This window comes from Euprymna scolopes, chromosome 1, assembly GCF_053919585.1.
Source record: "Euprymna scolopes isolate OS-2025 chromosome 1, ASM5391958v1, whole genome shotgun sequence".
NCBI lineage: Eukaryota > Metazoa > Mollusca > Cephalopoda > Sepiida > Sepiolidae > Euprymna > Euprymna scolopes.
This window is the reverse complement of record NC_136482.1, coordinates 55,257,063-55,401,241: the sequence shown is the minus strand read 5'-3', so window position 1 is coordinate 55,401,241 and position 144,179 is coordinate 55,257,063. Positions and strand designations below refer to the sequence as shown.

Sequence of the window (144,179 nt, the reverse complement as noted above, 5' to 3'; positions counted from 1 at the left end):
TTTTTAAAAAATATTTAAATATTAATATTCAATAATATAAATAGTGATTAACATTGGATACAAATTCATGTATCTTTTAAATAAAACCAAAATCATTTTACATATATGGAAATAGAACAATAAAAGTACGACTGAATAACACTTAGTGTCTTCTGAATAAGACTTAGTGTTATTCAGTCGTACTTTGATAGTTCTATTATATATATATATTATAATAATTTTGGTTTTATTTAAAAGATAAATGAATTTGTATCTAATATTAATCTCTATTTATATGAATGGATATACATATATTATGATCTTATAAGCATAGTTATGAAATCAGGCATGCAGTTTTACGTTTTGGCTTTTCTTCTTATCAATGTATACAGTATTTCAAATTATTCTTTTGCATTATTTATTTAAATTACAATAAAACGTTTTGATCGACAGATACAGATGATAAATGAAAAATATTTTCTCCTATATTAATTAAGGTTGTGTAAAAAATATTCCACGTTTCGACGTTTTGATGCATAGATTTTATTCTACATCTTATCTTTATAAAGATTTGGCCCGACAACCATAACTTTTAAACGGTTTGGTGAAATTTGCTACGTTAAAAATGTCAGAGGCCCATGCTACTTTACGAAATGGAGAACATTGAGCAAATAGTGACTAATAGATTCCTAATGTCATGAATGAAAATCGAAATTGCAACATTGAGATCTTGAGTCGAAAATTGTATAGACTGATCTACTTGGAAGTTATGAGTAATATATTGTGTCAACAGAATACTTATAGATATAGCAGGACTTATAGGATTTATGATTCACGTCACGTTCTAAAACATGAGTTCAAAGATAAGTTTTAATAAAATATAAATAAATGAATGTGTAGACATTATCAATACCATTTGATTACAAGAAGCGAGAATAATAGAATACATGAAGCAACAAATATATATATATTATTCCTTAATTGGAATATGGCGCAGTTGATAGAGACGTTAAATCTCTACAGTTCCAGATGAACATTGTCTGAAGATAGCGGTTTCAATCCCACCCAAAGCGTGCCAGAGGTTAATTGGCCAAAATGTGGTGAGACGAAACGACTACGGATGGCAGTGATGGCTGAGAATGCAGTTAGGAGATTCGAAGTTCCTATCCGTCGCGGTTACCACCTGACAAAGGCCAGAGGAATAGTTGGCCGAAACGTTGTGAATAAACAAAACCAATAAAAGATCAAAAACAACAACTAATAAAGATGAGAATAATAGTCCGAAATAAAAATAAATTAATATGAAGCAACAACATTCGAAATTATTTTCATAGCATCAAGCAATGTATTTTGCTACATATTGTATGTAGTTCAATTATATAATCCTCAAAGAAAACAACATAAGGCGCATATAAGCGATAATTTTATAAATTTTTCTGGAGTTCACAACCTTGTCCAAGTTGTTGAGCTACTATTAGCTTCACTTCTAGGACACATTCTCTGAAATTCTAAACAATGTCGACGTTGCTTTTCTCTGATGTTTCCCTGGCTAGACTAGACGTACATCAATTTCAATGTGATTCTCGAAGCTTTATGAATAAATACAAGTCTAATTGCCAGGTAGGAAAATTAAAGATCTGTCGAATACGTAATGTGTGGATCTTGATCATGAAAGCTAACATTATACGAGCGGAATAAGTGAAGGCATTGTTGTAGTGAATTTATCGCCCACGAGTTGCATGGGCGATTTCAGGGCATATTATCCCAAAGGAAAATAAGCGAATGATCCGGGATCCTTTTAAGTAGTATTCAAAGTGAGAAATTTGTAACGCACCTCGTACACGCACGCACACACACGCACACACATATAGCCTAAAGAAGTTTCGGATATTTTATAGAAGAAGAAATAAAATACAAATAAAAAATGCTGTTTAAATTCCTAAGAATACCAAGTCAAACATATCGCAAACTTAACATTTGCGCAAACCGATGTACTGCTATGATAATTCACAACTACACAAGGTAATTCAATCATATCACAGTGAAACTTCCCAAGAAAGTTAATCTTAATTGCAAAGTAGATTTCTAAATACATACAATTTCCACAATAACAAAATGTAGACATAATCCATTTATTATTTCACTTACACACACATATATATATATATATATATATATATATATATATATATATATATATATATATATTTATATATATATATATATATATACTAGCAGTTCAGCCTATCTTTGCTCGGGCCCTATGTACTTTCATATATATATATATATATATATATATATATATATATATATATATATATATATATATGCGCAAGTGTTAAGTTTGCGATATGTTTGACTTGGTATTCTTAGGAATTTAAAGTGCATTTTTTATTTGTATTTTATTTTTTCTTCTATAAAATATCCGAAGCTTCTTTAGGCTGTATGTGTGTGTGCGTGCATGTCTGAATGCCATTTATGTAAAATTTCAAATGTTTTCTCTCAAAATTTGCTGAATAGTTTGTTAGATACCGCAAAGATAGTATCTTTTCAACTTTAACCCCCTGGCAGCCGAATTTTCGGCCAGAAAACGATTAAAAAGCTTATCGTATGTCTGAATACACTTTATGTAAAATTTTAAATGTGTAGACCAAAAATTGGCTGAGTAATTTGGTAGAGATCGCAGAGGTTACATTTTTTAAAACTTTGATCCCAATTTTGACCCCTTAACATTTATTGTTTTGGGCTCAAACAAAATTAAAAGTTTGATCCCCGTCCAAGTAACTTACATTTAAAATTTCAAATGTTTAGACGCAATATTAGTGGATGAATTTGGTAGAGTTTTCAAAAGTTAAATCGTTGAACTTATATATATATATGTATCTTTGTCTCTCAGTCTGTCTTTCTCTATATATACTTATTTCTTTCTCTCTCTCTCTCTCTCTCTCTCTCTCTCTCTCTCTATATATATATATATATATATATATATATATATATATATATATACACACACACACAAATTAAATTGTCTGCAGTGTACAAACTCGAGATTTAGCATAAGGAGTATTGAGATTTGGGAAAATGCTTGTATCGGTTTTCGGCGAAAATTTGGCTGTGAAGGGGTCATAGTCCAACGATTTGACCTTTGAAATCTTCACCAATCTCATCCGCCAATTTTGGCTCTAAACACAAGAAAATTTAGATGTAGGTTCAAACTTTTGATGGATCAAACTTTAATTTTATTTAAGCCAAAAACAATAAGTATTAACGGATCAAAATTGGGGTGGAAGTTAAAAGGTTTTGACCGCTGCCAATTTTTAGTTTAAACATTTGAAATTTTGCAAAGCTTTTTCATCGTTTTTTGACCGAAAATTTGGCTGCCAAAAGGGCCATGATTAAAAAGATTTGACTTTTGCGATCTATAGAAAACTATTCAGCCAATTTCGGGTCTAATTATTTGCAATTTTACATAAAGTGTATTCGGCTGAAAGCTTTTGAATCAGTATTTGGGAGAAGATTTGGTTACCAAGAAGTCAAAGTTGGAAGAGTTGATATTTGCAGACTTTACTTTACTCCTCCACCAATTTCAGGTTTAAACACTTGAAATTTCACATGTAGATTACCTAGACATGAGTCAAACGTTTTAATAATTATATATATATATATATATATATATATATATATATATATATATATATATATATATATATACTTATGAACAGTACATAGGACCCGAGCAAAGCCGGACTGAACTGCTATTATAAATATATATATATATATATATATATATATATATATATATATATATATACTTGAGCATTGAGCACTATAAAAGTGGTGGTGGATGTCTATTTAAATAGACATTCCGGCGAGTTATTTACGGGCGTCGATTCCATGGTCGAGTGGGAGAACTGCCGACTGTCAACACGACGGTTCTAGGTGCAATCCTTGGCTTAGGAGAGACGCTAGTCTAGCGGCACTGATGAGTTGTGATACAACGAAACAGGACTGTATGTCGATGCCTACAAATGTATATATATATATATATATATATATATATATATATATATATATATATATATATATATATAATGGGTTCGGCATGAATAACGCCCTTTTAGTGAAACAACATTATATCTTTTTTAAAGTATTTTTTATTTTATTTGCTACTAACGGGGGTATCCGGCGTTACACAGGTGTGGTGAGGTATGCGGGGGGGGTAAATCAAAACAAAAAGGGGAAATAAAGAACGTAAAACTTTTAAACCTTTTTTGTTAATCGGAAAAACAAAAAAAAAACACAGCGAACGTGATGCAAAATACAGAATAAACGAACGAAAAAATAATGGCATAAATAACCCTGTTTAAATGTTAAAACTTCCTTTAAAAATCGGAAAACAAAAAAAAAAAAAAGAAAAAAACAGCAACGTGGTGGAAAAAATAGAAAAAGAACGAACGAAAAAATGCAAAAATAACCTTGTTTCAATATCAAGGCATTAAAAAACGGAAAAACTAGATCCGATATCTCGGCTCGAACGTGCAATATTAAAATAACGACGTTGCCACTATAACGACTGGTCTATGATGGCGTAAGCGAAGTTGGGTCGTCTTTTTTATATTTAAACTAATTCGTTTTTTTTGCGCATGCTTGTTTGGCTAATTTGTCATGAAGGAACGATATTTTTGCTACCCCTACCTTTAGTAAAGTTCCCTGTTTAGGGGTGAAGGAATTAATGTTTTTAGCCAATTTTTCGACGAAGGCTTCCAAATGCATAGGTAGCTTTAGCAATCCTGTGAAAATTTCATCATGAAGGGATCCATTATGATTAACTTTGCTGCCCAAGTAGGGAAACGACTTAACATAGTTTATACCAAGACCATCCATATTCAGTTTACGGTGGGGAAATATATACTCAGAGGGATTTTAACTTACGCCTCTAACTTGCTGTGGGATAGGGAAAGGCTGATGTACTACCTAAGTCTTATTTTCTGCTTATTGTCAGTCCAAAGGCCGAACATGCAGCTAAAAAGCGATCGAGAAGAGCCTGCGCTTACTCGAAAGATGTTGCCACTAGAGTAGCATCGTCGGCAAAAGGCAAATTGCGAATAACTTTGGTTCGGTTTGGGCTTTGAACAATCCACTAGATGACCGGAATTAAAACTTTACACCAGTGTCAATTTCACTAAATGCATGTTTCATCAAAAGTGAGAAGAAAAGCTCAAAGAGAACTGGTGCCATTACACACGCCTGTTTAGTCCCAGTTGTAACACTAAAGACTTCGGACATCACACTATCAGAGACAACATTAGCCTTCATCCCCTCATGAAAAGAAATAATCCCGTTTAGCATGCTCTCGGCGTTACCAAGCTTTCTCAAGATCTGCCAAAGAGCGCCACGATTCACAGTACCAAAGGCTTTCGTCAGGTTTACAAACACCATATACAATTCTTGATATCTCCCCCGGACCTTTTCTGCCACCTTACGGAGTAAAAATATCACGCCAATCGCGCCGACACCTGACCGAAAACCGCACTGGAACTCAGGATACACCCCATCGACGAGATGCTTCTTGCAATCGAAAGCAAAGATATCCCACGATGATTTCACAAACATTATGACTCCCTTATTCTTGCAGAGATGTAGGCGTCTTTGTAGTCCTGTTGAACCTGAATTGCCTTCTATATCTTCACACAAAGAGCTGGAAGTTTTTTCACCAAAGTGGTTCAACCATATTTATACACCTCCGGAAGAATTAGGTCACTCAGTGATGGTGATTTATCAGCTGCGATTTTCTTGATGGATACCCATACTTCCTCATAAGTAGGTGCAAATAACAATTCCGGTATTTTTGCTTTATGTGGGATGGAGGATATGACATCATTGCCAATGACAGAAAACGTGTTTAAGACATTTTCAAAATGCTCCTTCCAGCGGCTGAGAATATCTGTTTTGTCAGTGTGATGCATTTCTCCATTAGCAGTGGGACGCATAACTCTTCTGAGGTTCAAATACTGCATTCAAGCCATAGTAAAAAGCCTTTTTGGCTGTCGGCGGCTTCTTAAAGCTCAAGAGCTTTAGTGTACAACCAGTGTTCGTTCATGGCTCTGAGGACTCGTTGAACCTCACGTTTACACATTTTATAAGCTGTGTGCTTTGTTGTCGAGTTTTTTCGTCTATCCAAGTTTGTGTGTAGAGTGCATTTGGTTGATAAGAGTTTTTATTTCAGTATTGCCCTCGTAAAACCAGTCCTGATGCTTTCTTCGTGGCATCCCGAAGACTTCCACTGCTGCAGAGTGGGTTATATCTCGCAATGCCTTCCAAGAAGTCTCAATATCATCGGTGACGTAAACAGATTCAAGGTCCTCATCAACTTTACTGGCTAGCTCAGTTTTCTTTTCAGTGGACTTACGAGGAATCACATTGATGCATTTTAGAACCGTCGATCTTGTAACTCTGCAACTTTGCACACGTAATGAAAGCTTACTTCTAAAGAAGGTATGGCCTGAAAGATAGCAAGAAATGTGAAAGGGACATGTGATATTGAAATCCTTAATGTCCTTCCGCTTGGTTATGAAAAATCGATAAGCTTCCAGTCCTTTAAACGGGGATGCGTCTATGTGGTCTTGCGATGGTTAGATTGTTGGAACAGGGTATTTGTAATGCAGAGGTTAAATTCTCTACAAATTGTAAGAAGTTCTAAACCATTTTTATTCATCTTGCTTACATTATGCACACAAAGAACCCATGTCCAAGAGAGATTATCGCCAAAACACGAGTATTGAAGTCACCAGCAAGAATGAGCTTATCATGATGGCGACCTTATGTGATAACATCACGAAAAAAATACACAGACGTCGTCCTTCCCTTGATCTGAAATATTCAGTATTGAGGCATGACAGCTAACGAATGCCACATCAGTGTTGCTCTCTATTTCTAGGGAAGGCATCGTAACACGGTCGGACACACACTTAGGGAAATACGATAATGGATTTGCGAGAATAGACTTGATGACAAAACCAACGCAAGATGTACGCGGTTCATTTTCACCCTTTTCCGATCAAAAGAAGTCGTACGCGCCTTTTTTTCTCGAAGCTGAGAATTACCGCCCAAGCGAGTTTCAGATAGAATGTCAATGTCAATGACGTATTTCTACAACTTAAGCGAAACAAAAGCTGTTTTACGTTCCAGTGCAGAAACATTGTATTGGAGGATTACAGTACTCTAAATTGAGATTCCTTTTAAGATTGTGTCGTGTGTTCCATTATTTTTACTGCGTAGCTGGATAATCAGACAGCTGCATTGAGTTGCCAAGTTTTGTAGTGGGCAAGCAATTTTGAAGGGTTCTTTTTTCGCCCCTTATCCGGCATGGGGAAAGTAGTAATGTAAATAGGGCTGCTTTGTAACTGATAAAGAACACGGACAGCACAATTGCTTACAAGTTTGTGTTTGAAGGGCTATCACCAGTCGTCTATGTACAGAGATTTGTCTAAGGACTTCCAGTAATACCCTTTAGTTGTTTTCGTAGCGTTCACTCCATCGCCAGTGGACTTCTCGCATGAAAAGTGTAAGGTTATTCATAAAGAAACTATTATAAGTGTCCAGAAACCCACATCAACGATTTGATTAGGGTGGTGAATGCTTGTGTAGGACGATCCACACTTTTTTGGAACAATTGATTAACACATTTGGTGCAATTAATTGCCACAGAACGGGCGCATACACATATATATATTTATTTATATGTATACATAATTTATATATATATATATATATATATATATATATATATATATATACACACACACACGGATTTAGTTAGCTGTTGACCCCGAAAAAAAAGAGTTAATTCGCCCTTTGGATCGTCTAGTTTTTAATCCTCCAGGGAGACTAGCAACCCTACTCACCAAGCAAGTCTGGTGGGGGAACCAGTTTGGTCGCCGGTGACCAGACCATGAGGCAGGTAGTACTGGGTTACAGCAGCATATGATATGACCTGATTATCTATATACATAAAGTAGTAGCGTTCGTGTGTGTGTGTCTGTGTGTACAACTCCCAAATGACCAAAGAAATATAAAGGCCAAATGTGTGTAACCTCTCCTGGTCAAGAAATATTAATACCCTATGTTAGGATACTTCTGTCAAAGGAGATATTATATTGTATACGGACTTTCAATATATAGCATTCTTCAAACTACATTTACATTATTGAGTTACGGTCATTAACATATCACATTAAATTAAATCTATTTAAATAATTACCTCGGTGATATTACTTATTCGACATAATAGCTTTGTTTCAACTGTACTAATTAAAAAAAAAATTAATGATTTAGTTTATTTAAATTTCAAGTTATATTTGCTTTAAATGATTTTATCTGAAATCTGAAACCGTTTTATTTTCAAACCAAAAGCAGAAAACCAAAAGTAGAAATAACTGTGATAGTTTCATTGAAACAGAACACGTTATTAAATATATGTTTCAATCTCGAAATATTATTCTAAGCTGAATTATTATTTTTATTTTTGATTCGGAGAAAGAAAAATAATTAAAACTAATGTCCTCATTTACTTGCATTCTCACGAGGGCAGAGTTATTCAGAGACACATGTGAACAAAATCCATCATCCTCTGCTCTTTTTGTTTATAAAATTTAATCGGTGTTTCCCAGGATTTATAATAATTATACCAACTCCTAAAAAACTTGAAAATTACAACCTTTAATGGTTTTCGATGGTGCTGAATTGTTTTATTTTAATCGCTGCCGACGTAATCTCTTGACAAGTGTTGGACGAAAGATACCTCGAGGTCCTTTTTTTTATTTTAGTCGAATAGTCTTTTGACTATTTTTCGTGTCTATTTTTCCCCGCATTTTTTTCAGCCTGAAAATTCTAATAATGACTCCACTTATCCTTTTTAAAATTTTAATTTTAATTTTAATATATATATATATATATATATATATATATATATATATATATATGTTTGATAAGAAAGTTGTGGTTTTTAACTTTTAAATTCAGATAAGCATATCTTGGCTCAAACAAAAATTTATTGATCGGAATAAGCACGATCAGAATCAACACATTTTTGCCAATGTAAAAAAAAAAAAAATGTTTTCCAGTTAAGTAAAAATCTGCGTTCTGGTTGCGATGGAGTCGCTGAAGGCGTTTATTATATCGCTTATGTTTTAGGGGCATTTTTTACGCAGAAATAGTCGAGATACTGTAAAAAGTGGTAGTCAGTAGGTTAGTAGGTTAGATAGTATGGAGAATAACGCAGAGTTTCCTAGCCTAATTCGTTAAACTTCTGCATTGTTGTGGACGAAAATTCGACCTTTTCTATTGATTAATGCTGGGTGTTGTTGCCGAGATTTCTCATGAATTTCATCAATTTATTGAAAGTACTTCTCCGCAGTAATGGTTTTCCTGCCTTAAAAAAACTGTAATAAACGTGATCGATCAAAGACCACCAAACAGATAGCATGACCTTCTTTTGGTGCAACTCTGGCTTGGAGAAGTGTCGTTGAGCTTCCTCGACATCAAATCGCTGAAATGAGCGTCGCTGGTCGTCGTAAAAAAAACAAAACAAAAAAAAAAACAACAACTTTTCATCGCAATTCACAATACGGTCGAGAAAATGTTCGTTCTTGTTGCGTAAAACGGCGTTTCATTTGGTTGTCGTTCATTTCGTGAGACACCCATTTATCAAGTTTTTTTTGTCGTTTTAATCCTTCTCAAATAGTTGGAAATAGTCATATCTGTTACGTCGAATTCAGAAGCAAATCCTCGAAGAGTTGTGTGTGGGATTAGTTTCAACTAAATTTCTTAATTTATCGTTATAAACATCCGACGCTCATCATCTTCAATTCCCTTGTCGCCGCCACGACGTTTCTAAAAACATTATTGTGCTGTGCGTTCAGTATGGTTCCTTCGCTTAACACTTCATTGATATCGGGAGCTGTCTCATCAGTTTTTCGGCCTAGCTTGAATTGATATAGAAAAAATTTGCGAATTTGCTTTTATTCCATGTTACATTCAACGTTCTGAAAAGAAACAATTGTTTTAAAACGATTTTAGTTCAAACGATAAATAGAGCAAAAACGCTTATCTGATGATATATAAAGTAAATATAATATAACGAAAGCATAATTGAAAATGCATCATTTGAAATCCAAATTAAACATTTCTCAAGAACTTTCATAGAAACCTAATACACACACACACACACACACACACACACACACACACACACACACACAGACACACACACACACATATATATATATATATATATATATATATATATATATATATATATATATGTATACTAGCTGGACGCCCGGCGTTGCCCGGTCATACAATATGCTTAAAAATGATATTTTCATTTATTGCACGGTGGCCTGATACGAAACACAAGATAAAATAAATAAATAAAATAATAATAATGTCGTTCATCAAATTCCATCCGTGCATCTTACAATATTACGTCAACTGATATTTTGGCTGGACGATAAATGCCCTTGAAAAGTCACTTCTGATAAATGTTTAGTTTTAAAATATGCAAACAAAGAAATGATTTGCGGCGATTTTTAATAGTACTCTTCTTTTATCGTAAACGGAACTTATTAGAACAAAAAAATTAAAGTAAAATGGTGATGAACACCCAGGTTTGAACAGAGAATCATTCGATTTGTAGCCGAATGCTCTACGATTAATCTATATCTCTAGATGATGATAAATCTGTTTTGTTTTTAAGATCAAATGATTTGCTGAGATTTTATTATTTCTCTTGGTCGGTATGACGTAAAATATTCCCTGCAAAACATGTTCTCTTTTCTATAAGAGATAAAGACTATTTTTAAGATCTGATTTTTTCGATTTTCGAACATGATTTTTTGAGATTTTATTAATTTCCTTGATCGGTGTATCATAAAATATACCCTGTAAAATTTCTTCTTTTTTATCTATGAGAAAGAATGAATATTTTTAAGATCGGATTTTTTCGATTTTCGATACTTATCGGAAGAATTACTGTACACAACATACCTAAGAACACTGCCTGACATATATATTACGTTTGTGTGAAATTTGCAAAATACAGGGTCAACAAGCCGCCTACAAAAAAATTCCAGATTTTTTTCGTATAAGCACTTTTACTGATAATGCACACATGAAATTTTAGTCCCCTTTCGAAGTTATCTCCTCTGGCTCTACTGCACTTGTTATATCATTCCAGCAAAAATCGGAAGGCCATATGGAAGTTTAATTTAGTGAGCGTGTCAATAATCCTCGTCACAGCTTCTTTCATCTCCTCAATTGCCTTATAACGGAAGCATCTAAGGTTTTTATTGAGCTTAGATAATACCAAAATATCATAGGGAGCAGGATCTGGATTATAGAGAGGATGAGGAACTGTCTTCATGTCCATATTGGTGAAATAGTATGTGGACTTAGGAATCTTGCTCAAAAGATTATAGCAATAACATACTGAATTTTCTAGCATCTACGATAATTTTTAATACCTGTACAAATATTCTCGATGGTTATTGAAAGCATCTTATATATATATATATATATATATATATATATATATATATATATATATATATATATATACATATATATATATATATATATATATATATATATATATATATATATATATATATATATATATAAGTTGAACGTCTGTGTGTGCATGTGTGTGTCTTGTTACGAATATGCTCCTATATCGTTGACTATTTTAAAAAACTGATTACATATAATGATAGAAGATGTATCGAGATACAGGAATGGGTACTGACAGAACGGTGGTCCATTAAAATTGTGGGGTCTGCGTTCACGCCTGGTCCACAAAGTATGGAAATAAAACATTTAAAAATAAAAAAAACGTTTACAACAGTGTTTGATATAGATGTACATAATATTACTTTGATAAGTATATTTTAACTTAAGTAGGGATGGTATAATAAAAATGTGGGTTCTGCGTTCCCGCCTGGCCTCCATAGAATGGAAATAGGCACAACTTTAATAAAGACTTTTCATATCTATCTGCGTAAGTATACTTTGATAATTATGTTTCAGTTTGAAGAAATATGGTATAATAAAATTATGGGCGGTTCGTTCGCGCCTGACCTCCATAGAATGGAAATATGTCACAAAGTTTAAGAGGGTGTTTTAATATAGATCCACAGAATATTGTGATAAGTGTTTCAGTGTGAAAAGGTATGGTATAATAAATTATGGGGTTTATCTATTTTATTTTTACTTTTATCATATTCTGATTTAGTTTTGATACCCCCAAATTCGGAGCTATCTCTTTACAACCCTTCCTTTTCATAACCTATCATACTTTCATAAATTAGAGTCCCTTTTCTGTAGGCTGTTTTTGAACCCAGTCAACGACGGGTACTTTTGCTAGTATATATATATATATATATATATATATATATATATATATATATATATATATATATATATACTAGCAGGACCCGTTAATCGGCGTTTCTCGGTGGAAGCCCCCCCCTCGCAAAAAAGTAAACTTTTGTAAGATTGTTGTTGTTGGTGATCATTGCCGAACAATTGCAGACACTGCCGGTCGTTGCTGAAATAATCTGGCGATTATAGATAGTTTGAGGCGAAAACGTGCAGGTGCTCTTTGAATTAAAAAAAGGTCATTTAGGGAAGGCATAAATCAGTCCGAATTAATAACATAAAAAAAATGGTCCATTAGAATAATAATGGAAAGTAAAAACAGAAGTTTTAGAGATTAGTGATTCTTAGTGTATATGGACGGTTTAGAGTGATCGAAATAAGTGGCAGCAACCATAGCTGATTCCGTCTGTTGTTCTTTTTAACTCTTCCACCAATCTTATAAAAGTAAATTTCATTTTTATGCCGTCTTTTTTTAACATGTAAAACAAAACAATTACGACTTTTTTCACTTCGCTTCTTTGAGTATTATCCTGTTAAAACAACGTTTGGAATAAAAATCCCCATGTTAAGAACGACTTTTGGAATAGACCCCCCCCCCCACTAAAAAAGCGCGTTCGAAATAGACACCCCAAATATTCCCATGTAAAAACGACTTTAGTAGTAGACAACTTCCTTTTTATTGGGGCGGGGGTGTGGAAAAATAATTCCTCCAAATATAACCATAATAATCGTTGTCAGCATACCCACGCGCAAATGCTAAAAAAATGTGGGGTGGCAGTGTCGGTAGGACAGAAGTAGAATTGGTTATAGCACATGCGTAAAAACCTGGCAGTCACTGAATTACAGTGCATTGTACAGGTCTTTATATCTATATAAGTACTTGTCTCTGCAAAATTAGAATACAATTTTCTTAATAAGCATAGTCGAAAACTTATAAAAGAAGTCATTCTAAATAAAATTGTGGAGATGAACCTAATTTACAAATTTATCCCCAAAAAACTTAACGTATTTGCAATCTTGAGAATCAGTCTTGAAAAGAAATTTAATTAAAATATTCCGCCGAATTAAATTCCTTATATAATGTAATTTACGTTAAAACTGTAGCGTAAGTAATCGGTGTAGAAATTAGTAATTGTGCCTAAAACCAGAGGCTAACTTGCAAACATGCGTGACGATCTGTCAATTGGAGTATGGAAGTAAAAAATTGAAAATATCTAAACATGTAATTTTGCAGAATTTGACCCAGATTCTCGGGATATCCCGCCAATCATGGATCGAGCACGACCGGCAATCATCAAATTAAGTCGAGCTCACTACTAAACACAGAGTAAATTCAAAACGAATAAACAAACCAGAAATATAGAAATACGCCGAATAAAAATAACAGAAACCTACTGTATAGTGGCGGAATATTAATGTTTTGTTTAATTTTTTTCAATAAATTTTCTTTTGCAAATCATTTATCAACAATATTTTTCAAGAAAAAACGAATGTTTTATTCTTAACAGTAAATCTTTAGATTTTAAGTACAGTTTTTATTTTTTCATGATTATTTTCATTATTTCATTTTGCTCAGCAGCAGTGACGTAGTATCAGTTTTTGCTTCCTGGGCAGTCATAAAATTTGGACCCCCTTTGCTGGCATATAATTACCTGGTTGCATATAATTACGTTTTCCCCCACCCTCTCCCTGGCATATGATTATCTATTTGCACCTCCCCCCGTTGGCATATGATTACCTGTTTTTAAAAACTTCAAAATTCCCCCCCAAAAAACAAAATATTTATTTTTATTGAACTAATGTTTACACAATTCCCTTCAGCAATCTGAATTGTTTACACGATTCCCTTTTTTAAATTTTAATTTAATTTAACAATTTCTTTTCAATAATTTGAAAAATAATAAGTATGTAAAAATTAATCTGAAGGGAATTATGTAAACGTTAATATAAAACAAATAAAACTAAATATTTTTCAAAACAAAAGCGTATAGTTCAAATTATGAAAAACGTATAATTCAAATTAGGAAACAATGTTTAAATTAATTGGTTCTACAAACAAATATAATACTAAAGTTAAATGAGAACATTTGGATACCCGAAAATGAAATAAATTGATAAAATCATTTTTATTTACTTTTTGTTGCTGTTAAAGTCCAAATTTTCGCCAAATAACATGGCTGTATCAAATAGAGCATAGTACGATGTAGTTTTCTTTTCTTTTTCTTCATAATGTTATTATTAAGAGGTGGAGCCTCTAGAAGAGAAAAAAGTCTTTTATCGGCGCTTTTAAAAATCCTTGTGTGTAATCGCTCGATCTAAGCGCAAAATTTAAGAAAGAGGAATTTACATTTTAGAAAACATTTTTTTTATAAATTTAAATGAGAATATTTTAAATTTTAATGTATAAATTTTAATGAGAACATTTGAAAACATGAAAACGTTAATAACTGATAAAATCATTTTTATTTACTTTTTTATGGTTGTTATTTCCGAATTTTCAAAAAAAATGTCTGTATCAAAAAGAGAATAGTTAGATGTAGTTTTTTTTCTTTTTCGTCATAATGTTATAAAGAGGTTGAGAAAAAACGTCTTGTATCCATGCTTTTTTGAAATCCGTGTGCGTAATTGCTCGGTTTATGCGCGAAATTTAAGAAATTTGTTGTTAATAATTTAGTTTTTGTGAGATAATTATCGCAAGGCATCAAGTTGGTTGAAAATTTACAAATAAACTTTTCGCGCTTTTTTTTCGGTAAAGTTATCAATAACTCTATCAAAATTTACTCTATCGACAAGTTCCCTCTCTATGGAGAGGATTACCAAGTCTGTAAGTCGTGTCTTGCTCATTTTTAATCGAAGGTAGTTTTTTATGGGCTTTAGTTTCGAGAAGGAGCGCTCACAGCTGGCAACGGTAATAGCTCGGGTAAGGAAAATGCGCAGCAAGATCACAATATTAAGGATGAAACCTCCAAGGTGGTATCTGTATAAAGTTCAAAAGTTCAAGAGGTCCATTGATTTTGTCTTACCCTTAAGCTTTCACAAAATACTGTAGTCTCTTTCTTTTCGGCAAAGAATTTATCTTCTTCTATATCTTGGTCAACTACACCAAGCTAGCAATCATAATTATCATCAAGCAGATTTGACGGTGTAAGAAAAGCGTATTTACTTGCAAGATTATGAACTTGTTGAAATCTGCAAGATATTTCTTCAGTACACCTGTCTATAAAAGAAAGCATTTCCATCTCAACTCAGTATCAAACCCCAGTGCTGCATCAGTCAATCATTCACCACCAATTCGTTTCTTTTTGCGGGTACGATGCTTCATGCTTATCCCCATTTCAGAGCTGCTGTTTGACTCGTCTATTGCAGTGTCCACCATCTTTTCTCTATTCTGAAGAAGGCAATCTCTCAACGCTGTCAGCCTGGCAGAACTTTGTGATAGATCCTGCCTCTTTTCTTGGAGATACTCCTGGGCATCATTAATTTCTGGGAGAATAGTTTTCCAAAGACTTAGAAATAAAAGAAATGTAAACGACAATACCGAGTTGAGAATTAAAGGTTCATCTGATCTTGTGGTTGCATTGTCTCCTTCTTCTGTGAGCTGTTCCAGGGCAATGACGACTTCCAATAATATTTTTACCACAACATTTACAGGATCTGCTCGACTCATCCCTCTACTTTCCACAGTCCGCTTGATACTTTAACCGGCCAACTGGATCAAGATGTCCCAGCGATGTATAGATGCAGAAAAAACGAGAATAACCAATTCAGTATGCCAAAAAATTTATTTTTGCACACCCGGTCGGTGGCCTGCCATAATACAGCATTGTCAAATGCCTGGCCAATACAGTCAATAATCTGAATACCATCGTTCTCCAGTTCTCTGAAAATCAGTCCTCCGCGCTTTTATCTTTTGTCTCAAAGAAACGGAGAAACAACTCCTCCATTTTCGCCAATTTGGTCCTTGTGAGATACATCAGGAGTACTATAAAAAATTATGCAAAAATATTTGCTTTCCTTGATCTAATCTATGATTTTCTTTCTTAGCTGCTTTGCTAAAATGCTCACAAATTTATTTTGAATTTCTGGTGACAGATAAGAAGTAGCGATTTTCTTTCTCATGTTAACTTTCACTAAATGTTCACGGAGCATAGGGTCATACTACTTGGCCAATGAATTTACCAATTCTAACAAATTCCATTTGTTTTCTTGATCTCTTTCATCATTTTCGATGTCTTCCCAGTGGCCCCGTAGTGCCAGATTCTGCTTAGCGAGAAACCTGATGATGTCCAGTAATCTAGCTAGAATTTCCCGTCACTTCTTAGTTTTTCTTCTCAATAAAGTGTTGCTCTACTCTGTCGACTCCATTTCCTTCAGCAAGTCGAATCTCTAGATTCTGCCAGTTGAGAAACGTTTGAGTATGAAATGTGCTAGCTTCATATTCATACACTTTTGGGTTTAATTTCCACCAATTCGTAAAATCCATATCAACAGAAAAACTCAACAGTCCAGTTGAAAACAGACTTTCGTTTCGGCCATTTCGGCCATAGAAGTCTTTTCCATGAAGTTCAACAGCGTGCCTTTATTGTTTTTTGCTTTTTACGGAATTCCGCACCACTCGCCTTCATTCTCTTCATTACGGTACCTTTGAAAATTTACGAAAATATTTTGAAAAAATAAAAAATCCTATTTAAAAAAATAGCACGTCATTTCACTGCATAAGTACCTTCTTGTGTTGTTCCGTACTACTACCACAAAAAGGTGTGCTATACCCCCCCCCATAAAATCATTTTTCTGACATACCTAACCCTAATATATATATATATATATATATATATATATATATATATAGCGAGAGAGAGAGAGAGAGAGAGAGACCGTCACTACTCCTCCCCTAAAACAAGAAACTTACGGAGAAAGAGTCTTTAATTTTATTTTCTATTTTTAATGTTATATATGTTTTTGGTCACTTTTCCATTCTGTTGAGTATTTTATTTTGTATTTTTGAGTGGTTCAGTTTTCAAACATATGCGCGAAACCAAATCTGAAAATGAAGCTCCTCACTCCTACCTAACGGAGAGGAAGAGGGGGATATTTTTTGCCTTTCTGAATTCTTACGACTCTTAAAAAGTTAATATTTAAGGTTAAATAAAAAGCGTTTAAAGCTACTTTAAAACACCAATAAATGATCCAGCTAGAATGAAAACTAACTTTTATAGCCAATGGGAACAATTATTTGTTGTATATTTGATATTTTTACCACCTTTTCTAATCTTTCTTTATTGTAAAGCAAACCTCCAAAATAATTTAAATAAAAATTAAATACTTTTCAAAGTATTTCCTTATTTAAGAAAATGTTATAGAAAAATACAAGGAATGGGCAATCTTGACTAAAGTCGTACGCAAGAATGCGGTCGCGAACGGATGTAAAATATGGAACGAAACGCAAATTTAGTGAAACAAAATTAGTGAGTCGATTGTTCAGTGTACACTCTAGCAAGAAAAGTTACATACAAAAATCGACTGCGGATAACAAAACCTAATAATAAGCGTGTTTTAATTTTTAAATACTTGTTTTTAACTCGGTATGAACATGTTAATGATGAAATGAATTAACGAAGAAATGTTTTTGTTTCAACTAGACTGTAGTTTCACATCATATTTTAATAAACACAATATACCGCATTTTTAATTTTATGGTCTTTTCTCCATAATTACCAAAAGAAAACAATGAAATGAAATAACTAAAAAGTAATGTAATATTCCAGAATATCAGACAAATCAATTTTAATGTCTTTTTTTTTAGTTAAAAATAAAACTAGTGTAAGAAAATATAAATAAATCAATTAAATAACACAAAAAACTTATATAGTTAGGTAAAAAAGTAACTTAGCTTGCATTGGTAAAATTTGTTTTTGTTTTTTCTAGCTTCAGCCATTTTGGGGAAAAACGACAAAAATGTTTTAGTTTTTTTTTTCATTTCATTGCTTTTTTTGTTTTTATGCAGAGAAAAGACGATGAAATTCAATTTTTTCGGTCTCTTTTGTTTACTGAAATGTTATGTGGAACTTAAAGTCTAGTTGAAACAAAAAACTATCTTTGTTAATTGATTTCGTTATCAACAGATTCATAACAAGTACAGAGTAGTTAAAAATTAAGACACGCTTATTATTAGTTGTTGTTATCAGCTGTCGGGTTGTTGCTTGGTTTTTCTTGCTTGACTGTACTCACTAATTTCGTTTCGCTAAAATTTGCGTTCGTACCATTCTTTGAATGCCGGAAGATTTTTTCACGTAAGATTCATCGTCTATTTTTGCGAAGGCGAAAAATTGGTATTTGTTGAATAAATATCGATTGAAAATACATTTTATGACCGTTCCTGAAAGAGATATTGTTTTAAAAAGAGACTTAATATATTAATATTATTTTTTTACTTATTTACTGTTGTTTAAAACATGTTTTAAACTGTTTGATTTCTGCCTAGCTGGATAGTTTTTTTTAGTGTAAACACACTAAAAAAAAAAAACTATCCAGCTAGGCAGAAATCAAACAGTTTAAAACATCAGTTTGAAGAGACGCCTTTCTAATTTTGATCGGGGCTTCTCGAGTCATGATGGATGTTCAAAAGTAAGGGTTGGCTATAGAGTGTTATTTGGACTTTTACAAACATTGTAAAGAATATATTTTATTATTTTTCAATAATATATTTTATTATCAATGTTTTAATTTTTTTGTGTGTTTGTTTCACAATCCAAAGAGTTACGAAAAAGTGCAAAAAACAACAAACAATAAATAAATGTTACCAAAGGTAAGATAAGTTGCTCTTCTACATAGCTGGATAAGTTTTTAGTACTGTTGCTTAATGTAAAATGTTTATTCAGCTGGAAAAACGCGTAGTCTCAAGCGGTAAAAGAAAAAAAAAAACAATAGCCGCGTAAAAAATACATGTTTTGTTGTTCTCGTGTACCGCTCGGTACTAGGTGTTTATCGAACCGAATAAACATTTGACATTAAGTACAAATACTATAACTTATCCAGCTAGGTAGGAGAGTAACTCGTGTTGCCCTTGCTAATATTTATTTGTTATATATTTGTTGTTTGAAACTTTTTCGAATCTGTGCTGCTTTTAAAGCAAAAATGTGTAGAATAAAACATATTTATCGAGACTTCCAAGATGTGATCCCTCATGTTGGATATTTTCCTGTGTTCTCACGTAGCACTCGACACTACTTATTTTTAACGCTTCAATATTAATTGGACGTAAAATGATTTTTGATTGTAGCATTTTAGAACACTAATAAAAAAATATTTTTTTCATGAAAATAAATTCTGTAAATTTTTTTAGGGGGAGGGGGCTAAGTGATTACGCATTCTTTTACAACCTTTCTAGTCAGACTTAGGGTTAGTGAACATTCTACGAAGTAGTCTGGAAATGATAATTATTCATCATTTTAGGTTAAATTAATGTACGAAAGTTTAAATTTTAAAATAATTGTTTGCGTTATTTTCCGGCAACATTTTCAATTATCAATAGGCAATCGCATAAAACAAAAAGGAAAGTCGAATAAAACAAAAAGAAAATGTTATTTTTAGCTAAAGGTGTTAGTCTAAAATTCTCACAATATTAGTAAAATATATTTCTATTATAATTACCTGTATCTTGTGTTTTGTTTCGTTATTTTTTGCATTAAAACAAATCAATATCCTACATATCTATGACATTGTCAGTTGTAATAGCCGGGCAAATATTGATGATTAGGGTAAACACATGAACATTGTTTGGTAGAGAGAACGTATAGAATAGTAAAGAATGCATTCACATCCGTTCTTAAGTTAAGAATTGTTTTCTATACAGTAACTTTGTTATTATCATGTCTAAAATGGAGATGGTACTTTGTTAACTATACTGTTCATATACCGTTTTATTTAGCATAACAATTGTTAGTTATTTTCGATTGTTTATGAAATATTCAAATAGCATTTTGACAACTAGTGCTAAATGTAACTCGGCATTGTTTTAAAAGAGAAACGCATCTTTAGTTGTTTCATATTTTTCAATCAATTAAAAGGAAAACATCCGAGAAAAATACTTAGACCACCCCATCTATTTAATATATGCCCCTCCCATACACACACTAAGTGCATTCTTTTTTCGTTTGCGAAAATATATGCAGACATGAAAAGATTTAAGAATAATTCGAAAGAAAGGGAGAAACAAATCCCAAATTAAATATTTAGAAATTTAAAAAGAATCGGAATCGGAACCGAAAATCGTATCGGATCGGGAATTTAAAACACAATCGGTAATTGAATCGGAATAAAATACGTAATCGTCCCATCACTATTATATGCACATATATAAATATATATATAAAGATATATATATATAGATGCTTTGTTAACTCTTATTTCTTTTTTCTATTTTTACCCTCAAAATGCCGTCCCTGACATGTGCCGCTCGTAAAATAGGGACACGTCTTTCCGATTCTGATCTCTCCAAAAGTTCCGATTTTTTTCCAACTTTTCGGTATAAAATTAAAAATTTTTTGTTAGCGTTTATTTATTTCTATTTTTTTATCCTCACAAAATGCCGCTTTCTGGTATGTGCAGCTCGTAAAATAGATACAAATTTTTCCGATTCCAATATCTCAAAATGTTCCGATGTTTTATAAAATTTTCGGTATAAAATTTTATATATTTTGTTAGCTTTTATTTATTTTGAGAGGGTAAAATAGAAAATAGAAAATATTTCTCAAAATGCCGCCTGCTGACATGGTCCGCTCGTAAAATAGGGACACACTCTTCTGATTCCGATGCCTCCAAAAGTTCCGATTTTTAAACCTGTTCGGTTAAAAAATTCAGATTTTTTGTTAGCTTTCATTTATTTTTCTATTTTCTATTTTTATCCTGTCAAAATGCCGCCTCTTGGCACGTGCCACCAGGGTCGGACCGCCCCAGTCCCTCTTGATACGCCATTGCTCAGCAGGAGTCTTTTTGCTGTTTAAGAAAAGCTAAAAAAAGTGTTCACGAAAATTGTAAATTGTTACATGAGCGAGCGAGAGAGAGAGAAAGAGAGAGAGAGAGGGAGAGAGAGAAGAGAGAGAGAAAGAAGAAAGAGAGAGAGAGAGAGAGAGAGAGAGAGAGAGAGAGAGAGAGAGTAGGTTGGGAAGAATATATACAGCGAGAGAATCCAGTAGATTCCGCTGGTTTAAATAAAGTATATACAAATGCATTACTTTAAAAACGTAAGTATGTTTGTAAAAAATTACTGAAATATTGTACAAATGACGCGATCGAGCAATTTACTCATCGGGCAAAAGTAGGTATCATTGCGACGCTATGTTTTAATGGTACATTAGCGTTCGTTTAGCATGCTAATAATGTTATTCCAGAATACTGGAATAGTCAGAGATCATCTAATCAGAAGGAATTATTCTGGGAGACTTTATTATTTTTGTAACGGAAAAGGAAAAGGTTATGTCATGTCGATGAGTTTATAATCCAGTTACGCAGGATGGAACTCAATATATGTCCCAAGTGCAGAATACCTTCCGGTGATAACTGAGAGCGGTAGGTAGACCATGTATTCGATAGGGAAAAACAGGCACTACTTCCTCCAAAAGTGATTGCGATTTTGATGATGTTGCTTCTAGGATGTAATGTACAATTTTATTATAACGACTAAATGTGTCTACAATGTTTTAAACTTACAGAAGATAGTGGGTAATACTTTAGACATATTACATTTGTATGTGGCATTTGTTGTTGGAGACCTCCGGTACTTTGGTTCAGGGGGGAATTTCTGCAATCAGAATATTATATATATATATATATATATATATATATATATATATATATATATAGTCCTAGAAGTTTCTTTAAAACATTTAAAACTAAAAAAAATGTTCTTTGTTGAAATATATTTTGTAAGTAAGTTTATTTATTTCCTGCATTGGTGAATCGTTTTACTTACTAACAATAGTACTACAGTTTTTAAGGGATTATTATGAAACACTGTTTCGGAGATTTAAAACCAATCCTTAGCAGTGTTGATCAAACACCACATCCATTAAAACACACGAACTAATATATTTTGGATACTGGATCTAGTTCTCATCTCTTATGATTAATTAGGATAATCAATTCATGTAATTTAAAAAAGGATTTCTTACCTTTATCATCTATCCATGTCTACAAAAATTAATGTGCTGTTATTTAAAAACTACTTTTTATATAGTGTTTGATTGAATTTACTTATCACCCCTTTCTTTGTTATTAGTATTATTTTTATATATTCACATCCTAATTTAATGGTATTATCTCTATTATTATTAGTTATTAAAATATATGAGAAAAAATATGCATAAATATATATTGTATATATGCATATATGTGAACGTAGTATAATACATACAATCTGACTTATGAATAAAATAACAAGAACACGCTATGTGATATATCTATATATATACGTGATGTTGTCAATCTAATCAAAAACCTTGATTCCAGTAAAGCAACTGGCCCTGACGGTATTCCAATTATAGTACTCAAAAAATTTCAACCAGAACTAGCGTCCATATTTACTAAACTGTTTAAACGTTGTCTTAATATTAATTGCTTCCCATCACCCCGAAAATCTCATCAGTATGCCCTGTATTTAAGAATTCAGGTGATCGCTCATCTCCCACCCAGTACAGACCAACAAGTCTCCTGTGCGTCATGATTAAGTTGATGTAATCTGTGTTAAATGGAGAAGTAATCAACCATCCCAACAAAAATAATCTTCTTAGTAACACACAATATGGTTTCCGTTCTGCTTGATCTACAGCAGTTGTTGTTACAGTTATATCTAATAGGATTAGCGAATCTCTGGACGAAGGCTACCCTTCTTGGGCAATTGTTCTTGACATATCAAAGGCCTTTGATAGAGTATGGCATAAAGGTTTACTTCAGAAGACCTCCAGTTACGGTATAGCTGGAAATGTCTTCTCAATTATTAAATCATTTCTCTCTAATAGGTGCATAAGAGTAGTGGTTGATGGGCAGAAATCAGAAGCTCACATGATTAATGCTGGAGTCTTTCAGGAGTCCATCCTCGGCCCAACTCTACATTAATGATCTTCCAAATCACATTCTTACATCATTCGTAGACATTTATGCTGATGACACTACTATGTATGGTAGCACATCTAAGACCGTAAACGACCAAGTTCTCTCTGATTCTCTCTCCTCTGATCTTGAGCAAGTGGTACAATGGGGAAAGAGGTGGCTTGTTACTTTTAATACATCTAAAACCAAGCTTTTGTTTTTACATCATCAACGCTCTGATCCCCATCTAGTATCAACTGAAATTAAGGGCTCTTGTCTTGGGGAGGCCTCATATTTTGACAAGCTTCTGTGCTACACCTGATCTTAAATGGAACCCATGCATTAAATCTGTTATCAAGGTCGCTGGAAAAATGATGCGATCCTTCTATCGATCCAGTAGATATCTCACTGCTGATGCAATTCTCTATCTATATAAGAGCCAGGTACGCCCAAGGATGGAGGACTGTTGCCACGTATGGGCAGGAGCTGCTAGAAAGGACTTGTCCTGCGTTGATACAGTTCAAAATAGACTGCGTAGCATCGTAGAGGATGCCCTTTCTCTTCCTTGCAACCTCTTTTTCACAGAAGAGATGCTGTGTTTGTCTTTGCTTTATCGTTATTTTCATGACAAGTACTCGACTGAGCTCCAATCTATGGTCTCCTCTCGCCAAACTTTCACAAGAATCACCCGTATAGCAGAAAACACTATCAATAATTTCCCTCACTCATTATCTGTGCCTAAACCTAAACGTAGATTCTATGAACAAAGCTTCTTTCTTTCTTTTTTATTACATTTTCTCCTCCAACCAAGGCACATTGCCACTTTGTTGTAGGGGGCTACTATCAGAGACATAGGCATCAGGGGTACTGTGTAGGGAGTTGGGCAGCAAGTTGTCGGTTCACGTTACACTTGAACTTCTGCATGTCAGTACAGTTGGGGAAGCAGAGACACGGAAGAGAATTCCAAAGTCTAGCTGTTCTGGGGAAGAAACTACTGGAATAGAAGGCTCTCTTACATTTAGGGATCTCTACTGTGTAGGAGTGGAATTTAGTTGCTTGTCAGGTTTGTCGGAGGTATTTACGTCGAGGGGGCACAAGTACTTGGAGTTCGTCAGAGCATTCACTGTTAAAGTAGTTGTAGAACAGGCAGAGGGATGTAATGTTTCGTCGATGTGACAGAGGCTGAATCTTAGATGACAGTTCAGGGACTATCAGATTGGCGACTCTCTTTTGAACCTTATCTAGGAGCGAGAGACTAGTGGAAGATGCACCAGCCCAAATATGACAATAATACTCCATACATGGGCGAATGGTGGCCTTATAGAGGCATAGGATACTTATAGAGGCATAGTATCTTTCTAGCACGGTAGAGAGAACCCACCTTCTTCGCAGCGGTCCTGGTGATACTCTCAATTTAATTGTTCCAACTCATGTTTCCTGTGAGCGTTAGGCCGAGGAGTTTAAAAGATGTACTTTCAGATAAAGAGTCACTGGCCATTGCTATTGGTGGCAGAGAAGGTTTCGTGTAATTATTGAAGGAAACTAGTTTAGTCTTGGCAGCATTGAATGTGACCATCCATTTATGTCCCCATTCCACTACAGATCGGAGGTCATCCTCTAGTATTTCTTCCATTTCTTTAGATACGGGTTCATTTGTTTTCCTATTGTGTCTGTTATAGAGCGTGGTGTCGTCAGCATATATACCCATCTCAGAGGTAATTTTTTCAGGGAGGTCATTTATGAATATTAGGAATAACAGTTCCAAGGATATACCCCTGAGGCACTCCCGCATTTATATCATATTGTTTAGATGTACGACCGTCGAGGACAACCTGGATTTTCCTCTTATTTAAGAAGGGTTTAATTATGTTATGCATTCTTCCAGTGATACCATATTATCTGATTTTCCTGAGAAGACCTTCATGCCATACCCTGTCAAAAGCCTTAGATATATCCAGAGCTACCGCTCTACCCTCCCCCGCTTTGTCCAGTGACTGGTATATATGTTCTGAGATTACAGTTAGGATGTCTGCTGTGGAACGGGCTTGCATAAATCCATATTGTTTGTCAGTCAAAAGTTTAGCACCTGTAAGGTGATGGACTAGAGCTTGATTATTATGGTTTCAAATATTTTGGCGAAAAGTGGGAGGAGGCTAATTTCTTAGAAGTGCACCCTATGGGATTGTCTTCCGTTTTCCTTCTTTCCAGCTGACTACAATATGGTTGTCTTCAAGTCTAACGTAAACAAGTTTTAGCCGTTCCATGTAAGTTCATAAATTTATTCAATTTCCATTACTAACGGTTACTATATTGCCCGATTGTCTGCTGTACACACTTGAACCCTTATCCTCGAGTGGCCTCCTGGCCTTGATAAGTGGTGATGCCTATGTAAAAAAAGGCGAGCATATAAATATTTCTATCCATATTATCCGACTCTTACTGAAAACCGAAAAAATACTTCACATTTGAAAATAGTTAAAAAAAAAAAAAAATTAGATTCGTCAATCGCTGGAATAAAACACACGGAATAGACGAATCTTCATTTCCATTTTATATTCATATATATATATATATATATATATATATATATATATATACGCACACACACACGTATATATATAAACCTTACTTATATATATATATATATATATATATTGTTTATATGTATATCTTTCTTACGTATATATATATATATATATATATATATATATATATATATATATATATAAGAAAACTATACATAAGCAACATTCATAAATATAACCACAGTTTTATATATAAGCATAGTTATACATATATATACACAGAGACAGAGAGAGAGACAGAGAGAGAGAGAGAGAGACAGAGAGAGAAAGAGGAAAATAAAATGAGTAACTGAGAAATTCTGTAGCATTGAAATAGTTCTGTTTAATTCAAAAATAAGTTTTCCTATATTTAATACTAACAAGGTCACCTAGCGTTGCGAAAAAGAGAAGTTGATTTTGAACTTACCTGTTTTTCTTAGGATAGAGTTATTTTCGATGTCTATGTTTCATTTGTCATCTGGGAAAAAGAATATTTACCTACCCTATGTCGGGTATTACGCAACATATTGTAATTGTACATTCCCTTCGACGAGAAATTTACAGCACGTATATGGAAAAAAATCCTTACCTAAGGCGGATAATGTATAACATATACTTAAAATAATTTACATAATTTTCTGTTTTATTAACTTTTCTGTATGTCACAAGTAAGAGTTTGTTTGTTTCTAAATCATAGTGCTATAGCGAAGAAGCACCTTATTTGTTATAGAATTGTCATACCATTCGAATATATTACATGATTTACAGTTTTGATAACTTATGTACGTCACATGTAAGATTTCCTTTTTTTCATATGAGTACTATTCTGTACAAGTACCTTATTTCCTAAGTTTTAAGTAACTTTCTGTTGTGCTTAATTTTTTGTGCGTCCAGAGTAAGAATTTGTTTTTATTTAAGTGCTATAATGAAGAGGCACCTTATTTCTCATTTAAAAGTCATACTACTCGAATATGTAACGTGATTTTCGATTTTTCTAACTTTTATGCACGTCACATGTAGGATTTTCATATGAGTACTATACTGCACAAGTACCTTCTTTCTTGTGTAGGATAGTGTATAAGTAGTTTATTATTTCTAATATAAAGATAAAACTACTCGATAATTTGACATAATTTTCTGTTATGCTAACTTTTTCGGATGTCACAGGTAAGAGTTTATACATTATTCCTTAATTGGAATTCATTTTTGAGATGAGCATTTATAAATATTAATTTATTTTTATTTTTATTTCGGACTATTATTATCATCTTTATTAGTTGTTCTTTTCATCTTCATTGGTTGTTGTTTTTCACGAAGTTTTGGCCAACTATTCCTCTGGCCTTCATCAGGTGGTAACCGCGACGGATAGGAACTTCGAATTTCCTAACTGCATTCTCAGCAATCACCGCCATCCGTAGTTGTTGTCGTCTCACCACGTTTTGGCCAAGTAAACATCTGACACGCTTTGGGTAGGATTGAAACTGCTATCTTCAGACAATGACCATCTGGAACCGTAGAGATTTAACGTCTCTATCGACTGCGCCACGGTCCCCGATCAGGTAAGAGTTTGTTTTTACATCAGAGTGCTATATTAAAGAAACACCTTATTTTTTATATAACTGTCATACTACCCGAATATATATCATGGTTTTCGGGTTTAATTACGTCTATGTACGTCACAGGTAAGATTTCCTTTGTTTTTATAGGGGTAATATACTGTACAAGTACCTTGTTTCTTGGGTAGGATACTTCACAAGTACATTATTTCTTGTGTAGTATAGTGTACAAGTTTCTTTTTTCTAAATTTATAAATGAAAGAACTTGATACTTTTACGAAATTTCTTGTGCTAAATTTTCTGTACGTCAGGGATAATTTATTTATTTTTTAATTTGGGTGCTATACTGAGGAAACATAATATTTCTCATGCAAGTCATACTACCCGAATATTTAACGTGATTTTCGGTTTTAATAACTTTTATGTATATCACAGATGAGATTTTCTTTGTTTTTTCATATGAGTACTATCCTGCACAAGTACCTTATTTCTTGGTTAGGATACTGTGCATGTACCTTATATCCAATATAAAGATGAAACTACTCGATGATTTTACATAAGTTTTTCACATAAGTACTATATTCTACAAGTATCTTATCACTTTGGTAGAATTTCTTGTATTACATTAAAAAGTAAGTGACCATTGTATGAGTTTTGGAATATGACACCTAAGCAAATATACAAACATATAATTCATAATGATCGGTTAATTAGTTTAGGAGTAAATCTAATACATACAAACATATAAACATATACACTTAATTAAAATTCATAACGATGGGTTAATTAGTTTAGGAGTGAATCCAATACATGCAAATATATAAACATATACACATAATTAAAATCCATAATGATCGGTTAATTAGTTTAGGAGTGAATCAATTACAAACTGTTATTACTTGATCTATGTACGTGGTTTTTGGAATGTAACAAATAAGCCGATATATAATATAGCATATATATTTGGAATATGACATTTTCGTTACGTACATCAAAATTATTCTTCTGTATTTTTTCAATATAAGTGTTTTGTAAAACGTGTTACATAACATTTAAAAGTCAAGAATATCGGAATGTAAAAACAAAAATGAAGGAAGTGGTGGAGCTAGAAACCGCAAAACTGGTGTTAGGAGTCGATGACGCTATGCAAAGGAACAACGACTTTAAAATATTTTTGAAACCCTTTAGCAAATACCTCTAACAAAATTCTGAACCAAAAATGCAATCTTTTGAGCTACTGCACGCCATCCAGCGACCATCCGTCTGGAAAGAAATACAATTTGAAAATCGGAGACAGATATACACACACAGACAGACATGGTGAGATTTATCAAGTAGATTTCACTGAATACTAATAAATGTGGTTACCATTTGATGATTGTTCTTTCGAAAGTTTTTCTTACCTCGCTTCAAACTTGTTCAATAACGGGGAATAATTCTCTTCTTCAGTAACTCCTACGAATGTGGCATGCAAAAAAAATATTTACTTAACCGAAACAAAGTATGTTTAATGTATGACAATGAGAATTCACATAAAAGACACTAATTTGAATGAATAAAATGGTTGTTGAAGTAAAGAATTACTTGTGTGCATTCGATTACGTAGATCTCATTAGAAAACCCTGATGTACAAGTGTTTATTGTTTTCAGCGTTTTAATCGCATCAAACCTGAGAAATTGTGGTTAGCAGCTTTAACAAACATTGGCGCGTAGGTGATTGATTGAGCATAAAATAGCAGAACATCAGCTACAATCTTGTAGTCGTCGATAACTTAGCCCCTCAGCCAGTTGGTAAGTAAATTTATTTGATATCTTTTATCCCAGAAAGATATTGAAAATACTGAACAAATGAATTTATTATTTTTCAAGTTTCGCAATCTCATTTATGTATTGCGAACCTAACTAAAAAGCTTAAAAGAATTTTCAAGATAATCAATCATAAAAGATCAGTAATATATGTTTGAATATTTCTTTGTATTTCTCTATTCCTTTAATTTTAGGAAATTTATTATTAATCAAACAATTTTAAACGATCAATTAATCTGGTATAACATAACATATGTAACAATTTTTAACGGATTAATGTATTAAACAAGTGATTTCAACTGAAATCTACCATTTTAAATTTTCTACCCCAGATTACGTGCATTTATTTATACAAATAATATTTAAAAAGGTGGAAAAATTAATGGCCTTCAACCTTTTTATCCACATATTCTAAACACTAAATCAAAACTTATTGCTGCTTATTTTTTATATAGCATTCACATAGTCCATTATCCACACTTATCGTACATATACTACACATGTAAACTAAATGCCATGTCTGGTTTAGTAGAATAAGACTGGGTTTGTGTTAAAAAATTCTGAAGAAACTATTATTTTGGTTATCCGTTTACTATAAATATTGATTAGTATGAATAAATACTTGCGGTCTTGTTAATATGAATGTTAATATAATTCGTTTCAGCTATCTTGTGAGGTAAATAGTGTAATAATTGTGGAAAATTATTTTTAACATAAAACCAATGTAGCAAATAGAATTGTAATAATATTCACATGTGACAAAATTATTTTCATCTTCAGATCAACTCTGAATCTGTTTCTGCTTTGTTTGTTACTTTTTTTTATTAATATTTGTTGATTGATTGATCAAAAAATTATTTGATAACCTTTTATAGCAGAACGTCATAACAGCCAGGTACTTCCTTTAAGATTTGCAACATCTATTCTGCATTCTAATACGCCTATAAATTCGATGCGTGCAGTTACTTGATGTTTACTAAGTATTGATCGATGCAATGTGTTTTTTTTTAATTTTAAAATTCATTTTTCTAGAATTATTCACAAAACTCTTGCATATATTTGAAGAAACAAAACAATCAAAATAATTCACAATACAGAAAAATATAAAAAGACATTATATAAATTAAGACATCAGGTTTACTCTGTTAAACTTTATTTGTTTAACATAATAAACTTGTCATGTAAAGACTATAAAAATTGTATTTTGGATTAGATCTCTGGGCACTAGTATTAATATAAAAGCGGAAATTCGGTTCTTTTAGTAAAAAATACAAAAAGTCCTCCTGAACATGGTGTAATTTATTTGAAAATTATCATGTTTTTTCGGTTATATATAGACACGTAATATCAATTAAATTCGGGTGGATTTTAGCGTGGCCTTCGTTATAAAGATGGCCGGCCAGCTGAAAAAATGACGTCATCGCCGATTTTAGTAGACTCTTTTGGTTTATACAGTAAACAGTGAAATACATTATCAGCTGACTTATTGGCTATTTACAAAATCTAATTGAACAGTTACACAAGTTTTACTTTATTGAAGTTTCTCACAAAACTCCACATAAGAATATAAACGCCGGTAGTAGATTTGTCGAGCCTTAAGAGGATATGTCAAAGATTGAGTTAGAATAATGAGTTAGAAATATTCCCGAAAAAATAGGTGTGACCATGCTTGAAATATGGAACAGAATCAATGAAATCAATAGATATATGTTTCCTTGTTAAAAACACTAATCGGTAAATAGTAAACTATACATATATAAGTGTTCAAGTTAAATCGCAGGTTGAAAAAATATTGAGCGTTTTGGAGCTCTTTTGAACTTCCTATCGAGCTTTTCTTTGTTAAACAGATGTTAAAAATTTGGCACAAACACTTCAAATTAAATAAATCTATTATTGTCGTTTAAACAGAACAATTTGCACTATTCAGAAACTTGGTCGATATTTCCCACCATCTACACATAATACTTTTTATTTATTTATCTCGCAAGTTTCTGTCTCAAAGGTTTCAGTTATATGAAGGTCTAGGCTATTTGCTAAGAAATCTAGATTCGTGACGACAATTCCAAGTTCTCACAATAGATTTGTTTTCTAAATTTAAATAGAATAAACAGAAGTATATTTCACTGTTTATTCATGATATTGATATTTCATAAATAAATGTGTACATGCAGAACTAAAAATAAAGCGAATTTGCAAAGTTAAATTCTCAGTTTATTTATTTTTGTTTAACGGTCATATAATAAGCTATTTATATTGAAACAACAATAACTTGCAAGACGCAACATCAAAGCCCATCAGTTATATCTATTTCACATAAACTCATCAATGTCAAACCTCTGACAACCGAGCAGCCATCATTCATGATTACAAGAGTTGAAAATGGGATTACGCAACATTTCATATGCTAGAGAGCTACGTTAAGATATTATGCAATCACATAATAAGGGCTGAACGTAACGATCATGATAGATTTATTTTCAATTTACATTATTCATATAGAGTTCTTTTTGTTAGAAAATGTGATCATCATCCTCTGGACCAATGGTCTTAATTCGGGTCCCCTTGTTCATAGGACAGTTGTTTCCCAGTTTCATGTTTCAACGAGATTGTGAGGAAGTTGCATAATTCTAGCTTGAAAACTATCTCTCATATAAGGAGATAAATATAAACCTAAATCGTCCTTCCAACATAGAATTCACTTTATTTACTTTCTTGTTTAAAATTTACTTATCAGAAGAGTGCAGTGTATCGTTTTGCTATAGTTTTGTCCATGATTTTATAACTCGGAGCCACCTGCGTATCAAAACGAAGTTTGAAATTAATAAAAAACTGGAATATATTGTGGAAGTGTTCTGATATATTTAAATCTAATAATTTCAAAAGTTGTGTGATGTCGTAAGTGTTATTTTGGGGAAAAATTACATTTAATCAAATATAATCGGTAAAACACCAGTAAAATAATATCGTTTGCGAATATAACTAGGACTTGTACTTATTCATTGTATGAAAAAGACACGCTAAAAGCCAGTGTTAAGTTTGCATGTTCTCATTTGACGTTAAATTTGAAAATCAGATTTTCTTTGATTAGTGACATTGTTGCGTTTCTCTTTAAAACCAACCTAGTCTGGTACAAATGTATTCAATACGTTACAATGTTTAATCATCGGAATAGCTGGCGAAAACCAACGTCTATCATCCTAACATATTGACCAGTAATTGTTTTTCAAACAAATCGTGTACAAAAAACTAATTTAGCTAAAACTTGTCAGCAAAATATAATCAGGAATTCAATGATGAATTTCTGCTTCTGACGTACGCCTATGACATGGTTGCTTTCTCATATCGCCAATATCTAGAACAGAGATATTATACTTTCAGATTATGAATGAATAAGTTTAGTGATTATAACAATGCAATTTGTAAGCTAAGCGACTATAAGTCCCAGCGATATTTCCATATTTTTGGTTCACTTCTCGTTGAGATCAATACGATGTTATCATTCTCGATCTTTGCATTAATGCTGTTTATTTTCAGAATATCTGGATAATTTTCATCTCGAACTCGTGTCTTGAATACTTTCGTTTATCAACGTCTCCTGCACCTATTGTTTTTGTTAGTAAATTTATTTAATTCATATGTATGAAGTGGCGTGTATTTCCTTTGTTTCCGTACATCTGTAACGTGCATCTTATTACTGATATACGTTGATTTATTACTATGGCAAACAGAAGTGGTGATAAGGATCCGACAGGAAAAATTCAACTTTTTTACAGATTCATACTAGAGATTGTCCTCTAGCTTATATTTACAGTCTCCGTCTTTCCATTGCTATCTCTATATAGTTGACAGTGTTGTCTGTCATAAACATATTTAAACATTTATTTTACATAGGCATCACCACTTATCAAGGCCACGAGGCAACTGAAGATAAGGGTTAAAGAGTGTACAGTAGAAACTGGCCAATATATAATCAGTAGTAATGGAAATTCGGTAAATTTGTTAACTGATATGGAACGGCTCTTAAAAAAACTTGTTTACGTTAGACGTGAAGTCAACCATATCGTACTCAGCTGAAAAGCAGAAAAACTGAAGACAATTCCATAGGCGTGCAGTTCTAAGAAATAAGCTTTTTATCATGGAATCTACGTTTAGGTTTAGGCACAGACAAAGAGTGGGGGAAATTAGTGATAGTGTTTTCTGCTAGACGGGTGTTTCTTGTGAAAGTTTGGCGAGGGGAGACCATAGATTGGAGCTCAACCGAGCACTTGCTACGAAAATAACGATAAAGCAAAGACAAACTCGCAACATCTCTTCTGTGAGAAAGAGGTTGAAGGGAAAAGAAAAGGACATCCCCTACGAGGCTACGAAGTCTATTTTGAACTCTTTCAAAGACGGATAAGTCCTTTCTAGCACCTCCTGCCCAAATGTGGCAACAGTATTCCATCCTTGGACGTACTTGGCTCTTATATAGATAGAGAATTGCATCAACATTAAGATATCTACTGGCTCGATAGAAGGATCCCATCATTTTTACAGCGGCGTTGGCAACGGATTTAATGTATGTGTTCCATTTAAGGTCAGGAGTAAAGGTCAAGCCCAGAAGGTCAAAACATGAGGCCTCCCCCAGAAAAGAGCCATTCATTTCACTGATACCAGATGGGGATCAGAGCGTTGATGATGTAATGATAAAAGCTTGCTCTTAGATGCATTAAAAGTAACAAGCTACCTGTTTTCACATTGTACTACTTGCTAAAGATCAGAGGAGAGAGAATCAGAGAGAACTTGGTCATTTACAGCCTTAGATGTGCTACCATACATAGTAGTGTCATCAGCATAAATGTCTACGAATGATGTAAGAATGTGATTTCGAAGATCATTAATGTAGATCAGGAAGAGAGTTGGGCCCTGATGGAACCCTGAGGGACTCCAGCATTAATACTGTGAGCTTCTGATTTCTGCCCATCAACCACTACTCTTATGAACCTATTAGAGAGAAATGATTTCATAATTGAGAAGACATTTCCAGCTATACCGTAGCTGGAGATCTTGTGAAGTAAACCTTTATGCCATACTCTATCAAAGGCCTTTAATATGTCAAGAGCAATTGCCCTGGAAATGGTAGCTTCCGCCGAGAGATTCGCTAATCATATGAGATATAACTGTAATCACATGTGCTGTAGATCTAGCAGAACGGAAACCGTATTGCGTGTCACTAAGAAGGTTATTTTTGCTGAGATGTTTGATTACTTCTCTATTTAACACAGATTCCAGCAACTTACTCATGACGCACAGGAGACTTATTGTCTGTACTGAGAGGGAGATGAGCGATCACCTGAATTCTTAGATACAGGGCATACTGATGAGATTTCCAGGGGTGATGAGGAGCAATTCTCCTTAAGACAATGTTTAAGCAGTTTTGTAAGGGTGGGCGCTAGTTCTGGTTGAAGTCTTTCGAGTACTATAATTGGAATACCGTCAGCGCCGTATGCTTTACTGGAATCAAGGTTTAAATTAGCTTTACAAATCATGTACAGATATTTGTATATCACTTAGCGTGTTTTCTGATACAGGAGGAAATATTGGGGGTTGGCGGCCTTGGTCGCAAAGGCTAGAGTTAGCTGCTTAGTTATTGGCAAAGAGTTTTGCTTTGTCTGATACTGACCCCAGATCCATTGATGATAGTTGGGATAGAGCACAGGATTCTGTTTGCTATCATCCAAAACTGGTTGGAAGCAAGCCACTGCTCAGCTACTTTGGACTTGACGGACAGCACATACAACTCTCTTGCGTTTTTTATTACTTTTTTGCAGTGATTGCTGGCAGTCCTTAAAGCGACTTTAGTCTGAGTGCATCTCTTACGTTGGCTGCATTCTGGAGAGAACCACGGCTGACTTAGGTTTTTGCTGGAATTTTTTTGAAGGTATGAAACGGTTTATACCTACAATTAACCATTCCGTCAGGTCTGCTACTATAGACGACACATCCTTTTTAAACATGAAACGCAGAGGTAGATGATAGAAATGTATAGAAGCTATCCCAGTCAGCCATAGAGTATCGATATACTGTACGATGGAGAGGTACATCTCAGGACTTACTACATTTCATTTTTATCTTAACTGATACAACAGAGTGGTCGGAAGATCTAAGTGGGGACAGAAAGAAAGCTGAACACAGTCCGGGGCAAGTTGTGAGAAAAAGTTCCAGCAGACTTGCATACTCGCCGTCAGTATCGGGCACACGTGTGGGTGGGTGAACAATCTGATTGAGGTCATAAGCAATGGAGAAATCATGACAGAACCTCCCCTCATACTCGGTCTTCTTTGAGTGAGTTAACCATTCCACATTGTGAACATTAAATCTCCACAGACATGAATATTAGCTGAAGGATAAGCAGATAGGACGTGGTCAATTTTCTCAGATATGCTTTTAAAGATAGTAACTCCGCTGTTGTGTGGGCGATAAAGAACAAATATAAATGCTATATTTTGAGCAAGTGCAATCCGGAAGCACATATAGGGTAAGTTAGGATCTTCTTTGGAGGTGTCCCTACTAAATGGAAAGCCATATTTTATATAGGCACATATTCCGTGGTGGTCATATTTGGAAGTTTTAATTATCATATTTGCAGGAATATATCATGTGCTTTTTTAGTTGCTCGACGCTATAGTTATGCTCTTTTATTTGGTATTTACTTCCATTTGTATCTCTTAGTTGATACATAGTATAACATTTCTTTATTTCGTACTCTTGCATAATTTGACCCGAATTCTCGTGAATTCCCTTCAAGCATGGAGCGGTCGAGACCGGCAATTATCTGTGTAAGCTGAGTACCGTAACAGACGCAGACTAATGAAAAGAAAAACAAAAAAAAATAAAAACGGGGAAAAATACAAATGCAAATAATCAAAAATAGCAAAAAAAACTACCTTGAAAAAGGAAAATATATCTATTTATTTTATTTTAGTATTTAATTTTTGTTTTTTGCAAAATATTTACCAACAGAAAATTTGTTTTTTTTTTTCTTGAAGAAAATATATTTTTTAACCGTATAATTGTTAGGTGTAAGTACAAGTTTTTTTTGTTTACTTTTTTGTAATAATAATTTGTTCTTGTTTTTTATATATTTTAAGACTTTTTGTTCAATCAAGTTTTTTTTGGGGGGGGATTAATTTTTTTTTCTTTTCAAGAAATGTGAGATTTTTTTTCGGTTGTTAATTGCCGGCGGAAGAACTTACTTCAGCTGAGAATATGTCATTAGGATTCTATTACTTCGGTCAACTGGAGGAGTGTGGTATAGGAAATATTTTAAAGGGTTGCCATTTCGAACGCCCATAAATAAATGATTTTTACTATTGTTGGAATCTCCAACTTAGATCGCGCGCGCAAAAAAAACGATCCTGTGCGAAAGGATATCCATTGTCTGCAATGTCCATTTGGACATCTCTAGGAGAAACCATCGTTTATACACGATCTTTTTTAAGCAAACATTTGTGTTTACAATTGTTGCACATCATTTTTTGAGACAGCAATTACTTCACCTGACAATATGAGATTGTATGCATCGGTGTTTTCATTTCTTTTTCTAACATGCGTAGATTTATTTCTTTGCCTGTCATTTTTCTGTTTAGCGAGTTTGAAAATATATTTGTCAGTTTTTGGGAGGGTTTACTCGCTCGCTTTCGTCCAATTCGAATGTCGTCTGCTTCCATTTAGATAGCGACTTTTCATTGGCTAATCAAACTCCTAGAAATTGAATTACAAAAAAAAATAATAACAATAAATAGCTCATCAGAAAATTAAAAAAAAACTTAATATCCCCTTAAAAATGACTAAAAACATAAAAAAATTAAATAAATAAAATAAAAAGTCGAGTTAGCGTTTCAACATTTGAACAACGCTCGGCTGGCACCAATGATTGCCGGTCTCGTCCGATCCATGTTTGACGGGAATTCACGAGAATTTGGGTCAAATTATGCAAGAGTACACTTTATTTTGTCGATTATTACAGTTATAGTCAACCGATCGCAGTGAACATTTTTTTAGTTTCTATGGTAGGCAAATTCTTGGTCTGTTGTTACTCAGCAATTTTCATTATGTTTTCAGATCGTAATCGATTAAGACGCCTGAATAGACTATAGTCAATCTTAAAATTCCATTTGATTTCCTTATGTAGATTATTATGGGGAACTTTCTCTTTTGACATCGTTTATTTCCATCTGCAAAACAACAATTGGAATTACACTTAAATGCATCAACTTTACAATAACCCGTTAGTACAGAATAGTTGATAAAGTTTCCTACTAACGGCAGAATGCGTTTCTAAATAATAAAATTATTATTTCAGTACGGTCCGTAAATTTTGTAAGTACTGCGTGTTTTTATAAAACCAAAAACATGCGACGTCTTCCACTGTTTTGTTTTTACTACACGAAAACAGACTTGATAACATTTAAGATTTTATAAACAAAAATAATACGAATTCGTTTAAGTACTTTTAACAAATATTTTGTTTGCTTTAGAAAACCAAAGTGTAACTCGAGGAAGACCCCCAAGGAGTGTTCAACGAAAGCTCAGCAGCTTGGCCTTGATCGTCTATACGGTGACAGGGTTTGATGCACGATTCTAGTTATTACTTTTTCACAAGTAGTCCGACACGTATAAAGAAAAGGAAAGCAACTCAAAGTCTTCAGGGCAAATAGCTGTAGCGCGCACCTCATGCTGTTTGTCTTTTAAATCCCCGGGATACACCCTAGTCCTGACGTATAGTGCGGCAGATTGCTGAAACAATCTTTCACTTGGTGATACAAGCACCAAAATTGGCACACAGTTGCTTCAGAACTCCCTTTTTCAGAAAATCGCGTAAGCCAACTTCAAAAACCAAATTGCCGCCATTTTTCAAGATGGCCACCATTCGTAACAGTACGAAACAGTATTTGCACTAAATATTGTCAATAATGATTAATAATAATTGAAGGTAGCTTGACCTTTATCGATGTGATTTCTGACAAGCTCTGCAGCACTAAAATGTACAAAGATTTTTGTGTCTAATGTGAGGAAATCTTTTTACTCTTCCTGAAAAGGATAGCCTAGATCCTTCATTGAACTAAAATTTTTCTTGGCCTTGTTAGTGAAGGACTGCTGAGACTGGCTAGTTTACCCATGATGTCTGATATCCTTATTCCCAAATTTGGCTTGGGAAGCCAATTCATATTAGTGAAACAGTTCGCTAACCTCTGGTCCAGACACCATCCATCGACTCAGTGCAGATTGAACCTCACTAATGCAATGGCACTACCATCATCACGTTTAGCCACTGCATTAGCTTGTTCATGGGATTGGTCAATGGTTATACTAGAAAACTCCATGTCTCTGGGGTGGATGGAGAGTCATCGAGCATAGTTGACATTGTTGTTGGCAAAGAAGAAGGAGATCAGAGCACAGAGTACTTGACAGAAAAAGCTGAAGTTAGCCTTTCTGAAAGAACTAATTAACGAGAACACAAATAACTCTATTGACAAAACAAGTTCCCAGAACTGAAACTGAAGGCTCCCTTTCCTCCGTGTCATACACCAGCCGTCAGAATTCAGAACTCTGTTCTTTCTGCAGAGTGGTAGTCATATGCTTCGTTTTGGAGCATATAGAGACAGGATGCAGTGACCTTGTGAATATGGCGTGTTTTTTGTGAAACTGGATGCTGATGGAAACGAATCTGCAGTTCAGGAGGAAGTCACTCCAGCCTTTACGAGAGCACCTGTCTATCCGCTATTCTGGAGCAAGATCCCAAATGATCTGAATGCAGTCATCTCTATGTGGAGGCCATCAAACATTACCACAAACCTGTCCTTGCCATACCGGCCAAACCAGTGCCACTGTCTTGTTTAGAACGTGGATTTGCTGATCTGCAGTTATCACAGGAAACTGTTATAGATTGAGGTAAGAAATAGCATCCTTGACTTTGTCCATACAATGTCTTACCGTAGCAACAGAATGAGCCTCATCACAGGAAACAGTAAAGTAATGTTAGCTTAAAACTCAAGACTTCGCTTTTTCTCTGTTAATCTCATCACCTACTTCCTGTGTAAGACTGACTTTCTGCAGCCATTCATATTCATCTTTTAGGGGAGACTTCGCAAACATGTATATGTCACATTGCTCTTGGGAAGAGATGGATTCTTTCTGACAAAGAAAGCAGGGTAAACGTTTGTGTAGGAGTAAGGGAGGTCAGAGACTTTGTTCAAATTTTTGCTTTTGATAGAAACTGGTTCTTGGAGTTCTCCTTGATCGGCTGGTGCTGTATGCTGAAATATTGAGATTCTGGTACCATATAATGACAATGTTGCAGTGATAGATGATGGATTGTGATCTATATTGTCCATCGCACTCGTAAAGAGGAGACCTTTCCTCAACTTGAGGGAACAAACCATGCCTTCCTTAACATATTTACTTACAACTGCATTTCCCAGCTGGGCTGCTATGTCAAGCATGCGATCATATGGAATATTAAGACCATGACCATGCAGCATTTTCACGAGATGTCTTTTTCTGGTCTTAGCATGAACAGGCATCCCAATATAGACTGTAAGTGGAGGCTCTCTATCTCTTGAATGCCTTTGTGTGGTAGCACCTTCTTTGTACTTAGCAAAGCAGTTGTATTGAAGGAGTTGAGCCATTACCAGGTCAGTTGTAGTTGCTCCAAACCTGAGCTGTGACTTGATATCCTTCCCATGCTCAATCATACATATGAATTGAAGCAAAGCTGAGGACAAGGAATCGTACACTGAATTCTCATACAGAGCCTTCAAACTTACACTTGTGTTTCACCCTGTGCCAATGTCTTCGTCAAATGCTAGGAGTACATCCCGACCTTTCTTATAGGTTACAAGTCCATGTACCTCTGGTAGCAGCCTTTCTTTCAGCCTGGTCGAGTTCACATGAAGTATATCTGGCCCAAGCTGTTCATCTCGCCTACTTGTATATACTAACCAGTCCGAATATACCTGGCTCATATGTGTTGTATCTTTTCTCAATGACGTAGGTCAGGAGTTCCGAGAATATCAAAGGAATAAAATCCTTTTCTTATGATGACGAGTGGTTCTTTCTTCTTTTGGGCAATGTCGTTCGCTCTCTGTCATACAGGCCAGTTAAGCAAGAGCAATGGTTTTTCAGTTCTAGGGCCACTACGTCTCCACCACTCAACAGAGCCAGTTGTCTACCATCATTGAGGTTACGGGCACATTCGTTGAATCTCTCATTCAGTTGCATGGTCATGGCTTGCGCAGCTCTGATGTTGGTTCCTTTTTTCACAAAGGAAACAGTGTTCAATCTCCATACTAGTTCTTAGCATTTTTGTGCGAGTTTAATCAGGACTTTTCTGAATTTCAGCTGTTCTTTTAGTTGCACGTTTAAGCTTCTTGTTGTTAAACATTAGACGACATGTTTGATGGTACTTTGCGCTGCTTCGTCTCAATGTGTCCTCAATGCCATCTCCGCCGAGATGGGTCTACTTTTATTGGTAACAGGTTGATTGTTTAAAATTGTGATATGTTTGTAGCTAGCATGGAATAGCCGTCAGAACTACACTCATATTGAGTAGGAGGAAATATCAACTCCTCCTTCGTGTCTGTCTGACAGAGGAAACAGTTCACCCAATCAGTTTTCGCATCGCTACTCAATGGGTTGTCCGCAAACATTTTGCGTATATTGCTGAAGGCCGACGGGCTATTCTTTTACCGCTTTACTGTACAAAACATCAAAGCACATTGAATTAGGCCCAGGCTGCTGTTGCGCTACACCTAGTCCGATCGTTCATCCCATGCGATCTGTACACCTTCCAGGTAACGAAAGCCCGTTACCCTTAGCTCACCTCTCTCGCGCTGACACACCCGGTCAATTCAGGTGTGTATTTCTAACAACTATACTACAACTAACTACAATTCAAGTTGAGAAACATAAGGGGCCAATTAGATAGCATTTCGGATACTTATAGATACTACTGTCTAAAGTTAGTTTGCCACCACAACAGTTAGTAACTATAACCACAGTTAGTACACTACAAGCCGATGCTGAACCCCATCCTGAGTTTCACAGCAGTTATGTCACTAGTGTGCCCTGGTTGTGCTTTGGCATCACTCTTAAGGCATCACAAGCCAAAAGCTTTAATATTAAGCTACATTAGTGTAACAAAAAAATCACCACAGACTCGGCACAAAGCATAGAAAGAGGCAACGTTACAGTTGAAAACATCACCACATACAGTAATCTATCAGCCGTCATTTGGAAAATGGTGGCCATATTGAAAATTTCAAGGCATAATTGGCTTAATTACATGAGAATACATTCATTTCATTTTTGCACCATAAAGAAATTGTGTTAATCGGAGTTCCTCTTCAAGACTTGAAATTTGTCTGCTTCTGCAGCCATCTTGAAAACTGGCAGCCATCTTGAATTTTCTGATGGCTAACGTTCTTTTCTTAAAATGTATGTCCTGAAAGTCATTCGTGCCAATTTCAGTGCTTGTATCGCTAAGTGAAAGATTCTTATGGAATATTCAGATAACCTGCCCCAGTAGTAGGTGCCCCTCTGATCGATTTCTCCTGAAAGAAAATAACTCAAGTTAACCTGATAGCTAAGTTATAAATCTCATAGACAATAAATAAAACAACCCAATCGTCTGTTTCTTGTTTTTAATAAAATTATATTATCAAATAAAACTTCTAAACTACAATGTTCTGTATTATACAGTGGAATTAAATTCCGAATACATTTGTTCAACAACACAATTATTTACAGTTGAATGTAACAGTTTTAAAATAAGAAAAATCTATCTGCGACGAACGATTTTGTTGTTTTTCTCTTTCTTTTAATAGTGGTGGTCAGTGAGAGTGTGGTAATAAAACTGAAATGTACGCATAGATTTATGAAATATAATAATTTGTAAACATAATACGCGCATAGTTCAATGGAATATAATAATTTCGAAACAAGAGGAAATGTACGCATAGCTTTATGAAATATAATTATTTGTAAACGAAGGTAAACTGTACGCATAGTTTTATCAACTATAATAATTTGTAAAAGAGATTGAAATGTACACATATCTTTGTGAACTATAATAATTTATAAACATTGTTAAATATAATAATTTGTAAACATCGTGAAATATAATAATGTTAACAAAAACAAAATGCACGCATATTTTTGTGAAATATAATAATTTTTAAATAAGACTAAAATTCACTCATAGTTGTGTGAAATTTTATATTTAAAAAAAATTAAAATGTATGCATAATTTTTTAAAATCTAAAACTTGGTAGCAAGGCCAAAATATAAGCATAGTTTTGTGAAATATAAACAAGACCAAAATATATTAATAGTTTTGGAAATCACGCTTTAGTGAGTGATGTACGTTGTTAGCGTAAGATAGATTTATATAAAGTGCTTCGATATTTTTCTTATGTAAACTGTAAATGTAGCTGAAAATTGAGATTGGTTTATATGTAGTCATTATTATTTTTATTGGTAGCATTACAAATAAGACTTGCGTGTGCGGATCACGCAATTTATATTTGCAAACATTGCATTATTTTCCTTAATAATAACGCTTACTTTTTTTCTAACAGGTCCTTTATAATTGGATCCAATGGCGCACATGCATACGAGCGTCACTTTTATTTTAAGTGAGTTGACTTTAATTTCATTCAAAACAGATTATTTTAAAACGATAAACCACAGCTAAACACTAAAAGAAGAACGAAAGTAGTGTATATTTAAATGTAGCATAAATACGAAGGTCCTTTCAAAAGTAATGCCTTGTATTTTTTATTCAACCTGAATGGAACAGAGGAGATTGAAAATTGTTATGATGCAATGATGAACTGAACATTTCATTTCTCTGTTGCAGATATTGACGTTGCCAGACTCTAAGAAAGCACCCCTGTAATGGGTGTTTGTAAGAACCAGAGATTCATCATTGAATTTTCGGCAAAAATGCATTGAGAATGGTCGTGACTATGTAGAAAAATGTTTAGCAGCACCAAATGTCGCTCTTTTTGTAAATTTTAAACTTTTTGAATCAAAATTTTTAATCCACTCTTTTATTTTTGAACAACTATTGTATAACAAAACGTACATGAATTCCTGGTAAAAGCGCACTGAAAATAGTGATAACTATATGGAAAAATTAATTTTCGAGTACAAACGTTTTAATGGTACAACTCCCGTGTTCATACCTCTGTAACTGGTTAGATTAAAAAGTAGAGACTTTACTTGTGAAACTTACTTTGCAGCTTTAAATGTAATTATTTTTCTGATTTTCTATTTAAAAAATACCTGTTTACTTAAGTGTATTGAATGTCTGCTAACGTAACATAGATAACTTGACAAATTGACAATTCATTGCGATCCTCTAAATTTCAACAATTATAGAGTATATCTGTTTGTATATCTTACTAGTTTGTAGCACGAATAATTTCTTAGAGCAGAATACAGGCTTTGGCAAGATGCACGCAACATTTACTCATTTAAAATTAAGCAAAACTTGATGACATATCCCCAAGAAATCAATAATACAAAACATGTCTTATTAGATAAAAGATAGAAATTATTGTATTGTTTCTATTATTTGATATGAATATTATAAAGTATTTCACAAGAAATGTATACGAAAAAATTGAAAATAAATTTGTGTTACTTTTTAACATTACATTATGTAAAATTTCATGAATGGCTTAATATCTTTAAAAACCGCCTTCTAATTCTTATATAAAATTTCCCTGGTGTATTTCAGTGCTTGTAATCACCTGTTCAGCTGCAGGATTACTTAAAGGTAAGTTAATAAAATAAAACACCTTTGTTATATGCTTTTAATTATCAAAACAAATTTGATTTTAGTACAGTAGACTCTAGCATTTTTTGTACGTCCAAGTCATACCTTAAGTTTAATATTATTAAACAACAAGTCATAATGGTTTTTACATCTACAAATGATGTAATCTTCTCGACGTTAAACTTGTTAATTTTAGAAGTATATTCTCTGTATGTCTTATTGTGTTTATGACTTCACAAGAGCCACGGTTTAACTATGCAACGCAGTGACAGATGACGGTCACATCTTTATTTATTTAAATTCATGGACTATTTTACATCTGTAACCTTAATGTCATTATTGATTTAGGATTACTGTCGTGGTGTATTCTGAAATTGTTTATATCAGGTTCAACTCCAACAGGATATAGCTTTGGCAATTTAATCATTAACAAAATTGAGTAAAGTATGAACCTACAAGTCACCAAGTAAAATATCAAAATTTATTCACTTGGATGTATACGGTTACATTAGTTTTTATGCCCCGATATTTAAAAACGCAGCAAGGATTGATGTGATTTAAACAGACATACAAAACAAACACAAGAACAATTATAGGCTATCATTGTTATCTGCAGGTAAGATGTTTGATTCTCATTAAATAATACTTGTAGAGATCAATAGTAATTTAAGAAAATTAAAATTAATTACTACAACATTTGGTTGATTCCGAATTTCGATATTAACATGCTTGAGGTTTTTTCATGTTCTTTTATTATAATTAATGTCTGCTCTCTGATGAGCAGTTTACCATTTGTTGATACTTGTCTCAGTAGCAGTGGATAAAACATCCGTACGGTAACGAGACAACCTTTTATTATATCTCACTATTCTGACATGCTAATGTGTATAACAAAAGTACCCGAATTGGTTAATCAACGTACGGAGTAAAAATCAACTTAGACAGAGTGTTATAGCAGTATAAAGATTTGTAAAATTATTACTTGAAATAGTTCACTCTATCTAAATGTATATAAAGTTGAACCAATGTTGTTTTGGTCAACGGTCATCAATCTCGCCAGATCCAAAATAGGAATCCAAAATATTCTACTTTGCACTTATTATTCATATTTTAAATGCAGTTTGTGAATGAAACAGTTTTTTATGATCACTCAGGAAACATAAAATATAATGCATTCTTTGGCTTTTTGGACTAGGACCAACGTGTATTATCTGTTCTTATTAAATCCTTCCATATTGAGTCAATTTAAATTTTAATCCTAATCCAGAGAACACCTTTTGGGGATCTAATTTTTATCAGATTATATCTAACGATATTTTATCTAAATTAAGTGAGAAGGCAAGTAAAATAGGGACATAAAATTTGAAGTATATGATATACAGATTTTTAATAAAACTCGTTTGAGCTTCTCTAATATTTCTTTTATGTAAAACATATAAAATCTATTATCCCTAAACTAAACTTTGAATTTCTCAAATTCCCTGTTTCATTAGTCATGGTGACGTTTAATTACACTAGTGCACATATGGTATTTGGTTTAAGATCATAATAAATACTCATCTCTGACATAATTTACATGGTGAAAAGTTAGCAGTTATTCTTCAATAAATTATAACGAAATGAAATTTTGTTGTGATAATTTTAATTTTTATATTTCAATGTGCACATATTCTCAATCGTAATATTTTAATGTACACATTTAAAAATAATTTTATTTTTTTTCAGACCTCCGCAAGGGCGGCTTTGGCAGTTCTCACTGGCATCACAACCCTTTATTCCATACACACTTTAACAAATTGGCGAATGGGTTTCGTAGCCAAGACTATAATCTTGGTAAAATGGAAAATTCTCTCGGTGGTTACAAAATGTATGCTTCTTATTATCCAACCGATGTATCGATGTGGCAGCTTTATCAAAGGTTTTACTACCCATCATTTCATTATGGAACAGGAGATGATAGACAGCGCTATCGATTAAGACCACTAATGAAAAGCATGCCACAACAAGTGGGACCGAACTTTGGGGCAAACTACAATAATTACAATTCTTACAAAATCAGTCCGGGTTCCTTAAGAGCAAAATACCCAGCAGGTTACAATCAACCTTATTACTTAGGTTCAATGTCAGAAAGAACACAACATCCAATGGAATTGAACTTTAAAGGAAACTTCATCCCTTCTACAATGAATCAGATTTCTACAAGAGGATATTTCCCGGGAGCTTACAATCGAGATGGCATTTATAATCAACGTAACCATATACAATTAATGTCACAAAGAACAGAACCTCCAATAATATGGAACTTCGCAGGAAACTACATTAATTCTATTTCTTCTACAATGAGTCAAGTCACTCCAAGAGAAAACTATCACCGTAATGCATTAGGTCCAATGCCGGGGAGTGAACGACGACCAGTGGGATGGAATTTTGGCGGAAACTATAATAACCCCATACTTTTCACAATGAGTAAGATTTCTCCAAGATCAAACTATCCGACAGTACCAGGGAGCAGACAACGTCCGGTAGGATGGATTTTCAGAGGAATCGTTTTAAACCCTATTTATTCATTAACGCGACCGGATTATTCGGAAGATAGATCAGCAGATGACAATAGAGGAGGAAAACCCTTCGATACAATTTCACGGTTTCCCCCACATCCAGTTGGATGGCCTTTTGGCGGAATTTACAAAAGTTACGGCGAACATATTTTCCATTTCCCTGTACGATATTATGGACACAATTTAGGAAGCTCGTTAGTTTTAGCATATGGATTTCTGTATCCGAAAAGTCCAGCTGTAAATTATATTAATCATAATTTTCATTATAGTATTGGTCTAGATTGTTCTGTAATTCCCTGTCCCATTCAATCCCATGGTGTCAGCTCTCCATTAATTAAAAGTGGACATGGTTTTGGCTTTCATGATGGTCAATCAGTCAGCCCTGTTTCTCATACAAATACTCCTCTAACTACTTATGGTGGTTTAGGTTATAGAAGTCGACAGGAAAATTCTGGCACACACCACCTTGATCCTGGTTCTCCAGGTATTCATTCATATGCTCTCATTCAGCCAATAATATTATATTTAGGAAACCTCAATAATGGAAATAACGAAAATTTTCCAGTTTCAACATCATTAAATCACAACATTCAGAATATGCCAAATGCTAGAGACGCTGGGGAAAGTAATCTGAAAGGCGGACTGGATTTTAGTGGACATAGAAATTACCCAACTGGAGATTCTTTTAACATAATTATTGGTGAAATACATCCCACTATAGGTTCTAATATGTTAAGTCCTAGTTACAGAACAATACATCCCGTCAGCCAATCTGTAAACCACGGATCATATGTAACCCCAGATTCTTTTGCTTATCAACGATTGGCCACAAGAGGTAGAGTTGATGGATATGAACGTTTTAATCCAACTAATTATCCAACCGGACCTTTTGACCAGCATATCAAATCTCCAGATTCCTATACACGGTTACACTTTGGTGGTATTATTGAGAAATATAGTATCCAATTACCTCTGAGTGTCATCTACATTTATCCCAAACCTGAATTATACAAAGCGCGGGGATATGATTTCTTATAAATTTCTACAAAGTGTATAAACAGGTGAGCGGCAATACGTATTTAAAGTAAAATTATTTCTTTCTTGTGCATATACATTTTTAAAATAAATATGAAGGTTAGTTCTAATTCCGCAATTTTTTTCTCAAAACAAGTTTAATAAAATTCGAACGAATAAGGCATGCCTACGTTTAATACGATATTTAAAACAATTATTATAAGATTCAGTAACGTAACATTTAAATTGTTTTGACGATTTTGATCATAATATCTAATGGATATCAGTATTGTATATTCATAATATATTGCATTTCCAAATATACCTTAAAGAGAAAATATAATATACTTTGCTTTTAAGATTGTATAAATATCATATTAAGTATTATAAAAATAACGTTGAAAATATATGGTATTTATAGTTATATTTATAAACATTTGAATAAATGTATAATATTTGTACATAAGAAAATGGAAAAAGTTAAAAGTAAATACTGAGCACTTCTATGATGATTTAGTATAATTTGGCTCGCATTTTAATCACTTATAAAATGTATTAATTTAAATCATTTCAATATGCTTTAACTCTTTTTAATAAAGCTGTTTAGTGTATATGTTGAAAACGGCGTCTCACAGTCACATGTTGTTATTAAAATGTGACATTTTATTGTTATTTCATATATTTAAATTATACTTGCAACAATAAATACTCACTTATCTGACAGTGAACTTGCAAACTCAATAATAATATGTTTCATATTCCAGTAGAAAAAAAAGCGTAATGGTGTCAATTGATAATGGCGTCAAATCGTAATCTATTCCATTTTCTCTCTACAGTGTGGAACGATAAAATTGTCACCGAAAAGAAAACAACACTACAGTTTTATTTTTTAACCTTTATTGAAAAGATAAATTCAGTTAACTTGATAATGTAGCAGAGATGACATCTATTCAATGTAGCCGCCTTCAGCCACAGTCGCCGCCTCGATGCAGGTCGGGAACTGGGAGCATGCCTTTTCCACAAGCGCTGGCTAGAGTTTGGCGAATAATCGGCGGGTGGCGGCGATCAGGCTAGCTTTGGTGTTGTGGGAAGTCATGTTGCTGATGTTCTCGAGGTATTACCAGCGGCTTCAGGTTGGGAGAGGAGAGGGCAGCGAAACAAAGTCGTAACACATATACAGGTCTCTTTGAACTTGCGGGTCGGCGCCGAGTCTTGCTGCCACACCCAGGGTCTGCCAGTAGCTACCTGATTACACCAGGGGCCCACCATCCTCTTCAGCACATCAAGGTACACATTGGCTAGTACTTTCAAGTTGACTTCGAATATGTGAGCTAGCATTATGTGACCTTCACTTGAAACCACACCAAAGACCATAACCGTGGCCGGAAACTTCATGGGACTGTGCTCCCAAACCTTGAACTTAGATTGCGTCACTTTCAGACATGATAGAACGCTATTAACGCTCTTAGGATTTGTACACAACTGGCAAACTAGAAGATGGTCTGCAAAAAAATATAAAAAAAACCGTTTTCATGAAGCAGAAGTGGAATCATGTTTTTCTAGGGCGACAATTTTATCGTTTCACTCTGCATTTAGTCTATTTGTCTCTTTCATTCTGTCCTCTTTTTCCTTTTTTCCTTAGTGCATACAGAAGATAATTGTGCGTCAATATAAGCGAGAAAGAGAGAGAGAGAGATAAAAGGAAAGAAAAGAGATAGTGAAAGAGAATTGTATCTATAGATATATTTATAATTATTTTTATACATCAATTTTATATTTATTATTAAAACTTTTCGTTTTTTTTTCAGATCATGGAAAATCTAAAACAACTTCGATTTTTTTTATTTCATGTTACAAAAACATCAGAAATAAATACTTTAACCCAATGTCTTGACTAAATTTCTTGATAAATATTTTGTCCTATAAATTTTACATTCAAACTATCGTGAAAATTAATCACAGTCACTATTTGTGCATGTTATTTTTATTATAGATTTGTCAAGCATAACGAATCAGAAACGTGTAAATTAATAATGAATGAAAACCATGAGTTGTCTAGTGAGGCAAGGCCACTTATTAAAAGCCTAATATCACGTACTACTTGGGTGTGTAACATTATAGCTATGTGCATGCAAAACAACCTATATCATGCTGCATATATATTTATCTACATTATAGAAGTTTAAGAGCAAACACAAAAATAGACAATAAGTTTCAGAAAGTTTTAGAGGAAAACAGGTATAATTTGGATTATTCGGTATCTTGGGTGTTATTCTAAAAATATTTCGATTAATGTACCTTTCAACGTTCATCAGACAGACGCGTGTTGTCGAACTTGAGAATTTTGATGCTGAGGTTGGTGATCCGTACGAAATTTCGAACGTAATATTTTATTAATTATACAGGAGTGTCTTGGTCTCGGTCCGTACGCCATGATGGGCTTAAGTAATTCATAATTGTATTTGCACTGAGGAATAAACCTTCAACTTCTTCAAGAAGTTTGAAGTAATTATTACAAAGCCCTTATATACCTTGCAATACGGATAGAAGTGGTAAGTGATAATTAGTTAAGTTATGATAATAACATGCAAAATGAAAACAGTACTTCGATTAATCCAAATAATACAGAGATTCAGGAGATCACCGAATGTCGTAAGTTGTAATATACAAAGAGAGAATGGATTTTAAGGTTAAACTCCCGTGATGAAAGAAAAAAAAACGCAATTATTTCCGTTTAGTGTAGGATTGTTATATAAATATAAAAAGCCCGCAAGAAAATAAAAAAAATAATCATTGTAATGAAATCTTTCAAGTTCAACTGCTTTAAAAAATGAGTAATAAAAAGTACTACTCTATAAATCATAATGGAAATTTAAATATACCTTTTTGAATGCGTTTTGCTAGTATTTGCTCCAAAATATGCTTATATATTTTATACGGTTGGTCATTTAGCCGGAACAGTGAGTATTCGACGACAAGCACACACATTGAAAGTGTTTTTATATTGAGCATGGAAATACAAGTTTGCAACACGAGAATTCGTGGCAGATTCATCTTCATCAAACCGTTGAGTCCATGGCTGCGCTTTTCCAGTTGTTATTTAAACATTACGCCATTAACATTGATTATAATTGCTATACAAATCAAAATATATGTGTAATCAACTTTTTACCAGTCAAATTAATGATTATGTAATTTCGGTCATCCTGGGAAATGTCGGAAATTCAACTGCTGGTGAAACCACCAGAGGAACAGAAAAGTAGAAAATTAATATTTACATTTCAGGTGTGCATTAATCACATTACATTCTATCAAATTTATTTATCTTATTATTTGGAACTTGCTAACACAGACACCATTATTATATTTAATTTACGACAATATGAACAAAAATCCATTTATTATTTTGAAACTTAAAACAACATATTGTCGCGTTTTATTATACATGGCTCTTGGCAAGAATAGTAAAAAAACAAACAAAAATAAACGAAAAAAAATAACTGAAATGACGTAATAAGTTTCTAATGTGAACAGATGTAGTATATCGTTATAAACTAAATTAAATCAAATCTACAGAATAAATGCTGTGTGGGTTTACATGCATTGTCTTACCTCTACAAAATTAAACAATGAAAACAAATACGTCGTTTTATTTGCGCGTGTCCAACAAATACAATGTTTTCCATCTAATAAATATATATTTATAATCAAACGTTCAATTCGGTATCATTCTATTAAGTAATAATACTGTTTAAAGGCAGAAGGCTAAGTTATATACATGTATTAAGAAAGTGTGAAATCCACATTATATAAACTTACAAATGTCAATTGTGTTTCCTGTTTAAAAAGTTAACATCGAGAATTATGAGTAGAAATATAAATACATGATGATATTTCTGGAACTGTGATGTTGTGATGATTCTCATTTTTCGTATTTTAAGAAGATAATTTCTAGATTACAAGATTGTACGTCATATTACTTTTTATGCCTATTTCTGAAGAGCGTACATACTCGGACAATTTTTATTGAGTGTGAACTCACTACATACCCATCTTTAAAGCACTAATATACGTTTCTTTTTCGTCCACAACGAATACTGATATTAGTTAATATGTCGGATAGAAAGGCGTTTAAAATAAGGATGCACAAGTCTACCCATATACCCCGAGGTTAGCGCCCCATAAAATGAATCCTAGATATAGAGCATGTTCTCCTTCTTTATAAAATGTAAAAACTTATTTTAAAAATAAATTAAAATGTCTGCATCTCTAAGAGGATTTACGTAGAACAAATCACAAAAAGCAATGAACGCGAAGTTTTGTAGTTTTCCAAAATATCATTTATTCTAATTCTTAGAATTAAACTAGACGCCAAATGGTGACCAAATACAACGCTTGATTTTTAGGAAACACAGTTTAATTGACGTTTTTACAATATTCCGTAAATAGTATTATATATATATATATATATATATATATATATATATATATATATATATATATATATATATGTATATATATATATATATATACTTCTGTAATCTTTTTGTATTGTTATTCTTAATAAAAACGTTTTTTATTTATTCAAACAAGAAAATATAACATTGTTATATACGAGTCGTGCAATTGCATTCATCTGCAAAAGATTTAGCATATCTGCATATTCTTTTAAATAATAATTTTAATCAATTCGCTATTAGTTTTTGCGGTTTTCTTATAAAATTATCATCTTGAGTTAACTATTACGTGTAATTCTATTCATGCAGATATTCTACATGATTTATACTTGCGTAATACTTGCGTAAAAATGTAATGGCAAACACCAACCTTGTTCTATATATATTTATGTATGCGTATATATATACTTGTTTAAAAAATTTTGCCTAAGAAACTCCTGTGTCAGTTTTTGGTCTACAGACATGAAACTTAATATACAGGGTATTCGAACCCATGCGAAATTTTATATTTGCGTTTAAGTCGGGAGAAATCGGTGCAAAGTGTGAAAATAAAAAATATGAAATTTTTCAGGTGAAGATCGAAGGACGGCATTACAAGTATGCATGCGTAATGTAATAGCTATTTGTTCATGTTTTAATTTATTGCCTAGCAAAAGCTCAGACTATAAACATCAAAGGAAAAAATAAATCGTAAACTAAACGTTGCGATTCTTGGTGGTAGCGCACGAGTCAATTTTTAAAAACACTTTTTACTATATATTGGGTCCAATATAATATAATAATAAATATGAAATATGTATTAATCAAAATATCATATTTGAGCCTATTTTACGATTGGGCACTGGCAACGCCGGATAACCTGCTAGTATATATATATATATATATATATATATATATATATTTATATAAAATGGGTTAATAAATTCCAACGAAAGAAAGATGTATATTTAAATAAGGGAGTAGTCACCAACAATGTGTATTTTTTAACATTATTTTATTATTCCGTGTCTGGGTTTTTCATTGAGAATTATGTTTGGATCATTGTAATAATGTTTTTAAGTCATTGAAATCGTTTATGCGCGTTTCAGACGGTCTGTGATGCGTCCTGGTCAGAAATTATTTTCAAATAATAAATATATATACATATATATATATACATACATATATATATATATATATATATATATATATATATATATATATATATATATATATATATAAACCAGTACGGTTAACCAATAACCAGTCCTTATCTCAAAAATTCAGAAACGTCACATCCATACATATTAGTATAAAGTTTTTATCGTCACTTTCTTTCTTTATTGATTTCTATATAAGCACCAAATCAATTTGTTGAGCTTTGTGTTATACCGAAAGGTTTCCTCTTAAAGAATTGATCTCATTCTCTTCCTTTTACTTCCCTATATATATATATATATATATATATATATATATATATATATATATATAATATATATATATGTATATATATATATGTATATATATATATATATATTTGTCCGAAATATTAGCATGTCTAGTATTGCAACCATGCAAATTTGTTTATATTAATAAAAATATATCTCGCTCCCCTTTTTATTAATACCTTTGTTAAATTCATTAGTTATTTAACTTGAATACCTTTATCCTGGTGTCATAGGAGAACATATTCTCCATTATGATTGGATTAAAAGATATATAAATATTTCTTATAATATATAAATATGTTTATTGATATATTAATTAAAGCATAAAAACGTTTCTAGCATGTCGTTATTCATAAAAAATCAATAATAATCGGCGTCTATAAATATAAAAAGACGTAGAACGCCTTTTTGTTCTTTTTTTGAGTCTCTAGAAGGTTCCAGGAAGTTCCTTTTAAAACTCATATAAAAGAAACGCTATTGGTGGGTAAAGTCAGTTCGTGACATATTTTGGGATGCAAAACAGAGGCAACCAACGTCCGAATTCCGGCTTTTTCATAAGGCCGTAAAAACAAAAACCTCACTGAAGAAAACTGGCTGTCTGGATTCTGGTAAAGTTTTTATTTATTCTTTGAGTTTGTTGACCGAAGCACATATACATATAAAGCAAACCATTTCAAAACACAATACATTAAGAATTACGATCTTTATGATCTAAGAGAGACAATTTATTTGCGAGTTGTCGCCCTTCAAATATGGTAATCTTTTCTTTTGTTTTTCTTGTTAATTTATTTTTTAATAAATTTCTTTTTCGTTAAATCTTTTTCTTTTGTTTTAATTTATTACATGTGGGTGCTGATAAATCCCTCGACCATACGAGCTATGATCGGCACACATATGTAATAAATGGGGGCTCGTAAAAACAAACAAAAAAATCCATTTAGTCAACAATCTTCAAATAAATATATATAAAAAAGGAAAATTTATACCAAACTAATAATAAAAAGATTCGTTCTTTCTTTCTTTACTGAGATAATGACATAATATTTATTATTAGCTGTGCGCTATTAAAAAAAATTATATATATATATACATTGGTCTAACGATAGTTCAAAAAATAAATAGATAAAACAAAATATATGCATATATATATAATATATATATTCAAAATATATACATATATATATATAAATTTATAAAAAAAAAAAATAATAATAATAAAAAATTGATTTGCTTACGTAATTTCAGATAAATAACAAAGTAAATAACATTTGAAAATATTTCAAATATAAAAATAAAACAATCTGGCCACAAAGACGCTCGCCTTCATAAAAAAATTAAAATGTCTACTGAATGACATTGTACTATTTTATAAACAAATGCAAGGGAGATAACTATATTATCAAAATAAAAAAAATAAATAAAAATTTTTCACCGTGTCAAACAAATGCACAAAAAAAATTTTTTTTAATTAAAAATAAAATTAATAAACAATATAACATATAGATATATGTTAAATTTATATCGAAGTGATTACGTAATTTAAAAAATAAATAAAATAAAAATAAAAAAATTAAATAAAATAAAAACAGACAAAAATACTATCGGAAACTCAGACGCTTTCAAATTTTTTTTCCAACATAATCTAACGGAAATAACTACATTATTCAAAATAGTTGTTAATATAAGGAAACAGCGTTCCATATTCGGTTAAAAAAATTAATTAAATATAAAATATTAAATTATAACATAAAATGCCTTTCTCGGTAGAAAAAATTTTAGGTTCCAAAACAATAAAAGAAGCCTTCTTTAAGTTAAAAAATCCGAACTATTAGATATCGCTGATTATTTCGAATTGGATATAAATCCGAATATGAATAAAGCTGAAATGGAAAATATAATCGAGGCAAAACTCATAGAAATACATTTGTTAGACCCTCATAGTTAAAAAATACAGGACAGTACTCTACGGTTACAATTAGAAGTTAAAAAATTAGAAATAGAAAGTAATGAAAGAATGGAATTGCAAAGAATAGAATAAGAAAAAATTAAGCTGGAATTGCAATCCAGAAACATAAATTCCTCACCAATAAATTCATCCTTCGACGTAGGACGATATATAAAACTCGTACCACATTTTAATGAAGCAAGAGTAGAGAAATATTTCCCTCATTTTGAAAAAATAGCAACAACGTTAGGATGGCCGTATGAAAATTGGCCAGCACTTTTACAATCAGGACTAAGGGGACGAGCTGCCGATATATATTCTGCATTTGACAACGAGGATTCCTAAGATTATGAAACTATTAAAACTGTCATACTAAATGCGTACGAATTGATTCCGGAAGAGTAAAAAATTTGAAAATCAAACTTTCGTTGAATTCGCCAGACAAAAAACGGACTTATTACATCGATGGCTTAGAGCAAAACAGGTAAATGGCGACTTTGAGAAATTAACACAACTAATATTATTAGAGGAATTTAGCTGATGTGTCGACAAAGACACACAATTGTACCTAGACGAAAAAGATATTACAAACATAAATGACGCTGCGATACTCGCAGATACTCATAAGGTAACTTTACGAAAACGTTACGAAAAAGCAAACCTGTCCCATAAGCATTTAGATGGTTACTCTTATAATAAATCCTCATTAAGGTCTCAAACTCATAATTTTTCTCGCAAAAATAACATTCATAACAGACAAAACCCTTTCCCAACTGATTCTATAGTTAAATGTACTTACTGTGGTAGACGCAATCACCTGATATCTGAATGCAGAAACAGAAAAAGAGATAACGAGTCCAATATAAACTACAAACCCCACGCATTCGCAAACACAAGAAAAATCAATTCTTTTCCTCACTTATCTCTCCAGAGTTCAAATGAATTTAAAAATAATACAAATTCGATCGTGCAAACTTATAAACCATTCTTATCCGATAGCTGCGTTTCCACAGGTGACAATAAAAACACTACTCCTATACAAATCCTAAGAGACACAGGGGCGTCCCAAACACTTTTACAAAAAGACATTTTACATCTATCCAATTCTACCTTCACGGGAGAATACGTCCTATTACAAGGTATCGACTTAAATTCTACAAAAATACCTCTACATAAAATATATTTACAATCTAGCTACATAAACGGTTTTGTTGTAGTTGGGGTTCTTCCCACCATACCAGTAAGAGGTGTCTCCTTAATCTTAGGGAATGATCTAGCAAACGGTAAAGTTATAACAAATCCGATTATTACAGATAATATAGATTTAACAGACACAAATGAAGAAAATAAACAACTGCTAGAAAACCACAACACTTCCTTACAAGACACTTTATTAAAATTAAACGAAACATTTATAGCGCACGACCTAGAAAATTTAAATAATAAAAATAAACATTTAGATATTAGCACTGTACGTAATGGAAACACCACAGGAGAAATACAAAATAATCTTATAAAAGAACAATTAGCGCAAGAAAACTTACAAAATTCTCAGGCTAGAATGAAAACTAGATACGATAAAAACAGTAAACACCGTAATTTCCAAATAGGAGATAAAGTACTAGTATTCTTACCAATTCCATCTAATTGTTTACAGGCAAAATATTTTGGACTATATGTCATAAAAGAAAAAATGAATGATATAAATTACATTATACACACCCCAGATAGGAGAAAGAAAAATAGGTTATGCCACATCAACATGCTAAAACCTTACATAAGTAGAAATGCTACAGCAACAACACGGCCAGTTTTTACTTTGAAAACTATTTCAGATATTAACACAAGCAAAACACCTTCGGACACTGAAAAAACTTTTCTTAAAGAAAAAGAAATAGGTCATTTGAAATCCTACACAATCTAAACAACAAACTTATACATTTATCTTATGAAAACAGAAAAGATGTATGTGCTTTGGTCAATAGATTCAAAGATCTTTTTCCAGATGTTCCTAGGAAAACTACATCATCAATACATAATGTCGTCGTGGGCAATGCAAAGCCCATAAAACAACATTTCTACCGACTAAATCCCATCAAGCTCCAAAGTCTGAGAAAAGAAATTAAATATATGCTGGAAAACGACATTATAGAACCAAGCAACAGTGAGTGGAGTTCACCATGCATCCTCGTGCCTAAACCCGATGGAAGTTACTGATTTGTTACAGACTTTCGTAAAGTCAATGAAATCAGCAGGACTGATGCTTATCCAATTCCTAGAATTGCTGATTGTATAGATTCAATTGGAAAATCAAAATATGTCAGCAAGTTTGACTTGATGAAAGGTTATTGGCAAGTACCTTTAACCAATGAAGCCAAACATGTTTCCGCATTCGTCACACCAGATGGTTTGTACCAATACAAGGTTATGCCGTTCGGAATGAAAAATGCACCAGCAACTTTTCAAAGAATGATGCATTCCATATTACAGGATCTTGCCGGATGTGAGGTTTATATCGACGATGTGATCGTTCAAAACAATACATGGGAGGAACATTTAAAAATTTTAACCCATTTTTTCAGAAAATTACAAACTAACAACCTGTGTATTAATCTCAACAAAACTGATTTCTGCCAGGCAAAAGTCGAATACTTGAGGCATATTGTGGGTCAGGGACAAGTGAAACCCATCTCAGCAAAAGTGGACGCTATTAAAAAATGCCCTGCCCCAACCAATAAAAAAACAACTTATGAGATTTCTAGGTATGGCAGGATTTTATAGGAGATTCTGCAAAAACTTTTCCACAATAGCAAGTCCACTCACCAATCTTTTAAAAAAGGCTACAAAATATAATTGGACTGATTCCTGCCATAATGCTTTCAATAAGATAAAATCAACTCTTATTGAAAGTCCAGCCTTATCAACACCGGATTTCACCAAACAATTTAAATTACAGGTTGATGCCAGTGATGTGGGTATGGGTGGAATTCTCACTCAAGAAGATGAGCATGGCTTTGAAAAAGCTATTGGTTATTTTTCAAAAAAATTCAATGTCTACCAAAAAAATTATTCCACCATTGAAAAAGAGTGCTTGGCCTTACTATCAGCTATACAGCATTTTGACTTTTACATTAATGTGACTGTGCAGCCTATTTTAGTTCGCACTGATCACAACCCACTGGCTTTCCTAAACAAAATGATTAATAAGAACCAAAGACTAACGAGATGGACTCTTCTTTTACAAGAGTACAATATTATAATCGAACATATAAAAGGTAGCGACAACATTATCGCCGATGCTCTATCTAGAGCATAACCTTATTTCTTTTCACACAAAAAACCATTAAAAAATAAAATAAATTCACACACTCAAGTATTACATATCTAACACAAAATTTATACAAATTAACAAACTGTACAAATACATATTCATATATTGTAATACTATTATCCATATTTCTCACTTACAAAAAGAAGAAGAACAAACATTGACTAAAAACGTTCAGTACCTTGCATATTTATTGATATTGACATTTTCTTTGTTTGCTTTCACATTCATTTTTCCAGGTACAGACCATAGCCAGCCTTGTGAAATTAAAAGTTTTGATATCTAGATATCAAAACTTTTACATTGAAGGGGGGAGTGTCATAGGAGAACATATTCTCTCCTATGATTGGATTAAGAGATATATAAATATTTCTTATAATATATAAATATGTTTATTGATATATTAATTAAAGCATAAAAACGTTTCTAGAATGTCGTTATTCATAAAAAATCAATAATAATCGGCGTCTATAAATATAAAAAGACGTAGAACGCCTTTTTGTTCTTTTTTTGAGTCTCTAGAAGGTTCCAGGAAGTTCCTTTTAAAACTCATATAAAAGAAACGCTATTGGTGGGTAAAGTCAGTTCGTGACATATTTTGGGATGCAAAACAGAGGCAACCAACGTCCGAATTCCGGCTTCCTCATAAGGCCGTAAAAACAAAAACCTCACTGAAGAAAACTGGCTGTCTGGATTCTGGTAAAGTTTTTATTTATTCTTTGAGTTTATTGACCGAAGCACATATACATATAAAGCAAACCATTTCAAAACACAATACATTAAGAATTACGATCTTTCTGATTTAAGGGAGACAATTTATTAGCGAGTTGTCGCCCTTCAAATATGGTAATCTTTTCTTTTGTTTTTCTTGTTAATTTATTTTTTAATAAATTTCTTTTTCGTTAAATCTTTTTCTTTTGTTTTAATTTATTACATGTGGGTGCTGATAAATCCCTCGACCATACGAGCTATGATCGGCACACATATGTAATACCTGGTATATCTATACATCTATAAAAATGAGACATTTTGAATAAGAGAGGATATTTCTCAATATATATACTCAAAGAATATTTGATCTACAGATTTGAAATTTGGTATTCAGAATAATCTGACGTGTCGAAAACTTTTTAATCGTATTTATTCCGGAAAAAGCCTGCTAATGTTTAAAAATAAAAAAAGAAATTGGTGCGTCGGGGTCATCAGACTTTATCAGTTGTCAACCGTTTCACCAATGTGTATTCGCAAATCGTTCTCATCACATATTTTAAAGAATAAGTAGATTTTGAAAAAACACTTTTGACATGTTGTGTCCGGATGGCCTAATGATTATTGTACTTGGCTTGCTGTCCGTCGGTTTTGGTTTCAATTTTAGCTCGAGCATATTTTTCTTTTACTTACATAATATTCACATGCACATATCTCAGTTTCTGAATGAATTGAAATATAATATTATACGTATTTTATCACCGGGCCACGCCGGGCGGCCTGTTAATATATATATATATATATATATATATATATATATATATATATATATATATATATATATATATATATATATTATTTAGGAACCTTTTTATAATATGATAGTTTTTTTTTACTAATCTGTAATTTCACATAACAATTTAATAAACAGCATATTACAGTAAAAATTCAATTTAACTTTAAAATCTATCTAAAAATAGCATGATTCAGAAACTGCTGAAGTACTAAAAAAGTAGAAAAAGTAAACATATCCAACCCAAAATATTATCAACTAAATTAACACAACAGCGATCACCACCACCACCACCACCACCACCACCACCACCACCACCACCAACAACAACAACAACAACAACGGAAAAACAAAGTTGAAAAGTGCAATAGATTAAACATACAAATAATGCCTAGAAATATATCCAATTCAGAGATATATTTGATCCGGTTTATTACCAAAATTATTATTTTTTGCGTAAATATAATTCATGCCGTCAAGTAAAAGTTATAATTATCTGTTGCATCAATATTAAAGATCTTTCTTATTTTTGTTTCTCTTTGTTGGTACAGTTTTTAAAGAAAGCTAATTCTGTTTTTAAATGGAAGTAAGCTTTACTTATTTAAAAGATTTCGGCTTTAGCAAATAATTAAAAACATAATAAACTTTAAATAATATTCCTAAATAGAATAATTAAAACAATTCTATTACTATAAACCGTAAATAACATAAAATTAATTATTAAAATAATTTTTGTTAAAAGTAATATGTAAATGAGGTTTCTACTATAATGTACATTTATTTTAAATAAATAGCATCTGTCTATCTGTCAGCCATATTGTTTTCTGTTTTAGAAAACAGAAAACATGGCTGACGAGAGTCAAACATTATTTACCAGTAACTGGTCGCCCTTATGTTAGGCTGGAACCCGACGGTGTCAATGTTTTACTGACCTTCTGTACAATTTTAAATATATATATATATATATATATATATATATATATATATATATATATATTGAGAGAAAGAGAAATGATGATGAAATAAAATTATTAAAATCTGTTACGAAAATTAATTTATGAAATTGTGTACCTTTTGTATATATTAATATAATTGTAGGCAAACAAACATACAAGAATACGACCTTATTATATATGCATATATACCTACTAACTGTACGCTTCCACGCGTTGCCATGGCTCCATTTGGTGAAATGGAAAAAAATCCACAAAAAGAGAAAATGGGATACTCAGTTACAATTGTCAACATGAAAAACAGTGGGTGTGTTGATGTAAGCCATACAATTGTAAAGATTGCCCTGAACTTTGCTGATGATGATTGCAAACGACAATGGAATTTGGAATTGAAATCTCCTAAATTGAAATGGCGTATCTGGTGGAATCATAGGGATGCGTGGAATGAGGGCATCACCTTTGAATGGCCCTGTCAAGATTGTTGCTTTCATTATGTTGTTCATTAAGATTTTACTACAAATTCAGTGCCATTGCAAATTTTGGGTCGGTGTATATTTACCAACATGAAAATTTCTCCGTCAACTTCCAATTACAGTTCATGCGTTTGCATCCCTCTCAAATCTAGATAATTCAAAATTTTGTTGGCTAATTAACCGCTTCGTCTTCTATCTGAACAGTGTCGACGGACTTGTATAGGGACCCGGCACTATTTTTCGGACACTTTAGTATTCGACTTTCCGAGTACCATAGAAATTCCTTCACTAGAACAGCATAAACATATAAGACAAAACCTGTAATAAAAATGTAAAATCGATTAGGTAAGGAAAAATATTTGATTTTCATCATTTTTTACAAAACACACGTGACATTATTTTTCGAACATCGTTGAAAAGCTGTTAATAGTCTGTAATATCACCTTTCTTCTCAATAACTTTCATCAATCTCTCTTCATAATGATCAAACATATGCACAATAACATCTCAACGTGTTTCTATTAGTTGTTTTTTGGGATCTAGTATTCGTTTCCATAGATGAGCCTCTTTCGTTATTCATGGCTCCTCATAGACAAGTTGCGCAAGCATTTCCCAAACGTTTTTCATTAAATTTAGATCTGGGCTTTTTGCAGGCCATTCCAAAGTAGCCATATTCACTTTAGCCATCCATTCTTTCATGAGGTTTGACACATATATGCTGCAATAGTCTTGCTGTTGAATGAAATCATTCCCCATTTCTCTTTTTATCTTTGGTAGGGTTTTCTTGTCCAGTAACTGTTTGTAGCTTTCGCTGTTCTGTCGTCCTTTCAGCGACTCTAACCATATATTTCCATTAGCAAAGATCATACCCCAAACCATAACTCCTTCTCCTCCCATCTGTCGTTTGTTCAGTACAACAGGCTCACCTCTTCTCAACCAAGTACACCATCCATCGGGTCTATCAACCTTGAAACTCTTATCATCAGTAAATATAACCGTCTTAAAGTCAACATGCTTTGACAACCACCTTTTAGCACACTCCAGTCTTGCTCCTTTGTGTTTCTTTGTTAGTGTACTTTTTTCTAAGCCTTTGCATATTTAAAACCAACTCTATGCAGCGTTCTTTATGCTGTTCCGACGTTTACAACCAATTCATATTTTTTCCTTCACTTTTCTTGCTGTAACTTTTTCTCCAGAAGTCAAAAGTCGTGGTACAGTCCTCTTCATTCTCCTTTCAGTCCTCTTGCCAAGTGATCTTTTCCGCTCGAATTTTGTCTTCAGCATGTATTCGACTGTTTATTTCGACAACTTCGTATCCATTGCCATCCTTCTGATGCTGAGGCTATCTTCCCGCTTCTTCTGTGCCAAACAAACTGCTTCTTTTGAATGCATTTTAGCTCATTAAACTTAATTGTTTTAACAGTAGAATAGAACAGATAATTGATTCTAATGATGACAGCTAAGTGTACAAGCAGAAAATTTGCATACAGCAATATATACATGAACATAGCTCTTAATAAAAGAGGATTTTTGTCATGTCCGAAAAAATAGTATCGCACTGTAACGCACGCGTCACGCGCATCACGTTGTAACGGGACATCTCACGCGCATCACGTTGTAACGAGACGATGTCCCGGGCCTGCGTCGTCTAGTGGTGGACCCCTCCAGCGTGACCAGTCTCGCACTGGTCCCTGGAAAACATACCTCTGCTGCTCAAGGCACGTTAAACGTGCATGACCCCAAGTCCGTGTGGCAACATTGTCCTCTTCGGCCGTCACTCTGGTTTTATGTCTGGGTCTTCGTCGTCTGGCGTCAGGGCATACCTGAAATAAACTGCATCTTCACTTATGCCGGCAATCGAAAAACAAAGAAAAAACTCTGAGGTCATTTTCGTTTAAACCAAATAAAATAGTTATTTGCAATCATTCTACATTTGTTTAAAGTCGTGTTTTCGTTATCCGCGCTTCGTGATGCAGGTTGTATATTTGAGATATCAGGTTAATTCTCTAGCTAAGAACAAGAACTTTTCAAGTTAGTCCTTAATGAGATTTCTGCCCCTGCCTCTCACCCCAGGCGGGGCGAGAGCCGATGTGTACGCTTCGCTCGCTAGCCAAAGACTGCCAAAACCCTTCTATATCTCCTTTTTCGAGTAGGCGATCGTTGTTTATATCAAAAGCATCTTCCTTCCTTTTCTCCATTATCTTCTATTCCCCCCTCTTTCTTCTCTTGTGAATTTCTTTTTCTATCCCTCTATTTTCTTATACTTTTCCCTTTCTCTATTGTTTTGTGAACATATCTGTCAAACTAGCTTGGTGGTCTCTTGAGTTAAAACACCACGGGTCCCCGATTTCCGAGCAGACATTTTGGAGCCCAATTCTCGAGACTGTCCGAATCAATTAAAAACTCATTCTCACCAGATCCAACTATAAAAATAATCTCCTTTTTTTCCGCCATTAAAACAGATATGTCTCCCGAGGATCTCATAAACGCTTGTCTTAATCTTTGACACAGTATCAGCACGCCCCCCCCGGCCATAAGCATTCTTATCTTCACCTAGCTGAACGGGACACCCGGCATCGTCCGGTGTCCCGTCACAGCGCAAGTTTTCGCTAAAAGCGGAAACTTGCACGATACTATTTAGAAAATAGTATGAAAACTTTGCGCGATACTTTTAGAAAATAGTATCGCGCAAGTTTTCGCTTTTAGCGAAAATTTGCGCGATACTATTTTTTCGGACACGACAAAAGATTATATTTTATTATTGTATCATAAAAAAGCTAAAATTATTAAAGCCAAAATTAAAAAAAATGATTACAGTAGTGGTGGATTTTCACTCCCCAACTACGTACTTCAAAAAGTTCTTTTTTCAAAGTATCCGAAAAATATTTTCGAGCCCCTGTATGTGACTACCTCATTTGGAATGTTTTGTTTAATAATATCGCTAAGTTCGTTCAGCCAACTGGAATTTTTATAATTAATTTGAATATCTTAAAAAAAAACTTTTTTACCAACTCTTCTTTTGATGTAGCAAAAGTTATGAGGAAACGAAATTCACGCTGAACTCGCGCCACCCGGCATTCTTCCGTTCCCAACTTCCAACAATTGATGCAAAAATATATCTGCCCATCGATCGTGCTGTAGGTAGACACGCATATTTTGAGTCAAGTTTTATGTCCTCACATAGCGCCAACAAGTAGAGTATTTTAAGCAAGCATTTATTTCATTTGTTGGTGTTGATCGAAGAATTACGGATAACGTATGTCTTAAATCTCCTGCAAGCAATATTACTGCATTCCCGAATCTTCTGACATTGCCACGCTAATCTCGCAAGGATCGATCAATTATGTCAAGTGACATTTTCGTGCCATTGTGCATTCATCCCAAAAATAAGTTTGGATTTATACAATATTTTCACATGCTTGATATTTTGGAGATATTGCATATAGGACTGTTGATAAATTAAATGTTTAATGGTTATTTCAAAGTTTGAACAGTTAGTAAGGTCGCAGCTATTCCAGAGGAAACAAAAGCATGGGCTATGTCATTTTGTGATCGAATGGCTGACAACATCAATTTAATTAAGAAGGTTTTACGAGTTCCTGCTGTTCTAATTGGCAGAATAAGATAAGAGGGATTAGAGAGGAATATACGGAGATAGAGTTAGAAAGAGAGAAACTTTCTATTAGAACTATAAGTAACTTAGGTGACTAAAATAGAATTTATCTATGTATTGACAATGCCTTATTCGCTGTAGGCAATTTAGGTGACTAAAATATTGTTTTCCCATATTTTGACAATAGCTTAAATAATTTAAATTCACTGTGAATAATTTAGGTGACTAAAATAGGACTTATCCACTGTAAGTAATTGGGGTGACTAAAATAGGATTTATAATTGTTTGCAAATGTCTTATTCATTGTAAGTAATTTGGGTGACTAAAATAGAATTTATTTATGTTTGACAATACCTTATTCACTGTAATTTATCTGATTAAAATAGGATTTATCCGTTTTGACAATGCCTTTTTCACTGTAATTTAGGTGACTAGAATTGACTGAGAAGGATTCAAGTACGATATACAGAGATAGAGATAAAAAGAGAGAAAGAGAGAGGGAAAGAGAAAGAGATAGATAGAGAGGATTGAGCGATAAAGACAGGGAGACAAAGAGAGAAAGATAGAATATGATTACTGTATACACAATAACCCTTATCCCCAAGTGGCCCTTGGACCTTGATAAGTGGAGAAAGAATTAAATGATCCTAATTATGATATAATAAAATTATTGATTTTTATGTAAATTATAAAATTATGAATTCCATCTACTAACTAACTAACTAACTAACTAACGAATTAATTTTATGCAAACAATTTTCACTACATAAATATATGCAAATAATGGGGGGAAATAAGTTCAATCTAGCGACTGACACCCTTTCTAACTCAACAATAAACAATTACATATGCAAATAATAAATAAAATATTTATCAATATTCAAATTTTATTTTTAGCTGCAATATTTTAAGTCTAAAAAATTCTTATTAGTTACTTTACTAGAATATCTTGTTCTTTACTTTTCCAGGTTGAATTTCTTGTCCTTTACTTTTCCAGGTTTAATAAAATCTTAAGAATATTACTTTTCATGCGCGCATTTTTCGATATAATATAATTATTGAACTATTCCTTCTATGTGGATGAATATGAAATATTTAAAGTTTCTATTTTCTTTCTCATATCACGATAAAACACAGGTATATATATATATATATATATATATATATATATATATATATATATTTAAATTTGTCTCTTTATCTTGCAGTGACTTTTTGGACACTTTCTATATTAGTTTCGATGCTGAAATTCAAATAAAGATAATTTCACCACCCTTATCAGATTCTGCATGAAGTGGTTAGACGTGGTTGTTTAATTATCAACTGTGTGTGAACACATTCAAGTTCATATGATATAGATTTCTGACCGAATAGTTTCAAATTAAAAATCAATTATTCGTTACTGGTCGTCTCAAGCAATTTATGAGATAATTTCATTTTCTTGTTTCTCAGGTTAGAATTAATAGAAAATAGTTTTATTTATATACTTGTCCTGATTAATTTTCACAGTCAGACAGTGAAAATTGAAGAGAATATAGACATTTTCATTTGGTTGTTGTTTCTACCTTTGAAGAATACGTTTGGTAATTTACGTCATCAATGTTTCGTGTCAAACCGACACTTATAAATATTTCCCACTCCCAGTTAAATTCAAATAAAATAACTTGTCATATGGCTTGATGGAAATAGCGTGGGCTGATGCTGTCAAGCCATAAATACGCAACCTCTTTGCCCTTACTAATGGCCTGTTTTAAGCTAAAAAAATGTTCAATTCGTGTGTGAAAAATGCATTCATAGCAACAGACAGTCATTATATAAAAAAAGAAAACTTTTAGATTAAAAATTAATGTGATGGTTGTTCGATGGTTAAACCAAGATGTATGTCTATTACTTGTTATGTTTGAAATCTATTTGAACCTTTCTTATTACTTCAATTAATGGAATTATAATACCTCTTTTACTAATAAAGGTTTAGTATAAGTGCCATTTTCAGATGGAACTTATACTAAACCTTTCAGATGGAACTTATACTATTGCTTCTATGATGAAATAGTGTATGAAATAAAGACATTGAAATACAATGCATATACTAGGCAACAGTCCAGCGTTACCCTGTCGTAAATATTATATTTTAGTTCATGCGGGTTTCGTATTTATTATTATATAGCCAATTCTTTATTGATTATTATCAAATGTATAGAAATAATTTCAAAAGTTATGAAAAAAAAACATATGACTTGGGTTTCATCTGCTAGAATCGATACCAAAACGTTTAACTTGTCACGCCTTATTCGTTATTTTTCGCTCCAGCGTCGTAACGGCCTGATCTCTGACAGATATGAAAGGCTGAACATTTAACGACTTTAAGCCATGAATGTGTTGTTTTGCACATGCGCAAAAGTAACATCAGAAGTAGCAATTCTATTAGATTTACTCATGCCAAGGTTAACTGTTTACTTTTGAATTTGTAACTCTTAGCAGCTACTTTTACAAATTAAATACAAATTGAAATCATCACACAGGTTGAAATTCCTCTATATGTAAATTCTAAAATCTGGAGACAAAGGAAGGAGTTTGATAGGGATTTTCTTCACACATACAGAAAAGGTCACGTATAAGTGCGTTTGCTAGAACATTTTATTCTATGCACGATGTAGAAAATATGCATAAATAGGACTGAGCAAAATATTTAATGCATCTAATTATCCAGTAATTACGAGTCAAAGCTCTCCGAGCATAGTACCACTTCTTTCTTGACCGACAGTTCAAAGTTTTAGCAGATAAATAAATATAAAATCCGTGAATTCGTAAAAACAATTATTCTTGGAAAATTCGTTTTAGCGATTAAAGCGAGACAAAGCAACATTTTATATGAAGCTTGTGTTTAAAATAAAACAGAGGAAACTTCAATTGAATTTCTTAGTAAAATATCAACAAGTGCTTTGTCAAATTATCAACATGAATTTAGGTATTTGTTTTCTCATGTAACGTTATTATATTTCGTTGAATGATTACAAATCTAATGTATTCGTAGCGATGCATTTAGAGGAACATGTTTACATTAAACTAATTTTATTTTCTAAACGTATGCGAGTTAGAATCTATGTTCCATGAAAAATTTATCAAAATGTCCATCATCCATTAATTCTGTTATGGAAACTGTATGCAAAAATCTAATTAAACTATTACAGAAAAATGTTATGTAAATGCTAATAAAAGTACAAACGAAATTAGAAAGTAAAATCAGTTGTAAGCAAGAAAGAAAACAATTGTTTTAAAAACAAGTTTTTTATACAATCACACTATTTTGTTTGGCAACTTTTTTTTTATTTCCAAACATATTCCATATTGTAACAATTCATACACTTAATTGAAGCCGTATCTTTATTCACACATGCAAAGACTTTACTAATTATACTATTAACATGTCAATACTCACGACGAATTCTGATAGAGTTAAAATCTTGTTTAAAGAAATCTCGCCCCAAAGTCTTTGACCCCAAAGTATTTAGACATAGGATAAGCTTTTTAAACGGGTTTTGCTGAAAATTTGGCTTCCAAGGGCCAAACATCAAAACCATTAAACAAATTTTGTATCTAAATATTTCAAATTTTACATAAAGGGTAATCGGACTCTCAGCAAGCGTTTTAATCAGTTTTGAGGCGAAAATTTTGCTGTCAAGAGGGCAGAGTTGAAAGAGTTGAGCTTTGCAGATTCTACCAAACTCCTTTGCCAGTTTGGGGTCTAAACATTTGAAATTTTATATGTAGGTTACTTGGACAAGGGGCAAACATTTTCATTTAAAGTGAGCATAAAACAATAAATGTTAAGGAATCAAAATTCGGGTCAAAGTGAAAAAAATTGACCTCTGCGCTCTCTAGCAACTTTTCTCTATGGTAGTTAAGGAAGCCTATTATATAGATTTGCACACTTTATATATATGTATACGCATATGAATATATATATATATATATATATATATATATATATATATATATAAAAGTGAACGTGTGCGTGTGTGTACATTTCCCTACGCAATAACTCTGTCAATTTTAAGCCTACAGATTCTAAATTTGATATATATGGTACTGAGATTTGGGAAAATCGATGTGATTGGTTTTCGGACAGAAATTTGGCGATTAAGGGGTCAAAGTTCAACGATTTGACCTTTGAGAACTCTACCAAACTCCTCCGAAAATTTTCGGTCTAAACACATGACATTTTAGATATTGGTTCCTTGGACATGGATCTAACTTAACTTGATTAGAGCCTAAAACAATAAATATTAAGGGGTCAAAGTTTAAAAAAATTACAGTTACTTTTTGTTTGTTTTGCTCGGCATACACCCCCAAACACCCGGGCAACGCCGAGCACCCATTGCTAGTATATATATATATATATATATATATATATATATATATATATATATATATATATATATAAAATTATTTTTTTTACTATAATAATTAAATACCTACAGACACTAGTGTTTCATCCTTTTGGGATTCTCCAGTGCAGGGTGTCACGATTAACACCAGCCGAACGATTCGAACCCCACAACACGAGACATCTCTTGCCCTATTAGCGGAGACCTATCCATTCGGCTGGCATTAACCGCGTGAAATAGCGTTGAATTTAAACATTTTAATTTTTTTAAATGTTCATTACGTCAGTCAGAGAGTGATCTAATCGTTATACGATAATCAATGCATTAGAGCTAAATTAACTGACTATTCAGAGATAGTAAAAGGATATTCAGCGATAGTAAAAGCTTTTTAGTCGGTTTGGGTAGAAAAATGATCAAAGTTCAAAAGATTTTACCGTTGCTGTCTTTAGCAAACTATAAAGCCAATTTTTGGTTTAAACATTTTAAATTTTACATAACGGGTATTCAGACATACAGGAAGCTTTTTAATCAGTTTTATGCGAAATATTTGCTGCCAAGAGGTCAAAGTGAAAAGAGTGGACTTTTGTAGACTCTACCAAACTCCTCTGCGAATTTTGGGTCTAAACATTGGAAATTTTAGATGTCGATTACCTGGACATGAGGCAAACCTTTTAATATATACATATGCCCATAAAGTTATGAACAGTACATAGCCCCGAACAAAGCCAGGCTGAATTGCTAATATATATATATATATATATATATATATATATATATATATATATATATATATATATATATATATAATAGCTTTATGCAGCCGAGATTATCAGGTCAGATTATTTTGCGGGGCGGAGGGTTTAGTCGTATACTATTATCGAAGCACAGATTATCCTAATTATACGATTATCCTGAAAGCGAACCACATGAGAGTATAAAACACAAAACACATCCATGTTTATGAAAATCGCACGGGGATTTTCATAGCTTAAATAGGAAATAACTCTCATAGCTTAAATAAATATAGCTTACTTCCGTGTTCATACGAAACTAATGTTGGCTAATAATCATTAAAAATAAATTAGAGTAAAAATTTATGAAATTAAAATAAAAATAAATTAAATAAATTAACTTTAAATATTTCCAAAGAGAACAATAAATAAAATTCAGTACTAAAATCATTACTTTCGTGAAGTTAATTATTAAAATAGTTTTTTTTATTTAATATACAAATAAGTTTACTTCTTTAAAATACTTGTTTTTTAATAAATATCATATATAAAAACAATACTGAATTAAAAACGTGTATAAAACTCCATTTTCAGTTTGAATATTTACTTGTGAAACAATGTTAATATACAATTAATATTTTAATAAAATAGTGAACAAACAATAATACAACGTAATTATAATAGTTGTACTATATCCCACCCTCTCTCTCCCTCTCTCTCTCTCTCTCTCTCTCTCTCTATATATATATATATATATATATATATATATATATATATATATAGTTCTCTTCAGAATATTCCTTGAAATAAAGCAATTCTAACAGACATTTTGGGAAAAAATCGAAGAACAAATTAGTAAAATTTTATTTTGGTTGAATGATTTTCAGGATTTAGTTTGATAGAATTCTGTGAAAATACAAATATTTTCATATTTTAATGAATGAAATAAACATGTATAATTAGTTCAGAACTACTTTACAAAATACCAAGACGTTGCGTAATTTTTATTAATTTAGACCTGGAAATCGTAACCTCATATGTGATAAAAAAATTAATAAATAAAATAACAAATATTGCATATGGCGATGACAAATTATGGAATATAAGGCTTTACTTTGATAAAATATTCACATGATTCAACGAGTATAAAGAAAAGAATTATTGATATGGGAATCAGCAGTGAACTTATTATAGAAGCTAACAAAGGCATCAAACAAAATATAAAGAAAATTATAAAACTAATAAATGCATTAATTTTAAAGCATATGTAACTCATCTTTAGCTGAGAATATTCTCACCGGCATAGAGGTATCTAAATTTAGTTCTCTCTTTGTAGATAATAAATTAGTCATAATGCATAAAACAGAAGAACAGCTCATCAAACCCGATCAATAAAATTGGATGACTATAAAACCCATGTATTATTTCCTACATTAAATCGTTTGCAGTTCAAGGAGCAACTAGTTATTTTGGTAAGTCCCCTCTTTCTTATTATGTTTTAATTTCTGTTTTCTATTTTCCGTTTTTATTAATCGCCGTTGTCGTTTAAACCGCTTGCTTTGCCTATAACATAATCGACTTGTTTAGGAAACAAATTTAAAAAATAGTAAAAGTGACAAGAAAAAAACATTATTGTGACCAGAGCTAACGATGTATATTTAACATATTTTCAACAATTGTATTAATATTATTATTTTTTTAATTTACTTTTATAATTAGATATAAAGATTGCTACTCAAAATATCGTGAGAAAAGTGACGGGTATATATCAAAACTTGCATATGAACCCTCAAGAGATTAAAATGTTAAATTAACTCTCAATCAAGAGATTAATAGTTTTTGCAAAACAAGCAGCATTCAGGAATTGATAGTGTGGCACTATGGAATTAATATAAGAATGTTTTACTACTATTCAAAGCATGTCACTATATGCAAATTGCTAACGTATTTTAACAGCAAAACATTTAGCGTATTATTATTATTATTATTATTATTATTATTATTATTATTATTATTATTATTATTATTATTATTATTATTATAATAGTATGCTTTAAGAAGAATATCTGGGAAAATCAAGTAAACATCTACAAAATATGCCAAATATGTAAAGGAGAACATTATTTACATTAAAGCAAATAAATATTTATATTTTCATTTTATTTTACGATATTACGTCGTGAAATTCATTGTATTTGAAGAAAAAGCAGTAAAGTATTGCTCTATACTGGATCGAGGTCGCAATTAGATTATTAAGAATCAAGCGCTTCCGCCACTTCTCATCCCATTTTGTGAATTTTAGATTTTTAAAAATTTTATACTAAAAAATAGAAAATCAATGTTCTAAATTTAGACATCATATATATATATATATAAATAAATATATATGTGTGTGTGTGTGTGTGTGTATGTATATACATGTATATATATATGTCTGTGTGTATGTGTGTGCGTAAGTGATATATATATATATGTGTGTATGTGTGTATGTGTGTGTAAGTGATATTTTCTCTGTATGTCTTATAAGGAACGGTGTCTAGCAAACTTCTGTAAATTATTAGGCTACAAACCTGAAATTTGATATATAGAGAATTGGGACTTATGGAACAAATCCAGCTTCGTTTGCATCCGGTAAAATAGCTGCTTAGAAGTCAAAACTTAAAAGATGTGAAGCTTGTATGCTTAAGTTGACATAAAGTGCTTCTTGTTGTGTGCATATATATACATATATATGTATGTATGTGTGTGTGTATATATGTATGTGTGTCAGTGATATTTTCTGTCTGTCTTATAAGGAACGGCGTCTACCAAACTTCTGTGAATTTTTAGGATACGAACCTGAAATTTGATATATAGAAAATTCGGACCGATGGAACAAATCCAGTTTCGTTTTCACTCGGTAAAAATAGCTGCTTAGAAGTCAAAACTTTTAAAATTTGAAGCTTGTATGCTTTAGTCGACATAATGCGCTTCTCTACGCATGTACAAATATACATTCGTGCTTTAATTTTTAGAGTTGTCATATTGATTTGTTAATCGCTTAGATGCAAACTAATTAGGCTACATGATTTAGTTTCGATTCTTGTTGATGACTACAATATAATAATCAATTGAATATTGGCTCTGTACCACTACATATGAAATCTGCATGAATTAAATATCGTATTTAAGCGTATTTTACAACCGGGCAACGCCAAGCGGCCTGCTAGCATATTGTTATACATTTTTTACATATATCTTAGTTTATTGTCACATGGGCACCCAAATATATTGTTTTTTAACTTTCAAAATCACAACTGTGTAATATTTACAAAGTATGGACAAATGATGAAATCATATTTAAGCGTATTTTACGACCGCCCCCCCTAGTGCTTTTATATAGACATATATCAGCAGGCCAAAAGTAGGAAAAAAAAAACAGATTGTCATCGGTGCGTTTCCAAGATTATGCGTACAAATCTAAAACAAAAACAAAAACAAAATCAACTTTTAATCTATGTTTAAAGTGAACAGAGCAATAATATTAACCAATGTACTTTACTGAGTTCCAATTTATATATTGGCATCATATTTTTCCTCGAGTTTTTTCATACTATCGTAGATATACACTGAACTGAATACATCTCAACTTTCCCTAATGGTTAGGTGACCTTTTTATTGGAACTATGCTACTTCGATGAACAGGAAATACTTCAAGGAAGAAATGTAACAGAACGCGAAGGTGCGTATGCAAATTCAGGCGAAATGATGTCACAGTAAGAAAACTGAAGACTATAAAAAGAAGACACGTGGATCACGTTCCAGGTCACATTAGAGGCGTGAATGACGTTCGATATGATGTTCGAGAAGACGATCACGTGAGGGACGTCACAGAGGTAACGAGATAATGAGGAAATAAATGCCGTTGTACAAAGAAAAGGCGAGTTGAAGCTTTTCTATTATTTGTCCGCTTTGCTACTGAGTTATAATGTGTTTAGTAACGCTACAGAAGTAAATCCAAATAAAGTCTTGCTCCAGAAGATGGTCTGTTGTATAACAAATTGATTCTATTTTTCTATGAGGTCCCTTGTTTCTTCCGTTTTCTCTGTCCCCATACCTGTTAAAATTAACTTATTGGATAATTGATGATCAATTTTCTCGGTTTAATGCCTATTGAAATGCTGCTATTATAAGATTCCTGAATTATATTCATGATTAAACATGTTCGAACACTATTGAAAATAAATAACAATAATGGTGTAAATTGTTTCCCGTATTTGTAATATTGATATACACTTTTAAATACTATATCCTTTAAAATTGTACTTTAGTAGAATCACGGACAATATGGCCGCCATGTTGTTGAAAGCAGTTGCAGTCATTACAGGTAATATGAATGAATAATTAAAAAGCCTTTCTTTAATAACCATTTTAAAATCATTTTGTCAATTACAAGATTATGTGTCAACGCTTTTCATCTAAAGAATATTTTATTGTAGCATTTTGCTAAATAAATAAATAATATAAAATACATTACAACAAATAAGTTAACCTCTTAATTTCTTTGATTACAAGCTGCTAATTTGTTATGACCTTTTTATAGACCAGGTAACATTTGAGTAATTATATCCAAAGCATTTAGTAGTCCTTTTATATATATATATATATATATATATATATATATATATATATATATATATATATATATATATGTGTGTGTGTGTGTGTGTGTGTGTGTGTGTGTGTGTGTATATCCGGAGCTGCTACTTTATTTGGATCCTGTGTCATACAAGCAAAATATTAAGTAATTATATTTTAAATATTTAGTAACCCTTATACACACACACGCACGCACACAGACACACACGCACACACACACACACACACACACACACACACACACACACACACACACACACATATATATATATATATATATATATATATATATAGAGAGAGAGAGAGAAAGTTATATTTATATCGATCTTGAACTAATATTGCAGTTTTGTGAATCTCCAAATCATTGGAAGTATAATAAAATAATCGACAATTTCGGTACTTATATAGGTGTTGTTAATTTGCATACTTATTTATAAACAGTTTATAATAAATTAATATACTGTAGTATATACTGCTAATTTGTATTGCATATTTATTTATATATATGCTATAGTTTTATCGTTAGGATTATTATTATTATTATTATTATTATTATTATTATTATTATCATTATTATTATTATTATTATTATTATTATTAACAATATTAAAGTGATTTAATAAAAAATGATGCCGTTTTAAAATCTTCTTTGAATCTCATTTTCATTTATTTTCAAGGGAGATAATTTATCTGTGCACATTCAGCATTAGTAAAAGTATGATATGGTTGGGATGCTGGGAAAAGATATTACATTTAAAAATAATGTGCTAATGAGTAGGAATTAAAAAAAAAAAGACTCCAGATTATATTGGAAATTAATTTTTGTATTACATTTTAATGGAATGTTTAGTGATCGCTGGTTCTCGTATCATAAGAGACCATCATCCTAGTCATTTCTTTCATTCTATAAATGAATTAAACGTAATTTTCCCGTGTAATTTTTTAGGTAGTGGGTTGAGTCTGTTTTGTGTTCCCAGGACTATCTTCTTTTTGAATGTTGTACTACTCACACCCATTACTGTTTCCTAGGTTCTTCCCATGTAATGCCTCCTATTTTTTGGAGGGCGTAATTCTGTATTTGTTTTATTTTCATGTTATCATGCTACAAGGCATAATATCATCCGTTTCGGATGGCTGCGATTAGTGTTCGTTTGTTATGATATCATCTCATTCATTATATTCTATTTTGGAAGTTAGTTTTGTATATGTTCGTTCATTAGACTTGAACATAATATCTCTCCTTTTCTTTCTCTCTCTCACTCTCTCTCTCTCTCTCTCTCTCTATATATATATATATATATATATATATTGATTTATTGATTGATTGATTGATTGTATGGACCTAACTCAACATTCGAGTTGTTCTTTTATTTCGATTTTAATATGAACAATCTTCTACATTCCAGTTATTGCTCTTTGTACACCAACCCAAGCCGTCCCTTCAGGTGCGTATACAGTTTGGATGCCAAAAAGTTCGAAATATAAACTAGTTAGATTATAAAAAAAGAGCTAATAAAATACTCTCGTATAATAGTAATTGGAAAAATTATGTCATTCATATATAACTGTATTGAAATATCGACCAAAATCTAGAAAACAACGATTATAATTTTAAGACTCATTGAAATATTTAGACTTAAACCGCTAACTTTTTTTATGAATAACCTATAATCGTCAGTGCTACTTTATGGGACATAATTGCAGGGATACTATGTAGGAAGTTGAGCAGAAAGATATCCGTTTACATAACAGTTTAACTTTTGCATGTCAGTACAGTGGGAAAAGCAGGAACCGAAAGGGAACTCCTAATTATTAGAGTCGAAGGCGTCTTGGCACCTAGGGATCTCTACTATGTGGAAGTGGGATTTTGCTGCTTGTTGGGTTTGTCGGGTGTATTTACGTCTAGGGATTTGCAGTTCGTCGGAAAATTTACCACTAAAATACTTGTAAAACAGGCAGAGGATGCAACATTTCGTCGATTAAATATTAATTTTAAATATAAAAAAGGCTTCGTGACACTTAAAATACGATTTAAGTGCAATCATTTGAACGATAGTCGATTCTTGTTAGAGATTTCCTTATAAATGTAAGTTTACTAGCAAGCTGCCCGGGTTTGCCCGGATGTAAAATACTTTTAAATATGATAATGTAATTACTGCAGATTTCGTATTTGTTGGTTAAAATTCTCTATTGATTATTATCTTGCACCCAATATACATAGTAATGATTTCAAAAGTTTAAAAAATATTTCAGTGCTATCAGCTGGAATTGAAACCAAACCATTCGGTGTTCCAGCCTTAATCGTTAATTAGCACTTCATCTTTCGTTCTTACCGTTTGAGATATCGTCAGATGGGCAAAGAGAATAAAACGTAAGTGAGTTCAAGTCAAAAAATACGCAGCAGTTACTCTATTTACTCCTGTAAACATCTACCTTTTTTTCAATTTTGACGCCGCAGCAGATATGTCTACAGGTTAAAAATCTAATCGAAAATGTTTCCAAAGTTAAAATCTCGTATATATCAAGTATCAATTCTGTAGACGGAATATTCAGAGAGGGGTTTGGTATAGAAGTTTCGCACACAAAGACAACGCTACTTAAACACATGTGTTTGCTAGAACGTTTTCATTATAAATTCTACGCAATTATGTACAATGTAGAAACTATGAATGCATAGAATTATACGTAATAGTTTAATTGAACCAGTCACCGAATGAGAACTCATAAACAATGAATAAGTAATAAATAATAGTTCGTTACCTAAAGAAATATGCAAATTAGTTAACTTTCATAAAGTCGCCCGCATATCCATGATTGAGTACATTAAGTGTTTTAATAAATTTTAATTAGAAAAAGAAGGTTTTTAATATCAATCTCAGAGTAGGAAAATACTCATCCTGGCCAGAGTACTCCATCTTTGGACGTAGCTGGCTCTTATATATGTAGAGAATTGCATCAGCAGTGAGATATATACTGGGTCTATAGAAGGATCCCACCATTTTTCAAGCGACATTGGCAACGGATTTAATGTACGGGTTCTATTTCAGTTCATGAGTAAAGGTCAAGCCTAGAAGCTTGTCGAAACATGAAACTTCTCCAAAACGAGAGCTGTTCATTTCAGTTGATGCCAGATGGGGATAAGATGATGTAAAAATAGAATCTTGGTTTTAAATACATTAAAAGTAACTAGCCACTTCTTTCACCATTGTACCATGCGCTCAAGATCAAAAGAGAACGTATCAGACAGAAATTAGTTGTTTACGGTCCTTGGCGTGCCGTCATAGATGGAGTGTCGTCAGCATAAATGTCTACGAATGATCTAAGGATGTGATTTGGAAGATCATTAATGTAGATCAAGAAAAGAGTTGGGGCCAGGATTAATGGCATTTGAAATGGCAAGAGCAATTGCCCTATGAAAGACGCCTCCATCGAGAGATTCGCTAATCCTATAAGATATAACAGTAAGCACATCTGCTGTAGATCTAGCAGAACCAAACCATATTGCATGTCATTAAGAAGGTTATGTTTGCTGAGATGGTTGATTACTTCTCTATTTAACACAGATTCCAGCAACTTACTCACGACGCACAGAATACTTCTTGGTCTGTATTAAGAGGGAGATGACCGATCACCTGAAGTCTTAAATATAGGCCATACTGATGATATTTTCCAAGGTGTTGGGAAGCAATTCTCCTTAAAACAATGCTTAAACAGCTTTGTAAGTATGGAAACTAGTTCTGGTTGAAGCTTTTTGAACACTATAATTCGAATGCCATCAGGGCCAGTTGCTTTACTGGAATCAAGGTTTTTGATAAGCTTGGCAACATCACGTACATATATTTGTATGTCGCATAGCGTGTTTTCTGATACAGAAGGAAAGGCGAGGCGTTAGTAGTCTTGGTCACATAGGGTAGAATTAGCTGCAAAGTTCTTGACAAGGAGTCTGGCTTTGTCTGATACTGACGAGATTATCCCAGATCCATTGATGATAGTTGGGATAGAGCACAATCTTCTGTTCTGGAGCTTATTTGTTATTTGCTAAAACTAGTGGGAACCAAGCAGCTGCTCAGCTACCATGGACTTGGCAGACTGAGCATACAACTCTCTCGCATTCTTTATTACTTTTTACAGTAGTTGCTCGCAGTCCTGAAAGCGGCTTAAGTCTAGGTCTATTACGTCGAAATCGATGGAAAAGCTGATTTATGTGCGCAATGGCAGTAGCACATTTTGGAGAGAACCACGGCTAGCTATTAGGTTTTTGCTGGAATGTTTTCGAGGGTATGAAACTGTCGACATCTACAATTAACCATTCCGTCATGTCTGATACTATAGAGGATACATCCTTTTTAAACATGAAACGCAAAGGTAGATCTGATATAAATGTTCGGAAGCTATCCCAGTAAGCCATAGAGTATAGATATACTGTACAATAGAGAGGTTCGTCAGAGGACTTATTACATTTCGTTTTTATCTTAACTGATACAGCAGAATGTTCGGAGGATTCCAGTGGAGACAGAACGGAAGACGAACATAGCTCAGAGCAAGTTGTGAGAAAGAGGTCTAGGAGACTTGCATACTAGCCGGCAGTGTCGCGCACACGGGTGGGTTCGTGAACAATATGAGTGAGGTCATAAGCAATGGAGAATTCGTGAAAGAACCTCTCCTCATCATCGATCTTGTTTGAACATTGAAGTCTCCACATACGTGGATGATAGTTGTATGATTAGCAGAGACGGTGTGGTCAATTTTCTCAGATATGCTTTTAAAGATAGTAACTTCGCTGAGTTAGAGAGCAGATATGAACAATAGTGTGAGAAACCAGGAAGCACATATAGGGTAAGTTAGGATCTTCTCTAGAAATGTCCCTACCACATGGAAATGTAGGCACAAATTCCATACTCATAGCGATCTTCGGTGTCAGATTTGGATGTTAAGTTAAAGTATCCTTTAATTCCGAACTCATCTAGGGAAAAAGTCTGTTCAATGTCAGTTTCCCTAAAAATAATAGGTCTGGTTTATTCTCCTGTAATTGCGTTTCAACCTCTAAAATATGGAAATATAGACCCCTGATGTTGAAGAAGGAAACATGGTTGTAGGGGGGGTCTCCGTTACTATATATATAATTTAACTTTTGTAAATACAACGAGTAATATAGAATTAAAGTAAAAAATGTCACCCGTCATCTTTTTCGATGTTTCTATGACTTTTGGGCTGAAAAACTTATTGTTTTATTTTCTTGCGATTCATCGATTTTTTTCCATATGTGGCGAAAATTGTGAGAACGCAGGCTAACCTCTTAAACGACCTGTGTGTGCGCTTTTCCGTCGCAGCGTCATGATGCTTAAAAGAGTCCAAGATGGAACAAGCCAGACCACGTAGCACGTAACTGTCCGGGAAACTGTCAAGGGGAGGAAGCTGCGACGCCAGCATCCTCCCCAAAGCAACACTGGACAAGGCTCTTCCTGTAGCGAATTGATGGGTGTAAAAGTGCGAATTGATGGTTGTAGTCGCTCAGCGCTGGTTGACACCAGATGCACCCAAACCCTCATACGCAAGAAATGTTGCACCGCATGAATGAAACAGAAGGTCCTAGTATTAACCATTGGCGGAGGCTCGCTGGCGTGTTGTGGGGTGAGCATTGTCCATATAAGCGTTGGTGGTGGCCTCCCGGTGGCTGTGAAGGCATTTGTGGTCGACAGGGAGCTTCTTGTATGCGACCTTTTTCTTGGAATGGACACTATTATACAATTGGGTGGCATCACCGTGGACGGCGTCGGTGATGTGAGGTTTTTTTCAACGCGAGGAACAGGTCTGTGCAGCAATCACTCTTGATGAACCCGACTTCCACGCGGAATACGACAAGGGCACAAACGCGTGGACTGTATCCTGGAAGTGGTCCGGCGATCAGCCACTAGTGTCCTTGCGGAATCGGCTGACGGAATATCCCCCTCCCGCGTTGCTCAGGGGGCAGTACGAGGCAGAACTCCAGGTTTGGATGGATAATGGCTGGCTGATTTCGTACCCAGAGTATGAGCTCGCGCATCAAAGGGGGCTGATCCCCCTGATGGCCGCCAGGCAAGAGAATAAACAGAAGGTCCGATCCGTCATGGATTACCGGGACATCAATTAACACTTCGTCCCACACACGGCGAGGCTAACCTCTGCGCACATAAACTGAGGGAGTGGCGGCATGAGGGGGTGTACACAGCAATCCTGACTCTACGAAGAACCTACCTGCAGATACAAGTCGAGAAATCGCTGTTCCAGACCGTCGAGATCAAAGGGACTCGCTATTGTTTGGCCAGGCTGGGATTCGGCCTGAACGTTGCCCCGAACAATATGTCAGCGATTATGCAGGCGATCCCGCGTCAGAATGAAGCCGTGCGACAGGCGACGTCGTCGTATATTGACGACATTTTCGTGAACGAGAGCCTCATGTCTGCCTAGGCGGTGAAAAACACTTTGAGAGCTTCGGGCTGTCGTGCAAGGAGCCAGAGCGCTGCATGTTGGAGCGAAAGTTCTTGGCTTACATGTGAGCGGCAGTGCAGACGAACTCCGCTAGAGAAGAGGTGGTGACATCCCGGAAGTTCCATCAAACATCTCGCGTCGGAGCATTTTTTCCGTCTGCAGAAAACTGGTAGGCCACCTCTCCGTGTGTGGGTGGCTGCGGGTGGCGGTGGCGGCCATAAAGCGACGTGCGACTTCAATGTCAACAGGATGGGAAGATGAGGTGCGCGATCCCGCCCTTCGAAGCAGGCTGTTGGAAGATGTGGCCAGAGTGATCGAGGACGACCCCGTGCGAGGGAGCTGGTGCGTCGACGGAAGCGAGTTTACAGTTTGGGTGGACGCCAGCTCACTCGCCGTTGGCCTTGCTCTGGCGGTCGATGGATTGATGCCTGCTGGCCGGAAAATAGCGCCGGGCACATAAACCTGGCTGAGCTTGATGCTACACTCAAAGAGGTAAATCTGGTGCTTCAGTGGCAGGCCAGAGTGCTAAAAATCATCCCAGACTCCACATGCGTGCATCGGTGGATAACCGATGCCTTGAGTGGGAAAGCACGGTTAACAACGAAGGCATTGGTCGAAATGCTAATACAGAGACGACTTGCTACGCTGACCGAGATCATCAAGGAATTCAACCTAGCCGTAGATGTGATACTGGTGCAGTCCTGTCATAATCGCGCGGATCGCCTGACCATAGTGTCACGCCGTTTGCTGGACCTGCCAAAAGAAGTGGACGACCAGCACCTGTGAATTGCGCCGCGGTGGGGGGTCTGCTTAGCCCGGGCCGTGTTGCTGATGTTCATTGCCAAAGCGGGCACCTCGGTGTAAACCGAACCTTTTACTTCGCCAGGCTTGTCGACCTCTATGTGTCAAAGACGAACGTGAAATCTGTTGTGCGGAGCTTTAAAACCTCCCGGTCGATCGACCCAGCACTTGTCCGGTGGAAGAAGGGAAAACTGAGTGTAAGAGGAACTTGCAACAGGCTCGTAATGGACGTAACTCACCACAACGGCGGGAATTTTCTGACGCTCATCGATTGCGGACTGTCTATATTTGCATTGTGGTGGCCCCTTTGCCGACAGGAATGGGCCGCCTTGTCCGTGAGCTGGAAAGTGTTTTCCTTGAGCGCAGCCCTACTGACCGACAATGGCACCGCCTTTGTTAGCGAGCACTTCAAACCGTTCTCAGACGGCTGGGGTGGCGTCTGCGATTTCGGTGCGCCCATATGCCTAGACAAAACGGGATTATTGAGAGAAATCACAGGACCGTCAAGAATATCGCAGCTAGGAAGAGGTGTACGATGCCTGAGGCGGTCTATTGGTATAACGTCACCCCTAAGGATGACATTTCATCCTCTACCGCGCCAGCCGAAGCACTGCACAAGTACCACGTCAGGGTGAGAGGCGTGGAGACCAGCCCACTGCCCGAGCCAGAGGCGGCGAGAGAGACTATCAAAGAGGGGAATGTCTGGGTTAAGAATCCCCGCCGCAAGTGCACCACACGCTACGGAACCGAGCATGTTACTGAGGTAATAAGCCCGCAATCGGTGCGGGTTGATGGGGTGCCCCGTCACATCAAGGATCTTCGGTCGACATCGCAAGCGTAGCTGCCATTCAGCGATGAAAGCGAAACTGGATCCGAGACCAGTGAACCATCATTCTGGGTTACACCGACTTCGTCGGACAGCGACCCTGAGATTAGAAGCCTTAGGTTCACCGACCCTGAAATCGAGGACGAAAGAACAGGCGAGGTTGAAGCCCCGATCCCCCTCTCCGAAGAAGCACCCGAATAAAAAGGTCACCGCAGGGGCCCTCTATGTGATAATGATACCAGGGGGAGTGTGGCGAAAATTGTGGGGACGTATTTTTACCTCTTAAACGGCCTCGGTGTGCCCTTTGCCTACGTAGCGTCATGATGCTTAAAAGGTTCCAAGATGGCGCCTGCGGCCTTATATAACAATGCAGTCTCGCAGAATCTCCTGTGCTCTCGCACACATTTGCGAATTTAGAGGACTCTGTCTTATAAAAACAGGCCGCTGGAGTAGATGGGGACAGACGTGAAAACAATTCTGCAGAAAGTACCGATGAACAACGCCCCTACAGTGAGCTGAGGTTTTGTGTACTCTTTTTTCTTTGCAACAACATCATATTTATTTTATGAGGTTTTTAGAATCTAGAGCCGATTTCTTTGATCTAACATGTCTATACTGTGATCAGTATTTTGCACTTTTTAAATATTACTGATCCCGTTCTTCGTTTTATAAAGAGGGGTGTTTACTGTTCAAGATTTATTGTATTTAGTGAATAATATGAGTGAACAGCATTCTTCTTAAGCATTACTTTTCTGACATAAAACGTGAATAATGCAAAACCATTGTATGTTAATTCGATAGTTCAGAAAACTTTCAGCAGTGTCCTACGATCTTAATAAGTGCGTTTGTCAATATATCACACTAGCAGGGACGCATGGCGTTGCCTGGTTGTAAAATACGTTTTAACATATTTTAATTTTTACAGATTTCGTATATATTATTGTAGAGTCTTTTATCTATTGATGTAATGTATAGTAGTGATTTCCAAAGAAAAAGAATATGTGACTTTCGTGTTAATTGCTAAAATCTAATCCGAAATCCAAACATATAGCGCTCCAGCCTGTCGTTATCGTTTGGGCTAGCATTAGTTGGATAAGAAATAGCCAAGAATAAACTAACGTTTGCGTGTGTGTATATGTATATATATATATATATATATATATATATATATATATATATACGTTAACGTTAGTTAATTCTTATATATATGCGCACGCATAAAAGCAAACATTTGGTGGACTTAGGCCTATCAAGTTCTAATTTCCTTCGATTTTGGCCCATTAGCATCTATTTTCACGGGTTAAAACCCATGAAAAACGGCCAATAATAATGCAATAATTCGATATGCTTTACACCGTTTTGGAACTTATCGTCTCAGAGAAAATACACTTTCATAAAATGCGGACTGGTAGGCAGAAATAGTTTGTTTTATAAATGAAATTTACGTTTATTTTTTGTTTTTGAACTTTAAATCATAAAATGACTAATAACTTGGAGTGGCCAAGCAATGTATTAAAATATATAAAGAATATTCTCTTCATGTCTAGTTCTAGAATAAAAATTTAAATGCGTTTGTGATCAAAACAGAGATTTTTATCGATTATCCACCGCTTTTCAGTCTCAAATGGTTTTATATATGCATATTTCTTGTTATGTGTAGATTGCTGCGTCCAATCTTGATATTCACAGGAAAGAGTTCTTATTCAAGTACATAACTAGTAACAATATACTACTACGTCTTTATTCTTAAATACAATGACGGATATTTCAATAAAGGCTAAAATGCTTTACTACTTTTCTTATGTTATAAATAGATAATTATGTAAGTTTATACTTTTTTAAATGTCTATATTTTACTCATTGTGTTTTTGCAAAGCAATACAACTAATTTATTTTCGGTTTTAGCAACTTCAAAAAAACCACAACAACACACAAGCTCTGGAAGCTATGGTGGTTATGGGGGCTATGGAGGATATGGAGGATATGGAGGCTACGGAGGATACGGAGGATATGGAAGATATGGAGGATATGGTGGATATGGAGGATATGGAGGATACGGTGGATATGGAGGATATAGAGGTCTAGGAGGATATGGAGGATATGGAGGATATGGTGGATATGGAGGACATGGTGGATATGGAGGATATGGAGGATATAGTGGATATGGAGGTCTAGGAGGATATGGCGGATATGGCGGATATGGTGGATATGGTGGATATGGAGGTCTAGGAGGATATGGCGGATATGGTGGATATGGTGGATATGGAGGACATGGTGGATATGGTGGATATGGAGGATATGGTGGACATGGAGGTCTAGGAGGATATGGAGGATATGGAGGATATGGTGGATATGGAGGATATGGTGGTGTAGGAGGATATGGCGGATATGGAGGATATGGTGGATATGGAGGTTTAGGAGGATATGGTGGATATGGTGGATATGGAGGATATGGTGGATATGGAGGATATGGAGGATATGGTGGATATGGAGGTCCAGGAGGTTATTACGGAAGTGGCATATCCAGCACTGGATGGGGATATGGAACGGGACCATCTACATTCTCATCGTATGGAAGGTATCCATCTACAAATTATGGTGGATGGGGTGGTTACCACGGCTCTCCCTATGGCAGCACTGTTAACAGCCAAACAACAAATCACATACCTTATGTAGTATGGCCATATGCTGGAAATCAATATCCATATGGTGGAGTACAATACGGCATCTATTAAATCGTAAGTCAATTATATTTAGTTTAATCTTTACCTTAATTTCTTTTCATGAAAGAGAGATAAAATGATCGTGAAACACTCAATTCTTATCTGACTTTTGTGAAATTTAAACAATATGCATTAGCCATCAATGAATACATATTCCCCTTAATTTCAGTTTATTTCAAGTAGATACAAGACTTTTAAACAACACATCTTCTCGTTTGAAAATTCCAATATTTCAGATTTACAGAGAATTTTATCCATAGATTTTTAGAAATCATGACACTCAGAACTTCAAAGTATTATAAAAGTTTAAACCTACACACAGACACACACACACACACACACACACATATATTTATATATATATATATCTATATATATATATATATATATATATATATGGCTAGTTCATTTAATCACATAAATTATTATACGAAAGTATAAATTTATACGTAAACTTTAAGTGTTTGCTTCAACAGTGCTCAATACGTAGGTATGCAAGGTATCAAGTTATAAAATATATATGCCAATTAAGCTACACAGAATATTCCGCGTTTCATCCACGCCAGGATTCATCGGGCGTATGCGAGGAGTTGTGGTTGTCTCGCCTTGTTATATACGCACATTCTATTGAGTTTTAGTTAGCCAATCAGCTTCCTAGTTTCCACCGCACCCTTCCTAATCAGTCAATGAGCAGGTACTTATAGGACAAAGGTCCTGTTGACCTCTGGTTCACCCCTTCCTTTGTGTGTGATATTTTAGCGGGGAGCGTATATATCTAGTGTTCTGACCTATTTTAAGCCTAGGTTAAATATTTTTTTTCTTTTTTCTTTTACGTTAGTTTATATGAATGATAATTTATGTATAGGTATGCTTATTTTATTTATTTATTTTCTATTGTTATTGATAATTTTAAAGTTATTTTGTATCGCTATCCTCGAGTAAAGTTCATCCTGTGAACACAATTGTTCGCTATTTCTCTCCTACAGTTTAATAGATGTTGGTGTTCTTTAAAGTATAGGATAGCAAATTTTTCATGAAGGCATAATTTACATAGATCGTCTAGGTCTCTACATGTGTTTGCGTGTCTTACTATTTTCCATTGGACTACCGGCGAACGTCCGCTTTCTTTGAGTTCCCAGTATTTGTTTACTTGAATTGTTTTCATTCGGTGTTTTTTTAAACAACGATAACTCCTCGCACAAGCCTGATACATCCTAGCGTGGATGAAACGCGGAATATCCTGTGTAGCTTAAGTGCCATATATATTTTAGAACTTACTATATATATATATATATATATATATATATATATATATATATTGTTCTCGCGCGAAAGCCCTTGGACACAAAATGTTTTCTGTTTTCTCTATCTAATCTATTAGACGTTTTTGCTTTGCGATAACATTATTTAATATCCCTTAAATGTCTCATGTTTATTATTTTTTTTATTTTTTATCTCGATTTTTCTCGTTATTACTGAATATTCATTAATAAAACCTATAAAATTATGTTCTTTTATTTACTCTAAACATGTTTCTATTTTATGGCATAAAACATTTCCTTTTAAGAAAGTTTACAAAGTTTTTTTTTAAGAATTAAAAAAAATAATGACAGTACAATAAGATAGTTTCATAGTGGGAGTAGGCAGAGATGTATATGAATTCCAATAAAGAGTGACAAACAACGTATATTATGTTTTTTCACGTTATCTTAATACTAATAAATCATATGGACCGGGATTAGAAACTAAGTTAAATTTGTGCTTTACAAATAAATTAGTGTAAAATATATTATGGTTATTAAAGCAACATAACCTTATCTTAAATAAGAAAAAGGGGTACTTATACAGAATTCCTCTCCATATAAAAAACATAAAAAAATCAAAACCGTAACGGAAAGAAAGCGTCGTAGAGCAAAAAAAACAAAAAACAAAACAAAAACAAAACAAAAAAATATGTAAAATCGTGTAGGTTTGTATTCAAACTAGCAGGGCCCGTTACTCGGCGTTGTCTTAGGAGACGTAAAAGAATGTTAAGTAAGAATATATTATTTAAATATTATTGTTGAATTACTAAGGAACCACTTAAAATATGGCGCACAGACAGAAGAGATTCCGTAAGTAAAGCCCTCAAAAACTTAAATTATGATGTGCAAGCCATGTAAAATAGTGTCTGCCGATAAACTGCTACAAATGAACTGATAAACTGATAAAACTATAAACACAAAGCGATATTTAACACGGGGAGAAATGATATGCATAAAATAATTGACCGTGAAAGGAAATAATTGGATTCTTACATATATATTTATCAGAGCATGTAATTTTCGAAAAAAAAATCAAAGTTATCGCTGGAATTGCAATTACCGAACTACCTGGAAACAAATGAAAATGTGATTATGTGGCGCAAACAAACTGATGTATTCCTGAAAGACAGCTTTTCCTTCTAGTAAAAATCAATAAACAAAAGAGAAGTTGAATTTTCCCTAAATAATTATTATCATTTTTTTGTTACTAAACTATGATAATAAAAATAAAGTAATATACTGAGACCGTTACATTTATTTTAGTTTGTTGGCGACCGTGTACTGTAGGAGTTTGTACGGTAACTCAAGCTAATGTAGTAATTTAAAGACCCACCCTAAAAAAAAAATAAAACAAACTGCGTTACTTATATGTAGACGATATCGTGTGACTTCTTGTACCAAATCAAAATCCTCCTGAAAGTAAAAGTAGAATTTTGCGTCAATAATTATTTTCAAATAGGCATCGACCGATTTTCTTGTGTTCGTATGATAACTGAAAATGAAATTATTAAATCACTAAAAATCAAATACATAAGCAAATAAAGAAATAATTATTTTAAAATAGGCATTGATTTTTTTTTTGTGTGTGTGTGTGTGTTTGAGCTATAACTGAATAGAATATAATAAATGAAAACGCCCAAAAATGTAAATTTCAAATTAAATATTGTACCTTATTGTTTAGAAGTTTATAATAAACTTTTAGTAGTTTTATTATAAACTTTTCATGCCTTGCATGAAATGCTTTCCTAACTTGCATGTATTAATCTTTTAAAACTTTTGCTTAAAATCTATTGCTCGTCTTTAAATTTATCCAATCTTTAAATTAAAATTTCGTTTTTAATTTATTCAATATTATTATTTTAAATCAAAAACTCATTACGTATATTTATAAATGTTTTATTTACATTTTAATTTATTTATTTTGCGTCCATTTTGACACTGAGTTCAGTTAAATTAATGAGTTCAAATTTTTCTGGACAAGGAGGCACCTCCGACGGGAGTATTAATCGCGCTTGTTAGCTAAAATCAGTTTTTAAAATTGTACTCAATTTTAATTACTTAGTGTATAATATTACGTTGTCTAATTATGTATTACATAACGAGGTAAATATTACTCCCACATACCGAATACTATTAATATCCAGTCTTATTGTCGTCGATGGTAGTTTCAATATTTCTTAATCTATTAATTCATTATTTATATTTCTCTACAATATTGCGACATTAAATATTGAATCAGTATTAATACTATATTGCAGTTGATGTTCAGCCTGATTTGATTATTGTTACTATAAGGTTAATATTTCTGATCTCAACTTCAGTCAACCGAAAACAGTCTAAGTAAACAACTTACCCCCTAACATTAACAGTTTATACTTTATAGAGTTTTATAAATATGTTATATCGTTAAACCCGTTAGGTTATAAATCAATGGTACGTATTATATCTGCATTTCTATAGATTTTAATGAGATTACATATAAAGAAATAAAAAACTTTTATTTATTTATACATCACTTATGTCATTGACATTTTTCTTTCTAGTAGAAAAGTAAAAAGCAGATTTAAAATTGAAATCTTTTATTCTTCATTTTAGTCACATTGTATACATTCGTTACTTACATTCAAATCATTGCTTTAATGTCTTTTTGTAGGTTTGGTCTGTACTTTCCCTGTGCGACTTTATACACGAATGGTGTTGCATTGGAACTCAGTAGACAATTCATTTTCTGTGATTTAAAATGATGATTACATAGCACGTTATTTGTAAAATAAAATAATAACTAATTGAATTAAATCCGGTGTTTTGTTGTGTTAGAAAATATATTTTGGCAAGTATGGCAGTTCTAGAATTGTTTTCTCCAACTTATAACTTTCGGTGTAGTCAATTTTGTCCTACCGACATACATTTTCTATCCCCATGTAAAGTGGCACTTTGTTGGTTATCGTCATGATCAAACAATACAACTACTTACAATTTATTTATTTATTGTAATAGAACGTTCACGTGTTGATATTCATAACTGAATATTGTAATATAAAAGTAACACGTTGCTAAATAATACCGATCATTATATTTATATTCAAATGCAGTCCGATATCATATTATCAGAGTGCACCCACTACAACTCTACCATTTACAGCACATCAAATACACATTAAGTCTTGATGTTATCCCTCTCTACATATTCGTACCGGCACACCCTACTGAAAACCTTATCATAGACTGCAACTACATCAATAACCTTTACTGCATTGGTTTCATTGTTTCATACTTATGCATAATAGTTAACAACATACACTTCAAATACAAAGAACCAACTTACAAACAGATATTAAATGTACTCATGGAATCAACCTCTCATTTAACATTACACACATACTCAGATTAGAACAGTGTATATTGCAAATCTGTCACTCCAGTATATTCACGAGAAATATGGACGACATTGTCATTCTCACATAATCTCGCCAGGAAGCTAATAAACATTTCCTTCCAACAGACTCAAAGATACAATTCACTATCGAACACCCTGAAACATATAGGCCTGTCTCACTGTAAGATTTTACCTCCATATTATCAAAATAGGATACATGCAGAAACTTTTATCGATCCCCCTCTCACTTCAAGAGATATTTTCATAAAGTACTAATAAACACTCGCCACCAAATCCAAAATAGGATATGATATCAATGAGACAAACTACATCCGTCGCAAACACACTTAAGAAATAAACAACTTTTATTTTTAGACACTTTCAAGAGGTACTCAGACAAATAAGATACTCTTAAACTTCCAAGCATTATCCTAGGGCATCTAGAAAACAACATACATACTCTTCGACACCTATACTCTTAAAACTGCACATTTTTATGAGTCAAATAGACCTTCCGCAAAGCTATTCGTAGAAAACATTTACATATTTAACTTAAACACTTATGAATAATACTTAGACAATATTCAACTAACCCAAGAACAGCAGCCAACAAAAACCTACTGAAATCTACGAAATTACCTCATTAGTAACACAGACTTATGCAATTAGTATAACAAATACAAAGTGCTATATGCATCTTTTGTACGAGTAGACTACTGCATAAACGCGTAACAGAACACATAACAACTAAGGCGTTCTCATTGAAAAAAAACATCTAAAAAAAAGTAACGTCTTTGACGTTGGGTTCATTGTCAAACTGGAAATGTCGAAGGTTTAAATTAAAGTTAGTCAATCGAAAGGAGAGGATGACTATCGATAATATTGGTGAAAAAAAGCGAACCCTCCCTGCAGAAAACTGCCCAATTGAGGGTGAAGGAATTAATGTTTTTAGCCGATCTTTCGATATTTGTCATCCGAAGGGACGAGCTCTAAAAGGATTCCGATCTCGTTCGTCACCTCTGTCGAAAGTTTTAGGCATACATACATACATACATACATACATACATACATTTAAACAGCCAGGTAAGTTTATATTATAGATTAGTCTGGGTGCCCGGCGTTGCCCAGATGTTTTGAGGTGTTGCTGAGCAAAAAAAAAGTGGTAGTATGCAGGCAGGCTGTAACTCGTACCGCGAAGGAGGAAAAGAACGTGAACAAACGTGACGTCTTTGCCATTGCGTCCATCGCCAGACTGGAAGTGGCAAAGGTTTAAATTTAGGCTAGTCAATCGAAAAAAGGTGATGACTCTCGAAAATATCGGCGAAAAATCGATCCCTCCTTATAGAAAAGTGTCCAGTTAAGTGTGAAGGAATTAACGCTTTTAGCCAATTTTTTTCGATATTTGTTGTCCGAAGGGTCGAGCTCTCCAAAAAAATCTCGTGAAAATCCGTCGCCTGTGTCTAAAGTTTAAGGCAGACATACATACATACATACATACATACATACATACATACATACATACCAGTAAACAAACAGGGAAGGTTTATATTATAAATGGACTTCTATTTGTTGTAATAAGTAATTTTACCAAGAAATATTCATAAGCTTTTGTTTCGGTTTCGATTATAGTTGATGGCACTCCAGCAATCTAGTTTTTATAAATTATTTTATCAAGAATTCTTCATAAGTTTTTGTTTCGGTTTCAATTATAGATGAGGAAATAAAGTAATATATATATATATATATATATATATATATATATATATAAATATATATATATATATAGTGAAACATTTTGTTGAAAATTCAAAGACTAATATTTTCTTTTTATAACCCTCGTTTATTTCCTGGATTTTTTCATTACAGCTGTTTCGTTAATCGGAAGGCAATTTTACGATTTATGTGTCCACAAAAATATCCTGTCCCCACCAACTTCTTCGGATGTTTTTCCATTAGATTTTTACAACCAAATGTATATTTTTAATATGCTGAACATCGTATTCGGGTAAAAAGACTTCCAAAGCCATGCTTCCTCACTTCCGCCATCTTTTGGTGTTACGTGAAGATAGTTTTCCGTTTTAACCCGTAGTTTCGTATTTTTATTTTTTTTTTATTTTTTATTTATTTATTATTTATTTTTGTTTTAATTTCCCCTTTTCCCCTATTTGTTTTTTTTTTCAATTATCTTATAAGTTTATTTCTACATTTACGCGTGTTTATTATAATATTCCTCTTTTTGCTTGGTGTTTGAATTCGTATTTTCAACTTATCCCTCTGTTTAACGGGATGTCGCTCTCATGGTATCAGTTTTTATATCTAGGATTACCTCCCTTGCACCTTTTATATTTCCTTATATTATATTATATAATATATATATATATATATAATTATAAAATTAAATCTCCCACCAGTAATTTCTGTCTTAGAAGCGTTCGAATTAGATATGTTAAAATGATAAAACACCTAAAAATCAAGAAGAGACACACGTACATGAACCCAACAATTGAAGAACTCAATAATACTTTTAAAATATTAAAGATAATCCGCACTTGATAATTCCAGCAGACAAAACCATTACTATATACAGCATGGATTTTGAAACCTACAACAATCTAATTATGAAGGAACTCAACAAAAACTATAGAGTAGCAAGTAATAAAGAACTGAATAGTATAAGCTCTAAAACCTTAAAAATAAGTGAAAAAATGAACATACAAGTGAAAACATTAATATACAGGATGAGATAGTTGGATATACACCACTGTGTCCACGTTTTACCCTAAAATACCATAAACCAGAATTTAACAATAATCCTAGCATTAGACTTATTTCTCCATGTATTTTAGTATTGGGAAACATTAGCAAAAAATATTAGACGAAATCCTACATAAAATAAAAAAACAAAATTTACCATAACCTATGGAACAGGTAATTGAATGGTTCGGCACACTATCACAAGACAAAAATAGAAAACTCCTCATGTTTGATATAGATTCCTATTACCCCTCTATTTCACCAAATCTCTTCAATGAAGCACTAGAACTAGTTAGAAAACTAACAAAGATAACAAAGACATTATCAGATTAGCAAGAAAATTCTAATTAAATATGATAACAAACTATGGACCAGAAAGAACAGAAACCTCAATGGGGCCCATTGTAGGCATTTATACACTAAATGAACTATATAAAAAAGATTCCAGGACTAAAAGGAAGACTATATCGGGATGATGCATTATTCTACATGATAAGTCCAGTTCAAACAGAGAGAAGTACATAGAAGCTAGAAGTAACGTTAAGAAAGAAATAGCGACAGCTAAGAGGGAATTTACGGAAACCACTAAAAAACGCATCGAAGCACAAAAACTAGGAACTCGTGACTTCTGGAAAATCTACAACAGTGTAGTAAATAATGTGTAATCAACAATTCCCCCACTAATCAACAATCACGAGGTTCTTTGCTCAGCAACCGAGAAGGCTAACATGCTTGCCAGTCGGTTTGCCTCAAACTCCACACTGGACCCTCTAAACCACCCCCTACCTCAATTTCCTATGCGGACAGACGCCACGCTAGACGATCTGATAATCACCCCTGCCCAGGTACATGCTATCATAAAAAACCTTGAAACTTCCAAAGCATCTGGACCCGACCTCATCCCAGCTGTGCTATTAAAAAAGTGCTCAGCCGAAGTAGCTCCAGTTCTCTCCAAACTCTACAACAAATGCCTTAATGAATCTTGCTCTCTGGGCTGTTGGAAAACTGCTTCTGTTGTACCAGTATTCAAGAATTCTGGCGAAAGAATTGACCCATTAAATTATCGCCCTATTAGCCTCCTCCCACTTTTTACCAAAATATTTGAGACCTAATTAACCATGCTCTAGTCCAGCACCTTACAGATGCTAAACTTCTGACCGACCAACAATATGGATTTAGACAAGCCCGTTCCACGGCAGACATCCTCACTGTAATCTCTGAACGCATATACCATTCACTGGACAAAGCGGGAGAGGGCAGAGCGGTAGCTCTAGATATATCTAAGGCTTTTGACAGGGTATTGCATGAGGGTCTCCTCAGGAAGATTATATCTTACGGAATCACTGGTAGAATACTTAACATAATTAAATCCTTCTTAGATAAGAGAAACATCCAGGTTGTCCTCGACGGTCTTACATCGAAACAATATGATATAAATGCGGGAGTGCCCCAGGGATCTATCCTTGGACCTCTGCTGTTCCTGATATTCATAAATGACCTCCCCGACAAAATTGCCTCTGAGATGGGTATATATGCTGATGACACCACACTCTATAGCAGGCACGACAGGAAAACAAATGAACATATATCTAAAGTAATGGCAGAAACACTAGAGGATGACCTCCAATCAGTAGTGGAATGGGGACAAAAATGGATGGTAACGTTCAATGCCGCCAAGACAAAACTGGTTTCATTCAATAATTACAAGAAACCTTCTCTACCACCTATAGCAATGGCCAACGACTCTTTATCTGAGAGTACGTCTCTCAAGCTCCGTGGCCTAACGTTCACAGGAAACATGAGTTGGAACAATTACATCGAGGGCATTGCCAGGGCCGCTGCGAGGAAGGTGGGCTCTCTCTCTACCGTGCTAGAAAACTTCTAACACCCGAAAGTATCCTGTACCTCTATAAGGCCACCATTCGCCCATGTATGGAGTATTGCTGTCATATTTGGGCCGGTGCATCGGCTACTAGTCTCTCGCTCCTTGACAGGGTTCAGAAGAGAGTCGCGAATCTGATAGGCCCTAAACTGGCATCTTAACTTCAGCCTCTGTCCCATCATCGAAACGTTGCATCCCTCTGCCTGTTCTACAAGTATTATAATGCTGAATGCTCTGAAGAACTGCAAGCACTTGTGCCCCCACGACGTGAACACCCTCGACAGACCAGACAAGCTACAAAATCCCACCCCCACACTGTAGATATCCCTAGATGTAAAAGATCTTTCTACTCCAGTAGTTTCTTCCCCAGAACTGTTAGACTTTGGAATTCCATTCCAGATCCCTGCTTCCCCAACTGTACTGACATGCATAAGTTCAAGTGCAACGTGAACCAACATCTCGCTGCCCTAATCCCTACATAGTACCCCAGTAGATGTTTCCCCTGATAGTAGCCCTCTACACCAAAGTGGCAACGTGCCTTGTTTGGGGTGAAAATGTAATAAAAAAATAAAAAAGATAAAATAATAATAAACCCAAACCAAGTGTAAACTTCTAGACAACAACTCCTATGAACCCTCTCATGCACCCAACCGAACGTTATTCTACATATATCACAAGTCCAACCATCCGAATAGTATGAAAAAGCACTTATACATTGCATCTCAAAAAGAATATCCAAAATATCACAAAATGAAGAATATTCAATAAAAACAAGGAATATTATAACAAAGCCTTAGCTAGATCAGGATATAAAGAAAAAATTAAATTTGTTAAGGAAACTCAAAACAATAATATAGGTGCAGAAAGAACAATAAACAATACAAATGTAATATCTTACAACATGTCGATGAGGAAATCTAAAAAAGAAAAAAAAGAGCAAAACAAATGAAAAAATAAAACATACAATAAACACAAAAAATAAAGATGAAAAATAAAACATACAATGAACACAAAAAAAAGAAAAATGAAAGGCTAGACCATAATAAAACCGAAAGAGGAGTTAAAAAGAAAAATAGAAGGAAGAACCATACGTCGTTTAATCCACCGTTCAGCCACCACATAAAAATAACATACTGAGGGAATTTTACCAAATTATAGAAAAAAAAATTCGCGCAAGGTAGTAAACTAAGTAAGATAATAAACAAAAACACTGTTAAGCTATCATTCGCAACATCCGCTGACTCCAAAAAATACCATAATTGGCTCAAATAACACAAAATTAAACAAATTCTTGAAAAATAGAAAAATAGAAAATGAATCTAACAACGTAAGATTGTAACTGCCGGGACCCTATTCAATGTCCAATGGGGGCAACTGTTTAACTTCAAACGTAGTATGCAAGTGTGAAATTATAACAAATAAGGAAACTAAAATATATCTGGGGAGCACCGGTCTTGCTTTAAGGACAGATATCGTAATCACCTATCATCGTTTATAAATGAAACTAAGAAAGAAAATAACACCACAAATAACGATAACAACAACAATGTAAATAAAAATGAAAATAACAGTAGAAAGGATCATAACAAAAGTGACAATTACAATTACTATAACGAAAATAAGAAACAGAACCAATAGTAATAACAAAAACAACCGGAAAAAACAAGGAAAACTAAACCACTTTAGCAGTATGGATTAAGGATTTAAAGAAAAATAAAACTGAATATGAATTAAGATTGTAAATAATTGATAAAGGGGAAAATATAAATCGAGCAAATCGAAAACATGCAACCGATGTATACTAGAAGCATACCATATGCTAATATCAAGAGAAAAATTATTAAAAAAACGACTAGACGTAACACACGAATGTTTGCACAAAAATAGATACTTAATTTCAATTTCACGCACTAGAGTGTATTAGGGGAAAAAAGTAGTAAAAACTAAACATATAATATAAGGAAAGATAAAAGGTGCAAGGGAGGTAATCCTAGATATAAAAACTGATACCATGAGAGTGACCTCTCCTTTAAACAGAGAGGTCAGGTGAAAATACGAATTCAAATACTAAGCAAAAAAAAAAAGGAATATAAAAATAAACACGCGTAATTGTAGAAATAAACTTATAAGATAATTGGAAAAAACAAATAGGGAAAAAGGGGAAATTAAAATAATTATAAATAATAAATAAATAATAATAAATAAAAAATAAAAATACGAAACTACGGGTTAAAACGGAAAACTATCTTCACATAACACCAAAATAAATTGCCTTCCCACTAACGAAACAGCTGTAATGAAAAAATCCAGGAAATAAACGAAGATTATAATAAAACGTGAGTCTTTGAATTTTCAACAAAATTTTACATTATATATGCTCTGAACCTTATAGGGACATTGAGCTTAACTCAAAATTAACAGTGACTGGTTTTTAAAATAACAATCCATACCCGTTAAACGAAAATGGTATACATTGAAATTAACGATATTTCAAAAACAAAATTATATATATATATATATATATATATATATATATATATATATATATATATATATTCATAAGCTTTGATTTCAGTTTCGATTCAAGCTGCTGCACCTTAGTTATATGGATATATTTTGCTATTTTTTAAATCGCAACTTTATTATATATAGAATAGAATATTTACTCTATAATAATATATACGAAATCTGCTAGAATTAAAATATCATATATCAGCGTACTTGTCGACCGGGCTATGCCCGGCGTTCCTGCTAGCTTAGATAAACATATTTGTAGTTTTTACAAAAGAGCTACAACAATATATGATATATATGATATATATTTCCGCTGAACATCTACAAAATTCCAACATCAATATATGAAAGAGTCCGCTGTGGAATTTCCACAGGCCCCGCCATTTAAAAACTAATATTATAAAACAGTCAGATAATAACATACAAAAAATAATGAAAGAGAAAAAATTGAACGAATAACAACAAAAAAAAAAAAAACTCTTTACGGATTTTTCAATTTATTTACCAAGAGAAATAACTCTGCTGATATCTACTTTTTTATCAGAACGAGTTACTTCTCTCATACCGGACTTACAAAATTAAATTAAAAAGTTGATGCATACGCACATGTGTATAAAATAAAATAATAAATTAGAATTACATTTAAGTGAAACCCTGAATAATAATATAATTATTACTGGTAAAATATAACAATACTTTAATAATATGAAATTTACTCTTTAGTAAAATTGTATAATTTCAGGGAACAATGCAACAGACATCCTATAACTATGGTCTTTGACATAAAAACGTTTTCAATGAGTGGTTGTATATACCGTTTTAATCTTTGTGAGATGAGATATACTTAGAAATTCCAATACTATCCTAGTTCGATACATTAACTTGATAAATAAATAACGTATTATTGAAAACTACTGAAATCTTTCAAGTTTGTGATTAATTCATTTTTACACTGTCTCGTATCCTTTTTCAACAAAACTACATCGTCATAAACTTAAACCATAACTCTTTAAACGTCTAATTTTAAGTTATGTACTATATTCATGTACCAAGTTTTGATTAGAGTAAGCATTATTATTTCGTGATTTGTATTAAAAAATGAAATATTCAATTTTAACACTATGAAAATTTAATGAGTTTAAATGAATTATGTAAAAGATAAGTTCACATTTTAATAGATTAGGTTTCTTAGTTATTTGGTTAAATACATGGCAGCACATAATCTTTAAGATACAATCATATTTTGTTAACATATATATATATATATATATATATATATATTTAAAAAAAGATACATCTGTCTTACTTTAAAACGTGCTAGGTTTATTTTTGGTGCCTTTAAAAAAACACCAAATATTTTTGCTGATGAGGAGACTTTGTTTCAAAAAACTATATGATAAAATTATTGTCAAGACTTATTGTCTATCTCAATAAAAACATCGTTTCCGAAACGATCGTACAATTTATTGATTTTGTTTGTTTTTCCTTATGAAACTGATTTTTAATTTTTAATTTTAATTATAAATTATCAATCATCTTATTCAATATATATATATATATATATATATATATGTATATATATATATGTATATATATCGTTGTCATTACCCGTGTAAATAGCAAATTGTAATACTTTATTCTTTTTCACTACTTATGCAAAAGAGCTTATGAGCATACAGTTACATTACTAACTCTATTAATATGAGTATACGTAGGATAATTCTTCTGACTCAAATGAATATGTATAGGGCGCCTTTTCTGACTGAACTAAATGAATAAAGTACGCATCTTATGACCAAAGTGAGAGTATAGAAATCATCTCTAAACCGAAATGAGTGTTTATGGGGCTAAAATTCTGATCAAAGTGTGTATGTTTCGGAGGCATGTCATAATCAGTGTGAGACAGTATATGCCCATCTTCTGATGAAAGTGAGTATGCCTAGGATGAATCTTCTGATAAAAGCGAGATTATATGGGACAAAGTAAAGTGACTGCGTATAAAACACTTCTATGGATCAAAATGAGAGTGCATATGACTAATCTTTTGCGAAAGCTAGTGCGTATAAGGTGTATCTTCTGAAGAAAATATGTGTATACGGAGCACATCTGGCGAAAGTAGTAACATTTGCAGGATAAATAATGTATATATAACGCGCATCAAAGTAGAACACACACCTTTTCATAGTTTAATGTATATATCTGGTTCTTCTGGGGGAAAAAGTGTGTTTAGAGCTCATCTTCTTGACAAATTGATTGTATATACCACGCCAATTATGACAAGAGTTAGCACGTATAAAACACATCTTCCGATCAAAGTGAGTGTATAGACAAATTGATTGTGTATAGGACGTATCTATTGCTCAGTATCATGTAAGAACAACGGCATTTCTTACTAATGCGTGCTCATGCAGATTTCGGATTCCAATGTATACTAAAATTAGCCATCATAGTCTGTTCAAGAATCTCATACTCCCCTACAATGCATATGCTACCGCAATCAGAGTCAAAAACTTAGAAGTCATGTAGTATTTTTTCATAATCTCAATGGAAAAACAATTCCGTATTGATATCCAATTGCACATCTTTATTGCTTTTTCATAAGTTTGCAAAGAATGAAACCTTTTTACAAAACTGAATTAAGTTAAAATTCTGATGGTAGATAAAGCATCAATAACTACTCATTTTCGCCTTTACCACAAGACTTTTATGATTTTGCAATACGAATTAAAATCTTCAGAGACTGACAGACGAAGTTTTGAGAAGGAAACTTTTGGCTTTTCTATACATCGGCGGTCACAATGTTCATGAATATCACAAACATCTAGAATATAATTTTGAGATACTGGTATATTTTGGTTTACAAATCAACGTAAATGTTAAGCCATATCATCAAAGACAGGGTCAATACCGAGGAAACTGGCAGCAATACAACGGTTTCTGCAATCAACATTATTACGGCAATTGTTAAAATATTCCAGTTAGATAAACTATTAACTATATTCTGAGAACAGACGCTGATTCATCTATCAAATCTGCATCAGACTCGAAACGGTGAAAATTAACAATGCACAACAAGAGTACAGTTCTTCCCCCAGGAAATTACGATCTATCTGTTGATATACCAACTTTTGGCATCTGTGATTTTACTATTTTCAGAGATCACAAAATTCTCTTAAATATTCTTTTGTAAATTCTAAAATCTGAAACTTCGAATAAACTGCAAACAAACGGGTGGATGATGTAACATTAGAAAAGCAAAAAACGATTTTCCGTAGCATTAAAGGCGCACAAAAGTTTTGCGATTATGTGATGCAAGCAAGGTTATCCGAAACTGTACATGTGACCTTTACATAAGCAAAAGACTTTCAAAACTTTCCACAATCTGTCAAATCCAGCTCTATGAGCTACTGACAGAATAATTACCAACCGTTTTACCTGGCCTACCCACACACAGATAAAACGATTGAATCAAGTATTTTTAAAATGTCGAACAAGTTAAGTGAATAGATATTGCGAGGCTCTTTCTGGCAAATTTATTCAATCTAATAGAACCTCACCAATCTTAATATAGACATAGTTAGACCACTACTCAAAGCAAATGGCGGGCATACTATCCACGATTATCGACATATTTATTAGATGGCGAGTTGCAAGCCCTTACAGAGATAAACTTCACAATTATTTACAAAAAGAATGTCTCAGCATTGGATAGGTATTTTGGGCTGTCCATGAATAATAGCAGCAAACCTTCACAGTCAATTTCAGTCAGAACTCTTTGATGAGTATGTACTCTTTGAGAGTGAAACATATAACAACTACGACTTTTCATCCATGTGCCAATAGAATGATTGAACGTTTTGCTATACAACAAAAAGCAAGTCTGACAGTGAATATCGGTTTCGGAACATTGATAGAGAACATACCTGTATTTGGTTATCCATACGGAACGTAATAAAACAATATTTAAGTCGCACATTATCCATATTTGTTTGGGATACTGCTGACATTGCCAGGACAAGTTTGTCCAAAAAGAAAACATCTCAAGCCCACATTAGATATTTCAAATATTTTCACACATACACAGAAACAACTTTTATATCCCAAATAACCTCTCCGACGTATTCGTACGCATTAATGCCGTAAGAAACTTATTTTGGTTATGCATTCACTATTTTTCAAACCAGCCAACATGATTAGACGATTCCAATATTTTTCCCAATTCCTATTCAATTGCCGATTTCGTACGAAATCCTCGATTCCAATACAATTACCGATCCTGATTCCGATTCTTTATAAATCTCTGACTATTTAACTATGGAGTTGCTATTTTCCCCGATTATCGTAAATACATAGGTTAAATGTGTAAATATTTTTTCAAACGTGAAAACACAATTGTAAGAATGGAATATAGATTTTAGTTTTATAGATAGTTTAAAATCAATAAATACTTATTTCATCATTGCTATCAGCAGTAGCAGATTTTACTTTAAACAGAATAAAATTTTAAAAAATAATTAAAAGAATAACTTTTCACATCGGAAAATAGGCACATGTTTTCCGATTCCGATACCTCCAAAAGTTCCGATTTTTTCGATTCCTGATTCCGATTCTGACTAATCGTCCCAAGACCTAATGCTTATACTATTATTTAAAACCAGAAAAAAGATGCGCTATCTAGATTAAATTCAACTTACGGGGATTTATCTATTAGGAACAGTATGAAAGAACACTGTAACTTTACAAGATACTGATTTATGCAAACAATCATCCATACTAACAAACACACCATCTAAATTTGAACTAACTAAATCAATCAGAAAATTACATTAACCTGCTAAACTTAGCTGGTTGTAAAATATATTTTTCAGTATTTATTTATCTATTGTATGATTATCGCAGTTTTTAGTAAAAAAATACACATACACAATAAAATATTCGACTTAGATTTAAAACTAAAGCCACACCAAAAAAGTAAACGTACTTAGGATATTATTTAGCATAGATTAGCTGAAGCCGTAAGCCAATTGTAAATTATAAAAGTATTTTACAGAGGCAATAAAATACTTAATCCAGTTAGGCGCCAAGCTAATAAAAAACCTAGATTCCAGTAAAGCAACTGGCCCTGATGGCATCCCAATTATAGTGTTAAAAAAGCTTCAACCAGAACTTGCTCCCATACTTACGAAACTATTTAAGCGCTGCCTTAAGGAGAAGTGCTTTCCGACCCCCTGGAAGACCTCATCAGTTTGTCCTGTATTTAAGAATTCAGGTGATAAGTCATCTCCCTCTCAGTACAGACAAATAAGTCTCCTGTGTGTTATGAGTAAGTTGCTGGAATCAATATCACATAGAGAAATAGTCAACCACCTCAGCAGGAATAACCTTCTTAGTGACACGCAATATGGTTTCCGCTCTGCAAGATCTACCGCAGATGTGCTGACGGTTATATCCCACAGGATTAGTGCATCTCTTGACAAAGGCTTCCTTTCTAGGGCAATTGCTCTTGACATATCAAAGGCCTTCGACAAGGTATGGCATAAGGGTCTACTTCACAAGATTTCCAGCTACGGTATAACTGGAAATGTTTTCTCAATCATTAAATCATTTCCCTCCGATAGGCTCATAAGAGTACTGGTAGATGGACAAAAATCGGAGGCCTGCAATATTAATGCTGGAGTCCCTCAGGGGTCAATCCTGGGCCCAACTCTTTTCCTGATCTACATCAATGACCTCCCTAAACACATACTTAAATCGTTCGTTGACATCTATGCTGATGACACGACCATCTACGGCAACACATCAAAGGCTGTAAATGACAAAGTTCTCTCTAATTCTCTCTCCGCTGATCTCGAGCGCGTGGTTCAGTGGGGGAAGATGTGGCTAGTTACTTTTAATGCATCCAAAACCAAACTCCTATCCTTACATCATCAACGCTCTGATCCCCAGCTGGCATCAATTGTGATGGATGGCTCTCGTCTGGGTGAGGCCCCGTGTTTTGACAAGCTTCTGGGTTTGACCTTTACTCCTGATCTGAAATGGAACACGTACATCAAGTCTGTTGCCAAGGTCGCTGGAAAGATGGTGGGATCCTTCTACCGCTCCAGAAGATATCTCACTACTGATGCAATTCTCTATCTATATAAAAGCCAAGTACATCCAAGGATGGAATACTGTTGCCATATCTGGGCAGGAGCTGCCAAAAACAGCCTATCATGCCTTGACAGAGTACAAAATAGACTTCGTGGTTTAGTGGGGGATGTCCTTTTCTCTACCCTGCAACCCCTCTCCCACAGAAGAGACGTTGCGAGCCTATCCTTGTTTTATCGTTATTTTCATGGCAGGTGTTCGTCTGAACTCCAACTCCTGGTCCCCCCTCGCCAATCTTTCACGAAAAACATCCGTCTATCTGAATCCACTGTGAAAAATTTCCCCCACTCTATATCTGTGCCTAAATCAAAACACGGATTCCATGAACAAAGCTTCTTTCTTAGAACTGCACGCCTGTGGAACTCTGTTCCGTCTGCCTGCTTCCCTTCGGACTACAACTTGGATGTCTTCAAGTCTAATGTTAACAAATTCCTAATGAACCGCCCCCTTAAGTAAACAGTTCATCAAATCTCCACACTAACGTAATGTACTTGCAACAACCTTATCCCTGAGTGGCTTCCGAGCCTTGATAAGTGGTGATCACTGTGTAAAAAAAAAAGGCGAACGAACCTGTACAAAAACGTCAATCAATCACACCAACTGTCCACCCCTTCAGTAACTGCTGCTACTTACTGTCAAATAATTTTATCACTAAACTTTTTTCTCGCTGACAATAAACATAGTAAGTGCACAGCATGCCCCCCTTTTCAAAACACGATTAGATACCACACTCTCATACATTTCCTTGTCGTTTTAGATAGACACATACAAGTAATCCTCACTGTTAAAAAATACGTTTTATTTATAGGCATTTTATTCAAATACTGGAGAGACTTTCATTAAGTAATTGGACTAACTTTTATGTTTAATAAAAAAATGAAAAATAATTTTTTTGTATCCCCAAGCTTTGGAGGGATTCGACTTCTGGTAAACCTGTGATTAAATTCTGATTCTCATTGAAGCTATCTACTTAAAAGTGGAGTTATATTTTTTTTTTTATTAATGTCTACATGATTAAAGCACATAAAACTTCTGAAATATTTAGACAAATCAAAGATCATATATATAGGATATACTTGCCGATAAATTAGATTTTTCTCATTTATGATATTCGCACGGGCGCTTTGTACCTGGCTTGTTTTAGATTTTAGATAATTCGTAGCAAAGAGCGATAACTCACGCAGGTCTAGTAATACAATTGTTAATGCTATTAGTGGCTTGATTTCGAAGCCAGCAGTATATGTCCAATTAATAACTGTACAATATTGAAATTAACACACACACACACAAACATTGATCTACTGGCATTTGCCAGTTGATGATTAATGGTTGTAGTTAACTAAAAAATAGTATATATATATATATATGTATATATATATATATGATTTCATTTTACTTTAGTTAAAGTTCTCAGAAATAAAGGGACCGCATAATGAGACTAACACTTGATCTTTATTTGACATGCATAGATTTCCGAATATTCCAGTAAAGTTCTCCTTAACCTCTCAAACACTGAGTTAGTAAAGAAGTTGAGAATATAATTTTTCTCTCCTCAACCAACCATTTAAATAAATTATAGTATACTTTTCTTGTCGTATCTTGATCTTACTGGATTCAAGGACAAGAATTTCTTTTGACTGGTCGAGTATCTAGGATTGTGCTGTTACTTGTAGAAACATCATTAGAGGAAGGTGCACTATTCGTCATAATAAAAAAACTAGTATAGTTAACCATATCGAGGAGATCTTATTTGGGCCGTGAATATTATGTGATTTTGAATATTTAGTCAGGTTTTACTTATAGAAAAAAGAATCATCATGTCAGGATTTACTGACAAACCCCAATACAGTGAAACCTGATAGTGTCAACTAGGCCTTCAAGTTACATACATACATACATACATACATACATACATACATATATGTGGGTGTGCATTAACTATTTCAAAATTATATGAGCATGTCATGTAATTGTACATACAAGCAAACAGACAGACACAATATGTATTTATATAACTAATTAATTAAGTTGTAACATTTAATCGCATCGAATTCACTAACGTGTAAGTTAATACAATATATATATATATTAATACAATACATACATATATATATATATATATATATATATATATATATATATATATATATATTAGGGTAGGCCGATTTTGGAACCGTACAAAATGGCATTTGAAGAAAGTTGCAAAATAATGTCAAAAGTTACCAAAAGAAATATTTTTCTTTAAAATTTTGTATTTTGTTGAGCATTCCAACTTAAATACCAAATAAACTCAGATTTTTATTACGGTATCAGTGTCATTCTGGGAATATATCGCTTTAATAAAATCCGAATGTTAACAAACAAAAACAATACAATACATTATAATAAATATTTTAAAGTCTATTATTCCTTATTTTTAGAGATTAAACAAAAATATAAAAAATAAAAAGGAATTAAAACTTTATAATATTTGATTTAATATAGAAATATCTATATACATGAAAGTTTTACTTGTTGGGTAATTATACGAAATCACCGATTGAAGTTACGACCGCATGCGTGTTTATGCTTTCTGTTTAATTTTTTAATAAACTCTTGAATTATCTCTGCACCTTACTTTCTCTTTAAATACCGCTCAAATTTTTCATTAAGATAGACTTAAATATAAAAAAATACAACGTATATAATTATTCTGAATCGTTTTTATCTTAAAAAGATAGTGTTTATTCATTAAAATACTTTACTGCGTGCGTTTTCGTGTTTAAATTTTTAATAAACTGTTGAATTATCTCGGCACCTGATTTTCTCTTTAAATAGCGCTCAATTTTTTCATTAAAATAGACTTAAATATATAAAAATACAACATATATACTTATTCTGATTTTTTTGTCTTAAAAATAGTGTTTATTCATAGAAAAAAACTTTACGAGCCGAAATCATTTTTCTCTTAGAGGTAAGCACTTCAAGTTATTGTATTTATTTCAAATTTTATCAAATTTATTAAAAAAAATTTAGGTACTGATGCACTTATATCAACGTGCTGAAATAATAACATTATTATTTAGAAAACTATTTTAACATCGAATTTAACTTGAAAATACGAATTTTAAAAATAGCACAGTAACATAAGTGCATAAGCACCAACATTTTTAAATCAAATTTATTTAAAAATTATTTGTAATTTCAGAGTGTATTTTTTTCAGATAATTTAATCAAAATGTCCCGAAAATCTACAATCACAACTCGCAGTAAAAATGTAAGAAATTTTCCGGTCTCCCTACACCATTAAATAAAACGAAACCTCAAATTTACCGACAAATTATTCAGTATAGTTACTATTTAGTAAATACTTATCCTCACCTTTCGAATTTTGCTATTTCCAAATTAATAACAAAGGAAGTCATGGGTATTTGGAAAGCGGTTAATCCATTTTTACCTCTTTTAAGTGAAATGACTATTTTAAAAAAAGGTGACTATACTATGTTTTAAGAAAGCCAAACAAATGAATGGAAAATCTCCTCCGACTTCCAAAAAGAAATTCTGGCTAGAAAAATTGGATTCACTATTTGATAGTTCGTCCTGTTCTTGCAATCTGCCAGTTTCAATTGGGACAACCCTCATGTAAAGTGCAAAAAAGAAAATTGCCAGATTGAGCACATAAGTTGCACTTATCTTCTTCAACAAAAGGTAAGTTATTTTCTATTTTTTCCAATGTCTTTGTGAGATAATCTTATATCCATACCAAGTTTCATATTTAAATGCAAACTAATTTTATATTAATCTGTTTAGATGTATTTTAATATAAGTAAAATCTGATCAGGATCAGAGGAGCAAAATAGGGCCGAAAGGTACTTTTCAGCTTAGTTCAGTTGATAAAAATGCTCTAAAAATAGTAAAAACGAACGGTGATTAATAAAAATATGTATATTCATCACCAAGAACTTCAACTTCAAATCTCCAGAGTAATATTTCCTCCCCCCCATTTACTCATCTTCTCAAAGTGAAGAACCAGAAGAAGAATATTTCCAGCCAAAGAGTCATCTAAAAGGGCCTTATAGCCTTATTAAATTTCCCAGATATGCTCTTGAGTTAGTCAGGGGGGCATATCTTCTAATCTTGGCGCCAGCCTTGCCAATGCATTGCTTTTGGATTTGTAGGCTATGGGCCTTCTTATGCCCAATATAATGTAAGCAATATTCTTATTGATAAATGTAAAGTGGACAGGGCAAAAACTAAAGTGAAATCAACTTTCCCCAAAAACATAATGAAAATGTGGACAATCTGATATGCATTGGAGTTGATGGGAGAATAGATAAGGATACATTGTTTTATAAAGAAATTGTGGAGGAAAATGGACTGAAAACTATGAAAAAAATTAAAGGAACCAGAACACCATTTAACTTTTACAGTAGAGACACCATATAAAAGTAAATATCTGACATACAGAGTTCTTTCTTACAGTGGTGCAACAGGTGTTGTTCATGCAGAGTATGTGATGGATGTTTTGCATGAATTCAACAGAGAAAATACTATCAAGGCTATCCTTGTGAAGGTGGAATGGTGGCAATTTTAGAGATTTTTTTTTAAAATCTTCATACAATTGGTTGCTCTTTGCACCATAACGAACTACCTTTCAGGGCTCTTTTTAAAAACATGGATGATTGCACAAAAAAGGTCATACAACATTCAGCAGATCCCTAGAGAAATTATGCTCAAATGATTGTCATGATTTACCCCAAATATCATTTTCCACTATTAGCAGTCCTTTGGATTCAATTTGGAAAATTGGTGAAATAAATTACCTCAGTTGTGACAAAGGATTACTGTATTAATACACAGTAGGTATCTCTAGAGGTAAGGTTGACTCTAGATATGCTTTGTGGAAAATTGGTCCTTTAAACCAGGCAAGATATCCAACTTTAGCCATCAGGCTTGAGTGTTTATGGACTCGTGGTGCATACCCACAAAGGCTCCCAACAAAACTCCAGAGGTTAATAAATTTTATTGTAAATGTGTATGCCATTTGTTGGTTTGTAATTAAAATAATAAATTCCACAATAAGCAATTGCATATTTTTAATATGATCGAGAGGATTAAGGAGCAGCCTCATGAAATTCAGTAGATCGCGTTAAAAACATACAAGGTTATGCATTTTCTTTACTGCCTGAAAACCTATATTCAATGTTGAATTTTTGAAGTTGAAGTTTTTTTTTATTACATTTCCACCCCAAACAAGGCACATTGCCACTTTGTTGTAGGGGGATACTATCGGGGATATAAGCATCAGGGGTACTGTGTAGGAAGTTGGGCAGCAAAATGTCGGTTCACGTTACACTTGAACTTCTGCATGTCAGTACAGTTGGGGAAGCAAGGACCCGGAAGGGAATTCCAAAGTCTAGCTGTTCTGGGGAAGAAACTACTGGAGTAGAAGACTCTCTCGTATCTAGGGATCTCTACTGTGAAGGGATGGGATTTAGCTGCTTGTCGGGTTTGTCGGGGGTATTTACGTCGAGGGGGCACAAGTGCTTGCAGTTTGTCAGAGCATTCTCCGTTAAAGTACTTGTAGAACAGGCAGAGGGATGCAACATTTCGTCGATGGGACAGAGGCTGAAGTTTAGTTGACAGTTCAGGACCTATCAGATTGGCGACTCTCTTTTGAACCTTGTCGAGGAGAAGAAAAAAAGCTTTTAAAAAATATTGACCATTAGGTAAGTAAACATTTAATGATATATCAATGACTCAATTATTTATTCCAATTTATACAAACATTTTTAAGATTTTATCTAATTTCACCATAATTATTAAAGCAGTACACATTGCAGTTTTTAATGTTGAATTAATTTTTATATTCTTTCAGAAGCGGGGAGTCAACCAGGAAACTATTAAAAACAATACCAAATATTAATTTTAATGCGACTCATTGGACACAATTAATAGATTTGATATTGGGTACTATTTTTAAGCAACAATGACTGAAGATTTTTCTGATTCTGAACTTCGAAAATCATTATTTAATAGGAATAAGCTTGACTTGCCAGATTTGCCATGACATTCCCAGGGCGGGAAACGGGCAGTCAAGTTAATAACGGAAGCATCACAAACTGTATATGATTTTGAATAAAGACAACGACACATCCCAGCCAAAGTCAGAAATTGAGACCGTCATTTTTGTCTAAGGGCTATTATATGGAGCAATTTCACTCTATATATTAAGCTCTATCAAAATAATATTTTATCTTTTCCTTATTTGTTTGTTTGTTATATTTTCACTTATAACAGAAAACTCAATTTTAAAATATTGAAATATTACTGCTTAATTGATAACATGAAAAGACAGTTTGCTAATGCAACTCTGTGATAAATTGAGAACTTGTCAATCATCTCGACAAAAATAACCTTTTCAGTGACATGCAATATGGTGTCCACTCTGAGAGATCTACAGGTGGTGTGCTAATTGTGATATCACACACAACCAGTGAATTTATTGATGTAGGTTTAAATTTTATAGCGTTAGCTCTTAGCATATCTAAGGCATTTGATAGGATATAACAGAAAGGTTTACTTCATAAAATCTCTAGCTATGGAATAGCTGAAAATGTCCACTCAAGCATAACATCCTTTCACTCTGATAGGTCTATTAAAGTGGTCGTTAATGGGCAGACATACGTAGATCACAGTATTAATGCTGGCATGCTCCAAAGATCCATATTGGGCCTAACTGTCTCCCTTATCTTTATCAAGGACCTCACAAACCATATTCTTCAATCATTTGACGATATCTATGCAGACAATACTACCATCATTGCCAACACTACAAAAGCCGACAATGATCAGAAGTTTTCTGATTCTCTCTCCTCTGACCTTAAACGTGTGCTGCAATGGGGTTAAGGAATGGCTGGTCAGCTTTAATACATCTCAAATAAACTTTCAAATGTTCACTAACGCTTATATCCCCAGTTTACCCCAATTGGAATGACAAACTTCTGGGGCTCACTTTTACCCTGAATCTGAATGAAATATTTACATCATATGCCTAACTACTCCAATAAGTATCTCACTCCCGCCGCGATCCTCTACCTGTACAAAAAACAAGTATGTTCTAAGAGGGAATAATGCTGCCACATCTGGGTTGGAACTCCAAAGAATACTCTTTTCTGTCTTGACAGAATGCAGAACATCTACTTCATCCTAGAGTTACCACAGAGCCTTGATAAGTGGTGACCCTCAAAGTAAAAAAAAAAAATGAAAAGGGGGGATGCAGATTTTCAATTTGAAGATTATTCATGAGTTGTTATATTAATATTATTTTTATAAAATATATATACTATCAACACGATAGTTGTAGGTTCAATCCACGGCTAGGGAAAATACTGATGAGCTGTAATACAACGCAACAGTAATGTATCATGACTATCATTTCCCCCAAATAACTCGTGGGTGGAAATTAGGTACCACTATGATAGGGGGGGGGCTTTTCAAGCCTGCTAGACTAAAATCGCAAAGCCTTGTGAAATTCCAACACATTACAGAGCTCCAATATGCAGATGACAACATGGTCCTTTGCCATTACCATTCCAAGGAAGACATCCAGATCCGTAAACAACTTCACAGCAGCTTACCTCCGCTTCGGACTCTCTGTTAGTATCGGTAAGACAAAAGTGTTAGTGCAACCAGTACCCAACACCATATTATAGGACATAAGTATTCATATAAATGACGTCCTCTTGAGCAAAGAGATCACTTTCCATATATGCATACATTCCGGTAGCATAATATCAGAAAAGTGCTCAATTGAGAACGAAATAGAAAGCCGAATGAAGCTTTCAGTAAACTGACGAAGCGCGTTTTCAAAAATAAACATCTATCAATAAAAACTAAACTCATGGTACACCACACGAATGTTATCCCAATGATTTTTACGGGTGTGCGACTTGGACTATGTACCAAAGTGATCTCATTAAATTCGAAAAATGCCAACAAAAACTTCGAGCTATACTGAACATCAAATGGTATGACTATGTACAACACAAGCGTTCTTGAGAGAGCAAACATCTTAGTATTGCGGCCACCACCATGAGACATAGACTCCGTTGTCGGGACACATCCTCAGAAAGGATGAAAACAGGCTCCCTCGACAAACCCTGTACTCAGAGCCAGTCAAAAAAATTATCTATCGGCCGCCCATTACAGCGATACAAGCACCAACTCAAGTCCGTCCTAGAAACACAAGATTTGATCTTCAAATGGGAAACAACAGCTTTGGATCGGTGTCTGTGATGCCGATCAATCATACACGGTACCAAAGTATACGAAGCAGAAAAAAGAAGACTCGTGGAGATCAAGAGGTGGGCAAGAAAAAAATCGTGCTGAACAAACCCGCCTCCTGTCAAGCATTGCTTGCCTTCTCTGCACAAGCAAATTCCAGACTCACATTGGTCTGAGAAAATATAAGTATATGTTTAAATTTATTTTGTCCTATTCTGTCCCTAATTGACATGGTTCCGGTCTTAATTGACTATTCCTGACCGGTCCAAGGGAGGTAATTAATGTATCTTATTAATTCTTGAAACTTTTGGTTTCCTGTCTTTTATTTTAATTAAAGGGGGGTAATTTATGAATCATTGCTTTTATATTTTATTATATTTTTTTTATATTTTGTTTATATATATATTATTATATTTTTTATGGGCTTTTATTTTGATTAATTAAATCAGTATTGCATATGCTGTTATTTTATTTTTATGTTTGGTTTCTATATATCTGAGTATGTTTAAATGGTATCAGATTCTTAGTGATTGATATAAACTATTTTAATTTCATTTACTGAATTCTAATGTCTATTCCTTTTATATATCTATTTGAGTTTATGGCATTCCTTTATATAGCTGTACAAATTCCTAGCTCTTTAATTAAAAATTAAAAAGTGGGGAAATACCACCTTATAAAGACTATAAATAACCTCCAAAAGATCTGTTTAAATGTCTGCAGTGTTTCATAGAAGACAAGCGATCCTAATAAACTGGGAGAACTGAACAACAATCGAAGACCTCATATTAAGGAAATTCTTAAAGAGTATTCTAAATGCAGTCAAATTAACGTATAAAATACTTAGCAAAAGTGAAAACAGATATTTAGGCAATTTTTAATTAAAGAGTTAAGAATTCTTACGGTTATATAAAAGAATACCATCAAATCATATATATATATATATATATATATATATATATATATATATATATATATATATATAAAGACTTCAGACATTAGAATTCAGTAAATGAAAATAAAATAGTTTATATGAGATCACTTAGAATCTTATACCATTTAAACATACCCAGATATATAGTAATCACACATAAAATAAAATAACAGCATATGGAATACTGATTCCATTAATCAAAATTAAAAGAGTATGACAAATATAATAAAATATATATATAAAGAAATATAAAAAAATACAATAAAATATAAAAGCAAAGATCCATGAGTTATCCCCCTTTAATTAAAATAAAAGAAAGGACACACAAAAGTTTCAAGAATTAACAAGATACATTAATTACCTCCCTTGAACAGGTAAGGAATAACCGATTAAGACCGGAACCATGTCAATTAGGGACAGAATAGGACAAAATAAATTTAAACATATATTTACTAAAATACATATTAAATAAAAAATTGAAAAATTGATATTAAAATAAAATAAAATATATAGAAATAGGGACAGACAAGCTATAATTAAATAAAAATTAACATCATTATAGATAATGTGTGTGGTCCTGGTTTTTCGTCAGACAGAAAGCAATATGGCTGATGAGAGTCTAACATTATTTACCATTTACTGGTCCCCCTTATGAAACCGACGGTATCAATATTTTCTGACCTTCTATACAGTTTTGAATATATATATATATATATATATATATATATATATATATATATATATATATATATATATATATATATATAAGGTTGATGAGAAAGTCCTTGCGGGTTTTAACTTTTAAATTCAGATGAATATATTGCGGCTCTTACAGAAATTTATTCGAAATAAGCACCATCAGAATCAACACACTTTTGTGAACGCAAAACAAATATAAATATTCCAGTAACATTTAAAAAATGCGATGCAGTCGTTGATCGCATTTTTGATAGTTTTAATATCGTTAAGGTTTTTGAAGCATTTATCACGCAGGAAGTTGTCAGAATGCTTGAAAAAGTGTTTGTCGGTAAGTGAGACGTTGAAAAAGTATAGTGGATGAGGCAGGGTTTCGGAGTGGTTTAACTTATGCAAGGTCGCTTTAGCAACGTGCGGGTATTGTCATAGAGGAGAATTTGGCTTTTTTCTGTTTACTAATGCTCGGTGTTGTTGAAGTTTCTGATACATTTCCTCTATTTGTTGACAGTATTTCTCCGCCGTAATAGTATCGTCTGCATTAAAAAAATTGTAATGGATGAGATTGGTCGCAGAAAACCAAAATGTCAGCATGGTTTTCTTTTGCTGCAACCCAGACTTCGGGAAGATGCCACTTCATTATGACGTTTTTTTTATTTTTGCCATTCAATTCGTAAGACACCTATTTATCAAGTTTTTGTTTTTCTAATCTTTCCAATTCGTCGTATAGGCTACGTCTAATTCAGAAGGAAGTTCTCGAAAAATTGTGCGTGGATTGGCTTCGACTAAATATCTTAACTGATCGTAGTCAACATCCGATTGCTGACTACTACGCCCATCAACTCTCGTCACAACCACGAAATTTCTTAAACCACTACTGTGTTTTGCGTTCAGTTATGGTTCTTGGGCACTACCCTTTGTTGATATCGCGAGCTTTTCAGCATCTTTTTAGTCTTTCATATATTAAAATAAGAAAAGTGTGCGAATTTGCTTTTTTCCATCTTATATTCAACGTTCTGAAGAGAAGACATGGTTGTTTTAAAACGGTCGTACTTTAAACGATTAGAGAGAGCGAAAAACGCATTTTAAAATGATGTATACAGTTAAGTTATCATAACGAAAACTTATATAAATACATCATTTAAAATCAACGACATACAAATTCCGAAAGAGCTTTCGCGTTAACATTATATATATATATATATATATATATATATATATATATATATATATATATATATATATATATATATATATGCATATATATATACATATACTTATACATATATATATATATACATATATATAGGCATATATATGCATATACATATATACATATATATACATATATATGCATATACACACACACACACACACACACACATATATATATATATATATATATATATATATATATATATATATATATATATATTACACTGTAAATGACCAATTATTGACTTTATAAAAAACTAGCATGGGTGCCCGGCGTTGCCCGGGTGTTTGGATGTTTATGCTGAGCAAAAAAAAAAAAAAAAAAAAAGTGGTAGTAGGAAGGCAGGCTCGAACCCGGACCGCAAAGGAGGAAAAAAACGGAGTAAAACCTAACGTTTATGCTGTTACGACCACTGCCAAACCGGAAGCGACATTTTTAAAAATTAAGGCTAGATAATATAAAGGAGATATAACTTTCAAAAATATCGGCGAAAAAAGTGACCCCCCCCCGTAGAAAAGTGCCTAGTTGAAGGGGAAGATATTAATGTTTTTAGACAATTTTTCGTATGAAATATCGAACTTTAAAACGATACTGATCTTGAAAAAATCCGTCGCCTCTATTGAAAGTTTAAGGCAGACATGCAAACAGACATACATACATACATTTATATATTGGTAACTAAAGATTTTCGACCCAAACTGATAAAAAAGCTTGCCCTATCTCTGAATACACTTTATGTAAAATTTCAAATGTTTAGACCAGAAATTGTGTGAGTAATTTGGTATAGAACGCAGACGTCAATTTTTTTTAAAATTTGACCCCTATTATGACCCCTTAAAATTTATAGTTTCGGGCTCAAATCACTTTATTAAGTTAGATCCAGGTTCAAGGAACCTATATCTAAAATTTCAAGTGTCTAGACCCAAAATTGGCGGAGGAGTTTGGTAGAGTTCTTAAACGTCAAATCGTTGAAATTTGACCCCTTAACAGCCAAATTTCTAGCTGACACCAGTCACATCGATTTTACCAAATCTCAGTACCCGGTATTTAAAATTTCGAGTCTATAGACTAAAAATTGACAGAGTTATTGCGTAGGGAAATGTATACAGACAGACAGACAGACAGACAGACAGATAGACACGTTCACTTTTATAGAAATATATATAGATAGATAGATAGACAGATAGATGAAATAAAAATATATACGTACTAGCAGTTCCGCCCGGCTTTGCTCGGGCCCTATATACTGTCCATAACGTTATGTGCATATGTATATATTAAAAAGTGTGAATATGTAAAGTAATGTATTTCTGTATAATTATCTACCTTAATTACCATAGAGAAAAGACAGACAGACATTTACACTTTTATAGATGTAGATAGATAGATAGATAGATAGATAGATTGGATGCAATATATAATAATGATTAAAAAAAAAAAAGACTCATGCGCCACCATTGAGAATCGAAACCAAAACGTTCAGCTCACGATTTATTTTGCGGATGCCATAAATGACTGGGCTATAAAAGCATGTTTACTGCAAGGCTAAAAATTAAAACATGAACCAATATTAACTACATTATGCATTCGTAATGGCGGCATTCGACCTTCACCTGGCAAATTTCATTTTTCTTTTTTAATTTTCACACTTTTGCACGGATTTTTCCAGGCTAAAACCCAAATATAAAGTTTTGCATGGATTCAAACACCTTATATATGAAATTTTATGTCCGTAGACCAAAAACTCTAGGAGGAGTTTGGTAGGCAAAATCTGTGCAACAAAAATATATACGTATATATAAATATATATGGAAACAATTTTGTGTTTCCTGTAAACGTTTTACGCAAATATTACGCAAGTATAAATCATGTAGAATATCTGCATGAATATAATTACACGTAATAGTAAAATAAAGATGATCACCCCATAAGAAAACCGAAAAAAACTAATAGGAAATTAATTAAAATGAATATTTAAAAGAATATGCAAATTAGCTAGATCTTTTGCAGATGGATGCAATTCCACAGCCCATATATAACAAAATTGTATTTTCTTTTTAAATAAGTAGAAAAGGGTTTTTTTAATATGAATATCAATACACCCAAAAGAAAAACGAATTTAAAGGAATATATAGATAATAATTTTAAATAATGTTGGATATAAAGAAGTCAAGTATCATATTTCGTTGTGTTCTAATCAGAAACATTTATTTCGATGCGCCTGTGTTTTATAAAATAACCGTCTTTTTATTTCAGTAGCTGGGCTTTTCTAGGGGATGAAAAGAATTTCCCGTATACACTAAGGATGTTCCTTGAGAGGAAAACAATAATAGAAACACTATTTGAATGCTTTCCTCAAAATTTCTAATGTTTTTATATGATAACACATATGCATGACATAAATAGTTTTCTTTACATAAAGTATATTTTTGAATATATAAAATGTTCATAACTATCAGACGACTACCATAAATAAATATCTACTGCAAATAATGTAAAACTTGTTTTTTGGATAAAAGATTTGTATTATTATTGTGAAAAGAGCGGGCGCGTGTATGGCAGCTGTATGCGAAGTGACTTGTTAATTAGATTCTTATAAATCAAATACCAAACATAGAAATATATATATATATATATATATATATATATATGTGTGTGTGTGTGTGTGTGTGTGTGTGTGTGTGTATGCATGTGTGTGTGCGTGCGTGTGTGTGTGTGTGTGTGTTTGTGTGTGTGTGTGTGTAAGTGATATTTTCTCTGTCTGTCTTATAAGGAACGGCGTCTACCAAACTTTTGTTAATTTTTAGGATACGAACCTGAAATTTGATATATAGAAAATTGAGACCGATGGAACAAATCCAGTTTCGTTTTCACTCGGTAAAAATAGCTGCTTAGAAGTCAAACTTTTAAAATTTGAAGCTTGTATGTTTTAGTCGACATAGTGTGCTTCTCTACACATGTACAAATATACATTCATACTTTAATTTTTAGAGTTAGATCCAACTAATTAGGCTACATGATTTAGTTTCGATTCTTGTTGATGACTACAATATAATAATCAATTGAATATTGGCTCTGTACCACTACATATGAAATCTGCATAAATTAAATATCGTATTTAAGCGTATTTTACAACCGGGCAACGCTGAGCGGTCTGCTAGCATATTTTTTATACATTTTTTACATATATCTTAATTTATTGTCACATGGGTACGGTAGTAACGTCACCAGCTTTTAATGCTACAATTCTGCTTTCTGTTTCGATTCTAGCTGATGGCACCCAAATATATTGTTTTTTTAACTTTCGAAATCACAACTGTATAATATTTATAAAATCTGGACAAATAACAAAATCATATTTAAGCGTATTTTACGACCGGGCAACCCCCCCCCACTAGTGCTTTTATATAGACAATGTGCCACATCAGCAGGCCAAAAGTAGAAAAAAAAAACAGATTGCCATCGGTGCGTTTCCAAGATTATGCGCACAAATCTAAAACAAAAACAAAAACAAAATCAACTTTTAATCTATGTTTAAATTGGACAGAGCAATAATATTAACCAATGTACTTTACTGAGTTCCAATTTATATATTGGCATCATATTTTTTCCTAAAGTTATTTTCATACTATCGTAGATATACACTGAACTGAATACATCTCAACTTTCCCTAATAGTTAGATGACCTTTTTATTGGAACTATACTACTTCGATGAATAGGAAATACTTCAAGGAAGAAATGTAACAGAACGCGAAGGCGCATATGCAAATTCAGGAGAAATGATGTCACAGTAAGAAAACTGAAGACTATAAAAAGGAGACACATGGAGCACGTCTTTAATTTCAAAATTAATAACAAGCGACATTGCTTGGAGGTTAAGTAAGACTTATCGTTAATCGAATGTGATCGCTTGATAATAAATCTAGAGCTCTTTATGAGAAAAAGGCACACCAGTTACATTGCCATATGATTCTGTTTTCCAACATAGTAGTATAGAAAATGGCAGTGTCTAGAGAAGAAATAAGTGAATGAAAGAGTGCTCGTGGTGGATAATAGCCTTAATAATTAAGTCAAACCAAAAAGCGGAAATTGCAATAATTGTTGGCCATAATTGTCTCGGGTAATCTTGTCAAAAGTGGTTGAACACTGAAGAGAAAAAAGATGCCGTAGACTAAACAAAAGCTTACATTAACTATTGCTGTATGGAGTTGAGCGATTAAGAGACAAGTAATTAATAAGACTATGCAAGAGGTTATGCAAACCAGGATAGTTAAAGTATACTGGAGAAAAGTTTGTATCAAACAAAACACTATTTGGAAAGCCGGTGTTGAAATCTATAAAGTAGAAAAGAAATATTAATAATATGATTGCTATGATAGGTAGAGAAATCAAGAGTTGTGGAAGAAAATAAAATGAATGTATAAGAAAATAATTTCTCACGACGAAAAATATTAACAAACGAATCTGGAAATACAATTAATAGCAGCATATACCTGTTGTCGCTAAACAATAAAATAAATGTATTGCTAAAATAAAACACCCCATTTCAGTTTCGTGCATTTTAAGACGCAATACTAACAAGCATCAAATACTATTCAATGCACTTGGATTTAGTCTGGCCTCAATTTTCCAGGCGATTTAACATATTGTTAACATTTAAAATTTTTAATTTTGTGGAAGAAAATGATAAAGGAATGCATATTAAAAAAGAAAACTCGCACGATAAAAAAATATAGCAAACACACTTGGAAATACAATTAACAATATAACTTATTATTAACTATTATGACGACTGTCGATAAGCAATTACAAAAATAAAAATATTTCGTTTCAGTTCAGGCAAGTTAAAGCTAAAGACCAACAAATATGAGATACTTTCCAACAAACTCTGATTTGAATCTGTCTGAAGTTAACTGGTTGTGTAACATATTGTTAACATTTAAAACTTTAATTTTTTGGCAACAAAATTGAAACATTTCAGCACATCTTCAGTGAAATGACGAAAAATACGAATAAAAACTACATTCTCACTATTAAAACGGATTAAAACGTTGTCTTTAAACATTTAGAAAAATACGTTGTAATTTTTTTCATAGATAAAACAAAAAAAGAATACAAAAGAACAAATTCTAACGGGGGAAAAATAAAATGAAAAGGCTTAAACTATATACTAGGACATTTTATTTGGATTTATGTATTCAAGTTTTTGTGTGAAATTTTAGCTTTTTTCTTTTCTTGTTTTTTATTGTTTTTTTTACCTGGAAGCAGGTTTTAAATTCTTGTAAAAAAATTGTTTTCAGCAAATGACTGATTGTGTGCGAAGTAATGTCATGGCAGGAAAAAAGTAACAGATCATGGAAATGAGAACATATACGCAGACTAAGGATCACGATTACGTTTATGAGGTGGAAATAAATGTCTGTTTTTAAACCTGAAAAAGGAAGTTGAATTTCTTTCTTATTTCTTGTGGTTGTCTTCTTTGCGACGAAGTTTTCAAAGCGTTGAGTCTCTACATGTTGACGTGTGTAAACGTGTGCTATATCACATTATTTTTCGTGACAATAAGTTGTTTATATGAGTAATCAAATTCTATAACAATTATAATATGTTTGATAGTGACGCGTTTTGTGAGTCGGGCGACACCGGAAAATACTAGGTTTCCCAAACTAGTAAACGGAACAAAGAACCGGCCTGTGCTGTGAGTCTGATATTCTGATAATCGTAACGATTCTAGCTAAATGTAGGAGAGAAACTGGATAAACAGACGATAAAAAATTCACACTTTTAATGACCTTGTGTCAATTTCTTTTAAATTTAATTTTTATCTTATATTCTTGCAAACAATTCATAGTGGAGTATCTGTTCTGATACTAAACTTCATTTTTCTCGGTTAGCCGAGTAAAAATTCATCTAGACTAATGCAATTTTTAGTTTTGTCCTACCGTTTTTGAGCGCGGGATTTACCAAAACCAAACACCAAAACAGGGTCAAACAATTTGAGGCCAACTTCACAGCCAATTATATCCACTCAGGCGGTTCGGCTACAGTCAATTTTGTGTCTAACTATGCCGTTGTAGGAAGGCAAATAAAAAAACGTGGATTTTAACCTTTTGCACAATAAATAAGGACATTTTCTAGGGAGCCGTTCAGCTCCTTACACATAAAAGTTTGACTAGACTTGTACTCGCTGGGAGGCAAACACAAGCACGCAAGTGCAGTTATCTTTACTCAGTTTGAAAGGTGTTTATATAACTGAACCCTGTCAAAACTATCAGAGCACACAAGTGCGCAAAGGTCAAACTTGCTTAGCTTGCACCACGATTTTCAAAGCCAAATAATATTCCAGTCTCTGTTTCCGTGTTTATCTATTTCTCTCTTTCTTCTCTCTTTCTATCACTCTCTTTTTTTCCTCTATCGAAATGGGAGAAGAATTTTATTATAGTAAATGTACTTGAAGCTTGGACTCCTTTACATCGAACATATAAAGGTGAGATCGGAACGCCATTGGCGACGCACGCGTCGGGTCGAGTTTAAAATGACATTTTTAATTGTTAGAATAAATAAAATTATATTTCTATAAAAAAATGTCTTTGTGCGATACTTCATACAGTGTTCAATTTCAGCACAGCGGTCCCTGTTATCAACGCTGATAAAACTCTGACCATAATGACGCCAGAAAGACCTCAAGAATAGATACACATCATATATAGCCGACGTTATATCAACCCTATTGAACCCTTGATGTAAGGAATGTTTGTACTGTCCATGTGCATATTGTTTATACTCCTGGTGAGCCGGATTCCGTGACAGGACGTAACAACAGTTCCAGAAACGTTCCAACGACAAACTAAGTAACTCACCCCAGTAAATGATGGTGTTACAAACAATAATATTTTTAACAATAAATATATTGATATTGTAAATTACAGCAATTCGAATCGACATTACTTAAATTTGCATGTTTGTATATTCATTAAAATATGTAAAACAATTGTTTTCATATGGTTCGTAATCAAAATAGGAAACGAATTTTTTCTTGAAAATCTATGAAACATCGCGATATTTATTCACTCCTAACGCAGAAACAACCCACATTTGAAGTTATTTTTTAAAATTAATATTGAATAAATTTCAGTTTATGTATCATGTATGTTTCTTTTTTTTTCAAAACAATTTAAACGTTCTACACTTAAAAAAAAATACTATTATTTATTTCCGACAGCCTGACCTTCTGGTATGTCTCGCTTACACCAAGTGTATGATGCAATTTTCAATCGAACAGACATTCTTAACGATAGTTATAGTTATAGTAAAGTTTTCAAATAACAGTTATATTGAACACAGAAACAGATACAGGTTCGACACAGAAGCCAAAAAATCGTTCGGAAAAGTTGGCAGAAATAACAAGAAAGCCATGAGGATGAATATGTTAAACGAGAAAGGCACAATTGAGAAGCAGTAACTTTTGCAGAAGTAGATCAGATTAAACAATTTTAGCACTAAAAGACATAAAAAATGAATGAAACATGTTTATTTGACTTCATTTTTGATGTAGGCGACATGTAAATGAGTCGACTTTGTATTTTATAAGAATACTAGCAGGGCAACCCGGCGTTGCTCGAGACCGTATAAAACAATGAGAGAAATGAAGTGTACTTTGGACATATCTGTTATTCTGATGAGAGAGGAATTATTATGTCTATATTAGTGATGGGACGATTCCAAAATTTTTCTCGATTCCAATCCAATTACCGATTCCGTTATAAATTTCAGACTCCGATTCGATTCCCGGTTCCGATTTCGATTCTTTTAATATTTATAAATATTTAATGAGAGATTTTTTTTTTTTTTTGTAAATTTTCAAATTATTACATAAACCCCTGGATAATTTCCGGGTATGTTTTTTCTTGTAAACTGAAAGACAACAAAATATTTATTTTGATTTTAAACAAAGCGAAATCAGTTCATCGTTAGTGTATAACATGCTACTGAAATTTTTCATAAACAGTTGAAAATAGTCAACGATTGGGAGGTAAAATGAGAAAACGATGTAAGAACAAAACATTAAGAACATTCCCCTTCCCATTGTTACGAACGAATTTCTAAAATAATAATGTTACTATTTAGAAAATTAGTTTTAATATGGATAGGGCGTTGGGCTCCGTTAACTATTATGTGCCTTTTTTAAGAATGTTTAAATTTTATTTTAATTATAGAAATTTGGTGGGTTATTTAATTGATTTTCTTTACTGTAAAAAACAAAACAAAAAGCAAAAAAGATGCAAATAATAATAACAACTAGCGAGACATGTGAAAATTCCACGCATTCATATGTAATATATTAATGTTGGTATTCATGGCGTAAATAGAGATGCCCTAATATTATTGTAACTCTTGTTAAAACTGGAAAAGTATATATACAAGCTAACAGAGACGCCCGGCGTATCCAGGTCGTATAGTACGCTTAAATATGATATTTTAATTCTTGCAGATTCCGTAGATATTATTATAAAGTTAATGTTCTATAGAGTTTTATATATTATAAAGTTGCGATTTCAAAAATAGAAAAAAGTATGCATATCAGCTTGAGTTCCTTCAGGTATAATCGAAACCGAAACCAAAATTTATAAAGAATTCTTGATAAAATTATTTATAAAAGAAAAAAAAATGGATTACTGGAGTTCCATCAGCTATGATCGAAATGGAAACCAAGACTTATGAAGAATTCTTGGTAAAATCTATATATCTATAAAAGTGAAAATGTGTGTGTGTCTGTCTGTGTACATTTCCCTACGCAATAACTCTGTCAATTTTTAGTCTACAGACTCAAAATTTGATATACAGGGTACTGAGATTTACAAAAATCTTTGTAATCCGTTTTCTGGCCAGAAATTGTGCGGGTAAGGGGCAAAAGTTCAACGATTTTACCTTTGAGAACTCTACCAAACTCCTCCGACAATTTTGGTATTAGCAATTGAAATTTTAGATATAGGTTGCTTGGACATGACTCTAACTTAATAACTTGATTTGAGCTCAAAACAATAAATGTTAAGGGGGCATAATAGGGGCCAAAATTAAAAAAAAATTGATCTCTGCGGTCTCTACCAAATAACTCAGATAATTTCTGGTCTAAACATTTGAAATTTTACATAAAGGGTATTCAGAGATAGAACAAGCTTTTTAATCGGTTTAGGTCGAAAATTTGAAATACCAATATATAAATGTATGTATGTATGTTTGCATGTCTTCCTAAAACTTTCGACAGAGGCGACGGATTTTCTCAAGATCAGTATCGTTTTGAAGCTCGACCCTTCAGACGACAAATACCAAATAATTGGCTAAAAACATTAATTTTTCACCCTTAACTGGACACTTTTCTACAGGGAGGAGTCGCTTTTTTCGCCTTTATTTTCGAAAGTCACCCCCTCTTTTCGATTGGCTAGCTTTAATTTAAACATACGTCACTCACGTTTTGGCAGTGGTCTAACAGCAAAGACGTCACGTTTTTCCCCATTCCTTTCCCTCTTTCGCGGTACGGGTTCGAGCCAGCCTTCTTACTACCACTTATTTTTTTTGCTCAACAAATAGCTCCAAACACCCGTGCAACGCCGGGTACCCATGCCAGTATTCCATAAATGTTTGTAAGTAGAAATATTGTATAGTCACAGACAGACACACAGACAGAGAGACACTTTCACTTTTATAGATATATAGATTAGTAAGGTTAGCAGTATTAACAACCTAGTAAGGATTTTCGATGTTGCCCGGGACTGAATAAGGATAAACTAATGTTTCACACCATACTTTTTGTTGTGGTGGCAACCACTTATTTGCATATGCGAATAACACAACACTATAAATGGCAAGCCTAGGTTGGCCTTAGGGTGTCTTACTCAAATGCCACCGGAAGTGACGCCGAAGAGCGTACATGTCCTCCCACCAAGACTCTCTGACTCGACACCGTCATTTGTACATATTGTAAATATACCTTTTCTTTAATACACTTATTATTGCGTTATCTTGTTGTTTGCATCTTCATCGTATTTCCTTACTAATTATTGTTCAACCTTGCAACCACAACAGTTGGCGACGAGATATGAAGCGTCAAATATAACAGTTTGACGAAGAACTATTTAAAAAAAAAAAAAAAGTACAACGCAAAGGTTGACCATTTTTTTTTAAGGAATGCAAAGTGTTGACGAGCAAACAGATTTTACGCTAAAGAGAAGTTTCAACTCAAGTGAGAAAAAAAACTCTAACGTGGCAAAAGCGACAATTTACGCCGTTTTCTGGGAATCCGACTTGCAAACGAATGTAAAAGTGAATTTTTGTTTTGTCGCTACACGACAAATCTTACTAAAGGACCAACTTACAAACGAAAAGCGAACTTTGTTCTGTCGCAAAAACGACAGGTCAGACCCGTATTACGAAAAGCAAGGAAGTAACCTACGAAAAAAGTTCACCAGTGGATTCTAATTACTGTTCTCCGTAAACAAAACAACAACTAAAGGACTTTTTAATTAATGTTTTGGTTGACGTCGGTACTAAAAGGAAATACCACAGCTAAAACTAAAATTCAAGGAAAGGATTTTTTTTTCTTGAAGTTGTCACTGAATAACGGATAATACAGTAAAACGTCACGGAAAAAAGGTAATCTCAATTTAAGAGGTATTTTAATTACTAAAATATTAGAGAAAAAACCCCTCAAAGAACTAAATGTACTGCATACATTTATTCAATTGTGACTTGATTAAAAAAACAAAAACAAAAAAAAACCCAAACTTTTATTTTGTGGAAAGAGTTACTTATTAGTAAGTGCCTAAAAACGGAAAGTCAATTCCATTTCGTGATTCCAGATAAACCTGTTTTATTTTTTTTTTGCAACGTGACTCGCAAAAAGAATATATTATTGCAAGCAGTGATATTATTATTGAAAACAGGAGCTTACAGCAATTTGCTTTTTTGTTGTAACCCAAACCGGTGTATATTGTACATGGTACAATATTTTTTTAACTACACACTAAAAAAAAAACAAAAAAAAACGTGGAAGACTTATCAAAAATGTTCATGCAATTTTTACAAGCACAGGCTGAGCGGGATGAACGCAGACAAGCTACACAAAACGAGCTTTTGCAAACACTAATACAGGCACAGGCTGACCGCGAGGAAAAGAGAGAGGACAGATTATTGAAATGGCAGCAGGAACAAGAAGAAAAGCAGAAAATGGCACAATTAAAGCAGAAAAATCTGCAATTGGAACAGGAAGAAAGGCATAAGAAACTACAATTGGAATATGAAGAAAGACAAGATGAACGTTTTGCTAAAACACTGGAACTACTAAAGAGTAATCGAGAAAATGTCGATAGTGTTAATTTCTCCCATACAACTATTTTTAATAGCATGGACACATTTCATTATGTGCCTGAGGAAGAGAAGAATTTTGAAGCATACTACACAAGATACGAGGATGTTTTTCAACTGGACTGTAAAAATTGGCCAAATAGTCAGAAAGTGAGCCTCTTACTCAGAAAATTGGGTACATCAGAACACAGCAAATTCGTAGATTACATATTACCTAAAAAAACTGCGGAATTAGAGTTCATGGAAGCTGTAAAATTACTAAAAGAATTATTTAATCCAAATATATCTGTTTTTCATAAAAGATGGCTGTGCATGAATCTAAGAAAGATGGACAACCAAGATTATTTGACATACGCATCAGTTGTCAATAAAAACTGCGATAATTTTAAGCTTGCAGAACTAACGGTAGAAGATTTTAAATGTCTAATCTTCGCTCAAGGGTTAGTTTCCACGAAAAATGCAGAAATACGCAGACGAGTGTTGTCTAAGCTGGAATCTGAGCAAGATTTAACCCTCCAGAAACTAGCAGAGGACTGTGAAAGGGCCATTACACTAAAAAAGGATTCAAAAAATATAGAAGAATCCGGAGTGGCATATGTAAGAAAAGTTAGAAAACCATACGCACCAACCAAGAACTTTACAAAGAAAAGCAATGGAACGGGATATTCCAAAGATAATAACCATAAATATAGTACAGAATATAACAAGCCTCTTCCTAGATATAACTGTAAGAGATGTGCAGGAAAGCATTGGGAATCAGATTGTCCTTATAAGAAGAAAAAATGCTACATTTGTAAGAAGGTGGGACACAAAAGCGATTGCTGCAGATATAAAGATTACACCAGAAAAAGAGTACAGCAAACAAAATCAAATACAAAATTAGACAAAGATCGGCGAAAATACGTAAAAGTGGAAATATTTAAAACATCAATAAAGTTACAACTCGACTCCGGCTCCGATGTTTCTATAATAAACCTGAATACGTGGAAAAAGTTAGGAAAACCGGCCATGATGAAAACTAGTAAAGCAGCCCGGACGGTAACTGGTGGTGGTATAAAATTTGAAGGAGAAGTTGTCCTCCCGATAAAATTGAAAGGAATTTCGAAGAAATTAAAAATATTCGTACTAAAAAATAGTGAAAATCTGTTTGGAATAGATTTAATTGAGAAATTCGGACTATGGGATAAGTCAATCAATACATTCTGTAAAAAATTAGAATGCTCTTCTCCAACAACAGTAAATATAAAAGACGATTTAAAAGAATTATTTCCTGAGACATTCACGACTAACTTTGGTCGCTGCAATAAATCCAAGACCTCGTTTGAACTTATAGAAAACGCCAGCCCAATTTTTAGAAAAAAGCGAAATGTTCCGTTCGCTGGGTTGGAAAAGATTGATAAAGAATTAAATAGATTGGAACAGACGGGAATTCTATCAAAAATAAAACACAGCGAGTGGGCAGCCCCACCGTATACGTAAAGAAAAAGATATTGAAATCTGTGTGACTTCAAATCTTGGGAGGAGGGTGTTGTGGTGGCAACCACTTATTTGCATATGCGAATAACATAACACTATAAATGGCAAGCCTAGGTTGGCCTTGGGGTGTCTTACTCAAATGCCACCGGAAGTGACGACGAAGAGCGTACATGTCCTCCCACCAAGACTCTCTTACTCGACACCGTCATTTGTACATATTGTAAATATACCTTTTCTTTAATACACTTATTATTGCGTTATCTTGTTGTTTGTGTCTTCATTGTATTTCCTTACTAATTATTGTTCAACCTTGCAACCACAACACTTTTATTGTCATAATTGGTGAATCTGCTCATTTTTAAATCCAATCAAGTGATTGTCTGCTTTAGTTGGGGACATAATGCGCTACAATTGGACGTAATTTTACATGCCTTCCCGTTGTGACTTAGCTCATAATACATCAGGTTTACAAGGAAGTTTTTGATGTTTTTAACTTCTACATTCACACGATCATATCTCGGCTCACTCAAAAATTTGTTTATTGAAATAAGCACCATCAGAATCAACACACTTTTTCCAACACAAAACCAGTGTATTTATGCGAGTAACATGAAAATCTTGCCTTCTAGCTACGATGAAGTCGCCGAAGGTGTTTTTGATATCGCTTAGGCTTTTGAAGTATTTTTACCGCAGAAAATTGTGGAGATGCTTGAAAAAGTGGTAGTCAGGAGGTGAGAGGCCTGGAAACTATGGCGAATGAAGAAGACTTTCTTAACCAAATTCGTTTAACTTATGCAAGGTCGGTTTAGCAACGGGCGGTATGGCATTTTCATGGAAGACAACTTACCTTTTGTGTTAGCTAATGCTGGGCGTTATTGTCGAAGTTTCTGAGGCATTTTTTTCCATTTCTTGAAAGTACTTCTCTGCCATAATCGTTTCGCTTCAAAAACTGTAATGGATGAGATTGGTCGCAGACCACCAAACAATCAGCAATACCTTCTTTTGGTACATATCTGACTTAGGGAAGTGTCGGAGAACTTCATCAGTGTCTAACCACTGGGCTGTGTGTCGCCGGTTATCGAAAAAAAAACGCACTTTTTATCGCAAATCGGGCACCGGTCGAGAAACAGGTCGTTCATGCTGCGTAAAACAAATAAAAATGATACTTCGTAACTACGCTTTTTAGGTTGTCGTTTAATTCGTGGGGCACCCATTTATCAATTTTTTCTTTCCAATATACTTATTCTTAAGTTGTTGGAAATCACTGTATTCATTATGTCCAATTCAAAGGCAAGTTCTTGAACAGTTATGTGTGGAGTGGCTTCGATTAAGACTTTTAATTGATCGTTATCAACATACAACAGTCGACCACACTGCTCACTATCTTCAAGGCTCTTATCACTGCCACAAAATTTCACAAAACCACTATCGTGCTGTGCGTTCAGTAGTGGTTCTTGGACTAAACGCTTCGTTGATTATTGCAAGCTTTTTTTTTTGCCCTATCTTAAATCGATATAAGAAAGTTGTGCGAGTTAACTTTTTTCAATTCAGAGTTCTGAAAATAAAACATAATTATTTTGAAACGATTGCAATTTAAACAATTAAATAGAGCGAAAATGCTATTTAAATGATATATAAAGTAAAGGTGATATAACACAACTTATTCGAAAATACATTATTTAAAATCAAAATTAAAAATTCTGAAAAAAAAAAAAGATTGCCTAGCGAATACACTGCGCTGTATAAAACCTACTGTGTATTTTAGAAAATTATTTTCAATTGGGTTTTATTTTTTTGTTTTATTATATTGATAACATAAAAAGAGGAATATAATTATAATTTTTTAATTATATTATATTATATTATATTATAATATGTTATAATATATTATACTATATGAAAATATATAGAAGACCATAATTTTAAGGTTTCTATTAGTATAGTTACACATTTCCCTTAAGCTTCTGGATAAGCATAGCCCCAAAAACTCAAAGCTTGCATTTAAAGTTTAAAATATAAATTAAAATTTTGATTTTAACATTGATTTAAAATTAAAAATTTTATTTTGGAATTTTGAGTTAATATTAATTTAATTTTAATCTTGATTTTAATTTTGATAAAATAGCCCAATCTGATGTATTAGTTATTTTTTAGAATAAAATTTACAGTAGTGTAATTAAAATTTATATAAGGAAGATTTCTTCAGACTATTTGAAATAAATTTACAGTAGACCCATATTGAATATGCCGTTTGAAGGAGAATATAAGCATGTGTAATATAGTACATATAGAAGAAGAATAAAGGTAAATAAAAACAAGTGAAGCATGAATGCCCCCCAATGAGTGTACACAGAACGAGGCATAAAAATGACTAAGTTCAGCATTTGCCCCCGTCGCATTTAGCCCCAAAAGCTCCCAGGGAACATCAAATCCTGGTGAAAATGAACAAACAATGCAGTTTAAGGTCATAACATATGTAAATTTGAGTTCTGCATCATGCAAAAAAAGAAATGACTATGTCCATCATTTGCACCCCCCTCATTTAGCCCCAAAAGTCCCTAAGGCCTTAACATATTTAAATTTGAGCTCAGCACCATGCAAAACTACATACACAGAAAATTTGGGATAAATATCGTAAAATAGTAAAAACAAATGGAGTGTTTTTATTAGCCCTAAAAGAGTTATTGTGAAGTACAGACCACAAAATTATATAAAAATCAGTTAGTTACAACTTCAGAAAGTTTTATAAAATTCAAGGCATAAATTTATTTTAATAAGCACAAAAGTGTAAATTTTAGCCATTTTAATCCAAAAGGCTCCCCTGGGAAACCCCGTTCTATTACTTTTTTTTACTCATATGTTGTTTAATGTTTGTGCAAAATTTTAAAAAAAATTCCAAGGCGTAGTTATTGTGAAAAGTACAGACAGACGAATGGACAAGGGTGAATTTACAGGTCCACCCTCCTTTTGTTGAGGGACCAATAAAAATATTATCCATTCGAATAAAAGGTAAAAATATTAGATTTAAAAGTTTTTATGTGAAATCGATCTTACCTGTACAAAGTTATCTCCCTTAGACTAGTTTAGAGACTGAGTTAAAATAAAACCAATTTTAAATTAATGAATTTAATAAACCATATTTTTTAAAGGTGACGCGATAAATAGCTTACATATATTAGAATAATGAATAACAGAAACATTTAAGTATATACAAGTCCTCTCTTTTCTTTTTTCTTCATCTTTTTATTTTTGTTTTCTTTGTCGTCCAAAATATAAAACGGACAATTTTAGAATTTTATCATCGAGATTTAAGGTTAAAAAAAAACGGGATTCACACGAGATTTTGTAATGTATATGTACATTTTCACTTTCGGTTATAAAGAGATGAATATCGGTAAAAGAGACCTTTATACAAGGACCTAAAATGGTTCCCTATTATCAGGCTTGAAACCGACGGTACCGATGACATTTAAATTTTCTGAAAAAGTTATATATATATATATATATATTTGTATAATATATACAGGAATTTACATTTATATCGGTAGTCGGTACCGACGGTTTCAAGCCCGGTAGTTGAGGACTGCTCTTAATGTCCGCCTCAGGCTCTCTTCAGCCGACTCTCATCTCTTTTTCCCTAATAATAGAGCACTGTATGGGATTTCTTTTTCTACAAAAAAGTACAAATATATATATATATATATATATATATATATATATATATATATATATATGGAGAGAGAGAGAGAGAGAGAGAAAGAGATGTGTATGCTGAAGCTATGAAACGGCGATAATATGAAACAGAAGAGTGAGCGAAAGAAATTAATATTCTCTGAAAATGATTCAGAAATTCATCTCAATGGCTGCGTGAACAAATTTCAAAATGATACTTCTGGTTATTAAGCCACAGTCGCCAATGAAATAAGTGCACTTCTTTAATCTAATTATATAAAAAAAAGTTTCTTTTCTTTTCAACTTGGATCTTAGAAATTGGAGGGGTGTCTACCTGTGGTTTTTATTTGATCTCTATATGAGATACATAAATACCAGTGTGTTTAGTTAAAGTTTCCATTGACCTCTCAAACGTTGAGTTAATAACGAATTTTGCAGATTAATTTCCTCTTCCGTAATTGAACAGTTCGTCATATTATAGTTTTAGTCATCTGTTTTACTTTTGTTCAATTTTCTTTGTTATGCTGAGTATGGGATATCCTGCTGGATACCATATATTTATCATGTTTCTATTTTTTTTTTTTTAGATGAAGATGAACGATAGCAGGATCCTTTTAAGTGGTGCCGAAAGTAACAGTAATAAAAAATGTTTTGTTGAGAAAATAATGCCGACCCAGATTTTTATTTATTTCTATTCCTGTTTTATTAGTTTCTTCATTTGAGACATAACGGCTATGTTACATATATTTCTTTTGGTGCCGTGCTTTCAACATAAAAGGGTCAATATAAAGAATAAAAAACGAAAGAAAAAACGTTACCATAGAACAATGCAATCCAAAAAGAGGTGCAATAAAAGGCTAAGTGCGGAGAATTTCAAAAGGAGATATTACGCCATGTTATAAATATATTTGTTCGCTTTTTTTTTACTTCGGTCTGCACACATTCGCCATATCTTCAGTCGCGTAAGTACCAAAGTAGGTACTAAAAAATAAATATTAACTCTATTTCTGTAAAAAGCGGGAATTTTGTTCTAAGTTTATGGGTCGTTTATTGTTATTGTGAAAAAAAGAATTATTAAATATAAAAACATTGTATTTTATAAACTTTCTTTTGTTATAAGTAAATGAAAAAAAAACATGCTTATTTTCAGCACGGACTATGCGTAGCAACTTATAAGTAATTTTGGTTTCATTTATGATATTTTTCACCGTGTCTAGTGCTTTTGTTTTTCGATATTTTGCTACGTGGATTAAGATAAATACGGAACATTAAAATATTACGTTATTTTAATTTTTAAAGCAAACAAGAATATGTGGCAGTGAGGTAGAACACGTGACATGAAGGAAATTATCCTTTATAACTGAAACGCTTTATGGCGCTTTAGTGCGGTAGCTTGCACTGCCGCGATTGTAGAAATAGAAGTTCCTACTAAAAATATGGAAATCTCACTATCTGCTGTTATGGAAATAAAGGATGTAAAGAGCGACGAATGTTTTCTTGTAGACAGTCCGAAGGTTGTCGACAAATTTCGGACAACGGATAAAATTTTCAGGGTATGCAACGTGATCTACCAACCAGAGGTTCGTAACTGGACTTTTGATGGGTCAGTTCACAAATAAAGAAGCTTCGAGGATAACGAAATTAGAGACTAGTGAGTGAAGAAACAGTATTCGCGTTAGATGGACTGCCGATGCTTAATGAAAAGTTCAAACTATATTGTCACACGAAAAGTGGAAAATGCAATAATTGTTGTATAATATATACAATCGGGAGGGTCACGGGTAATGCCTCTGGCCCGTTAGGTCAGTTGCCAACTGTACATGTCTTGAATAATCTCGTCAAAAGTAACGTAGCACTTAAGAGAAAAAAAACTTAATTGGCTTGGATAATCTTGCCAAACAGAGCCGTTAAAACACAAAAGAAGCCGTGGACTACATAAAAAGTTAAATAAAATAGTGTTCACTACTAATAAACTCGTTAAAAGTAAATGACCAATAAAAATAAATCAGTTATAGGACTAAGAACAATGTTATTAGAAGTTAAGTCAAAGATTTAAAGATGAAATCTATCTATATCTATATATCTATAAAAGTGAAAATGTCTATGTGTATGTATGTGTGTGTCTGTCTGTCTCTGTACTCTTCCCTACCAAATAACTCTGTCAATTTCCGTTCTACAATCTTGAGATTTGACATAAGGGTTATTGAGATTTGTGACAATATTTTTAATCGGTTTTCGGCCAGAAATTGCGCTGTTGAGGGGTCAAAGTGCAAGACTTTACCAAACTCCTCCACAACGTTTGGGCCTAAACAATTGAAATTTTAAAGATAGGTTACTTGAACGTGGTTCTAACTTTATAATTTGATTTGAGCCCAAAACAATAAATGTTAAGGAGTCATAATTGGGCTCAAAGTTTAAAAAAATAGACCTCTGCCAATTTTTCGTTTAAACATTTGAAATTTTACATAACGTGTATTCAGACATAAGGCAAGTTTTTTTAAAATCGTTTTTGGCTTCCAAGGGGTCAAAGTTCACAAGATTAAATTTTTAGGTCTCTAGCAAACTGTTAAGCAACTTTGGGTCTGAACATTTTAAATATTACATAAAGGGTATTCAGACATACAGCAAGCTTTTTAATCAGTTTTTGGCGAAAGTTTTACTGGCAAGAAGTCAAAGTTCACAGAGTTGACATTCGCAGACTCTACCACACTCCTCCGCCAATTTTAGGTTTAAACACTTGAAATTTTAGATGTAGGTTACTTGGACATGAGTCAAAGATTTTAATTTAATTTGAGCCCAAAGCAATAAATGGTAAGGGGTAAAAATTGGGGTCAAAGTTTTAAAAAAATTGATGTCTCCGGTCTCTACCAACTTTTCTCTATAGTAGTTAAGGAAGTCTATTATATAGAAAGGCATTACGATACATATTCACACGTTTTAATATATATATATATATGCACATAAAGTTATGAACAGTACATAGGGCATTAGAAAAGCCGCGCAGAACTGCTAGTATACCTATAAAAGTGAAATTGTCTCTTTGTGGCTCTGTGTGTTTACATTTCGTTAGAAAACTACTCTATTAATATTTTATTGTATACACTTTGGAGTTTTTTTATTGTTTCTTTTATTTCCTAAGGCAGGTTTAATTAAATACTTGTAAAGAATTATTTTGGAAGGGAAGGGGTTATACATATTACATATACACGTGTGGGAAGATTCTGCGGCAGCGACGGATAGCTGGCTTGCAGGGAAATTAGCAGCAACAAAAAGAGAAAAATGCAACACGTTCTCGGGGAGAAAGAAAGTCGACGTCGAAGGAAATGGTCGTGTAAAGCGAAGGCGGCTAATGGCTGGCTGCGGCCGGCGTGAGGTCGTAGATGGAAAAATGTACACTGGGCGAGATGGAAGATGGCGAGAGACTTTTAAGTGGTGCCGATAGTAACAGCAATAAAAACGTTTTGTTAAAATTTATTTATTTGACATGTTTGTATATAACAGCAACGTTACACTACTATTCTCGTGCAGAACGTTATTTTTACACCGTTTCGGCCGATTAGACATTTTAGCTGTTTGCAGATGTACTTAGTAATCTTTCTGTTTAACTCAGGAATACGCATGACACGTCAACTTGGACCATTTATTTAATCCCCATCCTCTCGTTTGATTAGCCATGGCCGGATAAAACTCCTCAGTTGTTCACAATTTTATTCTGAGCACCCTCTCCCTGAGGATTTCATCTGAAGCAAGAGTGGAACTTACAACTGCATTTTATCAAGTATCAAATCTGTTACGCTAGGATCCACGGCGTAACGGATATTTACTTAGGAATATATTATTCCTGGCAAATAATATGTAATTAAAATAGAAAATTTTCCCTGTTGGATTAATTGTAGCAGAATTCTTCAGGCATTTTAAACAATCTAGATTATTGTAGTGGAGTAGAAGAGCGGAAATCAAGTTACTTAGTGCTGCACAAGTACTTTGTGTTACGTTATAATGTTGTATACCAGACAAGAAATCCGAAAGGCATAAAGACACTTCACTAACACTTCATGCTAATACTTTTTTTTACATGGGTGTCACCACTTATTAAGGCCCAGAGGCCACTCGAGGATAAGGGTTAATAGGTATACATTAGTCATTGTGATTTTAGCATAGTAAACAGTGGGAATTTTGTAACTTGGATTACTTAGGGGGACGATTCAGTTAGAACTTGTTCACATTGGACTTTTTCTTTTTTTTCCATAGGTATCAACAAATTATCAAGGCCAAGAGGCCACTCAAGGATAAGGGTTAAAGAGTGTACAATAGAAATTGGACAATATAATAATCATTAGTAATGAAAATTTTTTAAATTTGATAACTTATATGGAACGGCTCATCAAGAACTTATTTACGTTAGACTTGAAGACAACCATATTGTAGTCAGCCGGAAAGCAGGAAAACCGAAGACAATTCCACAGGCGTGCAGTTCTAATAAAAAAGCTTTGTTCATGGAATCTACGTTTAGGTTTAGGCACAGATAAAGAGTGGGGGGAATTATTGATAGTGTTTACAGCTAGACGAGTGTTTCTTATGAAAGTTTTGCGAGGAGGGAACAAAGATTGAAGCTCAGTCGAACATTTTCCATGAAAATAACGATACATCAGAGACAAACTCGCAACATCTCTTCTGTGAGATAGAGGTTGCAAGGAAGAGAAAAGGACATCTCCTACGAGGCTACGAAGTCTATTTTGAACTCTATCAAGGCAGGACAAGTCCTTTCTAGCAGCTCCTGTCCAGATGTGGCAACAGTATTCCATCATTGGACGTACCTGGTTCTTATATAGATAGAGAATTGCATCAGCAGTGAGATATCTACTGGATCGATAGAAAGATCCCACCATTTTTCAGCGGCCTTGGCAACAGATTTGATGTACGTGTTCCATTTAAGATCAGGAGTAATGGTCAAGCCCAGAAGCTTGTCAAAACTTGAGGCCTCCTGAAGACGAGAGCCATTCATTTCAATTGATGCCAGATGGGGATCAGAATGTTGATGATGTAAAGAGAGAAGCTTGATTTTAGATGCATTAAAAGTAACCAGCCACTCCTTTCTCCATTGTACTACATGCTCAAGATCAGAGGAGACAGAATTGGAGAGAACTTGGTCGTTTACTGTCTTAGATGTGCTACCATAAATGGTAGTGTCGTCAGCATAAATGTCTACAAATGATGTAAGGATGTGATTTGGAAGATCATTAATGTAGATCAGGAAAAGAGTTGGGCCCAGGATGGACCCCTGAGGGACACCGGCATTAATACTGTGGGCTTCTGATTTTTGCCCCTCAACTACTACTCTTATGAACCTATCAGAAAGAAATGATTTAATAATTGAGAAGACATTTCCAGCTATACCATAGCTAGAGATCTTATGAAGTAAACCTTTATGCCATACCCTATCAAAGGCCTTAGATATGTCAAGAGCAATTGCCCTAGAAAGGTTGCCTCCGTCGAGAGATTTGCTAATCCTATAAGATATAACTGTAAATTTTGTAGATCTAGCAGAACGGAAACCATATTGAGTGTCACTAAGAAGGTTATTTTTTTTGAGATGTTTGATTACTTCTGTATTTAACACAGATTCCAGCAACTTACTCATGACGCACAGAAGACATATTGGCCTGTACTGAGAGGGGGATGAGCGATCACCTTAATTCTTAAATACAGGGCATACTGATGAAATTTTCCAGGGAGATGGGAAACTATTCTCCTTAAGACAACGTTTAAATAGTTTTGTAAGTATGGGCGCTAGTTCAGGTTGAAGTTTTTTGAGTACTATAATTGGAATACCGTCAGTGCCAGTTGTTTTACTGGAATCAAGGTTTTTGATTAGCTTGGCAACATCACGTACAGATATACGTATATCACATAGTGTGTTTTCAGATACAGGAGGAAATATTGGGGGTTGGCGGCCTTGATCGCAAAAGGTAGAATTAGCTGAAAAGTTCTTGACAAAGAGTTTGGCTTTGTCTGATGCTGACGAGATTACCTCAGGTCCATTGATGATAGTTGGGATGGAGCACACGCTTCTGTTCAGAATTCTGTTTGCTATTTGCCAAAACTGGTGGGAACCAAGCCGCTGCTCAGCTACTTTGGACTTAACAGATTGAGCATACAACCATCTTGCGCTCTTTATTACTTTCTTACAATGGTTGCTGGCAGTCCTGAAAGCGGCTTTAGTTTCCATACATCTATTACGTTGGAAACAGTGGAAAAAGTGATTTCTGTGCGCAATGGCAGCAGCACATTCTGGAGAGAACCATGGCTGGCTGTTAGGTTTTTGCTGAAACTTTTTCGAGGGTATGAAACGATCAATACCTACAATTAACCATTCCGTCAGGTCTAATACTATAGAGGACACATCCTTTTTAAATATGGAATGCAAAGGTAGATCAGTTATAAATGTACGGAAGCTATCCTAGTCAGCCTTAGTGTATCGATATACTGTATGATGGAGAGGTACGTCTGGGGACTTATTACATTTCATTTTTATCTTAATTGATACAACAGAGTGGTCGGAAGATCCAAGAGGCGACAGAACAGAAACTGAACATAGTTCAGGGCAAGTTGTGAGAAAAAGGTCAGGTAGGCTCGCATACTGGCCGTCATTGTCGGGCACACGAGTGGGTTCCTGAACAATCTGAGTGAGGTCATAGGCAATGGAGAAATCATGACATAACCTCCCCTCATCATCGGTCTTGTTTGAGTGGGTCAACCATTCGACGTTGTGAACACTGAAGTCTCCACATACGTGAATGTTAGCTGAAGGATACTTATTTCCACTCAAAACCCCTGGGGAATTACACTTAAGAATGTTATGATAATTTTATTTTTTGTGCGGGAAGGTAACTTTATAGCAACTACTTATTATCTGAAGTACTAACACAATTAATCTTTACTACCCATGCGCAGATATAGAAACAAATGATTTAGGACCTATGCAACGCCTTTCAGTGCTGATATATCCGTATTTCCAGTCAGATAATTCATTTAGAAGAAAGAAAACTGATAATAAACCTGTGCCACTGACCTCATACGTCTTGTCACCAAACAAAGTGAAGAAGGAAGATTTCTTAGTCTTGGTCGACAACTTTCTTAAAGCTGGTGACTAAAACAAACTACCGGTTAGCCAACGTAAATTGCTTAAGGGGTAAGTAGACTCTGCTTATCACCCGGCTTCCATGCTCCCACTTTGCCAATTAGGCAGACGCAGATGTGCGATCACTCGGACTCAGCACAGAAACCCAGTGCTTTGTCCTGTTTCCTGACTTGTTAATGAACTCCGAATTTCCGCTCTTACCTTATCCCCTTCCCCTCGAGGTGCTTGATTGAAACATATTTTCACGCGGTTGGGCTCGGCCACTCTTGTCTGACAGCATGCACAAATTTCCGTTGTCTTGAAAGTAACTTATACGTAGTAGAATAACATTTCCAAGCAAACTCTCTGGATTTCTTAGCACCAAGTAAAACTAACCTACACTCCTTCATCCACTCTAATGTTTTAATTCGGGAATCCAAACTAGAATCAGTTAACCAAGCTTTCAATGTTCATTACATTTTTTCCACTGTTCTCCTTCGTCCCGGGACTATACCATGATCAACCACGTCTCTGACAGCATGGATACACCACTCTATAAATTCTGATGCCAAAATACATGTATTGTGTGGCTTTATTGTTCACTGGTTCAAGTGGCTCGGGTTACACAGACTCAACTGGTAGCATCACACTTATCTTTTCAATATCCCAGTTCCTGTCACGTGCCTGAAACGTCTCTTAGATCGACTGGATCAATAATCTTCACTTCTAGATGTATTTCTAACCACTGTTCCCGGGGACTACGTAACATGCCGTGATACTGATATACATTACCCTAAACTCTTGACTCCAAGTTGAAGAGCCATTGCTCAAAACAACAAGATACTTCAATAAGATGACTGGAAAACCATCAGCAATCAGATTAAAGGTGCTCCATGGGGTAATATTTTTTCTCTTTCTGCGGAGCAATATGCGACTGACGCTATTGATAGCTCAAAGTAAAAATTGAAGCGCATGTTCTGATACACGTTCTCGTTCTATAGCAATCCACCCGCCAAAATTGTCACTTCTACTTGCGCAGTTGCCATTGCGCAATAGAAGTATGCTGTAGATTTATCTAAAATAAGCCCAGTAAAGTAGACAAAAGTATATATTACATAGGAATAATAGTAAGAGTGAAATTTGCGCCACTAAGAGAAGACATACCGAAATCACCAAAAACTTATCGAGTCGCAGAAATTAAGAACTCGATATTTTCGGAAAATTTATAACAGTTAGTACACAATGGACAGTCCTCTACTATTCAACAATCTTGATTGTTGTTTGCACGGTAACCGAACAGACTAACTTGTTTTCCCGATCGTTTGCTCCCAAGTCTAATTTGAAGCCCACAGTCCACTACGTTCCAGATTTTCCTTTGTAGATAGGAACCATATTTGATTACCCCTTCCCAAGTTCGTGGTATCAGAGAAAACCTAGACAACTCAAAACCATGTCGGCTCGATTTCATCTAAGCTATACTATTAAAAACGCTCCGCTGAGATTGTCCCAGTTCTTTTCTACACATGTCTTACCGAAGCTCGTTTACTGACAGCTTGAGAAGTGCTTCTGTAGTATCCTTGTACAAGAATTCTGACGAAAGAATTGACCAAATAAATTATCGCCCTATTAGTCTCTCTCTCTCTGACATCGCCCATATCTTTTAGCCTTTAATCAATCGAGAATTAGTCCACTACCTTAATTTGGAGGTTAATTGTTCCATTTTGAAATTGATTACTCCATTTTCGAATCAATGTATTTTGAAATTGATTATTCTATTTTCGAGTTAATTTATTTATTTTAGAGTTGATTAATGTTTTTCATTTTGAGGTTGATTATTATTATTATTATTATTATTATTATTATTATTATTATTATGAATTTACAAAGCTATAGAACAATCCATCTTGTAACATCAAGTGACAGCATCTCATACCAACAAGCATGAGAATTTAATTGTGTCTGTATTTTCAAAAATATAATATAGATTTAGTTGCGTTACTAAAAATTTGAATCACTGAAAGCATTACATGCAGATCAGATAAGGCAGCAGTCTCTGTTTTCGTTTACTTAAATAAGATCGAGTATAACTAACGTGCTTAGAATAGGTATTGAGTTTCAAATTGTTCTCAAAGCGACGTCAGCAATGAAATTCATAAACAGTCTTCAATTTCCTTTAATTGTTTGAACAATTATTTAGATTATTTATTTAAAATGTTTACAGAAAATTGTCATATTTCCTGATCATTTTCAATAATTTTTACATTTTGATTCGCCCGCTTTTATTAATATACATATTCATTCAACAAATGAACTTTATTTGTCTCTTCTTCATGTATCAATTTTCTTGTTACATAGATTGCGGTGAAACGCACTTCTATATCGAATATCGGGGTAATAGTTACGATGAATTGAAAAATTAAAACGATGTTGCATCAAAACAATCGCTAATTGACACGCACTACAATTATAGTTAGAAATACTATTCAATCTTCACGAACTTTTTGTTTTATTGCATTATCAAAATATTATTTAGTCAACGTTTGCTTTTGATAGTTGCTAACATGCTATCTTTACTCGATATCCTATTGGTGGGTTGTTACGAATCATCGTTATAAATATCTAGATAATAAACAAGGTTGTCTACACTTAAAATGCAATAAACGTTTTTCTGTATATATTTAGTAGAAAAATAATACCCTTTTGCTGAAATCTGCAGACTCTCATTTATTTATTTTTGCAACCAAATATTTCAATGCGTTTACGTGTATTCTTTTAAACTTACACAATTAATATTTATATGTATGATTTAGTAATCAGCGCAATTTTACTCTTACGGATATTGTATGATTTTATTTCTATTCGTGAGTGGTTTGAACTGCAATAGTATCCTTATTGATATTAATTACTACCTTTATTTCTGCATGTTTTTCTCGATCATTAAATCATTTCTCACTGATAGGCTCATAAGAGTAGTGGCTGATGGGCAGAAATCAGAGGCCCACAGTATTAATGCTGGAGTCCCTCAGGGGTCCATACTGGGCCCAACTCTCTTCCTGATCTACATCAAGTATCTCCCAAAACATATACTAAAATCTTTCGTTGACATCTATGCTGATGACACGACTATCTATTGGCAACACATCAAAGGCCGTAAATGATGATGTTCTCTCTGATTCTCTCTCCTTTGATCTTGAGCGCGTGGTAAACTGGGGGAAGAGGTAGCTGGTTAACTTTAATGCATCTAAGACCAAGCTCCTATCTCTACATCATAAACGCTCTGATCCCCATCTGGCATCAATTGAAATGGGTGGCTCTCGTCTAGGGGAGGCCCCATGTTTTGATAAGCTTCTGGGGTTGACCTTTACTCCTGATCTTAAATGGAACACATACATTAAGTCTGTGGCCAAGGTCGCTGGGAAAATGGTGGGAGCCTTCTACCGCTCCGGAAGATATCTCACTAATGATGCAATTCTCTGTCTATATAAAAGCCAAGTACGTCTCTATCGATATATACGTACGTCTCTATCTATATATAAGTACGCCTATATCTATATCTATATAAAAGCCAAGTACTGCTGCCATATCTGGGCAGGAGCTGCTAAAAACAGCCTATCCTGCCTTGACAGAGTACAAAATAGACTTCGTGGCTTGGTGGGGAGTGCCCTTTTCTCTTCCCTGCAACCTCTTCCCCCCCCGAAGAGACGTAGCGAGCCTATCTTTGTTCTATGGTCCCCCCTCCCCAATCTTTTTCAAAAAACACCCGACTAGCTGAAACCACTGTCAATAATTTTCCCCACTCCTTATCTGCGCCTAAATCAAAACGTAGATTCCATGAATAAAGCTTCTTTCTTAAAACTGCACGCCTGTGGAACTCTGTTCCGCTTGCCTGTTTCCCTCCCGACTTCAACGTGGATGTCTTCAAGTCCAACACAAACAAATTACTGATGAACCGCCCCATTAAGTAATGACACTTATCAATTCTCAAATGCTATTACTACACTATCCCATTGATTACTGTTCACACAATAGCCCTTATCCCGAGTGGCCATTGGGCTTTGATAAGTGGTGGACTCCATGTAAAAAAAAGATGAGGGTTTATGAAATCATAAGTCCTTGATGAGCATTTGTCATTTTGTTAATCCAGTTTTATGTGACGGCGTTTACACGACGTTTAGAAGCCTCTCGCCACTACATCCATTGACTCGTCGGGTGTGTGGTAAACTGGTTGGACACTTTTCCTAATGAAAACGCAGGTTGTGTTATATAATCTTAACAGCAGTCATGCGCCTTGGATAAGTGCTACCATTTATAATTACAGACATTTTGTCGAGTTCATATTAGCGATTCATAGTTTTTTTTTTTAATTTACCTCAAACAAGACACATAGCCACTTATATCAGAGTGGCTACAGTTGATTAAGGGACCAGATTTACAGGCATCCTTTCAACTGATAAGTAAAACAACGAGATACTTACATTACGTTCACATTTCTGCATGTTGGTACAATTAAGGAAACAGCAATCAGTGAGGGAATTCGAAAGACTAGCAATTTGAGAAAAATATACCTATTAGAGTAAAATGTCCTCTGGCGTTTGGGAAGCGCAACAATAAAACAGTAAGATTAAGCTGATTGTTGGGTTGGTCGGGGGTATTTAGGTGGAAAAGAAACCAGAACAGGCAGTTTCTTGAAACATATTCCATTGTAGTACTTATAAAACAAACATAGAGACGCATCATTGTGGCGATGTGACAGCGACTGGAGATTGCTAGGTACTGACAGAGATATTAGATTTCCGAAATGCTGTCTTTAAAGTTATAGTGTACTGGTAATTCTGAGAAGTTGTGCTAGCACGGTAGAGGGAGCTCATTCTTTTCACAAAAGATGTGTTAGTATCTTCTACGCATTTGTTCCAATTCATGTTGCGTGTGAATGTGAGGCCAAAACATTTAATTGTTGATCTCTCGATTAGAGTGATGTTTTCCATAGTAATCGATGAATGAAGAGGAGTTTTATACTTGTTATAAAAGAACCTTGTTTTAGTAGCATAAAATGTTTAACCATTTATATCTCCATTCAACCAAAGATGTCGTCTTCTAATGATTCATTCGTTGCATTAGATAAGTGCTCATTCGTTTTTTTTTTACATGGGTGTCACCACTTATCAAGGCCCAGAGGCCACTCGAGGATAAGGGTTAATAGGTATACATTAGTCATTGTGATTTTAGCATAGTAAACAGTGGGAATTTTGTAACTTGGATTAATTAGGGGGACGATTCAATTAGAACTTGTTCACATTGGACTTTTTCTTTTTTTTCATAGGTATTAACACATTATCAAGGCCAAAAGGCCACTCAAGAATAAGGGTTACAG

At 33.6% G+C, this 144,179-nt stretch overlaps 1 protein-coding gene across 1 annotated transcript; it reads left to right on the top strand.

The window, feature by feature from the left end:
* Positions 1–29,363: 29,363 nt before the first annotated feature.
* Positions 29,364–90,187, top strand: LOC145280270 (uncharacterized). Its single transcript, XM_080132046.1, has 8 exons — positions 29,364–29,410; positions 43,045–43,101; positions 44,211–44,249; positions 45,975–47,823; positions 74,951–75,003; positions 76,682–76,720; positions 85,276–86,108; positions 90,051–90,187. The coding sequence occupies exons 2-7, from the start codon at positions 43,065–43,067 to the stop codon at positions 86,103–86,105; spliced, it is 2,847 nt and encodes a 948-aa protein (XP_079988172.1). The 5' UTR covers positions 29,364–29,410; positions 43,045–43,064; the 3' UTR covers positions 86,106–86,108; positions 90,051–90,187.
* Positions 90,188–144,179: the final 53,992 nt, after the last annotated feature.

Excerpts from the sequence above, each read along its gene's own strand:
- LOC145280270 (XM_080132046.1), top strand. The coding sequence starts at position 43,065 with ATGGCGCACATGCATACGAGCGTCACTTTTATTTTAA. Across the intron at positions 43,102-44,210 it reads GAGCGTCACTTTTATTTTAA|TGCTTGTAATCACCTGTTCA; the intron begins GTGAGTTGACTT and ends GGTGTATTTCAG. Across the intron at positions 44,250-45,974 it reads AGCTGCAGGATTACTTAAAG|ACCTCCGCAAGGGCGGCTTT; the intron begins GTAAGTTAATAA and ends ATTTTTTTTCAG.